Genomic DNA, 119,656 nt, shown 5'->3' with positions numbered 1-119,656 from the left:
GTATCTGTTAATGTTGTTCCTGTAAAGAAAAAGACTTCATTCAATAAAAATATTTGACTGAATACAGAGGAATTCAAATTAAACATCACCAGCTATATTACAGATCACGTTAAAATGCTAACCTTTCTGGTAAATGTATTGTCCAGGAAGGCAGGTGGAGTGTTCATGGGCTTTTCTGCAGCTCTCACCATGAGTTTCTATGCAGTAATATCCTGGCAAAGGCTCACAGAGTGCATTTGAATTGTATATACACTTACGCTTTACCCTTAATCCATTACCTGTGGAAAGAAAACAATACACATTACATTCAGATATTCTATATCATTCTATAGGTATTATACTGTTTAAGATGTATTCTGCTGAGCTGCAGGAATGAGCATGTCTTCACCTTCATCACACACAGTGCAGGTGAGACATGCCGTCAGTCCGTTCGGGAAATCAATGTAGGTTGATCCGACACACACTTTACACTGTGTACCTGAATTACTGTCGCAATGTTTTAGCACATGGTTACCTGGACAATGACATTTTAATCTCAAGCTTGTCTCATATACATTAGCCTCATGTACTGTATATCCATGTAAATGGTTTCCTACAGGTGCTGGAGGACAATGAACATGGTGTCTTCAAGAAGGAATAGCATCTTCCCAAAACAATATTTCTTTGAACCAATCATTGGTATGCCATCAGTATGTGTTTCCAACTCCTCTTAATCTTTCTAATTTAAATTGACAATGTTTAGCTGCAGCTGACCACAACAAGCTCACTTATCAATGTGTAGCTCGCTTTAAATTTCCTAAAAACATGTTGAAAACCATTCTGTAAGAGAAGTGTGGTTTCACACTTTGGTGGTGGTGTTTTGTTTTTTAACCAAAAGCTAATTTTGGTCAAAGTGAAAGAACTGAATTTGGAAACAAAAAAATAGTCAAGTGACATCAAGTGCTTTTTATCTGCCGATCAATCATGTCTCAGGTTGGGGGTAAGTGAGAAAAACAAACACAGAGGACAAAATATTGGTGGAAAAAAACCTGGTCTTGGTATTGATTGAATATTTAACAGTTATTCCATGAAATCGAGTCATACATGAGCTGATAGCTGACAAAGCGCGTAGCATTTTATTCTATCCACATTCACTGGATTTTGAGAAACAGAGCATTTTTATTTTTAGTTTTTGCAAATTTGATAAATAAAAACTTTATACAAAACATCCGACCAAATAATTTCCGCTGAGAATGTAAACAAACCAGTGCAAGGACAGTAAAAATTAGTGAAAAATGCTACAATAATAATTCTTAAAAATAAAAAAAGATATGCTATTATCATCAAATACTTTTATTCTATATTTTGTTGCTTTTTTTGTATTTTTTTGGGTTTTATTTTTGAGTAGAGTTTTTATTTCGTCCTTGGTTGGTTCAGCAAAATGCTCTGCCAATTTGTTTTTCTCTACTCATGGTATATGAGCTGATATCCTTGTAGTAGAGTAGCCAGTCAGAGCACGTGATTGCCCATATCCAGTGAATGTGGATAGAATACAAGGAGCTGTATGACTTCTTGAATAAAATATATTTCACTGTTGCAATGAAATATTTTTCAATATTTCAGTGTTAGACAACTAAAAAGCACAGAGTGATGCCCCACTTTAATTGTGGTCGCAAACAGTCAAGTTGCCTGTGGTCACAAATCAGGCCAAATCTTTCTTCCTCCAAAGATACAGCAATGGCAAACCTCCTCATCTCCAGAGTTTCTATACTGATACAAAAGCTGTTCATGAAAGTGCTTTTTAAGGGAAAGAAACTGTAATGTGAGACAGCCACTTAATTTTATACTTAAGTTCATTAACAAAAACTTTATTTCACTGAATATTTAATTTGCATTTTGTTTCCCTATTTATTTAGATGAGGACTTCACTGGTTCTTATACAAGTTACTATAAGTGTGTCTTTGGGCCTAAAAGGCCAACTGCAGCTAAACGTTCCATGTTTCAGTATGTGCAAAATACTTTTGCTTAACTTAATAACATGCAAAAGTACACACTACAGTTTTCATGTCTTGGAATTTCAAGTAAATTGTAAAGCAAATCGAAATGTGAGCACGTAGCATGTTCTTAGCTCTTCAGTGAAAAGAGACTGTGATTGACAACTTTGAAGTTCACGTATAATTAGTTTTATTGAATAATTAAACATAAATTCTATGTATAATTTAAATTAACACAAAACTGCATGCTAGCTTTCATGTTTGGAGGCACAAACTCATGACATTACAAGGCTGTGACTGGTTAAAAACAATCTTTGTTCCAGAGACAAAGGGATATTGATACAGGAACATGCCTTACTTGACAAAAGTATATTTTTATTGTATTTGCAGTTACACCTCAGTCAGAAACAATTTCTATTTTAAAAAAGATTATTTTTAAAATAATAGAAAAGAGAGAAAAGATCAATATCTATGTAATAAGAATAAAGTAGCATACCAGGACTGCACATCAGACAGCACTCTCCATCAATTTCATACTCCGTCATGTTGCATGCTTTGCAGTGCATTACAATAATGAGATTCAGTAATGTCATACATATGACATCACATAATCGCATGGTGGGCATGATGTGTTTAACATCATTAAAATCCATTAGCATAAACATTGTGTGCTAACGTAAACCTGAAAAAGACAAAAAGTTAAATGTAGTATGTTTATCTGAAGTCTGATTATACTTTAGTGCATTTATATTCATAATAACATATTAGCCCTGATTTTGAGGTGATTTGTAAATCAAGAAAAAAAACCAACAACACTGAGAAGTTAAATTTCTGCTGTAGTGTGTTTTTAGTCTGAAATTATTGTAACGTATATAATATGCAGTATAGGATGTAGCCTCAACCTTCATTTGCTGACATTAATTAGCCATAAAAATGATTCAGTTAATATTACCACTCATTAAAATTCACATATCAAAGCGATATCACTGATACACTCCAAGTAATCATCAAGAGTAATTTCAGATTAGCCTAAAAGTGAACACAGAAAATATTTTCTCTGAAATGTAACTATTAAGGGTGGCACGGTGGTGTAGTGGTTAGCGCTGTCGCCTCACAGCAAGAAGTTCCGGGTTTGAGCCCTGTGGCCGGCGAGGGCCTTTCTGTGCGGAGTTTGTATGTTCTCCCCGTGTCTGCGTGGGTTTCCTCCAGGTGCTCCGGTTTCCCCCACAGTCCAAAGACATGCAGGTTAGGTTAACTGGCGACTCTAAATTGACCGTAGGTGTGAATGTGAGTGTGAATGGTTGTCTGTGTCTATGTGTCAGCCCTGTGACTTGTCCAGGGTTCGCCCATAGAAAGAAGGTAGAAAGCAGAACTGGGTTAGCATGGAAAAGGGAAGACACTTGTTTCATATGCAGGGGTTGGAACAGATGAGAGCAAAGCAGAAGTGAGGAATGTTTACTGGACTGCAGGTCACAGTGGATTAAAGTTAACATTTAGCATGATAGAAAAGCACAATATGGGAGATGTGTGATAAATGTCAAGCACATAACACATATTAATGCAGTGCAATCACTATCAGACAGAGAGAGCAGATAAAAAAAAATCATGGAACAGTGCCTTACAGTAAAACCAATTCGACAATAATATGCACCTTCTCTCGGTCATAATAACTACAGTGGGGCAAAAAAGTATTTAGTCAGTCACCAATTGTGCAAGTTTTCCCACTTAAAAAGATGAGAGGCCTGTAATTTTCATCATAAGTATACCTCAACTATGAGAGACAAAATGAGAAAAAAAAATCCAGAAAATCACACTTGTCTGATTTTTAAAGAATTTATTTGCAAATTATGGTGGAAAATAAGTATTTGGTCAATAACAAAAGTTAATCTCAATACTTTGTTATATACCCTTTGTTGGCAATGACAGAGGTCAAACGTTTTCTGTCAGTCTTCACAAGGTTTTCACACACTGTTGCTGGTATTTTGGCCCATTCCTCCATGCAGATCTCCTCTAGAGCAGTGATGTTTTGGAGCTGTCGCTGGGCAACACGGACTTTCAACTCCCTCCAAAGATTTTCTATGGGGTTGAGATCTGGAGACTGGCTAGGCCACTCCAGGACCTTGAAATGCTTCTTACGAAGCCACTCCTTCGTTGCCCGGGCGGTGTGTTTGGGATCATTGTCATGCTGAAAGACCCAGACACGTTTCATCTTCAGTGCCCTTGCTGATGGAAGGAGGTTTTCACTCAAAATCTCACGATACATGGCCCCATTCATTCTTTCCTTTACACGGATCAGTCGTCCTGGTCCCTTTGCAGAAAAACAGCCCCAAAGCATGATGTTTCCACCCCCATGCTTCACAGTAGGTATGGTGTTCTTTGGATGCAACTCAGCATTCTTTCTCCTCCAAACACGACAAGTTGAGTTTTTACCAAAAAGTTCTATTTTGATTTCATCTGACCATATGACATTCTCCCAATCCTCTTCTGGATCATCCAAATGCTCTCTAGCAAACTTCAGACAGGCCTGGACATGTACTGGCTTAAGCAGGGGGACACGTCTGGCACTGCAGGATTTGAGTCCCTGGCAGCGTAGTGTGTTACTGATGGTAGCCTTTGTTACTTTGGTCCCAGCTCTCTGCAGGTCATTCACTAGGTCCCCCCATGTGGTTCTGGGATTTTTGCTCACCGTTCTTGTGATCATTTTGACCCCACAGGGTGAGATCTTGCGTGGAGCCCCAGATCGAGGGAGATTATCAGTGGTCTTGTATGTCTTCCATTTTCTAATAATTGCTCCCACCGTTGATTTCTTCACACCAAGCTGCTTACCTATTGCAGATTCAGTCTTCCCAGCCTGGTGCAGGTCTACAGTTTTGTTTCTGGTGTCCTTTGACAGCTCTTTGGTCTTGGCCATAGTGGAGTTTGGAGTGTGACTGTTTGAGGTTGTGGACAGGTGTCTTTTATACTGATAACGAGTTCAAACAGGTACCATTAATACAGGTAACGAGTGAAGGACAGAGGAGCCTCTTAAAGAAGTTGTTACAGGTCTGTGAGAGCCAGAAATCTTGCTTGTTTGTAGGTGACCAAATACTTATTTTACCGAGGAATTTACCAATTAATTCATTAAAAAGCAATGTGATTTCCTGGATTTCCCCCCCCATTCTGTCTCTCATAGTTGAAGTGTACCTATGATGAAAATTACAGGCCTTTCTTATCTTTTTAAGTGGGAGAACTTGCACAATTGGTAGCTGACTAAATACTTTTTTGCCCCACTGTATACATCTTAGTTTGGACACTTTAACACTTTCTGAATTTCTTTGATTATTTTGAAACAATACATCAATACACCAAACAGGCATCACATTAAAACCACTGACAGGTGAAGTCAGTAACATCGATTCTATCATTATAATGGCACCTGTCAAATGGTGGGATATATTAGGCAGCAAGAGAACAGTCAGTTCTTGAAGTGTTGGAAGCAGGAAAAATGGGCAAGCATAAGGATCTGAGCGACTTTGACAAGGGCCAAATTGTGATGGATAGATGACTGGCATCTCCAAAATGGCACATCTTGCGGGGTGTTTCCGGTATGCAGTGGTTAGTACCTGCCAAAAGTGGTCCAAGGAAGGACAACCAGTGAACCAGTGACAGGGTCATTGGTGTCAAAGACTCATTGATTCTCATGGGACACGAAGGCTAGCCCATATGGTCCAATCCCACAGAAGAGCTACTGTAGCACAAACTGCTGAAAAAAATTAATGCTGGCTGAAACAGAAAGGTGTCAGCATGAACTTTTTCAGCAGTTTGTGCTACAGTAGCTTGAAGGTATTAACTTTTCTCATCTCATTATCTGTAGCTGCTTTATCCTGTTTGACAGGGTCGCAGGCAAGCTGGAGCCTATCCCAGCTGACTATGGGCGAAAGGCGGGGTACACCCTGGACAAGTCACCAGGTCATCATAGGGCTGACATATAGGCACAGACAACCATTCACACTCACACCTATGGTCAATTTAGAGTCACCAGTTAACTTAACCTGCATGTCTTTGGACTGTGGGGGAAACCAGAGCACCCGGAGGAAACCCACGCGGACACGGGGAGAACATGCAAACTCCACACAGAAAGGCCCTCGCCAGCCACGGGGCTCGAACCCGGACCTTCTTGCTGTGAGGCGACAGCGCTAACCACTACACCACCGTGCCGCCCGTATTAACTTTTTTTTTAAATAAAAATTTAATGATGTAGAGAAGTACCAAATGGTTGACTCTACATCAGCATCGGTCTTACAAGGTTTAGAATGATTTTCAACCCATAAAGTATTTTTTTCCCAAATATGGTTGTCAATTTAACACCAGCATTGTTTCATCATAGTACAGTAATATCATTTAGTTTACAGCTCAAAAACACATTTAAATGTGCAGTACCTCTTTTAAAAAATGTACGTCTTCTAATTTCTTCAGTATTTAAAAGTGCAATAAATGGAAAGGTGATTGACAGTTGAGTTTTCACTGTGTTGAAAAGCTTCGGGTAAGAAAATAATTAAAAACAAAAAACATTTTACTGATACATTTAAGAGGAAAGCTTCCTTGCTTCAGAAAGTTTCATTTTGCCAAAACTACCTTGATTGCTTTAAAGAGTTAACGTAAAACGAAACCTAGAGTTATTTGTAGACGGTCACTTAGGCTGTCCTGGCTCTTCTACAGAAATAAATGGAGTTTTATTCTCAGGATTTTAAGTCAGGGTTTTGTTTTGTTTTTGGGGGGAGGGTCATCTAGCTGATTGGTTAAGAATAACAATATTATACTGTACATGTATAACCTTTTTGCACACACCAAATATGCAAAAATTACACCAAGAAGTGTCTTTAATTTAAGTGAACAAGAACACACGACGTACAAACAGTATATAAAGATGAAACGACAGAAATATTGTAACCTTGAAGTTCACTTACTGTCAATTTTATCCAGTGAGATGATTTTATGCAACACAATAGTAGCTGATGAGATCCAGTGTTGTGCTCTGGATTACCTGCAGTCTCGCCCTGCCCACTCCAGCAGAGCATTTTTTAAGGATTTTAAGTCATGCAATTACTGTACCAGATTCCATTGCGCACAGCAGACAAGAATACAAACAGGTTAAACAGGTTCAAAAGGCTGTCACACACAGTGAACAAGAGCATGTTCACATACACACAATATTATTAACAGCACAGATACATGACATTATTTCAACCTCTGGCTCTGTGACATGACGCGTGCATCCACACACAGCAGACAAGACAAGCCTATGCATTTAAACAGATCCATAAGCCCATTGCGTACAAGAACATATTTGTAATACTTGCTGCTCAGGGAATGAGGAAATGGGAGACAGATTTGACAGCTTTACTGGAGTCTACTGGGCGGCACGGTGGTGTAGTGGTTAACACTGTCGCCTCACAGCAAGAAGGTCCTGGGTTCGAGCCCCGGGGCCGGCGAGGGCCTTTCTGTGTGGAGTTTGCATGTTCTCCCCGTGTCCGCGTGGGTTTCCTCCGGGTGCTCCGGTTTCCCCCACAGTCCAAAGACATGCAGGTTAGGTTAACTGGTGACTCTAAATTGACCGTAGGTGTGAATGTGAGTGTGAATGGTTGTCTGTGTCTATGTGTCAGCCCTGTGATGACCTGGCGACTTGTCCAGGGTGTACCCCGCCTTTCGCCCGTAGTCAGCTGGGATAGGCTCCAGCTTGCCTGCGACCCTGTAGAAGGATAAAGCGGCTAGAGATAATGAGATGAGATGAGATGAGACTGGAGTCTACTTTTCATTTCACTATTTTTGCTAAATAGTAGTTCCAGGTACAAGTTGTGCAGTTGTTGTTTTTTCAGGAAAGTAGCTGATACGTTTTACTGAGCATCATGGAGAGTCTGACACAGTTCTTCTGGAGACTTTGTCTCACTTGCTTCTTTTATTTTGCATGTAAAACATAGCAGCCTTCATTATGGTTTTTTTGTCTGAAAAGTGGTGTCTTACATAACACAATGTGGCGTTCTTGACTGACATACAAACATTTTTCTGTAACATTATTTTTGGGCGGCACGGTGGTGTAGTGGTTAGCACTGTCGCCTCACAGCAAGAAGGTCCAGGTTCGAGCCCCGTGGCCGGCGAGGGCCTTTCTGTATGGAGTTTGCATGTTCTCCCCGTGTTCGCGTGGGTTTCCTCCGGGTGCTCCGGTTTCCCCCACAGTCCAAAGACATGCAGGTTAGGTTAACTGGTGACTCTAAATTGACCGTAGGTGTGAATGTGAGTGCGAATGGTTGTCTGTGTCTATGTGTCAGCCCTGTGATGACCTGGCGACTTGTCCAGGGTGTACCCCGCCTTTCGCCCATAGTCAGCTGGGATAGGCTCCAGCTTGCCTGCGACCCTGTAGAAGGATAAAGCGGCTAGAGATAATGAGATGAGAACATTATTTTTTGGCAATGCAATGTCTGGAAATCTAAACCTGGACTGACTCTCCTCCCAACCTAGCTCCAGCCATCTTGATTCTGTCTTGCCCCTGGACTCAGTTAGGTCGGGACGAGAGAGCGAGGCTGACAGCTATGCAACTCTAGCCTGGGCCCGCCCATCCTAAGTGTGACGCAACACGAGGGCCTGTTGCGAGCTTAGTCTGGCCAGGCAAGCTATCTACAGCTCTTCCAAGCTCCTGAAAAATCGGGAGCCAATCAACTTTGAGCATCTTCAACGGCCCTGGGTAGAGGCGTGTTCAAGGCAGTGACGTAGTAGAACTGCGACCGGAAGCCATAGATTGTTTACAGAATCTATGCCGGAAGCGCTTCATTCACTAGAAACATTACGAACATGGAGCAGCGGCAAGCCTTTGACACAGCGGTAGATGCTGTATTGAAAGCATTCAACGGGAAGTTCTCATTGAAAATGGAGCAAAGAGCAGCCCTGGAGGTATTTATTGAAAGGAAGGACATTTCCGCCTTGCTCCCGACCGGCTTCGGTAAGAGTTTAATCTACCAGTTAGCCCCGTCGCGTCACATATGTCAGAGGAAAGAGTGATGTGATTGGTTTAAGCTTCGTCACAGCCTTTTCTGGCTTCGACCAGTAGCAAACTGAGGCATTTCAGGGAGGCGGGTCAACCACGCGCTTTGGGAAACGGTTGGGCTTAATATCTTTGCCAGACCAAATGCTCGCAGAGCTTTGAAGTCACGTTAGCCAGACTAATGCAACTCTCCCTCACTCTAATCCAAGTCATGCACAAGTCATGGCTTCAAATTCAAGTCCTGTGGTGATGGACAAGTGGTGAAGTAGCAGGTGTGGAAACACTGGAAGTTGTTTATATTTACATTTATATCTACATTTACAAAATACAATTAAGTTGGTCAGCAAAACTATTGAAAATACTTTCTTTGTATTTTTGTCAGTTAAATAAAGGTTCACATGAATTAACACCACAGATTTTAAAAAATTTTTTATTGCATTTTGGAAAAATCACAACTTTTCTGGAAATGAGGTTCATATATATGTACATATATACACTGGCGGCTCGTTAATAGGGACGATTTGGGCGACGCACTCCCAAACAGGGAGGGAGATTTTTTTTTTTATCTACTCCTACTACCACGGCAACAGTAATGTCATTGTCCAATCAGGCTAAGGTCGCGCCTGGTGTAGCCACGCCCTTTTGGGGCGATTTCTGTCAGGTTCAGATTTGCCCCAAAATCTCCCATTGACACTAATGGTATGTACGTTTTTTTTCGAAAATCATGCTCCCAATGCACTTTCTATTAGGTTTTATGTACTCGCACAAGCAGCGTGCTTACATCATACGCCTGTTGCGCCGCGCAAGTGTTGCCAGATTGGGGGTTTTAAGTGCATTTTGGCGGGCTTTGAACATAATTTTGGGCTGGAAAACGCAACTTGCGCGGGAAATGTGTGAACATTCTATGAAGAAGATGGCGAGTGTTGAGTGCAACAATACGATAGCGGCTCTGAAAGAAGTTCCCTTTAGTCGTCATACCAATGAGGAGAAAACGGCAATCAAACAGCTAGGACCTCCTAGACCGAATTTAAACATCAAGCAAGTGTCTATGAAGGGGGAGAAGACCTACTCAAGAGGTTTTAACAAGAACTGGTACCACCGGAAAACTTGGCTAGCTGGCTGTGATGTAGTCAATGCTCTTTTTTGCTACCCTTGCATTCTCTTCCACTCTGGAAGTAGCACAGCAGACGGTACAGTGATATCTGATATTTGAATTTACTAGGCAAAAGTTGTTTTTGTGTGTGCGTGTTACCAATGGCAGTTTAACATTGCCATGCTTGGAATATTTCAGTAACCTCAAGTTCTCTCTGACTTGGTGTAAATTAAGCATATTTTCAGTTTTTATATATTGTACAGTATAACTTCACTCTCATAATAACCAAAGCCTTCTACATTAAAATTGTGAAAATCCGGCCAAAAAAATGACCACGATAAAGATGTGTGTCCATATTTCGGAAATTTGGTTGTTGAAAATGACGCCATTTTGAAAACGGTGGCGGCCATCTTTAAAATGGCGGAAATCGCGATGGCCAATGATTGTTTTGGAAACAGTATGGTTTGATCTACATGTGTGCCAATTTTCATGCTTTGCTCACCAAGTGAAATATTCTGGTGAAAATTTCATGTTAGCCGCTACACTAGTAGTCCATGGGTTTTCAGCAATTTATACAGCCTATGGTTTGCAGCAGAAGACGTGCATTGGTAATGTTAGTTGCTAACCAACTTTTAGCCTGTTGAAAATGTGTTATTTTACAACTTTCATTTATTAAAGTGATTCTTCTTTCAGCTCATGTCACGTCTTTATACACTGAATTACTTACCCACTGAGGCCAGTAGGCTACTGTGGACGGACGTTAACGTTAGTTAGCAAGATAAGCTAAGTCTCTATTTAAATCAAGCTTATTACAGTGTGGTATAGAAACGATTCTCATTTCAAAGAAGAAGAACTCCATATGTTTCCATTCTCATTTTATCATGAATAAATTGTGCCCTTCTGAAATTCATTTGGCACATAGGCCTATCCTGTGTGTGTGAATAGGCACAAGAAGTTCTGATGTAGGCCTAGCTAAGCCTATGTAAAATTACAATCACAACCTCTGGGGACTGGGGGCAACATAAAAAGAGCCAGGTAGTAGGCTAGCCTAGGCAAAATAGCCTAGTACATATGCTAGTATTTGAATTTGTTTTCTATTGTTTTTACTTACATTCCTTTTGTATTATCTCATCTCATCTCATTATCTCTAGCCGCTTTATCCTTCTACAGGGTCGCAGGCAAGCTGGAGCCTATCCCAGCTGACTACGGGCGAAAGGCGGGGTACACCCTGGACAAGTCGCCAGGTCATCACAGAGCGGACACATAGACACAGACAACCATTCACACTCACATTCACACCTACGGTCAATTTAGAGTCACCAGTTACCCTAACCTGCATGTCTTTGGACTGTGGGGGAAACCGGAGCACCCGGAGGAAACCCACGCGGACACGGGGAGAACATGCAAACTCCACACAGAAAGGCCCTCGCCGGCCCCGGGGCTCGAACCCAGGACCTTCTTGCTGTGAGGCGACAGCGCTAACCACTACACCACCGTGCCGCCCCCTTTTGTATTATTTTTAAGATAATCATAGTTTCATCTGAGTACCCTGTTTGATTTTATTCACAGAGACAGTAGGCCAAACATGAGGAAAAGAAAAGGGCCAGACATCAGGCATTTTTTTGGTGCTAAAAGAGTAAGTAGTAAATATTAGCACTAAGATCTACAGACAATTACAGCAGAGTGCAAATTACCCCACCATAATTGGGGGGTACCATCATGGTCCACTATCATATCAATCGCCCCCCCCCAGTCCCGTCCCGTCTCTGGAAGTCGGTGTCAGTAACTCAACACAATAACACTGAACAATAATTTTTAATGTCATTAAGAAGCATGACAAACCATACAGTACTACCACAGAAGAAAAACAGCAGTACAACCTGATAACCTTCTCTGTCAGAACAAACTGGGTATCAACACTACAAATGAGTCACATACAGTATATACACACATGCAGAACAGTCCTGCTGAATATCTTGCTCTCTTTCGTCCTGCTGTGCCTCTCCTGTCTGCTGGGAACCCATTTTCTTTATTCACGTGAACAGTGTATAAAACCTAACTGCACCTACACTTGTACTGTAATTGTCTGTAGATCTTAGTGCTAATATTTACTACTTACTCTTTTAGCACCAAAAAAATGCCTGATGTCTGGCCCTTTTCTTTTCCTCATGTTTGGCCTACTGTCTCTGTGAATAAAATCAAACAGGGTACTCAGATGAAACTATGAATATCTTAAAAATAATACAAAAGGAATGCAAGTAAAAACAATAGAAAACAAATTCAAATACTAGCATATGTACTAGGCTATTTTGCCTAGGCTAGCCTACTACCTGGCTCTTTTTATGTTGCCCCCAGTCCCCAGAGGTTGTGATTGTAATTTTACATAGGCTTAGCTAGGCCTACGTCAGAACTTCTTGTGCCTAATCACACACACAGGATGGGCCTATGTGCCAAATGAATTTCAGAAGGGCACAATTTATTCATGATAAAATGAGAATGGAAACATATGGAGTTCTTCTCCTTTGAAATGAGAATCGTTTCTATACCACACTGTAATAAGCTTGATTTAAATAGAGACTTAGCTTATCTTGCTAACTAACATTGGTAACTAACGTTAACGTCCGTCCACAGTAGCCTTCTGGCCTCAGTGGGTAAGTAATTCAACATATAAAGACGTGACATGAGCTGAAAGAAGAATCACTTTAATAAATGAAAGTTGTAAAATAACACATTTTCAGCAGGCTAAAAGTTGGTTAGCAACTAACATTACCAATGCACGTCTTCTGCTGCAAACCATAGGCTGTATAAATTGCTGCAAACCCATGGACTACGGTGTGGACGAGAAGCTGTTGCTTCTAGTGCGTTCTAGCGCTGCGGTGACTAAAAATGGTACGGTCCACAATAAGGGTGTCTGTCTGAAATCGATTTACATTAAAATGTTCCTACAATAAGAATGCCGAATGGGAGTTGGTTTGAATTATATATTCCTTTTCACAATATCAGAAAAAATATCGGACCCCCCCAAAACTTATATTTTTGTCTCTTTGGGGGGGTATAGTACCCCCCAGTACCCCCCGTAATTCGAACTATGTAGATAATTCTTTTCAGAAAAAATGATTTATACAGCATGTTGAATTTTTCCTTTTCTTCCATAATAGAACACTTAAGATGACAATCAACAACAACAAGGACAACAAAATCCCAATGATGAGGCCCAAATGAAATGATTTATGGCTGCATACTGCATCAGTTGATTGTGTTCCTGGTGTGATTGTTATCTGCCCCAAAGACTCACAACTGTAAAGGAGAGAAATAATTGACACTGCATTTAGAAATCAAGTTCACAATACAGAAGAGGTGAAAACCACGTTATACTCACTTTGTATGTGGTTCACAATGTATAAAAGAACCATTTGAATACGTCTCCTCAGCACAGTCCTTACATACTGTATCTGTTAATGCTGTTCCTGTAAAGATAGATGCTTAAGAGTCCTCATTTTTTGAGTAAAAATACTTGACTGAATACAGAGGAATTCAAATTAAACATCACCAGCTATATTACAGATCACGTTAAAATGCTAACCTTTCTGGTAAATGTATTGTCCAGGAAGGCAGGTGGAGTGTTCATGGGCTTTTCTGCAGCTCTCACCATGAGTTTCTGTACAATAATATCCTGGCAAAGGCTCACAGTGCGCATTTGAATTGTATATACACTTACGCTTTACCCTTAATCCATTACCTGTGGAAAGAAAACAATACACATTACATACAGATATTCTATATCATTCTACAGGTATTACACTGTTGAGGTATCCTGTTGAGCTGCAGGAATGAGCGTGTCTTCACCTTCATCACACACAGTGCAGGTCAGGCATGCCATCAGTCCGTTCGGGAAATCAGTGTAGGTTGATCCAACACACACTTTACACTGTGTTCCTGAATTATTGTCGCAGTGTTTTGACACACGTTGACCTGGACAATGACATTTTAATTTCAAGCTTGTCTCATATACATTAGCCTCATGTACTATAGTCACTATATCCATGTAAATGGTTTTCTGCAGATGCTGGAGAACAATGAACATGGTGTCTTCAAGAAGGAATAGCATCTTCCCAAAACAATATTTCCTTGAATATTTCACTGGTATATATCATCAGTATGTGCTTCCAGTTCCTCTTAATCTTTCTAATTGAAATTGATGATACAACTATTTAGTCAGTCAATGTTTTTTTTTTTTTTATCTTTCAAACAATTAAATGATGGTTTTCCTTTTCACTAACTTATATTCTGTTCAAAAAACAAAAAAAAAAACAATGACTGATACGCATTCCATGTTTCTGTGTGCTGCTCACTGTAAAGCAATACATCACGGCGATTGTTTTTCCCCTCATGCCAAAGTTGGGTTTGCAGTTCAGGGTGCCATGTGACCATGACCATAGTTTATACTCATGAATCTACACTTTTTAGTTCATAAGTCAAAAAAGTGTGTACACACCCCGTTAAAATGATAGGTTTGTCTGAGGTAAAAATTATATATGAGACCATGATAAATAATTTCAAAACTTTTCCCACCTTTAATGTGACCTATAACCTGTACAAGTCAATGAAAAAAACAAATCTGTTAGGGGGAAAACACAAAAAAATAAAAAACGTGCAATAAGCTGGTTGCATAAGTGTGCACACCCTTAAACTAATACTTTGTTGAAGCACCTTTTGATTTAATTACAGCATTCAGTCTTTTTGGGTTCACACCTGCCATCAATTAAAATGACTCTGATTAACCCCAAATAAAGTTCAGACATTTACTCAGTTGCTCCTCCAGCAAAAGCCAGTATTTGCAGAGAGCTTACAAAGCATCAAAGGGATCTCATTGTTGAAAGGTATCAGTCAGGAGAAGGGGACAAAAACATTTCCACGGCATTAGATATTCCATGGAGCACAGTGAAGACGGTCATCAAGAAGTGGAGAAAATTTGGGACAACAGTGACATTAGCGAGAACTGGACGTCCCTCCAAAATTGATGAAAAGACAAGACAAAAACTGGTCAGGGAGGCTGCCAAGAGGCCTACAGCAACACTGAAGGAGCTGCAGGAATTTCTGGCAAGTACTGGTTGTGTACGACAGTGGTGCTTGAAAGTTTGTGAACCCTTTAGAATTTTCTATATTTCTGCATAAATATGACCTAAAACATCATCAGATTTTCACACAAGTCCTAAAAGTAGATAAAGAGAACCCAATTAAACAAATGAGACAAAAATATTATACTTGGTCATTTATTTATTGAGGAAAATGATCCAATATTACATATCTGTGAGTGGCAAAAGTATGTGAACCTTTGCTTTCAGTATCTGGTGTGACCCCCTTGTGCAGCAATAACTGCAACTAAATGTTTCCGGTAACTGCTGATCAGTCCTGCACACCGGCTTGGAGGAATTTTAGCCCATTCCTCTGTACAGAACAGCTTCAACTCGGGAATGTTGGTGGGTTTCCTCACATGAACTGCTCGCTTCAGGTGAGGGCTGGGCAAAACGAATATTTTTTAAACAATTAATCTAGCGATTATTTTATCGATGCATCGATTAATCTAGCGATTAATTTTTCAATTTGATTCGATTAACGATTATTTCCCCATTAATTCACTTATATAGCCATTTATGCATGTTGATTTACATGTCTGAATGAAAAAACACAAATTCCTTAACAATGTTTATTGCTCTTAAACTCAAAATTCCAAAATAAAATTCAAGAAAGAATATGTAAGTGCAAAATTATGTATTCTGTGTCTGAGGTAGCATTCAATATAAAATAAAGAGGTCACCCAGAATACTTTCTTAGAGCAATTGAAAGAATACAGTAACTAATGTAAACTTGAGGGCTTTAAGCTAATACAGTAAGTGTTTTTCCAACAACAACAACAACAACAAAAAACAAAAATAGCGGCAGTGGGAGCCAGCAGCTCATCATGGTGTCCTTTCTGAACAAACAGAATTTAACATTTATGTTGAAAACATAGGTCTAGCTTACAGAAAATAGTGCATCTTAATTATTTATTCAGATGAAAATAACAGCTTATAGTAATACACTCTGCCACTCATCTTTTTTCTTAAACTCAAAATTCCAATATACAATTCAAGTAAAAGTCTAGAAGTGCAAAATAATGCATTCTGATGTTGAGCATTCAATAAAAAATAAAAAGGTCACCTAGAATACTTTCTTAGAGAAATTGAAAGAATAGCCTACAGTAACTAATGTAAATTTGGGGGCTTTAGGCTAATACAGAAAGTGTTTTTCCAGCTTGCAGTTGGCAGCCCACCATTTCCTCAACCAACAGAGTTTAACATTTATGTTTAACACATAGGCCTAGCTTACTGAAAAAAGTGCCTCTTCATTCACATGCAAATAACTTACACTCTGCCACTTTCCTTTCACCTTAAGATATATATATATATATATATATATATATATATATATATATATATATATATATATATATATATATATGTATGTATGTATGTATGTATGTATGTATGTGTGTGTGTCATTCAAGACAAGATGCAGTCATGCATTGGAGTGGAGGAATGTGAGCATTTCAACATGCTCAGGAGTCAGGCTTGCCCCTTTTTTTAGTAATGATGTTTCCAGCAACTGAAAAAAGCCTTTCAGATGGCATTGATGTGATTCTGTCTTGCAGAGACAACAAATTACTGAATCACTTCCTCCTTTCAAATTGAAGTATTCCCATACCTTTGACGAACGAGTGCGTGCCTTGCACTTTTGAAACTCTGAGGAGCCACTCGTATCACAACTACTCTCCGGTGCCGCCATCTTTGTTTTGGGTCTCCGACACATTGGCACGCAATTTTTGCATCGACGTCATCGATGACGTCGACACATTGCCCCAGCTCTACTTCAGGTCCTTCCACAACAATTCGATTGGATTAAGGTCAGGACTTTGACTTGGCCATTCCAAAAGCATTAACTTTATTCTTCTTTAACCATTCTTTGGTAGAACGACTTGTGTGCTTAGGATCGTTGTCTTGCTGCATGACCCACCTTTCTCTTTAGATTCAGTTCGTGGACAGATGTCCTGACATAATTCCTTTAGAATTCGCTGGTATAATTCAGAATTCATTGTTCCATCAATGATGGCAAGCCGTCCTGGCCCAGATGCATCAAAACAGGCCCAAACCATGATACTACCACCACCATGTTTCACAGATGGGATAAGGTTCTGATGCTGGAATGCAGGGTTTTCCTTTCTCCAAACATAATGCTTCTCATTTAAACCAAAAAGTTCTATTTTGGTCTCATCCATCCACAAAACATTTTTCCAATAGCCTTCTGGCTTGTCCATGTGATCTTTAGCAAACTGCAGATGAGCAGCAATGTTCTTTTTGGAGAGCAGTGGCTTTCTCCTTGCAACCCTGCCATGCACACCACTGTTGTTCAGTGTTCTCCTGATGGTGGACTCATGAACATTAACGTTAGCCAATGTGAGAGAGGCCTTCAGTTGCTTAGAAATTACCCTGGGGTCCTTTGTGACCTTGCCGACTATTACACGCCTTGCTCTTGGATTGATCTTCGTTGGTCGACCACTCCTAGGGAGGGTAACGATGGTCTCGAATTTCCTCCATTTGTACACAACCGGTCTGACTGTGGATTGGTGGAGTCCAAACTCTTTAGAGATGGTTTTGTAACCTTTTCCAGCCTGATGAGCATCAACAACACACTTTCTGAGGTCCTCAGAAATCTCATTTGTTCGTGCCATGATACACTTCCACCAACATGTTGTGAAGATCAGACCTTGATAGATCCCTGTTCTTTAAATAAAACAGGGTGCCCACTCACACCTGATTGTCATCCCATTGCTTGAAAACAGCTGACTCTTCAGTTTCAAATTAACTGCTAATCCTAGAGGTTCACATACTTTTGCCACTCAAAGATATGTAATATTGGATCATTTTCCTCAATAAATAAATTACCAAGTGTAATATTTTTGTCTCATTTGTTTAACTGGGTTCTCTTTATCTACTTTTAGGACTTGTGTGAAAATCTGATGATGTTTTAGGTCATATTTATGTAGAAAAATAAATTCTAAAAGGTTCACAAACTTTCAAGCACCACTGTACATGTGACAACAATCTCCCGTATTCTCCATATGTCTGGACTATGAGGTAGGGTCAAAGAAAAACATCCAGGGCCGGCTAAATTTTTCCAAAAAAAACCTCAACTTTCCCAAAAGCATGTGGGAAAATGTGTTATAGTCTGATAAAACCAAGGTCGAACATTTTGGCCACAATTCCAAAAGGTATCTTTAGCGCAAAAAACACTGTGCATCACCAAAAGAACACCATACCCATGGAGAAGCATGGTGGTGGCAGCATCATGTTTTGGGGTTGTTTTTCTTCAGCTGGGACAGGGGCTTTAGTCAAGGTGGAGGGAATTATGAACAGTTCTAAATGCCAGTCAAATTTGGCCCAAAACCTTCAGGTGTCTGCTAAAAAGCTGAAGATGGATTTCATCTTTCAGCACAACAATGGCCCCAAAAAAGTTTTGGAATGGCTCAGCTACAGCCCAGACCTAAATCCAATTGAAAATCTGTGGCCTCAAGAGGGCTGTGCACAAGAGATGCCCTCGCAATCTGACAGATTTGGAGCGCTTTTGCAAGGAAGGGTGGGCAAATATTGCCAAGTCTAGATGTGGCAGGCTGATCGACTCCTACCCCAAAACACTGAATGCCATAATTAAATCAAAATGTGCTTCAACAAAGCATTAGTTTAAGGGTGTGCACACTTGTGCAACCAGTTTATTGTACGTTTTTATTCCCCCCCACCCCCAACAGATTTGTTTGTTTTTCAGTTGAATTGTACAGGTTATACAGTGGTGGTCAGAAGTTTACATACAGTGACATGAATGTCATCTTCTTCGATATGAATGTCATGGCAATATTTGGGCTTTCAGTAATTTCTTTGAACTGTTCTTTTTCTGTGGCAGAATGATTGTACAGCATACAGCTTTAATAAAAAAAACACTAGAATTTGGTGCACAAGGGGCGTCGTGGCTCAGGTGGATGGGGCGCCATGCTGTGAACCCGAGGACCCGGGTTCGATTCCGACCCGAGGTCATTTCCCGATCCCTCCCTGTCTCTCTCTCCCGCTCGTTTCCTGTCTCTGCACTGTCCTGTCCAATAGAGGTGAAAAAAGCCCCCCCCCCCAAATCTTTAAAACTTGTGCACCAAATTCTAATTTTCTTTGGGTTTTCTGAAATCAACACAGGGTCAAAATTATACATACAGGGTCAAAAATGTACATGCACTCAGATTAATTCAGAGGTGCTGAAACTTCCAAAACGTCTCTTATCTTGCCAAGGCCGAGGTCTCTTAACTTCCTGTTAGTGATTATGATTGACTACAGCTGATAGCTTCTCTGTGCCTTCATAAAAAGGGTTTCTTTACAGCACATATTGGATTGACCAACACACAGTAAAATGGGAAAGTTCAAGGAGCTCAGTGCAGATCTGAGAAAGAGGATCACAGATGTACACAAGTCCGGAATGTCTCTTGGAGCCATTTCTAAACAACTGCAAATTCCAAGACCAGTTCAAACAATTGTATCCAAGTTATTGTGAGGTGTAGTCACTTTGCCAAACCATTTTGCTTCAAGAAAACCCAAACTGTCACCCTCAGCTGAAAGGAAATTGGTTTGGATGGTCAGGAACAACCTGGAAACCACCATGTCACAGCCTTGCCATGAACTGGAAGCTGATGGATCACTGTCTACAGTTCAGATCACCATGGACTAAGAGTCTGCTATCCAAGAAATAACCCCCTGCTCCAAAATTGACACCTTCAAGAGGGGTGTTCACACGGCACATATTTGCATCGATACTGCACCGATGTATTTTGTTGCGATATATCTTACACTGCTGTAAATTTTGTGGAGCATTCACACGTCACAAACCTGCTTACTAGAGAGAAGCGTGTTAGCACTGGTGCAGCCCCACTTGCGATCACACGGCAGTTTTTGCGACCGTGCAAAAACTGCCGTGTTTTAAAAACGAAAACGATAGTAATAATGCGGAAATTAAATATGCGCAAGCGTGAAAATGTACTTCCTTTTCCTGGTTGTCATGGCATCACCAAGCGCCGGGAAAACAATGTGGATGAAGACACCAGTTTTGCCAGATACTGCTGACGTTTTCCAGCCCAAAATATGTTCAAATCCGCCAAAATGCACTTAAAACCGCCCAATCTGGCAACACTGGAAGACACGCAGTTCTGTTGTTGTTGATATTCACCATTTTGGAAGCGCAAAATACCAGGATGCAAATTATGCAATGCCCGTATGTAATCAACTCTCCTCACGCGTAGTGAGTCTACCCCTGTAGCGTTCAGACGTCCCATTTTATATCGGTGCTGCCCCGCAAACTAGCATTTACTCCGGAGTAAATTTCTTAAACCACCTCCCGAGCAGGGTTAGATTTGCACCGGTTTAAGCAGCTTTCAGGGGCTACACCGGTATAACTTTGTACCGTGTGAACGCTCTACCGGGGCAGCCCCAGTGCTACACCGGAGTAAAAGTTGCCGTGTGAACACCCCTATTCTTAACTAAAGTTTGAAGCTGACCACATGGACAAAGAAAAAGCCTTCTGGAGGATAGCTGTATGGTCAGATGGGACAAAGATTGAGTTGTTTGGCCACAATGACCACCATGTACAGAGGGACACTGTACCAGCTGGTGGTGGTAGGATCATCATGTTCTGGGGCTGTTTTGCTGCCAGTGGAACTAGTTCGTTGCACAAAGTGGATGGAATAATGAAGAAGGAGGACTATCTCAGAATTCTTCAGCATAAACCATGAGAATCTTGAACATGACTTGGGAGTTACAACAGCACAATGAACCCAAACATGCATCAGAGCTGGTTGTAGAGGATAAAGCAGACTAACATTAAGCTTAAAACAAGTCCTGACTTCAACCCTATTGAAGATATATGGATCGTGCTTAGAAGTCGAGGCCATGCCAAGGATAAAAACAAATTTAATTGAACTCTACCAATTCTACCATGAAGAGTCATGAAACATCCAACCAGAATTCTGCCAGAAGCTTGTTCATGGTAAACAAAAATGTTTGGTCAAGGTGAATCTTGCAAAGAAACATTTTACCCAAATATTAGGTGTGCAGGATATATTTTTTGACCCTGTATGTATAATTTTGACCCTGTGTTGATTTCAGAAAACCCAAAGAAAATTGAAACTTGTACACCAAATTCTAGTTGTTTTTTTTTAATTAAAGACGTATGCTGTACATTCTGCCATAGAAAAAGAACAGTTGGGGGAGTCGTGGCTCAGGTGGAGGGGGCGCCGTACCATAAATCCGGGGACCCAGGTTTGATTCCGACCCGAGGTCATTTCCCGATCCCTCCCCGTCTCTCTCTCTCCCGCTCATTTCCTGTCTCTACACTGTCCTATCCAATAAAGGTGAAAAAAGCCCAAAAAATATATCTTTAAAAAAAAAGAAAAAGAACAGTTCAAAGAAATTACTGAAAGCCCAAATATTGCCATGACATTCATGTCACTGTATGTAAACTTCTGCCCACAACTGTAGGTCACATTCAAGGTGGGAAAAGTTTTTAAATTATTTATCATGGTCTCTTTTTTTTTAACATCAGAAAAATCTACTGGCGGCATGGTGGTGTAGTGGTTCGTGCTGTCGCCTCACAGCAAGAAGGTCTGGGTTTGAGCCCCGTGGCCGACGAGGGCCTTTCTGTGCGGAGTTTGCATGTTGTCCGCGTGGGTTTCCTCCGGGTGCTCCGGTTTCCCCCACAGTCCAAAGACATGCAGGTTAGGTTAACTGGTGGCTCTAAATTGACCGTAGGTGTGAATGTGAATGATTGTCTGTGTCTATGTGTCAGCCCTGTGATGACCTGGCGACTTGTCCAGGGTATACCCCGCCTTTCGCCCATAGTCAGCTGGGATAGGCTCCAGCTTGCCTGCGACCCTGTAGAACAAGATAAAGCGGCTAGAAATAATGAGATTAGTTGAGAAAAACCTACCATTTTCATGGGGTGTGTACACTTTCCACTGTATGTGAAGTGGATATATGCACTGGAAGTATAACAAAGACAAATGTGTCTGAATGCAAGTGAATGAAACTATAATGTTTCACTATTTTAATGTTGCTTGAAGAAAGTACATTGACTGCATTTGCAAGAGCACCTCAGTCAGAGCCATTGTGTTCATGTAAAATAAGATTTAACAACAAAGTAGTAAATATAAGTTAACATACCAGGAGGACACATTGGACAGCATTCTCCATCAGTTTCATACTCAGCAGGGTTGCATGCTTTACAGCATATTAGGCTAATGAGTTTCAGTATTACTGAATATATGGCATAAGTATTACACAGACGCATGGCAGATGTAGGAGTTTCATTACTCGTAGTCCAAGGAGGAAAACATCATCTGTGTGCTAAAGTACACCTGGGGGGAAAAAAGAAAAAGAAAAATAGCACAATATGTGCATTTGAAATTTGATTATACTTTCGTGCTTTAATATGCACAAGGACAAATTATCCCTGATTTTCAAGTGATTTTATCTCTCAAGCAACAATTACTGTAAAGTACGTTTAAATATCGAGATTAAGTTTAGAGTTTATTTTATTTTTAAAAGGGACAGTGTACAAATTAAACATTATCCTTGTGGTAAGGACAGATGTCTGTACCAGGTTATAGCAGTACATGCTAATTTCCACCTGTAGTCCCTTGGCAGGTGGATGTAATAAAAAAGATAAATAAAATGTACAGGAAATGTCACCAAATCTGTCATTAGAGCAATTTGTAGTGATTTAGACCAGTAAAATAGAAGTGGATAGCCTCATAAAGCATGCATAGCAGCGTCATTTTTCACAATCGCACACACACCATAAGTTAAACGAAACGTGCAAAGGAATGTAGGAAGTACAAGAAAAAGAGGGTGGGGAAATTCATGTTACTTCCCAGCACAGAAACAATATATATCTGGAACTGAAGAATTAAAAGAAGGCAGATGAATTGGAAGAGTGAAGAAAAGAGAAGACACTTGTTTTCCATGAAGAATGTTGAGTCAGGTAAAAAGAGAAGAAAACAGAAATGAAGAAAGTCTACCAGACTGGAGATGGGTCACAGCGGATTCAACAAAACTCGGTTTAAAAGTTTAATTGTTTGCTTTTTAAATGGAGTTTTCTGCCAACCATGTCTGTCATTAATCTTATTTTAATTATAGCAAAGTTCCAGACAGACTCCAGGAAGTTTGCTAAACTGAATCCTTCCTGTTTTTATGCCCTGTATGAAATCATATGTGGAAACAGTAAAGCATTGCTTACATCCCAAAGTTATTAAGATTAGTAAATATACATTGCACTGACATGCATGTTGTTAAAACCTGTTGTGAATTGCATTCTGCAAATAAACTTTAAAAAAAAAAAAAAAGGTAGTTTGCACTTACATGACAATAACAGCGGTGCACGTTCAAATTCTTCTTCTTCTGGTTATTGCGTCTGACCTCTAATTGAAATTACCGCCACCTGCTGGCCGTCATAACACCTATGTATCAAATGGTCCCTTGAGGTTGGCTCCAAAAGCGAGTCAATTCCTATAGACCCCCATATTAAAATGTTGAACTTTACAGCAAAAACAAACCGGTTTAAAACCTGGTAAAAAACAAAATAAAAAAACCTTTTGGTCTCTATAGCTAGTTTGTGAATTCAAGTACCTGGGGTCAACTGTGCAGGAAAATGGGGGCTGCGATAGTGAGGTGAGAAAGAGAGTGCAGGCAGGGTGGAGCAGTTGGAGAAGGATTTCGGGAGTCATTTGTGATAGGAAAGTCCCAGCAAAAGTGAAAGGTAAGATGTATAAGACAGTAGTAAGACCAGCTGTGATGTATGGATTGGAGACCGTACCCTTAACGAAGAGACAGGAGGCAAAGTTGGATGTGGCGGAGTTGAGGTTTGCGATGGGAGGTTGGACAGGATAAGGAACGAGCACATCAGAGGGACAGCACATGTGGAGAGCTTGGGAATTAAGCTAAGAGAGATGAGACTGAGATGGTATGGGCACATCCTGAGAAGAGATGCAGAGCATGTTGGAAGGAGAATGTTGAGGATGGAGCTGCCAGGCACATGAAAACGAGGAAGGCCAAAGAGGAGATACATGGATGTGGTGAGAGAGGACATGAAAGTGGCAGGTGTGGTAGAGAAGGATGCAGAAGACAGGGAGCAATGGAGATGAAAGATCCGCTGTGGCGACCCCTAATCGGGAGCAGCCAAAAGAAGAAGGTCTCTCTAGCTAGTTTCCCCCTTCATAGCAACTGTACGGGGGTGATTTTTTTTTACACAATTCAACAGTTTAAATTATATTGACCCATACCTTTATGGATAATGAGTGGTGGGGCCGATTTGAGTGACAGCTGGGTTTGTGTCATCTTGTTAGCCACTAGCTCAGAACTGAAGCCAAATTCACTGCAGGTGATGGATTTCTGTAAATAATTTATGCAGTCTTGCCTATTTTTGTTTCGGAGCTTTTCCATGCAAACACAACTTTTACACACTACTACACCTGTGAGTGACTTTAATTTGCTTTATTAGATTGTACTTACCTTTCAATATTTTTGATGTAGTCGCTTCCGATGAAGTTTATCAGGGTCTCCCGTTCAGTAAATTAGGCTCAGACTAACAATTTAACAGCTTGAGCGACTAAAAAAATTACATTTTGGAGTTTGACATCGAAATAATAGAGTGATGGCTTATTGACAGTCCATAATTATCGGCACTTTTTCAGATTTAGTATAGGTAATCGTATGGGGCCGAGTAAAATTAAGGATTAAAAATCATGAGTGAAATTGATCCTTAATTTTATGAGGAACCATACAATTACTTGTTTATAATATATAGGGCCAAATTCATACTTCAGAAGCCATTCAAGTTCACAACACACAACATTTATCATTCACGTTTTCTGAACCAATCAGGGTGCAAGACTATCTTGCACGTTTGAATCAGTTTCTAAAGTGTCTTTCATCATGACACGGCGACACGACATGAGGATTTTGAAAGTGGTTTACAAAATTTTATTGGAACTTCTTTACAAAAGCTGATTGCTAAATGCAAGAAAACTCTGTGCTTGATCTAAAAGGAATTACAAATACCATTCATCGTACCAAGCAACCAAGCAACAAACTAGCCAATAGCATTTCAGAAATACAGCCCCGTGTTAATTCTGACCAATCAGAATTGAGTAATTTGGCCCTATGTATTATAACTAATAAAAACAATTTTAAAAGAGGTGAGTTTCAGTTATAACAGTTATTATCAGTTCATTAATCAACCTGAAGTTGATTAATGAACCAAGCAAAGTTGGAGGTGGCGGAGTTGAGGATGTTAAGGTTTGCGATGGGAGTGACAAGGTTGGACAGGATAAGGAACGAGCACATCGGAGGGACAGCACATGTGGAGAGCTTGGGAATTAAGCTAAGAGAGATGAGACTGAGATGGTATGGACACATCCTGAGAATAGATGCAGAGCATGTTGGAAGGAGAATGTTGAGGATGGAGCTGCCAGGCACACAAAAACGAGGAAAGCCAAAGAGGAGATACATGGATGTGGTGAGAGAGGACATGAAAGTGGCAGGTGTGGTAGAGAAGGATGTGGAAGACAGGGAGCAATGGAGACGAAAGCTCTGCTGTGGTGACCCCTAATCGGGAGCAGCCAAAAGAAGAAGAAGATTAATCAACCTGAAGACCCCCCTCATTCTTTGATCATTTGGTCTGACGACGCAGTTCGTTACCTGAGATGGAATTTTTTTTTTTGGCACGATCAGCAATTTCAGGAAAACCTGGACGTAATCATCGCAGGTAAGTATGGTGGAAAGATCATGGACATGTTTTTACTCATCAAATTCACTGATATTTCATGATATCCTTGTCGAAACCTACTTTGTTTCTTACTCTTTCATTTGACAGTCGCCGTTTTGTATCTAAACGCGCGTTTGAGAAGTCATGTGAGGTGTCGATAATAGTGATCACTTTCACTGGTGTCCACCATTATCGACACCCTGTGGAATTAAGTGACATTTACAACTGTTATGTATCAATCTTTGTGTAACATTGTTGAAGTAGATGAAGTACTTAAAAAAATGAAAGTGCTGTGATTTATAATAAATTTTTTCTGATTCATAACAGAATGGAATGTTTACAGAGTGGAATCCTACTGCAATAAATAGAATTAGACAATAATTAAATTCCTAGCATATAAAAAATTACATGCTTGAAATATTCAGATTTTTCTATTCCATTCAGAATTTTTTTTTCAGTTTGTTGTAAATATCTACCACATATTACAATATCAGTAAACATTTTATATTTTGGTTTGAGGAATGACATGCGACCTTTGACCTGGATTTTCATGCGGGTACAATGTCAATTGCCTGTTGACATTTACTGGTAAATTACAAAACTAGAAATTAATACAAATAACGAATGATTAACAAAATGTGATCTACAAAAATACTTAAAGTGGAACGAAAAGATTTTCTGACCCAGGTTAAACATTATCAGTTCATTATCAGTTTACAAACATTACAATTACTTCCTCCTTTATGTAAGCACCAACATCAATATATTTATATAAAAGATATTTTGTACTAAATATCTCATCTCATCTCATTATCTCTCGCCGCTTTATCCTGTTCTACAGGGTCGCAGGCAAGCTGGAGCCTATCCCAGCTGACTACGGGCGAAAGGCGGGGTACACCCTGGACAAGTCGCCAGGTCATCACAGGGCTGACACATAGACACAGACAACCATTCACACTCACATTCACACCTACGGTCAATTTAGAGTCACCAGTTAACCTAACCTGCATGTCTTTGGACTGTGGGGAAAACCGGAGCACCCGGAGGAAACCCACGCGGACACGGGGAGAACATGCAAACTCCGCACAGAAAGGCCCTCGCCGGCCACGGGGCTCGAACCCGGACCTTCTTGCTGTGAGGCGACAGCGCTAACCACTACACCACCGTACCGCCTGCCCTGTAATAAATATAAGTCTATGTAAAACAAATTTTAAATAAAAACTGTTTTGTTAATACCACATACTGATGATAAAAAAAAATCATCTGGCTGTCAATAATTGTGGAACAGTGTCGGTAACTGTGGACAAAGGTGTTGATAATTCTGGAAAGGTGTCACGTGATCTGATACGCTAAGTAAATGGCACTCAACTCATTTTTTTCCAGTGGAATTTTGAGTAATTTTTCATGCACAATTTACGTATTGAAAGTCTTTTCTACTTTTGCAATGGCCAAAAGGCCGTTAAGGTGTCAATAATTGTAGCTGCCGTTCTATCCATTTAGCATAAAGATTTTCATACCAACAGTCAATCATTCACCAAGACAGACATCTCTTAACTAAATCGTGGGTTTGGTCAATTGTTTCATATTAAATGCACTGTGCTATGTGAACATCATAAACTGACCATCTAACAGTACCTGCTATTGACCTCAAACACTCATAGCTAGCTATATCACTAGCAAGCTATCTATTAACCAAGCTAATGCTAGTTATCTAGGCTATCAGGGGAAAATATCGCTAATGTTGCTTTTATTAACAATTATTATGATTGAAAAGACTACACTCCTTGATCAATTACGTTTGTCGGATGGTTACATGCCCGGTGATTTTTTTTTTTTAACTAGCTGTTGAGGTTATGGTCTGTATCTTCTGGAGCGGCTTCTTTTAGTTTAGCCAGTAGCTTGTTAGCTTGCATAGCTAGCATGTTAGCTTCAACGTTAGCAGGCGTGTTCCAGACATATTATCCCCGCCCCTTTCTCCATTTATAGCTGAGCTGAAAGTTAGGTGGAGTCAGGTGCTGCCAAGATGGCAACACCCATAGCCTCCTTATTTGAGCTTCAAACCCACTCTTCAGAAATCGTATGAGTGACATAGGCTTTGTCCATCTATTTTTAAAGTCTATGATTTAGACTCCAAAGCAGGTGAAAAGATACAAGCCGCAGGGAGAAGTTCAGAGGTGCCTCAAACCCCGCAGAGGCAGAAGACTCAAAACAAAAACAAACTCAAAAAAGAAAAAAAAGCCCTGTGGTTTAAGAATCAGTTTTATCTAGCTTGCTTATCGCCTATTGTGGTTGAGAACGATCACAATCACATTTGCTCTGGATAGGATATTGCTTAAGGTGGTATAACTGACCTATTTTCCACTTGCTGAAAACATTGCAGAGTTCCACTTGTGAGCCATTCACCACCTGGTGTGCTTCGCTCTTAACTATAAAAGATCTCAGTAAACCCCATTATACTGGGGAGTTAGGATGCTTAAAACTTTTTTTTTTGTATTTTTCAGGCATTCATTATATAGAAGCCTTTTGCTGACATTTATTTGCTCTCAGATATTATGGTTAGTTTATCACAGAGTTACTGTTGATAGAATTGCTTATTGTAGCAATGTTTTATTTCATTTTACTTTTGTTTCAGATTCATCTGCACATAAACATTATTCACTGAATACGAAGACCCACAAACACCTCTTCAAAGAAGCTCTGTACTCGGGTGAGAACATATCTCCTGTTCTTGTGTAATTCTTTACAGGTAATCTCTTATGTCTCAGCTGAATGTAACTTAATTTTACACAGTAAAGTTTATCTGGTACTACTAGACTTAAACTTAATTAGCATTATAGTTGCATAAACAAGGTACAATTGCTGCTACTGAAACTGAAACAACTAACCTCATGATCATTGGTAAAAATGTAGAGAGGTTAATTTTAAGAAAATATTTATTTCAACAAACTTTACGAATATTCTAAATGTGTTTGTTTTGGCATAGAAGTCATTATATGCAAATAATAAAACCTTACTCAAGTCATTAAATTATTGCACAGTTAATGACCATTTTGAAAATAATGTACAACTTCTGACCAGTCATATTCAAGCATTCAACTGTGCTTTGGTATAAAAATGCATATTTATTTATCAACCAAGAACTGAACCCTGGGGAACTATTGTGCCTCTGAGGAGTGGTACTACATTGACTGCAGAGCCCCACCATTGATATCAGCCATTCATCTAATATTCATCTCCATAATATCTTCATTTACAATTCCATCCATTTTATATTCCATTGAAATACTAATGACCTATTTTGAGTGACCAAAACTATATACTAGGAAATGTATGTATATAGTTATGGAAGTGAGTAATACGAGTCTGCATTTACTAGTACAGGTTTAGGGGCTTGGTCCTTTGACAAATAATCTCTACTAACAAAGCTTTAGACAAAAGTAGAGAATGATCACAAACTATAGCTATAACTAAGTCCTGAATAGAATATTGACTGTGCCACTTCCCCAAAGATTTTATTTTAGCTTTCTCCACAATGTACACAGCTTCCTACATTGGTATTCGCTGATCTGAAAACATGACTAACTGACTGTATTCTGAAGTGTAACATCTGTATGTACTGGATAAAGAAATGGTGAGCAAGGTTCAGCTAATCTAAAGCCTGGAGATGGAAGAACTCCGAAGACGTGAAATCATCAACCAGACACTGTTGGAAGAGGCAGTAAAGACCAACAGAAACTACAAGCTAACCAGAGTAATACAGTAGGCTGCAAAAAGTAAATTGTTTCAAAGAAGATATAAATATAACATCGTAAAATATCTTTGTATGTCAGTAAAGTATCCTACCTCGTATTTCAGAGCAGTTTAACTGAAATGTTCCACACTTCTTTTTTTCCATTTCCTGATTTGCATGACATTTGCAAGTGAAACAAAATCAGCTGGTTTCACTTGCTATTAAGTAAGTAAGTTTAATTTGTATAGCACATTTAAACACAGCATGCACTGACCAAAGTGCTGTACAGAGTCAGTATTAAAAGACAAATGATCAAAAATAAAAATAAAAAAGAAATAAATAAAATAAAACTATAATAATAACAACAATAACAATAAGCTGATGATTAGGGAAAGGCCAAGGAGTAGAGATGGGTTTTTAGCCTAGATTTGAAGGCAGAGATGGAGGGGGCAGATCTGATGTCCGGTGGGAGCTGATTCCAGAGGCGTGGAGCAGCAACAGAAAAAGCTCTGTCACCTCTCTGCTTCAGCCGCGAGCGAGGTACATGAAGTCCTGTGTTAGGGGATCTTAGGGACCTTTGGACTGAGTGGGGCTGTAAAAGGTCATTGATGTAGGCTGGGGCCAGCCCATTGAGTGCTTTAAAAACAAATAATAAGACTTTAAATTGTATTCTAAAAAAGACTGGGAGCCAGTGCAAGGAGGCCAGAATGGGAGTGATGTGCTCACGTCTCCTGGTGCCAGTTAAAAAACGTGCAGCTGCGTTTTGGACCAGCTGTAAACATCTAAGTGAGGTTTGAGGGAGGCCAAGATAAAGGGAATTGCAATAATCCAGTCGTGATGTGATAAAAGCATGGATGACTATTTCAAGGTCGTTATGAGATAGGAAGGATTTGAGGCGGGAGATCACTCTGAGCTGGTAAAAACTATTTTTGACCACAGTGCTAATCTGTTTGTCAAGACAGAGATCGGAGTCAAGGAAGACACCCAGGTTTCTGGCAGAGGGTGTGACATGAGGAGTGAGGTGACCTAAATCGTTCACTATAGTGCATCTTGCCTTGGAGGGACCAAAAATAATGACTTCAGTCTTGTCACCATTTAGCTGGAGGAAGTTGTTAGCCATCCAATTTCTGATGTCTTCGAGACAGACAAGGAGAGATTGGATGGAGTCCCTAGATTTTAAGGGCAAATACAATTGAGAGTCATCTGCATAAAGGTGAAAGGAAATGTTGTGCTTTCTAATGATATCACCAAGTGGGAGCATGTACAGACTGAAAAGCATGGGACCCAAGATGGACCCCTGGGGGACCCCATAGGAGACAGAGGCAGTTGATGAGGAGAAATGGCCAGTGGAAACAGAGAAGGTCCTATGTTTAAGGTAGGACCTGAACCAGAGAAGAGCAGTGTCCCTGATGCCCACCTGCTGGTCTAGACGGCTGAGGAGAATGTTGTGGTCAACAGTGTCAAACGCAGCGCTAAGGTTGAGTAAAACCTTAAACTGCATGCTTAAAAAAGGTAGGGACAGTGCCGGATGTGAGACATGAATTTAGAATTATTTGAATCGATGGCCCAACAGCATCAAAAACATCCTTTATAATACAGGAAGGAATGGCATCATAGGGGGATCCAGTGGGTTTCATATGTAAAACTAGTTCCCGCAATTCACTGAGAGAGATGGGCTGAAATTGGTTAAAAGTAGAAATAGCTGGTGCACGAGAGTGAACAGATGGAGCAGTTGCTAAGGAGGGTGTAAACACTGATCTGATGTTCTCTATTTTATCAGTGAAAAACTTGAATTTTTCACAGGTCTCAGTAGATACGTCAGCAATTGGAGAGTTAGGAGAGTTGAGAAAGGAGTTAATAGTGCTAAACAGAATGTTGGGTCTGTTGGAGTGTGTACTGATCAGGTCAGAGAGGTGCTTAGTTCTGGCTTTTTTAGCCGCTGTCTGAAAGGAAGCTAACGTTGATTGGAAAATTTCAAAGGAAACAGTGAGATGGTCCTTTTTCCATTTCCTTTCGGCTTTACGGCAGGCTTGCCTGAGCGAGCGGGTGGCCTCATCCAACCAATATTGAGACTTTAGCTTGGGACGGGTGAACGTGAGAAGAGCTACAGAGTTAAGTATGGAAGAGCAAGAAGATTGAAAAAGGCTGACTAATTCGTCTGGCCCAGAAGAGGATGATGCCGCTGTTGCAATGGTAGCTGCAACGGAGTTACTGATGAAACTGTCTGAGAACTGGGATGCAGTTTGAGTGTTAATGTGGCGAGAGTGATGACCTTGAGTTTTGGCAGTTTGCAGAGCATTTGATAGACTAACATTAAACATAATAGGTTTATGATCAGAGAAAATAGCATCCTCAATCACAATGTTATCCACAGAAAAACCATATGATAGAACAAGGTCGAGTGTATGTCCCAGGATATGAGTAGCTTTGTTTATATGTTGAGTAAGACCAAAGGCATCTATTACACCACAGAATTCGTTAACCATGGGTCTGTCGGGACAGCAGACATGGATATTAAAGTCACCAAGTATAAGAAGGCGATCGTGCGATGACGAGGTGGGAGAGAAGGTCGGAGAATTCTGTTATAAAGTCTTTGTTGTGCTTAGGAGGCCTGTAGACGAGTACACATACCAGCGGTGACATAGCACATTCTACAATTACGCATTGCAGTTCAAATGTAACAAAACTCCCCACAGAGAGTGTCCGTAAATTAAGACTGTTTTTAAAAACGAGAGCTACCCTGCCTCCTCTTCCAGCGCACCTCGGTGTGCTAACGAACGAGCACTGAGGCGGGCAGAGTTCACTAAAGACAGAAGACTGGCCAACTCCAGCGCTAATCCATGTCTCAGTCAAAAACAGGAAATCCAGATTGTGACGGGAGAAAAAGTCATTTAGAACAAAAGTTTTGTTAGACATAGACCTGCTGTTAACCAGGGTGACTTTTGCAGTGGAGTGGACCGTAGCCTGAGGGCAAGGGGAATATTCCAGAGGGCGGATGTTCAAGGAATTCACCCCACCGCCACGTATCCGCAGTCTCGAGCGAGCAGAGCAGACAGGTGTTTGAGGTTGGTCCTCCAGAGTGATGGGAACATGGCAGGAGCACCAGCGGTCCCACGAATGACGGGCCAGGAAGAGATCCGTCCGGCCTAGATGGACTGCAGAGAGCTGACAAGGCCCAGGCTGGGCGAGAGAAACACTCGCGATTTTCCTCATTGCCACTCGGACACCTCCACGCTTGCCTCGGCGCCTGTGGCGCTTCTTCTGTAGAGAGCTACAACAAGGTAGGTGAAGGACACAATCCAGGGTGGGGTAGACAAACGGAGGATGACATTCGATGTATGGAATAAGGAACCCATCGGTGGTCACCAGTGCGCTTCTAAGATGTAACAGAGTCTGACGATCATAAATCCAGGTAGGGCCAGCAGAGCAGTGGCAGCATAGCATGAGTAGCAGCATAAACAGACATAGCACAAATCGGACAGGTAGCAGCTCACGGAGCTGACGGCAGGCCGACAGACACACTGGAGCCATCTTGCTTCCGTGGTTCCGTTGGCAGAGGAAATATGTGAATTAGCAAGAGCAGATGCAACACATTTGGTTTCTCTATAGCAAAAGGTGTAGTTGTGACTCATGGCTGCTTTTGAAAACAAGTTTATATATAGTGTTGTTCCATCATCTAGTTTGGTCAAATATAGCGAGCTAATTCTAGCTTTCACTTGAGTCTGATACTGTAACCAATTATGGCCAAGCGGCGGCCACTTTCACATGAAGAGAGACTGACACTGCAAATAACCAACCACATTACGGTTACAAATAATTTTTAGACAAAATACTATGAACTTGTGTAACCCAGTGACTATATCTTGCTCTTAAAACTCATGGTGTTGACAGTTTGATTTTCCAACTGGAAACTAAAAACACAAATACACAGATATGCAAAGGGACAATCAGATTGCAGCCATTCTAGAAACATTCTAAAACTTGTAGTCAGCTAAAGATGGAGAAGATATCAGATGCTCTGTGAGCCATGGGAGGAACATCTGTGCTCAAGACAATGCAGATAAAGACTTCACCAGCCTTCTGGTATCACTTTCTATCAGTATAACCAAATTGCTTCATGATGCTGAATGAGGTTTATGTATTCAAGGGTTTAGTATAATGCAAGTGTATATTCACACAAGCATTTTCTTTCAAAAGGAAAAGCACTGCCATGAAAGTGGTGTAAATGTGATACAAGGTCTACTTCTGTTAAATGTAAAATTGAGGAAATTCCCTGTTCCATAGTCACCTGTGCATTGTCATGAAAGTGGAACCAACTTTGTCTTATTGTATTTTTTATGAATGAATGTCTGAAGTGAGATAAAAATCAGGCAGAGTATTCTGCACAGAATGTGATCATATTGAGATCAGTGATTCTGCATGGCACCATACAGATTTCAAAGCTCATTCAAGGTCGACAACTGTGTTATAACATAAAGGGGAAAAACACCCAAACCCTGGGTTCATGACAAGAAGTGAAACAAAGTTTCATCAGCTCTGCTTAATGCAACGTGCATGATAGTTTCAGGTTGAAGTTAGTGCAACAGATCTTAGTTTTTTTTTTACATCTCACTTCCAACACCAGGTCTGTGACCCAAATATTAACCGCATGTTGGATATGTTTATTTACAAAATGGGACACTATTTCCAAAGAGGGTATAAGCTGCAGAGATCAGGCTGAGAAACAAATCAGATTTAGAGAAGGTCTCATGTAATGGTTTAAAGGGTCCATAGCATGAAAAAGTAAATTTCTTTTTTGAAATAAGAGATTTGACATACTATGCAGTGTTCTACCCAGAGTGCTTTTGCGTGTCGGGGCCGACATGCTTTAATTTCATGCTGACACACTATTTGTTTGCTCCGACACGCACTGAAAAATCACGTCAGATTCCTACCTTGCAACGTTTGGGGCATATTTTCAAGGAAAATCAGTATTTTGGGCCAGTTTGCTGTCATGATGCACTCCAGCAGACCGGAAATACCCCTGGGAAATCCACAATCACAACAAATACCCTCAATCACTTTGCTGCTGCACTGGCACCATGACGCTTCAATTTGCGGCCAGATTGTGGTTTATGGTTTGTGTGTGATGAGTATACATCTCCACGTTTCAATCATGCCAAAAAGAGGCACGAATGGCACTCAGTGCCCCGTAGATTCATATTTTCAACAGCTAAATAAGAGTAGGACAGAAGAGCCAGAAAGAGAAGAGGAAAGAAGTGAAACCGAAGTTTGAAGTATTAAGTAGAAATATAGAGTATAAAGGTGCTACTCAAGACTGTGGTATTTGTGCAGTAAATGCAGTCTGCAGGGTTTTTTTTTTTTAACTGCAACAGAATTCATTTAAACTTTTGGTTCTGGCAGTGGTTCAGGTAATAAAACAGCATTATTATAGTACATTGTCAGATGATGACTATTTATTGCTCATATGAATCCTATGCTGCAAACCACATCATTACAAACCTCCACATTGTAGCAAGCTTTTCAACCATGTTAACAGTAAAAACTGACAGTGTCAGTACCACCATAAAATGCTCCTAAAAGTCACCAGATGGGCTCCCTTTTTCCAAAATTTTCTGGGGTTGGCAGGTTCGGTATACACTCACCAGCTACTTTATTAGGAACACCCATCCACCTGCTGTTTTTTTTGCAGTTATCTAATCAGCCTTGAGAGCAGCACAATGCATAAAAATCATACAGATACAAACCAAGCGCTTCAGTTCATGTTCACTTCAAACATCAGAATGGGAAAAATTGTGATCTCAAAGTGTGACTTTCTTTCTTTCACTGTGGCATGGTAGTTGGTTTGAGTATTTCAGAAACTGCTGATCTCCTGGGGTTTTCACACACAACAGTCTCTAGAGTTTACAAAGAATGGTGGAAAAAAACAAAAAGCTTTGAGTGAGCGACAGTTCTGTGGGTGGAAACGGACAGATTTGGTTTGACCTGCCAGCAAGGACATAGCAACTCATATAATCACACTTTACAAACTATGGTGAGCAGAAAAGCATCTCAGCATGCAACAGCAAAAGACCACATTGGGTCCCACTCCTGCAGCCAAGAACAGAAATCTTAGAATCAACAGGGATGTGATTTGGGGCTGGTGAAATTATCTGAAAATTTTAGCTGGGGGTCTGGGGGCCGCAGGCCCCCAGCTGATCCAGGGCAGCGCCCTGGTGGGGGGACAAGGGGGGTGAAGCCCCCCGAAGCTCCTGGGTTCTGGGGTTTTCTGACTTAAATTGTACTAAAATGGCAAGCAAACACACAAGAAAAAACTTGTCATGATTAACAAATTCAAGCCAATTTAATGGTCAACATGCAACTCTGAGCCCCTATAGTAAATTCAATGATTCTTAACTGACAAAAAGCCAAAACATGAAACCTAAAAATGTCATTCTAAATTAAATCATCTGTATTAGAATAAATAGAAAACTGTATAAGGAAAAACAAAATTTATACTTTCAATTACTGTAGAAGTTGAACATACCTAAATGTGCCTTTTCAAACAAACATGATGCAACATAAGAATTCATCCACCATTATTTATTAAACTCTATTGCTCCTGGTAGTCTCCCGGTTTGCTTCTTATGTATGGCAACTTCTAATATTTGATTAAGTTACTGCACACCCCATTTAGACAGGGTAACAGGATTGACACAAAATTAGTCATGCATAGACTACTTACCAAAACTGAAATTTAAGTAAATATTCTCAGATTCAGTTCATTCTGCCATCCATATATAAGGTGAGAATATGTAGATCCTTGGCAACAAATAACTTCGATAATAGCTTTTGGGAGCATTTATTTTTGTTATGTGATTAATCACAGTAACAGAACTGACACAAACCTCTGGGACAGATACAAAAATTAACAAAACATCGAAAAAAATCTCTTTTCTTAATGGCATTTTCAATTTGTGACATCATGTCCATTGTGGTTTCCACAATCTTGTCGTTGAACATGAAAAAGTTTCAATTCCACCTTTGGCTAACATTAAGAATCATGTCTGAAAAAAAGTCTCTTTTCAGTGGGACAGCCATTTTTGCTCATTTTCGACCCTAAAATTTGCTACAAAATACACATTTATGAACCAAAGTAGTCAAATTTTGAAATGCAAGGTAGAACTGATAATGTTTTATCATATGAGACCATAAAAAGGTTTTAGAAATCTCAAAATGTAAACAAAACACGTCCGGACCAAAAAAAAAAAAATGTTTTCTGTGAAATTGACTCATATACAGAACTGTACAGTGTTCACTCACTTGAGGATTTTCATATGCAAGAATAAAAATCACTTTCACTAAACAACATTCATAAAAAAATGTGTTTGCAATTAATTGGGATCCACTGTTTTTATCATTTCAACCGCGCATCAGACCCTCGGCCAATTGAAAATGTCTTTCATGCACTTTTCTCCCTCATGAGAATTTTGAAAAGTTGGCAAGTATGTATTATTTGCACTAACATTTTAATACTGAATAAACAAATCAAAATTGTGTATATTACCTTACATCCACGCTGTGGGAAAAGTTTTGAGCGAAAATTAAAACCAACAACTTCGAGTGAAAAAGGTGAAATAATCTGTGATGAAGTTGGCAGAGACTCTGAGGTAAAGTGAGAGGAGGCGGGAGGGGTCAAGCATCACTGCCGCCTCACAGACTCACTTTCCCGGGTTAAACTCCCACCACTCCCCCTCTCTCTAGCTTTTGTTTTGTTTTCACTGAGTAACCATTTTGATTTGTAAACTAGAGCCGTGATTTAAACTGCTGTTTCTTCGGACGTAACTAAAACAAACTGAAATAAAAACCGCCCCTTCTTTTCTCCTCAGAAGGTTTAGCCTCCGATGCTAACCTTTTCACCACAGCTTTCATAGCGTGCGCATGCGCATCCAGGAAGCAACAGATGGCACGAGGCCCCATTGCCACGGCAACCTTCGTCACCCCGCGAAAACATACCCAACTGTCGCACGTGCAGTGACACCATCACCACTCACAGGTTTATTATGGGGAAAGAAGTGAGCTGGGTTGTTTTTTTTCCTTCTTCCCCATGTTTATTTACTTTAAAAACACACACACACACACACACACACACACACACCAAACTGATGATCAGGTGCAGGGGTTAAATTGGGATTGGTTATGTGGGGGGGCTCTGCCACGTACCCGCCCCTGCCCCCGCCGCCCTGCCCCCGCCGCCCTGCCCCAATATACTTTTTGGAAAATAACCCTCTAATTTGATAACCATATCATATTGCACAGAGATATACACCTTATCTGTGTGTTGTAGGCCTATGTGTGTCTTGTAGTGCCCCCCTACACATTATGGCAGTTTGAATGTAGATTGGTTGGCCAATGTAACAGATTGTACAGGGTGTTGTACATTGGTTTGAAGGAAATGATTAGTGGGGGGTCTGGGGGTCCTCCCCCAGGAGTTTTTTATTATCATACATGTTATTTGCTGAATTCTGGTGCATTTTAATAAGTTGTTAGCTGACTTTACAGAGGTAGGTTGAGCAATATCATGTTAAATCTTGTCACATGCCTACAGGTGAAAAATGTGAAGGAGAAATGTTCAGTGAGAAAATTTGAAGGCTTGCACAATCTTAAACCAAAACAGTTGATTTATTTTGGAGGATAAATGTTAAATATGCCAAAACACTGTCAGTCAAATTGTCAATCAAATATAGTCATGCAGTGAATGCAACCAAATACAAACAACACTATAACATTGGAAGCATTTATTATTATTATTATTGTTATTATTATGTATTCAATTATTTATTTGGCATGTGGTGCTTTTTGTATTATCTAGAACATACATAAGATGAGCATATTATAGCAGCAAAATAGAAGCACAATCATTTGAATGCAGCAAAAGTTTTGCTGCATTCAAATGATTGTGCTTCTATTTTGCTGCTATAATATGCTCATCTTATGTATGTTCTAGACAATACAAAAAGCACCACATGCCAAATAAATAATTGAATACATAATAACAATAATAATTACACTAATAATATTAACAATAATAATAAATTAACATTAAATTAAATATTAACAATAAATAATAAAACACTAATAATATTAACAATACAGTGAACATAATCATTATCATATTTTTTATTATTAAAAACAAAATATCAAATAATACTGAAGAGGGGAAAAAATAATACTGATCTAAATATGTTGTGTTTTTATTTTTAGACAGTGTGTTTTGCTAAACACATACTGTCTAAAAATAAAAACACAACATATTTAGATCAGTATTATTTTTTCCCCTCTTCAGTATTCTTTGATATTTTGTTTTTAATAATAAAAAATATGATAATGATTATCTCCCCCTTCCCCCTGGCTAATTTCTGTCGATAACTGGGGACTATGGAAATTGAACTCGCCAAATGCACAGACAGTTCTTTCAAGCACCTCTGATGGATTAGGATCGTATGCAGGTAAAAGGGGAGACGGTGTACGGAGAAAATTATAAACAAGTCACAACGCTGAAACACAAGCCCAAAAACCTGCAAACCACGACTTCTGATTTTTTTTAAAGCGAGCTCACAAAAAAAGAAACCCCAAAGTCGCTTATAAAAAGCGGAATTGGCAACCCACGCAGTGTTCCAGAAACCAGAATCTCTGATCGCAAGTTCTGTTCTAAATAGCTTTGACAGGTCGTCTTGTTATCAGGAAAACTATGATCTATCTCATAAAAGTCATGGGTTTATTGATTAATAAAACGATATTTAATTATTCAGAACTGAAAATCGTGAAAAGGGTTTGTTGCTTTTGATGTGTGCGTGATCATATGCCATCCGCTCCGAGCTTATGTGCCGGGGCTCAGCCCCGGACAGCCCCGGCCCAATTTAACCCCTGATCAGGTGCATCTTTACGCTCGATCACGGAGGCTGCCATCTTTCAACTCTTTGTTTGAAGCGAGCTTACGTACAGCTATCTAACAAGCGCGTTCATTGGTTGTTACAGAGCGATGGGCCAATCACGTACCTCGTTTCATCTCAATGACGGAATTACTGAAAGTCGGAACCAGGGCTTTGAACCGGTTCAAGGAACGAAAACGAAAACCGGGAACTTTTTCTATTTCACATGGAACAGAAACGAAACCAGAAACTTTATTATTTTTTATGTTCCGGAACAGAAACGCTTATTAAAAATAATGGTAACCGGTTAATACCGGTTTTTATTTCGTTCCTCAAAGTTTCTGTAGCCTACAAATAGTCATTCTTCTCCTGCGCAAGTTTCTATGACCCGCTGGGGTTCACTTCCTGTGTGACGTTCGCTGACTGAATGGAGAGAGCGGGAAGGTGGACTACTATCACGTCTCCACGTGATAATAAGTGAGTAAGTGCATTACTGAGTGTCTGTGAGCAAAGAAGAGCCTGAATGTTGCAACCTCCCTATTGGCTGTTTGTAAAAATGTATCAGTTGTTGCCCCTCCCACGGGAATCATCGCGGGCTCGAGAGACGAGACCTGACGAGTTAGTTCGTTGGTAGCAGAACAAAATGTCTGGACACAAATCGGGTTTTCAGAAAAGGAAAGAAAATAAACAGAGGGTCGAAAATACAAAAAAGGAGGCAGAAAATGCAAAACGAGTTTTAAGGTAGGACAAATGGTTACTTTTCTGAGGCAGCCCGCCGTGGCTGCCTGCAGGCTTATTTATTATAGCCCATTTAGTTAAAATAGTTGATATAAAATGTTTATAGTTATAGTTATGTGATGGTTGTCCTGATTTAGACTGGTTTTTTTTGGGGGGGGGGTGTTGCGCGATGTTGCACCCGGGTCCAGATTAGGGCAGAACCGGCCCTGGCTACATTTCAGGTGTAGTTTGTTTTATGTATGTACGTACTTGTATAGATGTGTACTTGGTCTTTCAATATGGCGCCTAACAAAATCTCGCGGCGCGGTGACGTCATGTGGTAGCCCTCTATAGGGCCTGACTAGCCTTTGGTAACACACTAAACGAATTATCTTTCATTTTTGGCACTTTTTCTGTTTGTGTAGATAGGAAGGCATACTGAGAATCCAAATCGCCAACATTTGAAATAATAATAATTGTTTTGAATTATTTCTTGTCTTATTTAATGAAGGTTGTAATAGAATTAGCCTACATTTGGCTTAAGCTGGATGAGACAGAGACATAATTTTATAGCCATTTGTTAAACAGCTGACAGGGAACGTAATTAACCGTTCCGGGAACGAAAATTTTTTGTTCTAACCGGTTCGGGAACGTCTATTTAATGGTGGAACCCAAAACCGGAAACGTTAAAATTCTGTTTCTGTTCGGAACGAACCGATAAGAAAAAAATTCTGGTTCAAAGCCCTGGTCGGAACGAATAGGATATGAATGCGGATTTTTGAGCGAAAAATCGAAAAAAAAAAATTTCAAATTGAGGTGAAAAAGCGGAATTCCGTGAATTCGTGGAAAAATCACATCCCTGAATCAAGAACTGCTGTTGAGCGGAGATGTTCACATAAATCCTGGTCCAGTTCAACAGTTTAACCAGGATCCCTGTGGAGTTTGCCAAAATCAGGTGAAATCCTGTGAGAAAGGGATACAGTGTGACTCTTGTGATGTATGGCACCATGTCAGGTGTCTGCCAGCAGCAATCTCGTTGACTGATTATCAGTATGATGTCCTGTCATCAAGTGATGCCGAGTGGCACTGTCATACATGTAAACCTCCGGCCGTCGGGGCTGATTTAGAACGCGAGGCTGAGCCGGCGCAGACCGAGATTGAGAATGATGACGGGACGTGTTTGAAGAAGAAAGGTCTTCACATACTACATCTGAATGTGAGGAGCCTTCTTCCGAAGATTGATGAGGTGAGAAACATCGCTCATCAATGGAACCCATCAGTGTTGTGCTTCTCCGAAACCTGGCTGGACTATACCATCTTGGATCCAGAAGTTGACATCCCTGGCTATTCCTATGTTCGAAAGGACAGAGATCGGAATGGCGGCGGTGTCGTAGTTTATATACGCAACAACATCGCGTTCAACGTACGACCTGACATGATGGACAATGACCTGGAAGCTGTTTGGGTGAATATCCTCCTCCCAAAGACTAAGCCCATTCTTCTCGGTGCCTGTTATAGACCACCTGATGTGAATAATTTCTATAACATCTTGGAGGAAGTGTGCTCGAACGCTGAAGGTTTTGTTGACAGTGAAGTGATAATAACTGGTGATTTCAATACAAATGTGTCAACATCTAAGGCTAATTCACTTGTTAACTCTCTAAAATATTTCTGTTCAATGCTTGATCTTCATCAAATAATTACAGAACCAACAAGAGTGTGTGAATCTAGTCAGACTACCATAGATTTGATGCTTGTATCTGATCAGGATAAAATCTGTCAAAGTGGTGTGATAACTTGTGGTATGAGTGATCATATAGCTATTTATTGTACCAGGAAGGTTTTAAGATCAAAAGCAACAGGTCATAATACGATAAAGGTTCGGTCAATGAAACATTACACTGCTGAGGTATTCTGTGAAAGACTGTCTATGATTGATTGGTCGAGTGTGTTAAACTGTATGAATGTTGATCAAGCTTGGCGTAACTTTACAACCATGTTTATCTGTGTGTTGGATAGTATCGCTCCTGTTAAGTCTATCTCTGTGAAACACCGTACTGAGCCTTGGGTCAGTACTGAGATCTTGGAGGCGATCAACAGAAGAGATCAAGCTTTGAAGGAGTCCAAGAAATCAAATGATCAGTCTGAATTCAAACGTCTTCGGAATAAGGTTAATCGAATGATAGACAAGGCAAAGGTGGATTACTATAAAAATAATCTTCAATTAAACCAAAATAATCCCAAAAAACTTTGGCAGCTGTGTAAACAGCTTGGTTCTTTCAAAAAACAAAAATCCAACTTTTCAATAGGTCTCAAAATTGATGGGATTGTATCTTTTAATCTTACAGCAGTGGTGTTAAAATTTAATTCCTTTTTTACCACCATTGCTACAATTCTTGTAGATTCCCTCCCCATACCTTCTGGTACATTTGGTCAAAATCACATAAATAATTTTTATAAAACTTTCGGAGTTCAGCAGGACGCTTTTGCTTTGTCTACCATCGAGGTTTCTGAGGTGTGTAAAATGCTGAGGACTCTGGACTCGTCGAAGGCCACAGGTCTGGATAATATCCCCGCCTGATTTGTGATTGATGCAGCAGAGCTTATTGCTCCAAGCATCACTCATATAATTAATATTTCGATCCAAACGGGCAAGTTTCCCAAATTATTTAAAATAGCTAAAGTAATCCCCTTGTACAAAAAAGGTTCAAAAACAGACTGGTAACTATCGGCCAGTCTCTGTCCTCAGTATTTTGTCAAAGGTGCTGGAAAGGGTTGTTTACAACCAGTTGTATGAATACTTACAAAACAACAGTTTATTGTATCATCTTCAATCAGGTTTCCGTCAATCATATTCTACCGATTCATGCTTAATATACCTAACAGACTACCTTAAAGGTGAGATTGATCAAGGTAGATACTGTGGTATGGTTCTTTTAGACCTACAAAAAGCATTTGATACGGTTAATCATGAGATTTTGTTGTACAAACTAAAGGCAATCGGAAGTTGTGATAGCGTCGTTGCATGGATGCGTTCATATTTAACTGGTCGAGAACAAAGAGTGTCTGTAAATGGTGTTTTGTCGGAAACGGCAGCTATAACCTGTGGTGTACCCTCAGGGTAGTATCCTCGGTCCATTGTTGTTTTTACTCTATGTCAATGACATGAAATCAGCTGTCAACTGTGAGTTACTTTTATACGCAGATGATTCTGCTCTTTTGGTGTCAGACAAAGACAGGGGTGATAGCGTTCCGGCGCCGCGCCGGATTTCTGGCGTACCGTGGCAGGGGAAAAAAAAAAAAAAATCTAGTTCGCCCATTGTCCTGTGTCATTCTGAGATGCGCAGATAGACAGTAAAGGGAATTCCCTTTATACCGTACAGGTCATCGAACAATCTCTGAGTACCGAGCTATCCAATGTGTACGAGTGGTTAGTCGATAACAAATTGTCTCTCCATCTAGGTAAAACGGAATCAATCCTTTTTGGTTCAAAACCAAAAATCAATAAAATTCAAAATTTAAATATACAATGTAATAGTAAACAAATTATTCCAAAACTCAAAATAAAATATCTTGGTGCAATCATTGATAATTACGTTTCTGGCGAAGATATGGCCCAATCAGTTATTCAAAAGGTCAGCTCCAGGACCAAATATCTGGCTCGTAAATCAAAATACCTGGATGGCGAGACGATGAAGTTATTGGCTACCGCTCTGGCTCAGTGTCACTTCGACTATTCGTGTTCTTCTTGGTACAGTGGTCTTACTAATAAAACTAAGCACAAACTTCAAACGTGTCAAAATAAGTTAATTCGTGTTGTATTAAAACTCCATCCTCGTACCCACATTACTCCTGCCCACTTTATTCAACTTAATTGGTTACCAATAGAAAAGCGTGTTGTTCAACTAAAGCTAAATCATGTTCATCAAATTGTAAATAATACCTCCCCTTCTTATCTCTCTTCGTTTTGTACCAATGTTAGCCAAGTCCATAACATCCGAACTCGAGCAAGTGTCGGGTCACTGGCCTTACCCAGATTTAAGACCACACTGGGTAAGAGTACATTCAGGTACACGGGAGCTGCAGACTGGAATAGCCTACCCACAAGTGTTCAAACGCTCACCAATAAACAAATGTTTAAGAAACAAGTCAAAAGGTTTTTATTAGAATCATTAAAAATGGACTCTCTCATGTACTTTTAATATGTGTAAATTGTTATTCAATTTTTGTGATAACAATTGTGATATTTTGTGATATATGAAACTTGATAGTTATAGTTCTTAAATTTATTTACTAATATTATTAAATGTTATTTTTATACACTTTGTTTACTTATACATTTTTTGTAATTTTTGTCCTCTATCATATTGTCACCATTTTTTTTTTTTTATGAGGACCACAATGGAAATAAGTCATTTTATTAGACTTTGTGTCATCCTCGGGTTTTTTTTTACGTCTTTACAATAATTAAATGTGTATTTTATTGTAAATGTACATGTGGAAAACCTAAATAAAATAAAATCAAATCAAGAACAAGTTCCTATTAAAGTGGCCAGTGAGTGTATATATGCTGGAGTTCCTTATACCTTATTTTACGTGAACATAAATGAACGCTTGAATTTAGTAACTTGTAGATCCACCGTGAGTCAGCCAATGTGTTTTATCTCAATGAGTATGAACACTGGTGAGATATACTGTTTCATCCATTAAATCAAGATTAGTCATTTTGTAAACGTAACTGCCGACCTTTAACCGTATTCGGTAACAAGCACTCATTTTATGTTAAAATATCATGGTATGTATGAGTAACTAAAGATACAACCCAACAAACACTAAGTGAACTTACAAGAAGTAAAAAAGCCACAGTACTGTAAAATATGGGGAAAAAAAAAAAAAAAAGAGCACATTACTCCAATTCTAAGGTCCCTTCACTGGCTTCCAGTAAGCTACAGAACTGACTTTAAAGCATTGCTGCTGGTGTACAAATCTCTAAATGGTACAGGGCCCAATTACCTCTCTGATATGTTGCAGCGGCCTAACCCAATCAGATCTACCAGACCGCAGCAGCAAAATTTACTGGTAAAACCTGTTGTTAAAACAAAGTGTGGTGAAGCAGCTTTTAGCTACTATGCAGTACAGCTATGGAACCAACTGCCAGAGGAGATTAAAAATGCTCCTGCTGTTGGCAGCTTCAAATCTAGATTAAAGACCAAGCTGTTTTCAGATGCTTTCTGCTAACTGATAAATATCATCACCTTTACATGTTTTAAACTTTAACTTTTACAGTCTTTGCATGTTTTAAACTTTACTTAACTTTTATTCTATTTTATTCTGCTGTTTTTTACTGAATTTTTACTTAATTTTATTATTTTATTTCTACTATTGTTTAATTCTTCTTATTTTTTTCTCTCTTCTTCCCCCTTTATTTTATGTAATTTTATTTTCTATTGTTTACTGTTTTGCCTTTACCTCTGTACAGCACATTGAACTGCCACTGTGTATGAAATGCGCTATAGAAATAAACTTGCCTTGCCTTTAAAAACACCACATGGTATGGAGGTATAAAATATTTTTAATATATTGACAATGTGAGCATTTTTCATTTCAAAGGAACATTCGAGCAAAACAAAACGCACACATGCGCGAACACACGTTTTACCTTCCATCACAAAGTGCAAATGTAACAGCTCAGTTTCCTCAGTCACTCACTTTTTTCCCTCAAATAGAGACGGAAAGCCTTCCTGACATGAAGAAACAGATGATTACTGCTAATCCATGCATTCATCAAACAATGTCGTCATTGGATATCAAGCTGGTCACAAGGAAAGTATTTACGATATACACATACCCAACTTTTAGAGGAAATGGGGGGGGTTACACCTGCACAGGAAATAAAAAAACAACCAACCAACCAACCAAAAAAAAAAAAAAAAACCCCAAGCGTGTGTTTAAGTACAACCGAAACCAATGTTTAAATGTGATCAGTAAACTGAGGTCCTGATCAAAATACTGTTGAAATGAGGTTCAGAATAAAAAAGAAAACCTTCGTAGATGCATTTCTTTTTCATGGTACATTTTGCTGTCCCTTGTGTGCACGTTCCTCCACATAAAGCTGCATCTGTTGAAAGTGAGAGAATGTTCATAACTCGTTAAATGACGTTCCAGTGGATATAAAGTGTACACACCCAGTTAAAATGATTTTTTTTTTTTTTTTACATCAGAAAAAACTATGAGACCATGATAAATAATTTCAAAACTTTTCCCACTTTTAATGTGACCTATAACCTGTACAATTCAATTGAAAAACAAACAAATCTTTTCAGGGGAAAAAATAAAAAAATAAAAAACGTACAATAAGCTGGTTGCATAAGTGTGCACACCCTTAAACTAATACTTTGAAGCACCTTTTGATTTAATTACAGCATTCAGTCTTTTTGGGTTCACACCTGCCATCAATTAGAATGACTCTGATTAACCCCAAATAAAGTTCAGACATTTACTCCGTTGCTCCTCCAGCAAAAGCCAGCGTTCGCAGAGAGCTTACAAAGCATCAAAGGGATCTCATTGTTGAAAGGTATCAGTCAGGAGAAGGGGACAAAAACATTTCCATAGCATTAGATATACCATGGAGTACAGTGAAGACAGTCATCAAGAAGTGGAGAAAATTTGGGACAACAGTGACATTAGCGAGAACTGGATGTCCCTCCAAAATTGATGAAAAGACAAGATGAAAACTGGTCAGGGAGGCTGCCGAGAGGCCTACAGCAACACTGAAGGAGCTGCAGGAATTTCTGGCAAGTACTGGTTGTGTACTACATGTGACAATCTCCTGTATTCTCCATATGTCTGGACTATGAGGTAGGGTCAAAGAAAAAACATCCAGACCCAGCTAAATTTTGCAAAAAACAAACAAACCCTCAACTTTCCCAAAAGCATGTGGGAAAATGTCTTGTGGTCTGATGAAACCAAGGTTGAACTTTTTGGCCACAATTCCAAAAGGTATGTTTAGCACAAAAAACAACACTGCACATCACCAAAAGAACATCATACCCATGGTGAAGCATGGTGGTGGCAGCATCATGTTTTGGGGTTGTTTTTTTTCAGCTGGAAAAGGGGCTTTAGTAGAGCTGTTAAGGCCCTATAAACATAAGAATTGTGCACAACATGATAAAAGCATGAAACTTTCAGGGTTTGTTCTCCAGGGCATAACAATTAATTTAAGATCTGGAAGCGCTCTCAGTTTGACCTTGGAGATCATTTAGAGGTCATCGACCCTTATGTGCAATTTCAATGGACAGGATTAAAAATTGGGGGCATTTTATTATACAAGTGTGACAAAAATTGTAATTACATGTAGATTTCCATTTTTCTAGGTCATGAGGGTCCATTTATAGCAGGGGTGGCCAACCAGTCGGAGCCCAAGAGCCACAATTCTTACTGTGTTACGGCAAAGAGCCACATCGGCACATGAACATGGGCACACGAATATTACCCTTCCTTCTGCGCGCGCGGGGACACACACACAGCCACATTGATGTCACACTCCAACTTAACCAATGCCCCACACCAACATGATAATGATACATTTACTGCAGTACCAAGACCACAGGCCAGTCATTTTCAACAGTGGCGACTGGTGAAGAAAATTGTAGGTGGGGCACAAAGGCAGACATTGTTTACATGTGGGGATTCCCCCCATTGGGGGGGTTCCGGGGGGCCTCCCCCGAAAAATTTTGGATTTCTTAGATGCAATTTCCTGTATTCTAGTGCATTTTGGAGTTACCTGTTTAACATCGAAAATGCAAAAGCCATTTTGATTCAGCTTGAATTCTCAATTGCATGACCTGCACAAGATCTGCATTCAAATAAATAAGTATTCAAATAAATACAGTCAGTCGGAAAATGGAAATTACAAAGGGCTAATTTAATTTCCTCAAACAGTACAAGCTCCATAGGCACTGGGAACAGTGATCAGTGCAAGTGCAAATATAGATAAAATATAATACAATGCTGGGGCGGCACGGTGGCGTAGTGGTTAGCGCTGTCGCCTCACAGCAAGAAGGTCTGGGTTTGAGCCCCGTGGCCGGCGAGGGCTTTTCTGTGTGGAGTTTGCATGTTCTCCCCGTGTCTGCGTGGGTTTCCTCCGGGTGCTCCGGTTTCCCCCACAGTCCAAAGACATGCAGGTTAGGTTAACTGGTGACTCTAAATTGACCGTAGGTGTGAATGTGAGTGTGAATGGTTGTCTGTGTCTATGTGTCAGCCCTGCGATGACCTGGCGACTTGTCCAGGGTGTACCCCGCCTTTCGCCCGTAGTCAGCTGGGATAGGCTCCAGCTTGCCTGCGACCCTGTAGAACAGGATAAAGCGGCTAGAGATAATGAGATGAGAGAGATATAATACAATGCTCAAATTTTTGAAAGAACACACGCACACACACAAATTGATAACTGGAAAACAAATGAACAAATACATAATGTATATACACTACATGCCAAAAGTTTGGACACACCTTCTCATTCAATGTGTTCTGTGTTCTCATGACTATTTACACTTACAGTATACTCTACTCTCACTCAAGGCATCAAAACTGAATGAGAACTCACCCACTACTCAGGCTTGCGCGCCCAGCGCGTATCCCAAGCCTCAGCAGCAGGGATAGTACAATACTCACACACGCAGTTAGCATCACAAACGGTCACCCGCTACTTCAATGAGAAGGTATGTTCAAACTTTTGGCCTGTAGTGTATCTGAATTCACATCAGCACACATTCACATACTCAAATGTACACACACATACACACACAGCAGCAGAAGTGCTACTTGTAGGGGAATTTAGCATATCATCTCACGCACCTGCGCATTTGTCATGATGTGAAAATACCGTAATGAAACCAAGCGAAGCACCTTTAATAAAATAACCGTAATTAACTGCAGTGAAGCGAAATCGCACATAAAACCACAAACGAACACCAACTTGGACGTGAAGGTGAGAGCCGCATGACACCAGGCAAAGAGCCGCGGGTTGGCCACCTATGATTTATAGTGATATTACACTTAGAAGTCAAGGTTAAGATGAAGGTCACTCTAAAATATATGATGTGTTATGTCAATTTCAACAACTTTTATGATTTTGTAGCATATTGCCAAGCAGTATATACTTTGTAAAATGACTTCCAAATGAGTGATACAAGTGATACAGGCCTAATGTGAGTATTCTAATCATTGCAGTCTCCAGAACATGCACAAAGGGCAGTACACTTCAATTCTGCCTTTTTGCATTTGCAGTGACCACAACAGCCCTTTTTGCAACCACAATGCAAAAGCTCATAGCACGACTGTGAGGCCTCAGGTAGTGTTGTCCAAAGTGGCTGCCATCCATTGTCACTGTTAACCCATCCCCAGTCTGAAGGACTTGGCAACTGGGGCCTAATAACCAAGGCAAGGTTCCATACTAGTGTTGTTTTTGGCGGCCTGTTTTAATTTTAGTTTTAGTCTAGTCTTTGTATCAAGCTGTCATTTTAGTTTTTATTAGTTTTAGTCACGTCCATACCCTTTTTAGTCTAGTCAAGTTTTAGTTGACAAAAAGTCTGAGCATTTTAGTCTTATTTTAGTCCGAGTTATCCATGAGTATTTTCGTTTAGTTTTAGTCAACGAAAATTGATGCCATTTTAGTCTAATTTCAGTCAATGAAAATTGTATTTTTGTTCCTTTTTAGTAATGCAATTCTATTTAATCTAGTCAATATAGTACAAGTAGCTAATAGTACAAAGAAAACCAGCATTTCCTTTCAGTCATAGCCATTTCACAATCTAAAAAAGGTTCTTATTGTCACCGTATAAACTCAAAAGTACTGTACATTCATTTCAGACATGGCACACACTCTGATTTGAATGTATAACATATTTAATTTACCAATGAAACACACCAAGTACACACACATTTAAATAAAATATCACATGAAAATGTAAAAAAAAAAAAAAAGGTGCCTGAATGGTTGGGCTACAATGACATAAAAAAGTACAAATAAAATAAAATGGAAAAAAAAAAAAAAAAAAGTGTGTGACTTGTGCTGCATGTAAGCTTAAGCAGACTTTGTATCATAAAAACTATTGAACGATTTAACACCATTTTGTGCCTTGTGGGGATAAAATGGGATGGTAAAGAAGCATTTGTTGACAAAATGGATCAGACTGAACCTAATAACCAGCAGTCTCAACAGCATCAACATAAACGGTAACCACCTGGATGTGTTATTTAAAGACTACTTGATACAAACAGCAGCAACAACAAAAGAAAAAAAAACTATCCAGTATACATTACTCCATGGCTATATTTATGACATAAGATTTTCTTTTTACTGGTGCATGGCACAGATAGGGCGTCTCTTGCAATAAAACCCACATTTGTCAAACTGTGAGGTGTGCGCGCGCAGCGCAGTACACACATGCTTCTTGCTACACGAGAGCAAGTTTTTTTCTTGCCTGTTCCGTTTTCAGGCTTGTTATTGACTTGCATGATTAAACACAGCAAAAAGAACAAAAACACTGCCTATCCTTGTACACGTGTACGGAGATTTTTTTAAGTAGGCTCTCATCTCATCTCATCATCTCTAGCTGCTTTATCCTTCTACAGGGTCGCAGGCAAGCTGGAGCCTATCCCAGCTGACTACGGGCGAAAGGCGGGGTACACCCTGGACAAGTCGCCAGGTCATCACAGGGCTGACACATAGACAACCATTCACACTCACATTCACACCTACGGTCAATTTAGAGTCACCAGTTAACCTAACCTGCATGTCTTTGGACTGTGGGGGAAACCGGAGCACCCGGAGGAAACCCACGCGGACACGGGGAGAACATGCAAACTCCACACAGAAAGGCCCTTGCCGGCCCCGGGGCTCGAACCCAGGACCTTCTTGCTGTGAGGCGACAGCGCTAACCACTACACCACCGTGCCGCCCTAAGTAGGCTATTAACATTTTTAAAAAATACAAGGCCACGAGATGCAGAGCCTCAAACGCATCCCTAAAACCAGTAGCTCGGTCGTAATGAAAGCTTGGAAGCATAGACCGCCGCGATGCATTCAAGATCACTCTAGACGAATATTACAAACGACCTGTTCTCTGTTTGCTAACCATCTGCCTTCATACCAAACGCTTCGTACCTTCAAAGTTTGAGCATTTATCCACCAACGCCATGTTATCAGACAGGATTTTTGCAAAGATCGCTAAGTATCCATGCATAAGTAATGTTATTTCTCCAAAGCGCCCCACGTCTCTAGCCCACGACGTAACGCGAACAGGTTAACACGTTGCCCGAGTTACATTACGTCGTGGAGCTAGATATATTTCGTTTTGGAGAAATAATATTGAATACGCATGGACACTCAGGCATCTAAGAAATGTGATTCTGATAAGCTAGTGGATAAAGGGGAGACTATCGAGTTGTAGATAGAGGCATTAGCAAGCTACAGCCTACCTTAGACGAGTAGCAAACAGGCAGTGTGTTAACTTGTAAAGCTAATGTCTAAATTTAGCCAACACCTTACATTAACCTTTAGGGTAGACATTATTCATCCCGAAGAAAATAACGGATTCTTGTGAAACATACAAACAAACAAGCATAGGCTATGCTTTCTTAAATAGTTTAGAGTGTAACGTGTTCGTGGCTTACCTGAATTTCATTGTGGAATGCTTTTAGATGTCTTTTTAAATTCGTAGTGTTTTTTCCAGCGATTTTGTGACCGCATTTCTGCCCGTCTTTGTCTACCACACATTCGGTCTTGTTCTCCACTTCATTGTACAGAAAGTTTGCCCAAATGTCTTCTCTTTCGTCCAAAGATCCCCGGCTGGATGGCCATCTCTGCATAGTTTTAAATAATGCCGCGAGGGGGATGAGTAAACCTGTGTCTGCAGTCCCTAACTACACAAGCACGCCTACAGCAAAAAATAATAACGCGCCTAAAAGAGATGAAATAACGTCTCATTTCATTTTTGTCAACAAAAACTAAGACATTTTAGCAACGTTTTTATTTCTTAAGCCACATTTCGTCTCGTTTTTATTCATCATCTATATTGCATTATATATTTAATTATAGTTATTGTCACAAGACCAACATTTACGTCTAGTCTCGTCTCGTTTTTGTCACATGATAAAGGTTCGTTGACGACAATATTTAGTCAAAATTTTCGTTGACGAAAGCAACACTATTCCATACATGAGCCTGATACATGGCTTGTTTGATGTGTTGTCTCAAAGCTGCTTGTGTAGGGGGGATGTTTTCCAACCATCTTGACTTTCGTGTGAAAAGATGTTTCCGTGGCGGCACGGTGGCGTAGTGGTTAGCGCTGTCGCCTCACAGCAAGAAGGTCCAGGTTCGAGCCCCGTGGCCGGCGAGGGCCTTTCTGTGCGGAGTTTGCATGTTCTCCCCGTGTCCGCGTGGGTTTCCTCCGGGTGCTCCGGTTTCCCCCACAGTCCAAAGACATGCAGGTTAGGTTAACTGGTGACTCTAAATTGACCGTAGGTGTGAATGTGAGTGTGAATGGTTGTCTGTGTCTATGTGTCAGCCCTGCGATGACCTGGCGACTTGTCCAGGGTGTACCCCGCCTTTCGCCCATAGTCAGCTGGGATAGGCTCCAGCTTGCCTGCGACCCTGTAGAACAGGATAAAGCGGCTAGAGATAATGAGATGAGAAGATGTTTCCGTGCCTCACTGACACCTACACATGCACTTGTTCTGTCATAAATGAGAACAACAAAGCGTTCCAGCTGTGACAAAGACAAGTCACTCAGTTCTTGTGGCATTTGCAACATTTCATGAAAAGCCTCTGTGACTTCTGGGTACACAAGCCACGTGTCCCAAGCAGTCTTTTTACCATGGCCACAGAATGCTAATGTTGTATCACAGCCAGTGAAAGAATGAAATGCGAGCAAATCATCGCTAGTGGAAGGACCAAGAGCAGCAACCACCTTGTGGATGCCAATATAGCAGAAAGTGCTACCAGTTCCAAAGGCTATCCACATTTCTTCAAGGTCAACTTTCTGAAATACAGCTACTGCCAAGACGACCACATCTGAATCCACTGTTCTCACTAACACATTCTTAAGTCCCTTTTTAGCAGCATCTGCCACATGAAGGAATAGCCTTGTGTCTGCCTCCTCTTGAGTGCATGGAACCAAATTACTTACATCACAGTCAACAGGAGAGCTGAGGACATTTTTTTCGTTTGTGGCATATACTTCTTTGCCAGGAGCTAATGCCGTGGCAGCAATTTGAACAGAAAGAAAGTGGAACAATTCTGTTTTGTTTTCACTAACAGATAAGAAATCCTTCCACAGTAGTGCTGATTTTGCTTTCTATTGCTCCTGCTCTGCTGTCAGACAGTCGAGAGAGAATGTGTGAGAGTGAGAGAAGCACACACACTTTAGGACCCCAAGTATGCCAGGCCACACCCCTTTTTGCTCACTATGCCCAACAGAAGTGCGGGAAAATAACAGCTTGCACATGGAACATGGATATGAGTGGGAGGATTCGAGGGAATAAAGCATTGCCATGATATGGCAATGAAAGTTTAAGTCATGATTTGAATATATATATATATATGATAAAAATAATGATTAAATTTATGTAGTTTACCTGGGTATCTATCAGTTACAGTTCATCTGCCATTTCCCAATTTTACGTTATTACCATTACGTTTTTTGTTTATTTCATTCATTTACCTCTATGGGTGTATATCTATTTACGTTTATTTACTTGATTATGCCTTAATACATGCATATTTATACTTACTGTACATTTTTAGCAAAATTGCTCCCAAAAACACACCCATTTCAGCTCTCATGCATAGAAATGTCCTATTGATGACCTCAATGACCTCTAATTGACCTCCAAGGTCAAACTGAGAGCGCCTCCAGATCTTAAATTAATTGTTATGCCCTCAAGAACAAACCCTGAAAGTTTCATGCTTTTATCATCTTGTGCACGATTCATCTGCTTATCTGCTCTACTACTTTAGTCAGGGTGGAGGGAATTATGAACAGTTCTAAATACCAGTCAATTTTGGCCCAAAACCTTCAGGTGTCTGCTCGAAAAATTAAGATAAAGAGGAATTTCATCTTTCAGCATGACAATGGCCCCAGAAAAGTTTTGGAATGGCCCAGCCAGAGCCCAGACCTAAATCCAATTGAAAATCTGCAGGGTGACCTGAAGAGGGCTGTGTACAAGAGACGCCCTCACAATCTGACAGATTTGGAACGCTTTTGCAAGGAAGAGTGGGCAAATATTGCCAAGTCTAGATGTGGCAGGCTGATAGACTCCGACCCAAAAAGACTGAATGCTGTAATTAAATGCTTCAACAAAGTATGAGTTTAAGGGTGTGCACACTTATGCAACCAACTTATTGTACATGTTTTATTTCCCCCCCTAACAGATTTGTTTGTTTTTCAATTGAATTGTACAGGTTGTAGGTCACATTAAAGGTGGGAAAAGATTTGAAATTATTTATCATGGCTTTTTTTTTTTACATCAGAAAAACCTATCATTTTCACAGGGTGTGTACACTTTTTATATCCACTGTATTTGTTTTTTCACACTCCTGTCAAGATTACTGCCTCACTCCCTCTTTAAAATGTGACTCAGGTTAATGAGTTTTACCTTCACTATGTCTGAGGTCATCGTTTTCAGAGGAATAAGTCTGGGCTCCTGCATGAGGACTTCCTGCTCATCTGCTACAATCCAGGGAAAGTCCTGCGCACGCACACAGATGTTTTACATCACACATAACACAGGGACAGGTATTAGGTGATCACTGGTTGGGAGGCAGCCCAGTACCAATTACGAAAAGTCACATAAATTAGTTTAGAAATACAAGAACACAAGTTCGCCAGACAAAAAAAAAAAAAAGGAAAAAAATAAAATAAAAATCACATGCACTAAACGCACAGCTGTAGGGTGCATAGGGGGCAGCCATGCCACTGATTCGATTCCTTGGCCTGGCAGGAAAAATGTGGCGGAGTGAATGAATGAACAGCACTTTCCCCTCTGTATTCATGGCTGAAGTACCCTTGAGTAAGGCACTTAACCCTCTACTGCTCCCCGAGCACTGTAGCATAGCTGCCCACTGCTCTGGATAGGTGTACGTGTTCACTACTCCCTTGTGTATGTGCGTGTGTTCACTGCTTCAGAAGGAGCAGTTTCACTGTGCTTGTGTACACATGACAAAATAAACGCTTCTTTTTCTAGTGCAGATTTGTGTGTGATCATAATGAAACAATAGGACACTTGGAAAGGCGAGCACAATAACCAGACCTCAATCCTATAGATTATTTGCTACAGCAATCTCAAAACTCTTAAACTCTAATCTCAATGCACTGGTGGCATCTTTACTGGACAGGACAAGCATGAATAAATTATTTTTCCAGGGAGTATGTATGTTACAAGTAGTAATGAGATTTTGAAATTATGACATCCTGTTGTAGGAATCTTAATTTAGTGTGAGTAGGCAACGGTAACGTCACATAGTTCAATAATAATAAATTTCCTAGGAATGAGAAATTTGTCCTGACCTTGATCACCTGAACTTTCTCCATGTTTCTTGTGGCAGATTCTCTGGTGTAAACCAGAACAGTAAATGTGCATCCTGCAATAAAGAGGGCGGCAGAAAATACAGAATTCACCATTAACAACAACACCACAGTATTTTAACTGCACAGTATTATGTATAATTATTCTTTAAAAAAAAAAAAAAATCACATAGAACTTTACTAATTAATGACAAAGACACAGGAAAGAAACACTGGTGTCAATTTCTGCACTATTTTCAACAACAGTATTAATTACATCCAATTTGTCTTAAAAAAAAAACAAAAAACAAACAACCTCCCAGCAGCATTTGTTGGTCAAGTTCACCCATAGCTTACAGATTACTGAATATTTTTAGAAGTTCCCACTTACCTGGAGGGTTGTTATCTAAAACAGCGTCACACACACTGATTTTCAGGATCACAGCTCTCAGCAGCTGCTCCACATGAGACAGCAGTGTGTCAGAGCTGCAAGGTAAACACACACACGATACAATGCACAGCTAATCATAATTCAGATATTAAAGTCATTATCAGAAACAACACCATAGTCAGTGTTCAAATAAAACCGTGTGTATATGGTAAGGCTTTTTTTTTTGGCCCAGCTTTGTATGCATTATCCTTCTGTGGTCTTGTTTCATTTTACGTAGAAAAACATCTACCTGATAAAGAACGTCAGCTGTTCCAAGCTTGTGCTCTTGACCCTTACCTTATAGACAGCAAAGGAGGCTGGGAAATCTCAAACACGAATCTCTCCACTGGGTGGTGCTCTTTATCCATAATTACCACCACCACTTTCTCTGCCTCATTCTGCATTCACATTTCAAGATCAAACACTAGGTTAAGTTGTTTCACAGTCTATAATTCATCCTGTACAAGACTTTGTGTATAATATACATTTAAAATGAATCTTAGTGATCGCATGCTGTGGAAACTACATAAGTTGTTGGTCATAGTACAAGATGCTGCTTGTTGGAAATTTCCAATGGGTGGTTTTTTTTTTGTGTGTGTGTGTTAACCTTACCTTCTCAATAAGCGGTTTAACACACTGGAGTGTGTCCTGGATGTACTGATTCAGCTCAGGGTGACATGACATCTGAAAGTCAAACACAGACTCATTATAGTAGTTGTTCATCATGGCTTTGCACTTTTCCGCCACAGAAAACTTCTGTTAAACAGCTATGTCTTTATAACAAATAGGTCAGGCTCTAGAAAAGAGGTCATCACCAGTATCATTCTTGTCTGCCCAGCCCACTCAAGACTGCTGTCCGTCCTGGTTCCCTGTCGGTGGAATGACCTTCCCACTGAGGTCAGAACTGCTGACTCCCTGACCACCTTCAAGCACAGACTGAAGACTCACCTCTTCAGGCTGCATCTCTCCCCTTTTCCCCTGCCCACTGCGTAACTGCATTTTGATCTTGACCAACCCAGACTGTGTATGGTCTAGCCTGGGGTGAGCTATTTTGAGTTCTCCATTTAGTTATACTTTATATGGTTGGTTTGTTTCCTTGGCTGTTTGAAGTATTGGTACTTCAACAGCATATTGAACTAGGTATTACTGTCACTTGGCACTAGAACTTTCTTGTCTAGAAGTTCAGCACTTCATGGACCTGACTTTTGCACTTGTCATACGTCGCTCTGGATAAGAGCGTCTGCTAAATGCCATGTAATGTAATGTCTCATTTACTCCTTTGAAGAAGAAGCAGTAGCCTTTATTTGTCACATGTACACTCCCATCTGAAGCAGTGAACACATGCATATGAGCAATGAGCGCACACATACTCAGAGCAGTGGGCAGCTATGCTACAGCACCTGGGGAGCAGTTGGGGGTTACGTCCTTGCTCAAGGGCACTTCAGCCATGACACAGAGGTAGGGGAAAGTACTCAACTCCCCTCATATTTTTCCTGCCGGTTCCGAGAATCAAACCAGTAACCCTTTGGACCCAAGACTGCTTCTCTAACCTTCAGGTCATGGCTGCCCCATACTTAAATACCCTTACTAAATGTGGTGATGAACTGATTGTGAGCCATTCCACCGAATCGGTGCCATTTCTGTCCCTAGAAAATTATATGTATAAATGCACATAAAAATGTACTTTAAAATACATTTCCTTATTACGCAGAATTTCCTGCACATTGATCTGATTTCAAATTTAAGATATATAATTATAAGGATTAATAAAAACTACCTAAAACACTGAAAAATAGCATGTGTTACCTGTCCCCGCACTCTTAACTTTATACTTAACTATGAAATATTATGATTAAAATCCTTCAGAAACAGTATTTCTTTTGCACTGTTGTGTGACTCCATATCCTATCCATGGTTTAAATATATTTTTTCACAAGAAATCCACAATATCTTAGTTAAAATACACATTTTAGTCGTGTCCCTGGGTTTTCACTCAGTCCTGTTACCCAAACATATTACCCCATCTGACAAATATGGAACATTCCATAAATCACATGCTCAACAGGAAGTTACATCAGCTGTGTCTTCTGAAGGCCATGGGAAGACCAAAAGTTAGTTCTCTCATTTACTTTTTTGTATAATTGATGATTTTTTTTAAACTTTGACTGATAAGGTCAATGTCAACATACTGTCCTGTTACTTAAATTATTTCTTAGATGATATGTTTATTTTAAAAATGCAGATTTTTGGTCAATCACTAGAATGTGCTAAGTGTGGTCATGCTATTAGCGATGGCGCCATGTGGCTTAATTCCATGTATTAGCTAATCCGAGGCTAAAAACTCAGTCCTGTTACTTTGAGTCTTGGTAACAGGACTGAAAAAAATGCAGCCATCTTTGACTTCCAAACCTTGTAAAAAAAAAATAAATAATGTAGCCTTTTAACATTTTGAATAGTTAAATATGTGTGTTATTATAATCAGTGTTGAAAAGATATAGCAAATTAAGTTTAATTTGGGAGTGGTACAACAAGCAAATGGCACCCATTCGGTGGAATGTCCCTTGTGTGTTTCAGGAGTGAAATCACTCAGGATCACTAGGTGTGTCTTACCTGAACAGGAACATTGTATTTCTTCCTCTTTTGGAAAATACCGGATGGATAAACTTCTCTCACATACAGGATGAGATGGATGGCCACTTCTAGAAACTCGCACAGGATATCAGCCACCACTGGAAACAGAACCATCATCAGACAACGCAGAGAAGGTGTTATTAAGAAAGATTAATGCAGTGCACCTCTGTACTATCACCTTGACCGAAGTTCAGGTCCTGTCTTGTAAGAGTTGCCATGGTTACGTATTAGGAAAATGGGGAGACCGGCTTGCAAAGACCATTAGACTACTGCTGTTGAGTTAAAGAAGACGATAACTATTAACTAAAATCCATAGAAGCGTTTCAGTTAGTGTTCTTTCCGGGGTTTTTTTTTTATATAGAAAGCAAATCTTCGCTGTAGGACAGACACGGCATCTAAAATAGTGGCTTAATAAAATCAAATTGTACACAACGCCAGTTCTATTAAAGCGTTGTTATCTTGCCGATTAGCGAGTTAGACTGTCTTTGTCCTTTAGTTCTCTTATGCAGGAAAGAACTCACTTGCTTTGACAAAAAGCTTTAATATAATAAAAATTCTAAATATGTAAAAACCATTCAGAGACGTAGAACAGTTCAAACTGCATCTATGTCGCTAACTAGCTAAGCTAAGAGAGGTTCATGTTTACAATTGATGTGCGCCGGGTTTCTTCGTGGCGTCAATAATACCGAACAGCACCACCGCCCCCTAATGTTCTGGAGGAAACACAAGCCAAAAACAGAACTGCATGATACTCCTATCAGTCACTGACTGGCAGAGGTGGACAGTAACGAAGTACATTTACTTGAGTACTGTACTTAAGTACACTTTTTGAGTATATGTACTTTAATTGAGTATTTTTTTGGAAACTTGAATTGAATTATGAATTGAATGAATTTATTTTTATTTCGAACATGTATAAAAAATGTATGTAACTATTTGTACATACAAAAGAAAGAAAACGAGAAATTGAAAATAAATAAATAAATAAATAAAATAACAAAGAGCAAAGACATTACAAAACACAGCACATTGTTCGAAAAAGGAGTGGGAAGAAGTATAATACTTTTTTAATTTCCCACCCCTTTTTAACTACCCCGAAATCCAAACTACATTAATACACCTATAAAAATATATTCCATATATACACTTCATGAATATCAATATAAATATATAATTACAAAATAAATAATACTACCTACCATATATATACACTTCATAAATATCTATATAAATATTTAATTACAAAAATAAATATATACTACATACCATATATACACTTCATAAATATCTATATAAATATTTAATTACAAAAATATATATTTACTATATACCATAACCAGGCGGCACGGTGGTGTAGTGGTTAGCGCTGTCGCCTCACAGCAAGAAGGTCTGGGTTCGAGCCCTGTGGTCAGCGAGGGCCTTTCTGTGTGGAGTTTGCATGTTCTCCCCGTGTCCGCGTGGGTTTCCTCCGGGTGCTCCGGTTTCCCCCACAGTCCAAAGACATGCAGGTTAGGTTAACTGGTGACTCTAAATTGACCGTAGGTGTGAATGTGAGTGTGAATGGTTGTCTGTGTCTATGTGTCAGCCCTGTGATGACCTGGCGACTTGTCCAGGGTGTACCCCGCCTTTCGCCCGTAGTCAGCTGGGATAGGCTTCAGCTTGCCTGCGACCCTGTAGAACAGGATAAAGCGGCTACAGATAATGATGAGATGAGATACCATAACCATATATACACTTCATAAATATCTATATAAATATATAATTACAAAAATAAATATCTACTACATACCTATCCCTGTAAATATGAATGAATGAATGAATTTATTTATTTCGAACATGTATAAAAATGTATGTAACTATTTGTCCATACAAAAGAAAGAAAATGAAAAAAGTGACAAAAAAGAATAAATGAAATAACATAAAGAGCTAAGACATTACAATACACCGCACATTGTTCGAAAAATATGAAGATATAAACTATCCCCATAAATAAATATATACCATATATACCATATACTAAGTTAGTTCTAATATAACAATCAACCCTATTCTATTTATCCCTCATCATCCTCCATTAACATACTTCCTCTTCTATATACTTGTTTAAAAATATTTTTTGTACCTTTTTTTAAACAGATTTATATTTACACTTTGTTTTATTTCTGTCTCCAGTCTGTTCCATAAAGTCACCCCACAGCTCGATACGCACATGCTTTTCATATTTGTTCGAACCTTTGGTTTTTTAAAATTTAGGTCTCCCCTTAGATCAGGGGTTCTCAACCTTTTGCAACCTGGGCCCCACCAAAGCTGGTTCATTGCAGTTGGGGGCCCCTCTTCTCGCCCCGCCCCCATCCCCCCCCAAACACACTCACCCGCAGTGATGCCACCCGACCTACAGCACCTTATATCGACCGATAGATAGATAGATAGATAGATAGATAGATAGATAGATAGATAGATAGATAGATAGATAGATAGATAGATAGATAGCCCTGGGCTAGATTATTATTATTATTAGTAGTAGTAGTAGTAGTAGTAGCAGCAGTAGTAGCATTATCCATTCCATAGAAATACATAGGCCTATTATCATTATTAGGCTATTGTTATAATTGGCAGTAGCACCACATTTCTAATCTGTTTTCGGGCATTATTATTATTATTATTATTATTATTATTATTATTATTATTATGGCCTATTATCATTACTAAGCTGTTGGCAGTAGTACAAGACTTATGTTCTTTCAGGCATTATTATTATTAGGCCTATTATTATTATTATTATTATTATTATTATTATTGCTGTTGTTGGTTGTTGATGATATTATTATTATTATTATTATTATTATTATTATTATTATTATTATTATTAGTGTTTTTATTAGGTATTTTATTAGGCTTATCATTAGCTGGCTATTGATATCATTGGGAATTGGGACCAGGCGTGAATTTAGGTTTTACTTTTTACTGTGCCTTTGTGATCTGCATTTGCGTTAATGCGAGACCTGAGCCTGCTTTGCCTTACAAAGATCCTCGATTCTTGGCGAAATGTTTGACAAGCACAGTCTCAAGTCATCCTCAATTTGCGCACGATTGCGATATTTCGTTTTGAGCGCAGTCATTTCTGAAAATCCTGCCTCACACAAGTAGGTTGATGCGAATGGGATGAGCAGTTTCAAGGCTACGTCACACAGTTGCGGGTACTCCTGCATCAATGCTGCCCAGAATGTCGAAAGAGGGCATGAGGTGAAGACTGCCTTAAGTCTACTGTCACTCTTTAGCTCAATAAGCTGTTCCTGCATGTCAACTGGAAGTTCGTCAGCAGTACACACAAATGGATCTCGAACCCACGCAAAAGAGCGATAATCCTCTGTGAAGTATGCCGCAAACTGTTTTCTCATTACCGACAGGTGCTCTGACGCTGCTTGAAAGACAGATGAGAAATCGTGGGAAGTGCCTGCATTACTGATAAAGTCTGCAAGGCTTGGGAACATATCACAGTTCCCCCGACTGATGCGGCCACACCAGAGGTCAAGTTTTTGCTTGAAGGCATCCACTTTCTCTGCGAGAAGCAAAATGTGAGTTTCTCGGCCTTGCAAAGACAGGTTCAAGCCATTCAAGCGGTCAAATATATCGACCAAATAGGAGAGACACGCCAGCCACAAAGGGTCATCCAGATTTTTCGCCAGGTCTGAATTGATTTGTGTCAAAAACCGCTTCACCTCATCTCGCAGCTCATACAAACGTTGTAACACCCGCCCCCTGGACAGCCAGCGAACCTCAGTGTGCAGAAGCAGCTGTTCGTGCTCTGACCCCATCTCCTGACAGAGGACCTCAAACAAGCGAGAGTTTAGCGGCCGTGACTTGATGAGGTTGATCATTTTTACTGATTGGTTCAGCACGGATTCCAACAGAGACGGCATTTTTTTTTGCAGCGAGTGCTTCGCGATGAACCATGCAATGGGTCCATTTTACAAGTGGAGCTACCTGCTTAACGCGAGCAGCTAGACCTTGCTCACGGCCCGTCATTGCTCGTGCGCCATCCGTGCACAAGCCAACGCATCGGTCCCACGCCAACCCATTCTCGCGAATAAATGAATCAAGGACATTGAAGATGGCCTCTCCAGTTGTGTGTGACTGAAGAGGGCGGCAAAAAAGGACATCCTCCTCAATTAATTTATCCCTGACATACCTGACATATGTAAGAAGCTGTGCCTGTCCAGCAATATCGGTAGACTCATCCAACTGCAAGGCATAGTATGGACTATTTTTAATAAACTGTATTAATTGCTCTCTGATATCATTGGACATATCAGCAATTCTCCGAGCAACTGTGTCATTTGAAAGTGGCACGGTGCCTAATTTGGCTGCTGCACTATCCCCGAAGAATATTCTGCACGTCCTGCGCAGCTGGCAAAACGAATTTCTCGGCATCAGTGTGCCGTTTGCCTAGCTTACCTATTCTTTTTGCCACCATATATGATGCCTCCAGGCACTGCTTAGATACAGTGCTGTGCACGGAAATTGTTGCCTGTTGCTGATGCAGGCCATCACGCTTTCTTTGAAAGTATTCAAGCGGTTTGTCCTTCAGGCCAGCATGCTTCGTTTCGAAGTGCCTTTTAAGTTTGCATGGCTTCATGCTTTCATTTGCCAGCACCTCGGCACACACGACACACTGAGGACGAAGATCAGAGGTGACAGTAAAACCAAACTGCAGGTATGATTCATCGTACCAACGAAGCTTTCTCGCAGCTGGTGGTAGACCTACGTCAGTTGTCTTGGGTTTTTTGACAAGAAATCTATCCATTTTGTTAAAGTATTTGTGAATAAACGTGTGTAATAAAGTTGTAACGATAAGTCTGTAGTAGGCTAAGGGGGCTAACCAGAGGGAACGTATGGGGCTTATCAGTGAGAAACACGATCGATATCTTTATTCGGGGATTTTATAGTTGCAAATTTTAACGAGGTGTGAATGGTGTACTTACTCGTGTGAGTGTGTGTGTGTGAGACAGTTGGATTTTTCACACGCAGGGTGAAAAAGGCAAAGGGGTAGTAGACTAGCAGTAAGAAAACAACAAATTATTTGGGTAGAGCTGAAATGGGGAAAGCAAAAATACAGTGTGGGGTAGTAGTCTTTAAAAAGACTGTTTGGGTTTTGCGCTGTATCGATGGATTGATGATAGTAGACTAGCGAGAGTCGGCACGAGTTAACTCGGCAAGAAACCAGACTAGTGTGTGTGGCAAGCACTCACACGGTGGCCACGGTATGCAGACTCACTCACGTGACGTTGCGTCATGTTCGCGTCACGGGCTTAAAATAACCTACACACAAGATTTTATGATAGATTGATGATAGATTTTATAATAGTATTGATTTGTATGTAATAGTCCAATGTCCTGCATTTTGACATGGGTAAATGTGTTGCATCTGCTTAGCTACTATAGCCTGTTAGCCCCAGATTTTTTTTTTTCCTCCATACATGAAGCCTACTCGCGACCCCCCTGGAGTACCTCCACGCCCCACCAGGGGGGCGCGCCCCCCCGGTTGAGAACCACTGCCTTAGATTATATCCCCCCTCTCTCTCACTAAACATTCCTTGTATATTTTTTGGCAATAGATTATTTCTCGCTTTGTACATTATTTGTGCTGTTCTGAATTTGACCAGATCCATAAATTTCAACATGTGTGATTTTATGAATAGTGATCTCTGTATCCTGTTTTGTTTATTGTCCTTATTGCTCTTTTCTGTATTGTACATATCGGCTGCAGAGTGGTTTTGTAGGTGTTTCCCCAGACTTCGACACAGTAAGTCAGATATGGCAAAAATAACAAGTAATATAGAGTATGCAAAGATTTGCAATCTAGAACTTCTGACTTTAACTTCACTACATTTGAAAGACAAATATACTTTTTACTCCACTACATTTCTATCAAGGTCCTCGTTACTCGTTACGATGAAGCAGCTTTGAAAGTGGATTTTTTTCTTTTCTTTTCCAAAACATGATTGTTTTTTTCACAGCTGACACTGAGACAGCCGATCAGTAATCACTAGGGTCACGTCACATCCATTGACTGTATAAAATCAAGTTCAATGATTTCTCCGCAGCATTATTTGAACACGATCAGTTGATGGCAGAATGGAAGGAGGCGGTTCTTCTGGAGAATGCACACGCTCTTGGGCCATGAACCCATGTTTCAGTTTTCTGAAAGGAATAAAGATTAATTTTGTTTTAAATGTTTGTTTTGTTTGCCTAAAACAAACCACATCACGGCCTACAAAAACTCGCCGTCCAACCTGCGGAAGCATATTGAAGTATATAAACGTTTTATTCCAAGAGAAAGCTTGCAGTGAAGTTGTCTGTGCTTTTAGAGCTAGCGATAATGTTGCAATAGCTATGCAGTCTCGTTAATCAAATGACTTTCTATGGATTTGCCTGCCAAGTTGCCATTGCCTTGTCTACGGCTAACGTTTACGCATAGCTAGTTAACTTGGACACTGTTAGCATGTAAAAATGGAGTTACGCCAAGATTAATAATGTTAACTTATCTGAAATCCTTTCAGAAATGTTTTAGCATAATCTTGCCAAATAAACAGAATGTAGAAATCTTTCTTTTCTAGTAGCGTTAGCTACCAAATATGATTTTGAGTTTGAAAAGAGTTTGCTAGTATGTTAGGTGGAGTTTCACTGACTAGCTAGCTTAACGTTAAACCACCATGATGGCACAGTATGCGTTCATTTTGTGAATTCACATTTCTGTCTTTGGTAACGGCATTTGGTTTTGTAAGTGTTGTGGCAATAATACAAAAATGTGTTGACAGAAAATGTACTTTTAATACTTAAGTATTTTTAAAAGCAAGTACGATAATACTTAAGTAAAAATTTGATTATACAACTTTCACTTGTATTGGAGTAAGTGGGATCTGTACTTTGACTTATGTAATGAAGTTGGGTACTTTGTCCACCTCTGCTGACTGAGGACATGAAAAACACTGAGTACCTATTTACAATGGCACCTGTCGAGTGGTGGGATATAGTGGTGGGATCCAGTCAGTTGTCAAAGTTGATGTGTTGGAAGCAGGAAAAATGGGCAAGCTTTATGCAGTAGCTAGTACCTAGCAAAAGTGGTCCAAGAAAGGACAATCAATCAGTGATTTGGTAACAGGGTCATGGGTGCCCAAGGCTCATTGACGCACATAGAGGATCTACACAATTTTAGGCAGGTGGCTTTAATGTTACAGCTGATTGGTGTACCTTACCTATGGTGGTAAGTAATGTTTTATCCAACTTTAATAAAGAATAACCTTTGAAATGTTTTCAGCTTTGGTATTGTGTCTCAGATCCAGTAACCAATGCTTTATGCTTTGAAATTATACTGAATGAAACATTTTGTGGTATACTGATATATGTATACAATTAATGACTGAGGCCCAGGTACCAAACCCCATGTACAGTAGGGTTTATTTTGTTTTATATCACAATGCTGTTGAAATCTCAGATGTGATTGGTCAGAAGGTGTTGCTCAAGTAAGGAATAACACACAGTAGACCATGCGCTTATACAAAAAATAATCAACACCAAGGTAACATAATATGGCCTAATGCAAAGTGGAATTACCACCCATTAATTGTGAGGGGGAAAAAGTGGCATTTTCTGCGCTTTCAACTGTCCAGTTTCCGTGAAGCCGTGTGCGCTGTAGGCTCAGATTTTGGCTGACACGAGTGAAACCTGATGTGGTTGTCTGCTGTTGTGGTCCATCTACCTCCAGGTTTGATGTATTGTACATTCTGAGATGCTTTTCTGCTTGGCACGTTTGTAAAAAGTGATTATTTAAGTTACCATAGCCTTCCTGTCAGCTCAAAACAGTGTGGTCATTCTTTATAATCAGTACAGAACTGCTGCTCCTTGTTGTGCATGAACATCTCAGGAAATCAGCAGTTTCTGGAATACTGATGCCAGCCCATCCTGCACCAACAGCCACACTGCAATCAGTCACTGAGTTCACAATTTGTTTGATGTGAATGTTAATGGAAGCTCTTAACCTGTATCTGCATGATCTGTATCTAACAGCTGATAATTGTTTGAATGAGCGTATATGCTGGTTCAACTTGATAAAATGGTCAGTGAATATAGGCACGTTAGGTGTTCCTATTAATCTGGCACCGGAACTATACAATGTAAACAATAATAAGCTACAGAGGGAGAACTGGATTATGCCTATGGTGCAAACTGTACTTCAATTTGACCAGCTCGTCATTGTATTATCAAGATGCCCTGAGACACAGTAGCTTAGCCAACTGCCACTTTTAAAAGCTCCGTATCAGCAAATACTTTACCTTACACAGCACGAATCTTGGCCTGATTATCAGCTAGCAGCAGAAATAACAGAGGCTCTGTGTGCTTTACGACAGACAGTGAGTAAAGGTTCCGCTTAATGAACTCCAAGACCTGGCACAAATAAGACCGAAAGAGAGGAGCAAATCTTCCACTCTGTGTACACTGAATTCCTGTAAGTACAACTCCTATTTAGATAAGGGACTAGCTGGTTTTAACATATTACTTACTCAAACTGCTGAATCAATGCATCAATAAATTTGGCCTGGTTTGTGAAAGAGTTATTAATGTTTGCTTGACTTTGAAGGTCTCCTGTAGTTAAAAATTAATAAGTACTCGTGTATTTTTGGAAGACTTAAAAATGGAAAATCTTACAAAAACAAGCTGCATATTTTGTATGTAACAAATAAGATAAGTCATGATCTAACATGTTGAACGTTTGTTCAAGTCCTGGACTTCAGCCAGTGACAGAGGGACTGTCTTGACTTGCTCAATAAGAGTGTTTAACTATAGTCATCATTGTTGTTGTTGAAGGCAGCTCCACATCAGAAAGCATGCCGTGTTAGTCATACGGACAGACATTATATGGACGTGCTTATTTTTTACCATTGACTCTATACACTCACAGAAGGTGGGTAGGAGATGGAGTCCGGTGAAGCTACTGTACAGTACAACCGATGGAATGAAGACAACATTAACATGAATGTAGCTGCTTCTCAGAGTAGCCTGAATGGGTGAGCACTTATTCATTCATCATGTATTACTTCACTTTAATATGTATAAAGATAGACAATACATATTCAGTTCCTCTGCACTACAGCTGTAAACAGGTAATTACAAGCTAGATCATGCCTTAATAATAAGCTACGATTTTTGAAGAAATAATAATGGCTTAATGTTGCCTGGTTGTCAACACTGTTGTGCCATTTGTAATTGCATCGTCCTGAAAACGAACTTGTTTTGGTGATTTTCTAGGCTTTTTATGGTTTGATGTTGAATTGATAAAGTTACAGCTCAAGCTGGATTCATAGTACGTTTAGATACTTTTTAAAACAGGAATAGTTTTGCATGCACAGAAAAAAATCCTTTAAGGGTTCCTCAAGGTTTCAACTTTGAACCCTTTTCTGATAGAGAAACCCTTGTAACTTTCTGCAAAGTCTGTATAAAGATTAGCTTTGAGGGATAACCAAAGCATCTTAAGGATTCAAGAATTCTTCTAGGAGTGTAAACAGTCAATCCGATCAAGCAACCTTGAGCGTACTCAGGCTGGAATGACAGCGAAACTTTCCGGGCTTCCGACACACCGCAGTTCTGAATTATGTGGGGAATTTTTCTTTATCTGTATACAATAAACTCACCTTATCTCGCTGTAATTTATCAGCATTTACGTTAAATCCCTCCCCACCCCCCTTCCAGGACACACTGACTATCTCTAAAAAAAAAAAGCTGACGCAAAGTCTTATTTGGCTTATCCCTTTAGGGAAAACATTTGCAGGTTCTATATAGACACCTATGACAGTGGTTTTCTGTCCAACCATTTTTAGGAAGCTAAAAGCTCTTCAAAGATCTCTAGAGGAAGCACTTTTTTTTTTTTTTCCTCCTAACTGCTTTACCTCAGGTTGATGATTCCTCCAAATTGCTTTGCTTGTTTGGGCCAACGTTTTGAACTTTGTATTCTCAGCCATTTTCCACAAAAGTTTCTTTCTGCATTAAACTCCTTTTTCAAAGACATTTGGCTCAATAGAGAAAAACAAAATGGCAGAGGAAGAGCCGCTGAGCTCTGAAAGCTAGATTAATAGACCAGACAGACTGGATCTGTTGCTTTATTATTGGGTCTAGGGGTCGTCAAACTGACCAAAACAAACATTGCAGAGTCAGCTTTAGAGTTATTGGCACTCTTGGTAAAGATGAGGAAAGGTTATAAAATATCTTTGTGGTTAATTGTCAAATTGACACAAAATATGTGAGTCCTTTCATTGAAAAGATGTAAAAACTTATCAAAATATATATTTTCACAAACCCACACATCACAATTATTAGCTGGCTTTGCCAGCAAAATAGCACTGTCTTTTCCTATGAAGATTGATTAGATTAAAGACTACAGAGCAAGCAGTCTGAGACTACTCAAGAATCTCTCCTGATCCTTCAGGGTGCTGGTCCTCTCTTGCAGACTTCCATCTTCAGCTCAGCTTATCTCATCTCATTATCTCTAGCCGCTTTATCCTGTTCTACAGGGTCGCAGGCAAGCTGGATCCTATCCCAGCTGACTACGGGCGAAAGGCGGGGTACACCCTGGACAAGTCGCCAGGTCATCACAGGGCTGACACATAGACACAGACAACCATTCACACTCACATTCACACCTACGGTCAATTTAGAGTCACCAGTTAACCTAACCTGCATGTCTTTGGACTGTGGGGGAAACCGGAGCACCCGGAGGAAACCCACGCGGACACGGGGAGAACATGCAAACTCCGCACAGAAAGGCCCTCGCTGGCCACGGGGCTCGAACCCAGACCTTCTTGCTGTGAGGCAACAGCGCTAACCACTACACCACCGTGCCGCCTCCTCTTCAGCTTAAAAGCTTAATTCTGTGGTCATTGAATAATTTCTGTACAAGTTTGGATATTGTGTTTGGATTATTGTCCAGACATAACCTAGTTTTAACATCTTGGCAGGACATGGCATTATGGACTCCATGAATTAATCATCCTGCAAATTCATGGAATCTATAATTCCACGTATCCCACTGTTTAACATGCGTATTTTCAGGCATGCAGCTATATTTATAGCCATTGTTTGATTGTTGAAGTTCAACAAACTTTTGTCAATTTGTGTAATCTCTCATCTCAGCGTTGATGAATGACTGAGGAAACTTGGCTTCTGTGTCACCACAGTGAAAAAGGAAGTCATGGATAAGTGTTTGATATTTTCCTAAACACACAGGTGAACTTAGTAAAATATAAATGGCCACATGCTTCCTTCATCCATTATCTGTAACTGCTTATTCCGTGCAGGGTCATGGGCAAGCTGGAGCCTATCCCAGCTGAATAGTGAGAGGGTGAGAGACAGGGTTGACATAGAGACAAACAACCATTCACACTCACATTCACACCTACGGTCAATTTAGAGCCACCAATTAACCTAACCTGCATGTCTTTGGACTGTGGAGGAAACTGGAGCACTCGGAGGAAACCCACGCAGACACGGGGAGAACATGCAAATTCCACACAGAAAGGTCCCCATCGGCCACTGGGCTCGAACCCAGAACCTTCTTGCTGTGAGGCAACAGTGCTAACCACTACACCACCGTGTATCAAGTCCTGCACATGCTTCACTTATGCTTTATTCGTAAGAATTCCCAGGGGTGCACTCATTAAAAAAATCTTCTTAGTTTAGAATTTACTTCAGTTAAAGTTGAAAATTTCTCTCATATTTTCAATGTGAGATGAATCTAAATAAACACATTTTTATACATCTTTACCACACATGGCGTATGTGTTTTAAATATGGTTTCAATTATATCTTTATTTAAAGGTTCTGACTGCAAAGTTAAATTCAGGACAAAATGTTCTATTTCTGTTGCTGTCGGAGTTTTGTGATGTTTCACTGCTGTACACACCGTGTACCTAATATGTAAATATTTTGCCGAGATAAAGTGTCCCACATTGTACGATTCCGGGGATTGCCAAAGCAAGTGAGCAACAATATCATGTGACCACTGTGGGGTGTCTGACCTACTTTTAACCGAAACAAATCAGCATGGGTAAAAATGGCAGACTCCGCTCTCCTGCCAGCTAAAAGCCAGCAGAAAAGAAAAGGGAAGCCTGGTAGTGAGTGCAACTGCAAGATAGAGCAAGGTTAAGATGATATCCTTTTTCTGGACAGATAACTAAATCATTCTAGCTAGTGCTTAGCTATCTTAGCCTTAGAATGCATGGGCTCTACTCCAAGGTAGCGAGTATGGAGTTATACACCTAATATTTTGATCTTACAGAGAAAGAAACGATAACAAAGCAGTAACAGAGAAAAGGTGTAGTTGTCTTTTGTTTCACGGATCCATTCACGAATGTCAACCACAAATTACAGCCTTGCGACTCAAAACTCTCCAAGGTCGATACAGGGTCATGATGTTTTCCGCATGTCGCCATCTTGGTGTGACCCAGTTCTATAGTTATGTTTATTAGTTAAAGCTCTTCGCATTTGGCTGTTTCCCATTTGGGATAATAGGTCCCAAAACAGAAGAAAGCAACCCTCAGCATGTCAAAATGATCACATCTCATCCGCATGATATTGTTCTTGTGAGACATAGGAAAATGCCATGCACAAGGCAGAAAAAAAAAATTTCAGATGATTTTGCAGTCAGCACCTTTAACATCTGCAAAAATAATTTAACAAGGAAAACAGAACAAATAAAGCAACAGTTAGAGGATTGACTGCAGATTCTAATCAGATGGCTGTGATACCGTATATAACCTTATTGTTACCTTGAGAAAAGATTATCAGATCATAAATATTATAAGCCTTAAGTGTAGTGCAGTGCATGTGTTTGACCCATTTTGTTGATTGTGTGTCGTATGGTTTAGGATCTGTAACAAACTGTGCACGGGGCAGCTGGGTGTGGTTGTGAGAGTGGCAGGCTTGCTGGCTGTAATGGCTTCCATGTACATCCTGGGCTACGTCACTGGATACTACGTTCATAAATGCTGACACTGTCGAAGACATTTCACTGCTGTGGCCAACAACGCATGACAAATGAATTCACTCCAAAGCAGTTTATACATTAATTCATTCATTCATTCTCCATGTATGAAACAATTTTGACTTGAAGTTACTTTTTTTTTTACCAGTGTTATGAAAATGTTAAAAGCATTCTGTTTAGCATGTATAACTTTACTCGCTTTACTGCAGTTTGTATACTGTATACTTTGTCAATTATAAGTGGTATTAAAACATTGCACATTAAAATTTCTGTTTCTTACTTGGATTTTCCTTCGACTTGAAAAATATACAGAAACACCAAAATACACCTAAATAAAAGCTCTTTTATGTTCACTAAGTGAGAAACTAACAAGGACATGCAGTTATAGTGAGGTGATCGATGACAAAGCACTGGAGCAAGCATTATACCAGTGGAGTTGATTACCCTTACGAAAATTAACCATGGTTTTACTATGAAAACTAACCATGGTTTTACCATGGTTTATAGTTATTCATGGTTTTCATGGTTTTTTGGGTAACCATGAAAACCATGGTGCATTTTACCTCAATGTTCACTTAAATTTTTAGGTTCTAAGTAAATGTTAATGGATCTGGGCTGTTAATCGAGATCCTTCTCTACAGCACTGACTGTTGGACGAAAGCATGGTAATACTACAGTTAGTGCATCCTTTTAAAAACCATACTATCCCTTTTTAAACTAATTTCGTAGTTACTATGACCTATTACACATACAACTATGATGCTACCACAGCTACTGCAGTACCATGGATGAACCATAGTAATACTATGGTTGGTTCATAGTACTTAGAATCACCATGAGATACCATAGTAGAACCATGGTTACCACCATGGATGAACCATAGTAATACTATGGTTGGTTCATAGTACTTAGAATAACCATGAGATACCATGGTAGAATCATGGTTACTACATAAAAACCATGGTAAAACCATAGTAAACCATGGTAGATTTTCGTAAGTCTCCTCGAGCAGCACATCCGGGGCTATTTTATATTGTTTAGACCACACAGACTTACAGATGGACACATTCATTAATAAACATCACGTTTCATTTTTATCCATTTATACTTATATTTAATGTTGTGCAAGAATAAAGTTTGTCCCTGCCGTTATTACAGTCACTTCTTTACCAGCCTCTTTTATTCTTGAGTTAAATACAAACAAAGAATACAGATTGTCACACTACTGAAAAAAGTGCAAAATCATCCGGCATGAAGAAATTTCCCCATGCCATAACAGTTTTACAGCTTCCTTTGACCTTTACACAGCTCCGACACCGGCTCCTCCTTCTGTAACTATTAAAACAATCACTTCTTCTTATATAAATAGAGATGAAAGTGGAGCAAAGAAAAAAACCCTGAACTTTTGAAAGTCAAACTAAGATATGGGGGCAACGTCCCCCGAAAATATTTTAATAACAACATGCAAAACCCTGCATTCTAGTGGATTTTAGTACTTATTTTCACCAAAACAAGTTATAACATTTAAGCCTTTTTCTTTCATGTACATTAATGATTAACATGTCAAAAATATCAAATTTAATTCCCCTAGTTAAAGAGTAATTTTCAGGAGTGCATTTAGAAAACACGGTGATTTTCCTGGCTACACAGTTCATCACTTTGAAAAAAAAAAATCAGACAGTTGAAGGTAAACTCAGCAAAATCCCAAAACAGTACTGTTAAAAAGTAAAGGTCTGTTAGAGTTTCTAAAGCTTTCAGGTTTCAATGTTGGGGACATTGAGCCTCGTTTATCAATCTTTTAGTAGAGTTGTGCGTTTGTATAAGCTAAAGTGAACTAAAAGTTTCCAATTCATATTTATGCGAGTTGAAGCCAATTGTTTAGATTAGTTCATATTGTCTGTAAATTTAAACACACCAATGAATACCAAATTTCTCATATAAATCAGGGGCGTAGTGTGTGTGTGTGTGTGTGTGTGTGTGCGTGTGTCACACACTGACTGGCAGCCTGAGTACATTATGTAACAAAAAAAAAAAAATTACCATTGCTAGTTTTAGGCAGCTTAGAAACCAGCTCTTCCATTATTGCTGTTTCTTCCATGTTTTCTTGATGTTGCGTTCTAGAAACGGCACTAAAACTTAGCTTCGAAACCACAAAATGCAACTTTGATGGGAAAAAATAATAATAAATTGCTTACCTCTCTTCACGTCAAAAGAAGGAGGAAATTTTTGCTTGTTTTGACATGGCGAATTATTAACACAAGAGAAAATACTTGTAATTCGCAACTAAAAAGACTGCAGCTACACTGGCAGCTTGAACATGCTTTCTAGTGCGATTGTGTTGCGCTTGCGCAGAACAGTGTCAGTCCTGCGCGCCTTAGCACGTGCACCTGAAGGCGCGCCTAACGAGCTCCGGCACGCATGCCGTTAACAAAACACCTGTCTTTAATCAATGAACTATGTTTGGGCTATTTAAGGACTGCGCCCATGCAAGGACAATGCGAAGTATTACGCCGCGTCTAGGAATGCGAAAAATCTGAAAAATAAATTTCTCCATTCGGAAAACTGGAGATTTTCAAGAGTTTTGTCAAATATCCGGATATTTCGTCATTAGCGGAAAAAACCCGGAGGAATTTTCATGAAAATCTAAAAATCCGGAATTCCGGGAAAATCCGGAACACTTTCATGACTATATAAATCTGTTTTTTCCTCATTTATTATGAAAATAAAATATTTAAAATAACATGGACCATTCTTTACATGTCCCAGGAAAATACAGGTTACTACATGATAATGCATCAGTGCATGTATGAGCGCAGTATTATATAAACACACCAATCACACCTTCAGGCTTGCTCATTCATGCGATCCTGTGGCAACAGCTCAATACACAAAATCACGCAGATTTTAAAGTCAAGCGCTTCAGTTAATGTTCACATCAAACATGAGAATGGAGAAAAATAGAATCTCGGTGACTTTGACCCTGGCACAGTTGCTGGCGCCTGAGGGGCTGGGCTAAAGTTCATACAGAATGGCATGAAAAAACAAACAAACAAACCCCAGTGAGCGGTGGTTCTGTGGGTGGGTGGGGATGCCTTGCTGATAAGACAGAGGTCAGTGCAGAATAGCCAGACTGGTTCAATCTGAGAAGTCGTCTACAAAAATTCAAATAACCACTCTTTACACCTGTGAGGAACAGAAAAGCATCACGGCATCTCAGATGGCATAACGTACCAAATCTTGAGGTGGATGGGCTACAACATGAGAAGATTACAACAGGTTTCACTCCTGTCAATCAAGAGTAGAAATCTGAGGCTACAGTAGGCACAAATTCACCAAAACTGGACAGCTGAAGATTAAAAAACAAAAAACAAAAACACCCTACTGGCATTTAATTGAAAATTGAGATCTGATAGCTTTGTTACTGGCAAAGCTAACATTAAACTCCCTTTAGTCCTGACCATAGATAATTTTAATAGTGTCCACGTCTTCCTCCTTGAGATGGGTTTTATTCAACTCATCCTTGAATGGAGAGAAGAGACTTGCATTTACTCCGATTATCCACTCTGCAATCATCTTAGTGGTATAATACACCTCCTCTTCATCCTCCATCCCTCTGTTCCTGTCCTCTCCTCTCTTTCTGTGTGAGCTCTGGGTTTCTGTCTCAATGGCCGAGTCTGAGAGTGGCTGAGAGTGTCGTTTGGTCTCACACATGCTCACTGAATCCATAATCCTTTCTGTTACTACTCCACTATCACTGGAGCTTAGGTTCTTCTTATCAAAACCTAGATGCCCCCTAGAATGGGTGTGTCTCTTAACTGAAGGCTTCATCCATGCTTTCTTCTCCTCTGTCTCTAGAGGAGGACTCTCTGAAACCTGAGTGCACTCGGTCACCCTGAACGGAACCAGACTTCTGCAGATCATGTCCACTGTGCTGGTTAACTGAGCTCTCTCCTTTTGCCTACATATTAATGTCCTGACACTTCTTGCACCGTTAGATGATACGCCTTCCTTCTTACCAGTTTGTAAAGCATGCTGACTTGATACGCAACTTTTTGCTCCACGTACTGGATGTACTCTCGTACCACATATCGGCGGCAGAGAGTTGCTTGTGATAAGCGCATTCACATCACCTTCTTTAATTTTATCTTCCTGCGGGTTTTGCAGCACCACCTGTCGAGGTTTCAAGAGGAAATCTTGAGCTTTGCTGCTTTGTTTCCCCAACGGTCGAGAAACTCTGTTCAGCATTAAAGGTGCAAACTGGTACGCAGAGTGAATGCCTTCCTTTACAGAGTCAAGCTGCTTAAAACGACCATCCTGGACTTCTAGATCTTCCTCAGGTCCGTTCCAAGTCCATCTCGTCTTTCTGTCCCAGGCTTGCTTCCTTATTAGATAATTAGCTGCTTGAATGGTCCTCATAGCTTCCGTATATACACATACATGCATGTATATCTTTAGATAGTCAGGATGCTTTGTGTGTTGGGTGGCATGATGTGAGCCAAAGTCCTGTCTGGGGCTCCCTTCTCATGTTTTATATCTCCTTCCTTATCAGCATCATGTATCTAGTCCACCACCAGTCATTTGATCTGTAACCTTATCCAGAGCTTTCACAGTGAGCCATCAATCATCAGACTAACCTGAGCGGTTCAGTGATCCTCCTCCAATTTAAGATTATAACGTGCATTTTAAGAAGAATGGAAATCATCAGGAGGTTGTAAGCTTAACTAGATTTTCAGTCTCTGTGTGGCTTTTTGAGGTTTACGTAATATGAATCCTAACAGGCATTATGTAATGGCTTGAAAGACAATCTCTGTAGTCACCTGAAATATAAGCTGGGTTTGACCTGCGATTCTGTTTAATATGCTTGAATTCAAAAAAGTTAAAACAGCAAGTGAAAATCAAAAACAAACCAGCAGTGGATTTCAAGTCGAATTTATTTCATGGTCCAAGTGCTGTATCAAGTGTTTTAAACATATGTACAGCTGTTGCTTTATTCTGTTTGTAATGAAATTAAGTGAAAGTTATTCAAAAACTGAGAAGAGATACAGTATTGTTTAACAAAAAAAAAAGTATAATTACAGTCAAATGCAAAGGTTAGCAAAATTATAAATAAAAATGGTACAGTTTTAGAGCAGTTATTTAGTCTGTCAGGTTTCACAGATCCTCAGTATAAAAGTGATATATCAAAAAATTTGGATTCCCTTTCCTAATCTGATATTCTTTTTTATTCTATCCACATTCACTGGATATGAGCAATAGCACACTTTGATCGGCTACTCTACTACTCGGCTATCAGCTCATATACCGTGAGTGGAGAAAAACAAAATGGCGGAACACGTTTCTGAACCAACCGAGGACGAAATAATAACTCTACTCGAACCCCCCCCCCCAAAAAAAGGTTAACAAATTATGGAACAAAAGTATTGTGATGGTAAGAACGTCTCTTAATTTTTCAAGAATTATCACATTTTTCACAAATTGCTCCAGTCGTTCCACCGGTTTGTTTACATTCTAAGCGGAAATTATTTTGTCGGACGTTTTGTATAGAGTTATCAAATTTGCAAAAACAACAAAAACGCCCTCTCAAAATCCAGTGAATGTGGACATCATAAAAACAGTTATTCCACTCAATCTTGTTGTACATGGCTCGTAGCCAACTTGGCCTCGTTGGCTATCAGCTTGCGTATGACTCAATTTCGTGGAATAACAAATAACTTGAGCAGCTTTTGGATCCTCTTGTTCTAACATTTGACCCCATGCACATTTCTTAAGATGGCAGTTTTAATTATGTCACACGTCCTCCTTTAAATCATGTCTGGAGACAGGGAGGCTCATGGCAAAACTCATTTACTTTCAGTAAGCGCTAATTTATCTTGGTTGCACTGGGTCTCAAGCCTGTCCAGGGAACACGACAGTCCATCGCAAAGCACAACGAACACACATTTTATTTATTTTAGCCAATCCACAGGCGAGCATGTTTTTGAGAGGTTGGCGAAAACCAGAGAACCGAGAGGAAAACCACGTGCACATGGGGAGAACATGCTCAGAAACTTTACACAGCCAGTAACCTCAGCTCCGGATCAAACACAGGACCCTGAAGCTGTGAGCTGGTCACGCTGTGCCACTGTAAGGGCAAAAGAGTTTCTGAAAAAATTTTATTTTTGTTTTGTATTGTCTTTTTGCAAAATATGCTTCATCTTGCAATTGTTTCTGATGAACAAATCAGAGTTTTGGTTTTTATTTTTCCCCCCACCCAGAAACCATGCAGATACACACTTTTATACTTGACCGTAATTAGGGTTTAAAAACAGAGTATGAAACGCATAAATAAACTGGTTTTCTTTATGCAGATACAAGTGTAATACAGTATCCACGGCTCGTCTGTTGAAGCTGGTTACCGGATGATGGTCAGATGGCTGACATCAGAGATCAGGTCAGTTTTGGATGGGTATAAGACCTTCAGATTGCCCTCCATGTCCACCACCTTCACCTGCACCACGCTCAACTCAGCTGAGGCTAAGCCGCAAGTTGCAGGTTTAGAGGCCGAGTCCGTCTCGTCATCTGAACAGGCCTCGTCTTTATTGTCAAAGGTAAACTTATTCAGCTCTGCCATTTTCTTAAAAGACAAACAGAAAGCAGAGTTAGAAGACGGAGATGTGTTAAACCTGACTCGATGGAAACCAGGATTGACTGAATACCACAAAAGTCACAGAATCTTCATGAACTCAATTATAAAATTACAGCTCCATCCCTGAATTAATTACTCAGGCAAAATAAAATAAAACAAAAACAAACAAACCCCAAATATTTTATTTTGATAAAAGCCATATAAAACTTTGCATTAGCTCTATTTCACAAAGAATGGGGCTACATTTCCAAAGGCTTATTTCTACTGTGCACAGAGTACCACAATGGAACCAAGCCCTTGGGCTTTATGTTTATACCCTTGACTATTTTAAATGCTTGTATGTTCTGTATGAATGCAGTCCGATACGTTTTATATCACTGTCAAAAATATCTATCCATCCATCCCCTGGACAAAACAGTGTTGAATCGTGCATTATTCAGAATGCCGAGATCACATTTTGCCGGCTGTTAAATATTCAGGAGGAATGAGCTCATGCAATAATGTAGGACAAACAGTCCTGTTCCCATCAGAGCACAACATTCACAGCCATTACTCAAGCCAAACACTTTTCACGTAAAGGAAAGTTTAAAAAGAAAATGACAAGATGAAGATATCAGGACTACATGCTGATAAGCAGGATGAGAATGTACCACTGTGAAAAGCAGAAGCTACTCTACATGTGGTAGCGCAGCATTCAATTACAAAAAGAATCAAATTATGCTGATGTAAGGTTTTGTTTTTTAATCAAATCTTTTGCAAACGAGAAAAATATAAATCAGACTGAGCACATAAACACTCAACATCTGACAAGTTGGCATCTGTGCTGATGATTATGCCCTTATTTCAACTATGTTTTATGATCCCCTGACAAAGTACACGTTTATTATATAGACACGAGTGTTTTACTGGGAAATACACCTCTTATATTTTTCACACAAACTACATCTGAGACAGAGTAATAGAGCTTTTGTTTGTGAATGTGTCTATATAATAAAAAGAACATTGCACTTTGGCTTCAAGATACAGCGTCTTGCAAAAGTATTCACCCCCCTTGGTGTTTGTCCTGTTTTGTCGCATTACAAGCCGAAATTAAAATGGATTTTTGGAGGGTTAGCACCATTTGATTTACACAATATGCCTACAACTTTAAAGGTGAAAATTGTTCTTTTTTTATTGGGACACAAAACAAAGATGAAAAAACAGAAATCTGGAGTGTGCATAGGTATTCACCCCCTTTCATATGAAACCCCTAAATAAGAGCTGGTCCAACCAATTCAAGTCACAATAATTAGTCACATTATTAGTTCATTAAGATCTACCTGTGCGCAAAGTGTCACATGATCTGTCACATGACATCTGTATAAATCAACCTGTTCTGGAAGGACCCTGATTCTGCAACACTACTAAGCAAGCAACATGAAAACCAAGGAGCACTCCAAACAGGTCAGAGACAGAGGTGTGAAAAAGTATAGATCAGGGTTGGGTTATAAAAAAATCTCAAACTTTGAATATCCCATGGAGCACCATTAAATCCATTATAGCAAAATTGACAGAATATAGCACAGGGAATGTAGGGACAAACCTGACAAGAGAAGGCCGCCCACCAAAACTCACAGACCGGGCAAGGAGGGCATTAATCAGAGATGCAACAAAGATACCAAAGATAACACTGAAGGAGCTGCAAAGATCCACAGCGGAGATGGGGGTATCTGTCCATAGGACCACAATAAGCTGTACACTCCACAGAGTGGGGATTGATGGAAGATTGGCCAGAAAAAACTCATTACTTAAGAAAACATGTTTGGAGTTTGCCTAACAGCATGTGGCAGACTCCCCAAACACAAGGAAGAAGAGTCTCTGCTCAAATGAGACTAAAATTGAACTTTTTGGCCATCAGGGGAAATGCCACATGTGGCGCAAACCCAACACCCTGAGAACACCATTCCTACAGTGAAGCATGGTGGTGGCAGCATCATGCTGTGGGGATATTTTTCATCTGCAGAGACAGGAAAGCTGGTCAGGACTGAAGGAAAGATGAATTGCCCTGTATTTAGTGCCATCCTGGAGGAAAACAAGTTTAAGTCAGCCAGAGGTTTGAGACTAGGATGAAGGTTCACGTTCCAGCAGGACAATGACCCTAAACATACTGTTAAAGCTACACTGGAGTGGTTTAAAGGGAAACATTTAAATGTCTTGGAATGGCCTAATCAAAGCCCAGACCTCAATCCAATGGAGAATCTGTGGCATAACTTGAAGATTGCTGTACACCAACGCAACCCATTTAACTTGAAGGAGTTGGAGCAGTTTTTCCTTGAGGAATGGGCAAAAATCCCAGTGGCTAGATGTGCCAAGCTAATAGAGACATACCTCAATAGACTTGCAGCTGTAATTGCAGGAAAAGGAGTCTCTACAAAGTATTGACTTTTTTTTTTGGGGGGGGGTACCTATGCACACTCCAGATTTCTGTTTTTTCATCTTCATTATTGTATGTGTCACAATAAAAAAAGTGATTTTAAAATGATTTCTACAGGCATCATGTGACACTGATTGCACACGGGTGGATCTTAATCAATTAATCATGTTACTTATGAAGTGAATTGGTTGGACCAGCTCTTATTTAGGGGTTTCATATGAAAGGGGGTGAATACATTCCAGATTTCTGTTTTTTTCATCTTAATTATTGTTTGTGTCACAATAAAAAAAAAAAAAAGAAAAGAACAATTTTCACCTTTAAAGTGGTAGGCATGTTGTGTAAGTCAAATGGTGCTAACCCTCCAAAAATCCATTTCAATTCCAGCTTTTAATGCAACAAAACAGGCCAAACACCAAGGGGGATGAATACTTTTGCAAGACACTGTAGGTATTTGATCATTGTGCCATTGGAATTAGGGATCTGCGTTTCGGAAGTAAGCATTTGATCAGCAAATTATAATTACATTTTCCCCCCACCCAGAAAGCATGAGGCTGCAAACTTTTGCACTTGACCATTATTACTGTTTGAACACTGAGACGGTACTATTTGGACTATTAAGTAAAAATGTGAGCACTATACCAAGATGCAAAAAAAAAAAAAAAAAAAAAAAACTAATTAAATATACTATAATCATAAGTGATGCAGCCCATAGCATTATTACAGAGTTTATCATTAGTACGAATACAACTTTTTAAAAAATGCACTCTGATTCTTACTATAATGAGCGTGTCCATGACATCCTTACAGGTTTGTAAACTCGCAGAGCTTGTGACCTCTAGAAAAAGCTCAGATGTGGTCTTCTTTATCTGGAAATAAGAGAGAGAAAATAAGAGTGGAGAAATCGTATTAAATCAGAAAAACCATCAGAAAAAAAAGTCTGTTCTTGTGGCCGATGCTATATAATGTGCAGTACACAACAACATTTCAGCTAAATTTCTGCAGAGTGGATCTGAACTCTTCTACAAACGCATACAAGGTAAATTAATGCAGATGGTGTACTGTGTGTAAGTATCAAGATTAAACCAGACTGCAGTTGGTTTGGGAAACCATCCTGAAACAGAAATCATTTTTTGTGTGTAAGGAAAATAAAGTCGAACCACTGAGACAGAAGTGCTATTATTAACTTCGTCTTTGAGGAAGTCATTAATTTAGGCTTTTTTTTTTTACAACACACTTCAGCACATTGACGTACTTTGTATTCAAATGCCCTGCAATATCACAGCTGTAGTTACAGAATTACAGCAGCTTACCTTTGTCCTCTCACTGTTTGTGATTGGAGGGAATGAGATCACATGACCATCAGCATCAACCAGGCAAGGGTAATGATCTTTCCCATCCAACAGCTGAAGGTACCTAAGAGAGCGTCAATGAGAAGTAACTCAAGTATTAGAGTTATTTTATCACAAAGAACACTCTATCCCAAATCATTTTTTTTAATCACTGTGTAGTCACCTGTAACCAAAAGCTAAAGAAGAAATCTCTAAAAGATCACCTTGGAAACTTACACAATTAGCTGAAAAATATTATTAAAAAATTTATTTTGAAGTTATCCAACTTCAGTACAGCCAAGTCTCAGAAACATTAGTACTATTTTTGGTTGTTAGCGTTATCATTTTCTCTGCATCTTTCCTGAAAACATTACTTATATATTCAGAATCTTTCTCTGCCAGCTTGTTATATATTCAAAATGCCATTTTGGATCTATTAAGTTCACGTCCTGTACAACTTTCCAAAAACACAAAAGCAAGTGCAACTAGAGTTGCAAAATTCCGGGAATTTTCAAAGTTGGAAACTTTCCATGGGAATTTTCGGGAATTAACGGGAATTTTCAGGAAAAGACTGGGAATTTTGAAAGTGGACATCAATTAAGTAAGTAGAAAAAAATATTGTAGCATAATCTTGGTTAAAAGAAGCAGATTTATAGGAATAAAGTTGTGCATAGCACGCTGTTACTCACTCACATGGACAAAACATGTTATTTTCTCAGGAGCCATTGAAGCCACACCCCTTACATGCATTTTGCATCCCTCTATCACATGCACAATAACTTCTAGAATTCTGAAGAGCTAGAACTGTTTTAAATACAAACTGCCGAGATCACACATTACAGACAAAGGACTACATGGTTTCCTGAGTTGTTCGCGCCGAATCTTTTTTCCCGCGAGTGCCGGCGTTAATTACTAATCCTTTTTTAACTTTTTTTCTATAAATAAATTTCCAGTATCGTCTTCATTTTTATTATACTGTCGCTTTCATTTTTGTACTTTTCACTTTCGCTTTCCTTTTTCCGGTTTTTTTTTTTTTCCGGTTTTTTCTCTTTCTTTTTTCGGAAGAACCCCGAGACCGGAAGCTTTCTTTTTTTCTCCTCCACAAGCGGAGGCCATCTGATCTGCTTTAATATCAACAGATCTTCATTTAAGGTACGTGAATCTTTTCATCATGGCACACCTTCAGCCTGTTCAGTGTGCTGAGTGCAGGATGTTTAGTCATTCTTCCTCCGTCACTAGCGATAGCTCTATTAGCTTTACTTGTGATAAGTGCAGATTAGTTAGCTGTCTGACGGAGAAGATTTCAGTGCTAGAAGCGCGTGTCCAGGCTTTAGAGCAGGTTAGTGAGCGTGAGAACAGTGTAGTTTCTGTTAGGGAAAGTCTGGACGCCCTAGGTGGAGTTAGCAATCCCCCAACTCCGGCATTAGAGCCCTTACAGCGGGGCGAATGGGTGACGGCTCGGCGGCATAAGCGTAGAGCCAAAGCTACCGCTGAGGCTCACCCACGGGAGCACCACTCCTCTCCGCGTCACGTGTCGAACAGGTTTGCTCTCCTTAGTGATGCACCCACTGAGAAACCTGAAAGAGCTCTGGTTATAGGGGACTCTATCATACGGCACGTGAAATTAGCTCAGCCTTTAGGGGCACCAGCAGCTTTAGTCAGGTGTATACCGGGAGCCAGGGCGCCGGACATAGCAGGTAATCTTAGGGTCCTAGGCAAGCACAGGTTCTCAAAGATAGTTATCCATGCAGGAGCTAATGATATACGCCTTCGTCAGTCTGAGGTTACTAAGAGTAACTTTGTAGAGGTGTTTAAATTAGCGAAGGCGATGTCCGATGCTGTAGTATGCTCTGGCCCCATCCCAATGCGGCGTGGCGATGTAGCTTACAGCAGGTTATGGTCGCTGAACTGCTGGCTGTCCAGGTGGTGCTCTGAAAACAGTGTGGGCTTTATAGATAATTGGGCTAATTTTGAGGGCACTGCTGGCCTGTTAGGGCGGGACGGTATCCATCCCACTCGGGAAGGTGCTGCTCTCATTTCCTGCAGCATAGGTCATAGTCTCAGAACAGGCCTAGTTAATTTCTGACAATCCAGAGCCAAGGCCAGGGAGCAGACGAACAGGCTAAACCGACTGTCTGCTAGCTGCACAGAGTCGTCACTCAGGGCCCACTACATCGAGACTGTGTCTGTTCCCCGAGCTCAACAAAAAGGTAGAAATTTTCAGAGAGTTTGTTCCAGTAACCTAATCAATATAAAATTAGATCAGACTGACTGTACAGCTGCTGCCAGCACCTTTGATCTAAAAGTGGGGCTATTAAATATTAGATCTCTTACATCTAAAGCGCTAATGGTTAATGAACTCATTACCGATCAGGAGTTTAATGTACTGTGTTTAACAGAAACATGGATTAAGCCAAATGAATATATAGCATTAAATGAAGCGAGTCCTCCTGGATACAGTTATATACACCAGCCTCGTCTAACTGGCAGAGGAGGAGGCGTCGCGGTTATTTATAACGATTATCTAGGTGTAACACACAAACCTGGTTATAAATTTAATACATTTGAAGTTCTTCATACTCATATAATGTATGTAGCCTCAAAAGATAAGTCTACCCAGTTAATTCCATTGCTTATTATTTACAGGCCCCCGGGGCCATATTCTGAGTTTCTTTCTGAATTTGCAGATTTTATCTCAGATTTGGTTATTTCCTTAGACAAAGCTTTAGTTGTCGGAGATTTTAATATTCACTTTGATAACCCAGAAGACCCTTTAAAAACAGCGTTTGTGTCCATCTTAGATTCAGTCGGGATTAAGCAGAATGTCATAGGACCGACCCATAATGGTGGTCACACCCTTGATCTAATACTAACATTCAGATTAAACGTAGACAATATAGTCATACTTCCACAGTCTGAAGTTATCTCAGATCATTGTCTCATCTCATTCAAAATATGTCTGAGTAATAATATATGCACCTCACCACGCTACTGTATTAAACGTACTTTCACGTCAACTACTGCACAGAGCTTTATAAATGATCTCCCAGAGTTATCAACTTTGATTGGGTCATTGTCAGCCCCTGCAGAACTCGATCAGGCAACTGAATGCTTAGAGTCAACATTCCGCCATACTTTAGATAATGTAGCTCCTCTAAAAAGGAAAATGGTCAGAGACAAAAAATTAGCACCCTGGTATAATGATGACACTCGCACATTAAGACAGACCACTCGAAAATTGGAACGTAAATGGCGTCAAACAAAATTGGTAGTGTTCAAATTGGCGTGGAAGGAGAGCTTCCTGAAGTATAAAAAAGCTCTTAGTGCTGCGAGATCAACATATCTCTCCTCCCTAATAGAAGATAACAAAAATAATCCTAGATTCCTATTTAATACTGTAGCAAAATTAACCAGGAATAAGTCCACTATCAACACATGCACACCTGCAGTATGTAGTAGCAACGACTTCATGAATTTTTTTAATGACAAAATTGAGAATATCCGACAAAAAATTCAAACTACTAATTTAAGGTTAGACAATGAAAGCGACCTTGTAGTTAACAATATAACTGTATCAGATCATCAGTTAGAATGTTTTACTCCCCTAAAAGAAACTGAATTACTCTCATTAATCTCTACATCAAAAGCCTCAACTTGCGTACTAGATCCCTTACCGACACATCTATTCAAACAGATAATGCCTGGAGTAATTGAACCGCTTCTAAAAATAATAAATTCTTCTCTTATGATTGGCTATGTACCCAAATCCTTTAAACTAGCAGTTATCAAACCCCTGATTAAAAAACCTGACCTTGATCCCTGTCAGCTGTCCAATTATCGGCCAATATCAAACCTCCCCTTTATCTCCAAGATCCTTGAAAAAGCTGTGGCACAGCAGTTATGCTCATATTTACATAGGAATAACATCCATGAAATGTATCAGTCAGGATTTAGACCTCATCATAGCACAGAGACAGCTCTGGTTAAAGTAGTAAACGACCTACTGCTGGCGTCTGATCAGGGCTGTGTCTCGCTACTTGTGTTGCTTGACCTTAGTGCAGCATTTGATACCATTGATCATTCCATTCTTCTGGATAGACTAGAAAATGTTGTGGGAGTTAAGGGAATGGCCCTCTCCTGGCTCAGGTCTTATCTAACTGATCGTTATCAGTATGTCGATATAAATGGTGATATTTCTAGACGTACCGAGGTAAAGTTTGGTGTTCCACAAGGTTCTGTCTTGGGTCCACTGCTTTTTTCTCTATATATGTTACCTTTGGGCGATATTATTCGTAAACATTGTATTAGTTTCCACTGTTATGCTGATGACACACAGTTGTATGTCTCTGCAAAACCTGATGAGAGACACCAGCTTAATAAAATTGAGGAATGTGTTAAGGACATTAGACACTGGATGCTTATAAATTTCCTTCTGCTTAACTCTGACAAGACTGAAGTACTTGTGCTAGGACCACATAAAGCTAGAAGTAAGTTTTCTGATTACACAGTAACTCTGGATGGCCTTTCTGTTTCTTCACGTGCAGCAGTAAAAGACCTCGGAGTGATTATTGACCCCAGTCTTTCATTCGAAACTCACATTGATAACATCACCCGGATAGCTTTCTTTCATCTCAGAAATATTGCAAAGATAAGAAATTTAATGTCATTGCATGATGCAGAAAAACTAGTCCATGCTTTCGTTACCTCCAGGTTGGATTATTGTAATGCCTTACTGTCTGGATGTTCCAATAAGTGCATAAACAAGCTCCAGTTAGTTCAAAATGCCGCAGCAAGAGTCCTTACTAGAACTAGAAAATATGACCACATCACGCCTGTCTTATCCACACTGCATTGGCTCCCAATCAAATTTCGTATTGATTATAAAATACTACTATTGACCTTTAAAAGCACTAAATGGTCTCGCACCACAGTACCTGAGTGAACTTCTGCTCCTCTATGACCCGCCACGCCTACTTAGATCAAAAGGTGCAGGCTATCTGCTGGTACCTCGTATAGTGAAGGCTACATCAGGGGGCGGAGCCTTTTCTTACAAAGCCCCACAGTTATGGAACAGCCTTCCAAGTAATGTTCGGGAATCAGACACAGTCTCAGCATTTAAGTCTAGGCTGAAAACATATCTGTTTAGTCAAGCCTTTTGTTAATGGTGTTTATGAGGTAAAGGAGTAGATCTGGAGGGTCCTCAGACATAGAGTGTTTTGGTAAACTGGGATGTATGGATGCTGTCAGTCCCCACTCGCTTGCTCACTCGAGTTTGTTGACGGTGCAGTGGCTGGCTGCTTTATGTCCCGGGGCTCCCTCATGCCTGTGTTACCTTCTGGCTCTCTCCTTTTAGTTATGCTGTCATAGTTAGTTGCCGGAGTCCCTGCTTGTACTCGGTGCAATATGTATACTGTTCCTACTTATTCAGGTGACATTGGGCATACCTAACCACCTGTGTTTTCTTTCTCTTCCCCCCCCCCCCAAATCTGTCCCTCTGAGTTACATGGAGTCAACAGGAAATCTTTTGGTGGAGACGGTGGGGACCTCGACTGGCTATCGTAGCCTGCAGGGAATCGGCCGTCAGACGTTCTGTCGCATGTCCCAGACCCGGTGAAATGTAACTGAATTGTCTTGGCCAGGCCTAAGGGTCCCATCTGCATCTCATCATTGCTGAGGAGTGTGCTCCCATCACCCAATCAAGCATCCAGCCAGAGCAGGTCATGATATATTTTTTACCATATTAACATGCCATTGTGCGTCATGCCTGATGTAAAGACTCTCGTCTCTGTGAGCCTATCACACAGATTTAATACTTGTCATTTTTAGGGCATACCTAACAACGTGTTTTCTTTCTCTCCCCCCCCATCTGTCCCTCTGAGTTACATGTTGATCCTGGGATTGAGATGCTGGCCTCTTCTGCCCCTCGGACCTGCTTGATCCATCCTGGTGCCCTGTGTCTGGTCGGAGTTTTATCGCCCCACTCCTGTGAAGGACGGCCCCATGAGGACAGTTGAGGGTTATACCTGTTAAAACTGTTAATATTATAGTCAGGCTGTCTGTTGTTGCCCAAATGAGGATGGGTTCCCTTTTGAGTCTGGTTCCTCTCGAGGTTTCTTCCTCATGTCGTCTGAGGGAGTTTTTCCTTGCCACCGTCGCCACAGGCTTGCTCATTGGGGATAGATAGATTAGGGATAAAATTAGCTCATGTTTTAAGTCGTTCAAATTCTGTAAAGCTGCTTTGCAACAATGTTTATTGTTAAAAGCGCTGTACAAATAAACTTGAAACTTGAAACATGCCATCAAGTAAGTTTTGAGGATGTTTGAGGATGATTTTTTATCTATTATGGTATTTAAGTAAAAATGAAAAGGTATAGTAGAATAAATCTAGTGCTAATTTACTTGTAAATTAGAATTGTGCCATTTCATTGAAGTAGTTAGCTTGTGATGCTAGTTACAGCAAATTGTGCTAGCTTAATGGGAAACCAGATAAGCTAAATGAAAGCTTCCTATGAACATTTCATGTAAGAAAACTAAATTTAATGCTAGCTTACTGGTAAAAATAAATGTAAATGTAAGATAATTAGAACATTTCATTGAATAAATTCTCATGCTAGCTAGCTACAGCAAAATGTGTTAGTGCTAGTTTAATGGGACATCAGATGTGCTAAAATGTTAACTGTGTAAATGTTTTGTCATCTTATTTCACAGAAAAATGCCATGCGTGCTATCCAATGTGTAAAATATAAATAATTAATAAAATAATTAAATAATTCCCCTAAATTACCATAATTCCAGTGCTTTTTTTTTTTTTTAATTCCCAAAATTCCCATACCAAAGTTTCCATGGAAACTTTCCGGAAACTTTCCGGGAATTTTCCGCCCCTTTGCAACCCTAAGTGCAACAAAGATATATTTGCAAATTCAATGTTTCATTAAGAAAAAAAAAATCTACTCAAATTATAAAACACAATTGATTGTTAATTTCGAATTTCTGCTAATTCATAAAATTACAGTCTGAAACTTATTGCTCACGACCTCTAAGGGCTAAAACCTGTTAGCTCATGTACAATCAGAGATGAGAGAGTTTCAAACGCACCTCAATTTGGACTCATTTTGCCAAACTCAAGTGTCAATTTAGTATCTGCTAATAAATCAGAAAAAACAAAAACAAACAAAAAAAACCACACAAACTCTTTCTGGGTGTTTAATAACTCACTTGTGAAGGCCTGATACATTCTGCCGTTTTTTCTGTTTCCTCTGTTCATCTGCTTCATGCTGGAGCATCTTTAACAGGTCACCGGCTTTCATCTCTTTACGGCCCAGAGGAACTATCTACATCCCCCATACATACACACACACACCAAAATAAAGAAAGATCTTTTCAAGGACAATAATAACCAAACTGGAGTGGTGTAGAAAACCAATACACAGCACTATACTAGGAATGTATTGGAGTGTATACGGGCATAGCAGTGGTGGCACACTGGCCAAGTCTTTTACAAGTCTCCATCAAAAATATAACTGTTTAAACACGGCAAACTATGAAAGCATCACTCAACACAGAAGGTAAAAAAAGAGTGCTATTCTACTGTGGTATTAAAATGTTGTACACTATGCAGTATAGAAGTAGTATCACAAAGACTTCACGATTGCTGCTCGTCACAAAAAGAGGTGCTGAAAACACGTTCCACACAAAAGTGACCAATACACAGTTCATTTATTATTAAAGCCATGAACTGGGGCACTAATTAACTTGTGGATTAGAAACTAAATCCCACACCATTCATAAAAACAGCTTTACCAGACTGCATGAAATATATATGCAGCCTTCCCAACTGGCTCTTATGTATGCAGTGTGTGGATTGTGACTGGATTCTGATAGGTGAGTGTGAAGGACTGTAGATCAGGGGCTATTATCTGTAGCTAGGAGAAATTACCTTTCTTAGCATGCTAGTCATTATACATAAAAATGGAGGACAAAAAGTTAAAAGAAAAACCTATATCGAGTGTTCTAATGTATTGGGCTGGTACAAACCACTTACAAGCTTCAGTGTGGTGTGGCATTGATTCTACAAGTCTCTGGAACCATACTGGTGGGATGACCAGTGCTCTTTCAAAAGAAATTCCCTGGCTGAATTAGTATTTTGATAACAGATGTGGTGGAAAGCTGTCTAACGTCACTCCAAAATCTCCTGTTGGTGTTCAATTTAGTTGAGATCTGGTGACTGTAAAGGCCAAATCATATGATTCACATCATTTTCATCCTCATTAAACCATTCAGTGCCTCGTGGATGAGGATTTAGTCATTTTGGAAGACACTGCTACCATCAGGAGAGAAATGTTTCATCATCAGTTTCATCTTTGTCACCTTACTGTATATTGCACCGATTCCATTTTTTTTTTTTAAATAATGGCCTTGGCAATAATATGGTCATTCTGCTGCAACATGCACACACAAAAACGCACACGAATCTTTTTTCATCCATACCTTCAGAACATCAGGAGGTCTGGCATCATACTGTAGAGGGCCTTTCAGTGAGCTCATGTCATGAGTTGCTATAGTAGCTGTTGTCCTTTTGGCACAAAAGTCATCATGAAGCTTGGTCTAAAGAACACGGAGAGATTTTATTTTAAAATAAAAACAAAGACAATACATCAACGCGAAACGGCAAAATAAAATCCGTAATCACTTCCTTCATTTAACCACACACATGCAGAGCCAATGTCTATCATCTTTGCAATATTTCATTACCTGAGCTGCCAAGAACCTCTTGAGTGCGTTCCCTGGTTTCAGGTTCATCCCTTTAACGATGCAGCATACTATATACGGCCGCACATCCTTCACCTGAGGAGAGACTTTCACCGTTATGGCAGAGGGGGAATCGGATACATGAAGGATTTTAACCACCATTTTCTGCAACTCATCCACAGCATCTTCCTCCTTTTTATCCCTCCGTCTCGCAGCATTCTTCTTTTTGGACACGTTCCGATTCTTGTCACTCTGCTCAGCACCATCTGCATCCAGTTGCTTGCCCTTTCCTTTCCCTCGGCCCCCCGCTCTCAGGTAGTCCAGCACCGACTTAGTCTGGCAGCCGTTCACCATCTTCTCTAGCCGCTTGTCCTTCAGCTTGTTTCCTTTGAAGTTGATGTCCTTCAACTTGGGACAGTCAGCCAGCTCGAATGGGATCTCACTGAGCTTGTTACTGGAAAGGTCCAACACCTGACACAAGGAACTAGTTAAAACACTGGTCAGTGTATTATTTATTCTACAACTAAACTCAAATTATAAAACATTAAAAAATGGGGACACAGAAGAACAATTATCTACGGACACCAACCCTAAAGGGCACCATAAATTTTCACCAATGCATTTATTTAAGGTAGTCATTAATAGCCTAATAAGGGGATTGAATAAAATATTTGAGGAAGGAAGGAAGAAAGGAAGGAAGGGGCTGAGGGAAGGAAATGAGGGATGGAGGTAGGAAAGAAAGACTGAATAAGTGAAAAAGCAAGAACAGAAAAGGATAGAAGGAAGTCAAATTTATTTATAAAGCACACTGAAAACAACAGGTGTCTGTTGAGCTAAAGTGCTGTACAAAAAGCATAAAAGGAACACAATACCAACAACGGTATAAAAAAAACAGAATATTAAAACTTCCATTACCACCACCCCTCACACAATTACACACAATAAAAGGTGGAGGAGAAAAAAAAAAAAAGGGTCTTAAGATGTGTTTTAAAAATCTCGATAGAGGAAGAAGACCTGATCTGGAGAGGGAAATCATTTCAAAGCCAAGGGGCAACACCTGAAAAAGCCCCATCACCGAGATCTTGGGACTACGAGGAGTAGCTGTCTAAATGCCCTCCGTGATCTCGGTACCGAGTAGGGATGGAGGAGGTTGCAGATATATTTTGGACCGAGACCATTCAAGGTTTTAAAAGCAAACAACAAAACTTTAAACTCAATATGGAATCTCACCGGTAACCAGTGGAGAGGGACTCATTCAAGTGAGATATGATCCTTTTTTTTTTTTTTTTCGAGTGCCAGTTAAAAATCTAGCTGCTGTGTTCTGAACCAGCTGAAGGCGAGACAGAGCAGATTGGGCCAAACCCACATATAGTGACAATAATCAAGCTGAAATGTAATGAAAGCATGAATGACTATTTCCAAGTCTTTCTGTGAGAGAAAAGAAAGATTTCACCCTTGAAGTTTGGCTCAGTTGGTACAAATATTAAGAACTCAACCAGTCTAACTGTATTTAAGAGTTGACTTCATATTTTATACTTTGAAAAGCTACCTACCATACGTACTGGCCACCATAGTCAGTTATCTATTTTATGAATAATAGGACATTAGAAACTGTTTTTTTCCTCTTATCATTGTTTAAGCATTGTATACATAATTTGTTTATATATTTGTATAGTTTATCAGCAACAATATTTTTATGTTTTTGTATTTGCGGAGGGAAAATTGTCAATTGGGACTATTCGTCCTGTAATTTTCGCCTGTCAATCCGCTTCGTATGGATTTATGGCGAATTCTATTAAACTAAACTAAAGTGGACTTTACTACAGCGGAAATTTGTTTGTCAAAACTTAGTGATGACTTGAAAATGATATCCAGGTTCATTTTTTCATTTTCAGGAAGGAAGTATAGAAGTAAATTCCTAATTAATAAAAAAAAAGGACACAAAAAGAAAGAAACCAGGAAAGTCATGAATGAAGGTTGATCCAAGTAAATGTGTAAATGAATGACAATGACTGACTAAATGAACGAATGAATGAAGAAAGAAGGGAAAAGGGAAAGAGGGTAGCACGGTGGTGGGTTAGCACTGTTGCCTCACAGCAAGAAGGTTCTGGGTTTGAGCCCAGCGGCCGATGGGGCTTTTCTGTGTAAAGTTTGCATGTTCTCTGGTTTCCCCCACAGTCCAAAGACATGCAGGTTAATTGGTGGCTCTAAATTGACCGTAGGTGTGAATGTGAATGGTTGTTTGTCTCTGTGTCAGCCCTGCGATTATCTGGCAACTTGTCCAAGGTGTACCCCACCTCTCGCCCATAGTCAGCTGGGATTATAAAAGTCCAGCTTGACTGCGACCTTGTACAGGATAAGCGGTTCCGGATAATGGATGGATAAGGAAAAAAGGAGGGAAGGGTTTGAATGAACGAATGAATGAATGAAAGTACTGTTGCAGATGAATGTTTTATAATCCTACTGTGTGTCATTCAGAAGAGGACAGGTTCACTTTTGAGTCTGGTTCCTCTTCATGCCATCTCAGAGTTTTTCCTCACCACTGTCACCTCTGACTCCACTGAGGGCTTAAAATCTACATCTGGAGTTCTGTAAAGCTGCTTTGTGAATTGTGTGTATGATTAAAAGCGCTGGGGCGGCACGGTGGTGTAGTGGTTAGCGCTGTCGCCTCACAGCAAGAAGGTCCAGGTTCGAGCCCCGTGGCCGGCGAGGGCCTTTCTGTGCGGAGTTTGCATGTTCTCCCCGTGTCCACATGGGTTTCCTCCGGGTGCTCCGGTTTCCCCCACAGTCCAAAGACATGCAGGTTAGGTTAACTGGTGACTCTAAATTGAGCGTAGGTGTGAATGTGAGTGTGAATGGTTGTCTGTGTCTATGTGTCAGCCCTGTGATGACCTGGCGACTTATCCAGGGTGTACCCCGCCTTTCGCCCATAGTCAGCTGGGATAGGCTCCAGCTTGCCTGCGACCCTGTAGAACAGGATAAAGCGGCTAGAGATAATGAGATGAGATTAAAAGCGCTAGTATTTGGTTAGTAAGGATGAGGTGAGGGCAGCCATGAAAAGAATGAAGACTGGGAAAGCAGTCGGACCAGATGGCATCCCAATTGAGGCTTGGAGATGTTTGGGTGAGACGGCTGTGGAGTTCCTAACGAGATTGTTTAATAAGATCCTAGAGAATGAGAAAATGCCAAATGAATGGAGAAAGTGTATGCTAGTCCCAATATACAAGAATAAAGGAGATGTACAGAGCTGCAGTAATTACAAAGGGATAAAACTGATGAGCCACACCATGAAGCTAAGGGAAAGGGTATTGGAGGCGAGATTGAGAAGAGAGGTAGCAGTCTGTGAACAGCAGTACGGGTTTATGTCAAGGAAGAGCACGTCGGATGCAATTTTTGCTTTAAGAATGTTAATGGAGAAATACAGGGAAGCCAGAGAAAGCTACATCGTGTGTTTGTAGACCTGGAGAAGGCATACGATAGAGTGCCGAGAGATGAGTTATGGTATTGTATGAGAAAGTGTGGAGTGAATGAGAAGTATATTAGAGAGGTGCAAGACATGTATGAGAACAGTGAAACAGCAGTGAGGTGTGCAGTTGGAACGACTGAATGGTTCAAGGTGAAGGTGGGACTCCATCAAGGATCTGCTTTGAGTCCTTTCTTGTTTGCCATAGTGATGGATAGCTTGACGGACAAAGTGAGGCAAGAGTCACCATGGAACATGATGTTTGCGGATGATATTGTGATATGTAGTGAGAGTAGAAAGGAGGTTGAGCTGGGCTTGGAGAGATGGAGGTATGCATTGGAACGAAGAGGAATGAAGGTGAGCAGTAGCAAAACAGAATACATGTGCATCAATGAGAATGGGGATGAGAGTGGAGTGAAGATGCAAGGAGTAGATGTAAAGAAAGTTGGTGAATTCAAGTACCTGGGGTCAACTGTGCAGGAAAATGGGGGCTGTGACAGTGAGGTGAGAAAGAGAGTGCAGGCAGGGTGGAGCAGTTGGAGAAGGATTTCGGGAGTCATTTGTGATAGGAAAGTCCCAGCAAAAGTGAAAGGTAAGATGTATAAGACAGTAGTGAGACCAGCTGTGATGTATGGATTGGAGACCCTGTACCCTTAACGAAGAGACAGGAGGCAAAGTTGGAGGTGGCGGAGTTGAAGTTTGTGATGGGAGGTTGGACAGGATAAGGAACGAGCACATCAGAGGGACAGCACATGTGGAGAGCTTGGGAATTAAGCTAAGAGAGATGAGACTGAGATGGTATGGGCACATCCTGAGAAGAGATGCAGAGCATGTGGGAAGGAGAATGTTGAGGATGGAGCTGCCAGGCACACGAAAACGAGGAGATACATGGATGTGGTGAGAGAGGACATGAAAGTGGCAGGTGTGGTAGAGAAGGATGCGGGAGCAATGGAGACGAAAGCTCTGCTGTGGTGACCCCTAATCAGGAGCAGCCAAAAGAAGAAGAGATTAAAAGCGCTCATATTTCACTGAATTCGTGTGAAAAACAGACCTTAAGCGCCGGCAGGTTGTGGATGTCGCTGCTTAATTGCTCGATGATGTTTTCTGACGCTATGACAGTGTTGAGCAGCTCCAGTTTGGAGGAGCACAGGTCTTCAGGAAGACACACCAGCGCGTTTTTCCCCACGTTAATGCTGGACAGCTTGGTGCAGCGGCTTAATCCGTCCGGAAGAGCCGTGATGCTGTTACAGCTCACATTGAGCGCAGTGAGCTCACTGAGTGCACAGATCTCCTCAGGCAAAGCCTGCAGCTCATTCACTGACAAATCTAAGACTTTCAGCGATTTCAGCTCTCCGATGCTTTTGGGCACTGATGAGATCTTGTTCCTGCAGAGGATGAGGCTCTGCAGGTGAGACAAATTTTTAATGTTTTCATGGATCTCATACAGACTCGGGCACTGACTGATTTCTAGGTAATTGAGGAGGCTGAGTGAATAAAGTCTCGGATGAATCCCGTCGCTTTTCTTTATCTTCTCATCGACCGCTGCACCTTGAAGAACTAATTCTCGTCTGTTTTCTTTTTCTGCCTTTTCAATTTCTAACCAAACACCCAAGTTCCCTGCTGCCATACTGCCAAACAAACGCAACACCGGAAAGAGTAAAGAACTGCTTCCGGTGGAGCTGGGGCATTTACTGGAAATGGCTATTTTATTTTAAATACAAAGATTATAAATTAGTACCACCTACAGATAACCCGTGCTATATTAATTTCATGAATAAATATAACGTAAAAATGTTTGTAAAATAGTCCAGGAAAAAATACATAGACCGGAGGAGACAGAATGCGCATGCGTAGGAGTCAGAGCGAAGACATTATGATCACCCGATTAAGAATTGGACATACAGGACTTAACTATTCTCTTAACAAAATAGGCAAACACCCAACCGGAAATTGTGAATACTGTAGCCATCCGGAATCAGTACAGCATATAATGCTTCACTGTAAGAAATATGAACGCGAAAGAAATGAGCTTTATAAATCTCTCAGAATGGTTAATCATCACAGTTTCACATTACGTGGTTTATTAGGGAGAGCATCAAGTCAGATGTATTGTTATGTTATCAAATTTCTGAAAGATTCAGAATTTGTGAAAAGAATACAAGTTTTTCCCCTCCCATAGAGCGTCTGGTCCTCACTCCAGCCCAGTCGGTGGCGGTAATGCACCTTTTAAGTTGGTTTGCCAACCGCCAAACAACCTTAAAGAAGAAGACGGCGCATGCGCACACCTTGTTTTCAAACAGTGATTGTGGACTGACTAGTTGTCATTGTATTTAGGTACACAGATTTTAAATCGCTCTTCTTTCTATCTGCATACATATAAAGTTTATTTATTAAAAATATTCTACTGGAGTCTCACTCTGTACTGTACCGAAAATCAGTGCTTTCAATTCATCAGTGCTGTAATTTCACCACTGTCGTGTGAGCGCAGTTTTTTGTGCTAATCGAGTCTATTTTGTAGTCATGAAAGTGTTCCGAATTTTTAGATTTTCATGAAAATTCCTCCGGATTTTTTTCCCGCTAATGACAATAAATACCCGGAAATCCGGATATTTGACAAAACTCTTGAAAAGCTCCGGTTTTCTGAATGGAGAAATTTATTTTCGGATTTTTCGCGTTCCTAGACGCGGCGTAATATTTCACATCGTCCTTGCATGGGCGCAGTCCTTAGATAGCCCAAACATAGTTCATTGATTAACAGTGTTGGGCAAGTTACTTCAAAACTGTTTTGCATGATTTGTTACTGTCATTTTAAAGTATTTAGTTACATTACAATATTACTGTATTTAAAATGTAAGGCATTACACTACTATTGCATTACTTTTAAGTTACTCTCACCAAAATAACTGGAAGTATGGATCTGGCAATCTAAATGTAGCTCAAGACGCTCAATTAGCTCATCACACATCCAGTGGAAGGTGATGTGGTATCTGACTGAGCTAGGCTTACGGTTATAAACAGTAGAATATAATAGCCACAGTGACGGCTCATGGCACAATACAAGGAACAATCATCGCAAGAACAGACAAAAGGTGAAAGTCTGGCAAATTGTGATAGAAATACTGTAACTTTAGACCTATTCATATTAACATTAATTTAACTGTATTGTATTGTAATGTCTAAAGATATGACAATACAAAATTAGCATTTCTATGCCTTTATTGTTTAAGTTTACAGCATTAAGCATAGTTTATGCTTCATTAAAAAAAAAAAAAAGATTAGCCCTAAGGGATATGACTCCATTTCAGAAATTTGACAAAAATGAACATATTATGGCAAATCGTAGCCTACAATAAAACTGGCCTGAAAAAAACCCACAAGCCTTTTAAATCACAGCTAGACAATGACTATTAGCTATATGAGGCTACACAGTCACATTTCGAAAAACAGAATTAGAAATAAATCAAAGTGCTTTTAATGATATTGAAGTGCTTAGGCCTTTAGCCCTCGAAGGAAAGGCAGCTCAATCACTTTAGTCTGACTTCCGACCAGGGAAAAAAAAAAAAAAAAACCTCAGTTATACAGGACAAAAATGTAAACAAATTGTCAGCATATCTTCAACAACATACTCCACCACAAGTCTCCTAACCTCTTGAGGTTGAAGGAGCATCTCAGAGCAGCAGAACGTTAATTTTGGCTGCTTTGTGATTTTATCGCCACTCATCCTCCACTTGCTTCCTTGCTAACTTCATGTTACTATGGCACCTCTGTAAATGTTTAGTTAAATTACTGGTGCTATTTCGGGAAGTGGACAGTTCTTTAGGTTTAGCACACAAAGTGCATTTGACTACGATGTTCTTCACATCCTTATTTTTCACAAACTTAAAGTAATGGGCGTGTGCCCATCTGCAGAATGTGCTATCCGACGTTAGATCAGCTGCAGGTTCACTCATCTCTCTCTCCTGTCTGACTAGCCTAAAGGAAAAGGAAGTGAAACATTTTGCGCGGACGTTTCACCTCTGCTGATCTCGCGGTGATTTTGGCGAATTTGTATGAAGGAAAAAAAAAACACCACTTCATTCCAGGTTAAAAATGCATTGTAACGCGCGTTACTGACATTTGTACCGAGTAAAATATTACCAATTTTTTTCTATAATGCCTGACATTACCGCGCTACTGCAAAAAGCAATGCATTACAGTAATTCGTTACTTTTGTAACGCGTTACTCCCAACAATGTTGATTAAAGACAGGTGTTCTTTGTGAACGGCGCGCGCGCCTTCAGGAGCACAGAACGGACTGACACAGTTCTGCGCAAGCGCAACACAATCGCACTCGAAAGCATGTTCAAGCTTAGTCTGGCTAACACGACTTCAAAGCTCTGCGAGCATTTGGTCTGGCAAAGATATTAAGCCCAACCGTTTCCCAAAGCGCGTGGTTGACCCGCCTCCCTGAAATGCCTCAGTTTGCTACTGGTTGAAGCCAGAAAAGGCTGTGACGAAGCTTAAACCAATCACATCACGCTTTCCTCTGACGTATGTGACGCGACGGAAACTGCTTGAGTAACAGGAAGAAGATAAATACCTCCAGGGCTGCTCTTTGCTCCGTTTTCAATGAGAACTTCCCGTTGAATGCTTTCAATACAGCATCTACCACTGTGTCAAAGGCTTGCCGCTGCTCCATGTTCGTAATGTTTCTAGTGAATGAAGCGCTTCCGGCATAGATTCTGTAAACAATCTATGGCTTCCGGTCGCAGTTCTACTACGTCACTGCCTTGAACACGCCTCTACCCAGGGCCGTTGGAGATGCTGAAAGTTGATTGGCTCCCGATTTTTCGGGAGCTTGGGAGAGCTGTAGATAGCTTGCCTGGCCAGGCCCTCGTGTTGCGTCCCGCTTAGGATGGGCGGGCCCAGGCTAGTTCAAGCTGGCAGTGTAGCTGCAGTCTTTTTACTTGCGAATTACGAGTATTTCCTCGTGTTAATAATTCGCCTGTCAAAACAAGCAAAACTTTCCTCCTTCTTTCGACGTGAAGAGAGGTAAGCAATTTATTATATATCTTTTTTCCCCATCAAAGTTGCATTTTGTGGTTTCGAAGCTTTTTAGTGCCATTTCTAGAACACAACATCAAGAAAACGTGGAAGAAACAGCAATCATGGAAGAGTCGTTTTCTAAGCTGCCTAAAACTAGCAATGGTAATTATTTTTTGTTACATAATGTACTCAGGCTGCCAGTCAGTATGTGACACACACACACACCCTACGCCCCTGATTTACATGAGAAATTTGGTATTCATTGGTGTGTTTAAATTTACAGACAATATGAACTAATGTAAACAATTGGTTTCAACTCGCATAAATATGAATTGGAAATTTTTAGTTCACTTTAGCTTCTGCAAACGCACAACTCTACTAAAAGATTGATAAACGAGGCTCAATGTCCCCAACATTGAAACCTGAAAGCTTTAGAAACTCTAACAGACCTTTACTTATTAACAGTACTGTTTTGGGATTTTGCTGAGTTTACCTTCAACTGTCTGATTTTTTTTTTTCTAAGTAATGAACTGTGTAGGCAGGAAAATCACCACGTTTTCTAAATGCACTCCTGAAAATTACTCTTTAACTAGGGGAATTAAATTTGATATTTTTGACATGTTAATCATTAATGTACAAGAAAGAAAAAGGCTCAAGTTATAACTTAAGTGAAAATAAGTACTAAAATTCACTAGAATGCAGGGTTTTGCGTGTTATGTTATTAAAATATTTTCGGGGGACGTTTGCCCCATATCTTAGTTTGACTTTCAAAAGTTCAGGGTTTTTTTTTTTCTTTGCTCCACTTTCTTTTCTAATCTTGAGAAATACAATGAGTGACGAGCCATTGAGCACTCTAGGGTTGTTAAGTGTAGAGTTGAGAAGAGCTAGAGCCATAAATCTTGATGGTTTTATGGATATGTTTGCCAAAAGACACAGCAATAGGCAAATAAAGCTGTATCGAAAAAAATGTGGCCTGATAAAGCAAGGTTAGGATGTGATTAGGCGAGAGTAAAATGTATATTGGCCATGATGCTTTTTTTTTTCATTGTTGGACATATATAATGTAATTTTGTTTACAAAAGTACACTGCAACAACCAAATAAAGCTATTTAAAATAATTGGAGGCCTCTGTGTGGTGGTTTTAATTCTTCAGTTTAATACAATCTGATTTAGACAGTATAGGGTTTTTAAGTGAATAAACTGAAGTATAGTATATTAAAGTGAAAATACAAGTACATCCTGAGTGGATTTTACAAATGTAGTTGGTGGATTTATAAAGGAAGACTACAGTATAAATTATTAATACTATCTGGTTTCAGGGAAGGTGTTTTGTTGAAGTGTTTTTTTTTTTTTGCGCCACCTTGTGAAATAAAGCCCATACTATGTAAATTTTCGACAAAGTTTCTCCCAAGTTTCGACAAAGTGTGTCCGTCCCATACCAGTAATTTCTCCTCTATAGATATAAGTAGAAGAAAAAACCTTTATTTATATTAGACTTTATAGAACAAACTTTTGTTTTACCCTAACATTCAGTGTGTGTGTGATATATCTCACACGCTACTGTGATTATATTTACATTACACTGTAATTATCTGTTCTTGTGATAACATCTCTCCTCCCTCATCATGCAGACAAATGTACAATGGACAACCTTCTAAAGGGCAATTTCTCCAATAAACACATCATGATAATTTAACCCGTTCTCAAAAAGATTACGTTTTGGGCACCCAAAACGCCGGTGCCGTGTGGACGCCAGGCCTAAACGATAAGCAATTGTATCGGAGTCACCTGAATCCGTTGCCGTGTGGACAGGGCCTAAGTTTACCACACAATCCTCATGTGGCACTGATTCAAAAATATTTCCTCTTAAAAAGTTACCTTGAGAGTTCAGAGTTATGGCCAAGGATAAATGATGTACATGAGTGGTGTAATTTCACATGTAATATGGTGCTGTGTCTCAGATTTTTGGTCCTCTACAATTAGATTTGTTCGTGTGTTGGATTGCTTTTTAAAGGATTATGATATAATGACTAAAAATAACCACAATCACATGGCAATTAGGAGCCAATGAAAATATTTATTAAAGCAGAACTACTTATAAACAATTCTATTGATAGGTGTTCTCTATTGAGGATTATTAGCCTGTTGATAGGCGGCATGGTAGTGTAGTGGTTAGCGCTGTCGCCTCACAGCAAGAAGGTCTTGGGTTCGAGCCCAGTGGCCGACAAGGGCCTTTCTGTGTGGAGTTTGCATGTTCTCCCAGTGTCTGCGTGGGTTTCCTCTGGGAAACCAGAGGTAGTTTCCCCCACCGTCCAAAGGCATGCAAGTTAGGCTAACTGGTGACACTAAATTGACCGTAGGTGTGAATGGCTGTGTTTGTCAGCTCTGCGATGATCTGGTGACTTGTCCAGGGTGTACCCCGCCTCTCGCTCATAGTCAGCTTGCCCACAACCTTGTACAGGATAAGTGGCTACAGATGATGGATGGATGGCCTGTTGATAAGAAGAGTGAAAGGGATTGAGGAGGATAGAGGGATGTCGCGCTGGTCCTTCAGTCCTCGGGTCTGGGTGCAAACCTTTTAATGAAGGGAAGAAAAGTCATTTTTAATACCAAGTTAATAATAAATAAAATATATACTTACTTGTGGAGAGCTTGAGCAAAGTAGTGAGAGAAAATAAAATATGAAAATGACAGGAAATTTGTATGTACTTATTCTATGTTCTAAAATAATACATCTCCTATAGTAGCAAATCTTCTACAGGAGCTCATATAGGGCAGACAACTAAATTAAGCCTAATTATGAACAGGTTTACAAATGTGTTATTAAAAGAAAAAACCCATAATTGCTGATCTGGTAACTTTTTTTTTTTTTTGCCTTATTAATGCCAAAAAAGTTAGCAGGAATTAATAAATGTTCCAGAATATCAAGCAAAAATTAAAAGAAATAAAAGCATGAAGAGGAATGGGGGTTGGGGTGTAGGGAATTACCTTGCTCAAAGCCTCTCCAAATTAACCATCATCAGCTTGGAGACATGCTGCCTGAGGAGATATAAAACTGCTCTAGCTAAGGCTGCTGGGTTGGCGTAGAGCTCCAGGGGCTGAGAAAACAGTGCTTCAGAAAGCTCTGAGGTAATCCTATTGACAAATCACACACACGTCCACCACTGAGTTAGAGATACAATGCTGAGAATTTTGTGTATTGTGGCATCAGATGATATTCGACACTTACAACAAGCACTGAGAAGTAACGCTCTGCTGCAGGCTCCCACACGTCCACGTTCCACATGTTGATGAGTGCAAACAGGCGTTCTAAGAATCCTCCCTCAAACTTTAGAAATATCAGGGTAATAAATAAGGGAAAACAAAATGAGATAAAACAGCTCATGTTCTAAAACTACATTCACTTTTAAATCTCCTGATAAGACGCTTACTGCGTTAGGAGGTGAGTTGCTGTTGATGCATCTGAAGAGAAGCAGCTCACAAAACACATCAAAGAAGTTGTAATGGCGCAGCTGCACAGAGGAGAAAAGTTACAAAAAGATTTTCTTTACATATTGGAGTCCTGAGGGGTGGCACGGTGGTGTAGTGGTTAGCGCTGTCGCCTCACAGCAAGAAGGTCTGGGTTCGAGCCCAGCGGCCGATGAGGGCCTTTCTGTGCAGAGTTTGCATGTTCTCCCCGTGTCCGCGTGGGTTTCCTCCGGGTGCTCCGGTTTCCCCCACAGTCCAAAGACATGCAGGTTAGGTTAACTGGTGACTCTAAATTGACCGTAGGTGTGAATGTGAGTGTGAATGGTTGTCTGTGTCTATGTGTCAGCCCTGTGATGACCTGGCGACTTGTCCAGGGTGTACCCCGCCTTTCGCCTGTAGTCAGCTGGGATAGGCTCCAGCTTGGCTGCGACCCTGTAGAACAGGATAAAGCGGCTAGAGATGATGAGATGAGATTGGAGTCCTGTTTTCTACATCAAAAATTATATTCGACCCTATAGAACAGGATAAAGTGGCTAGAGATAATGAGATGAAAATCTGTCATTTTACATGGGCATTTGCAGGCTTACCTTGACACTGAAGAGCTCTGTGATAATCGAGTGCTGATTAGACAGCCTTCTCAGGAACTCGATCAGAGACTCATACACTACATTCACACTACAAGGCTTAATGCTCAATTCCGATTTTTTTGTGAAATCCGATTTTTTTGTGAGGTCGTTCACATTAACAAATATATGCGACTTGTATGTGATCCTCAGTATGAACGAAAAGCGACCTAAAAGTGTTCCGCATGCGCATTGCAGGATACGACGACATCACACGCAGTGAGCATGGCCAGTGTTTACGGTTAGTAACCTAAAGTTTCCTGTGTATGACAGTAGCCAGCATGGAGTACCTGGCGATGATGCAGTTGTTGTTGCGACGGAGCCAGAACATGCACAATAGCCTGATGTTAAGGAGGAGGTTGAGAAGGAAGAGGGCAAGGGTTTTGGCTCAGGCGTTCTGCGGGGTAGTGACTGCAACCTCCGTTCAAAGGAACGTGTGGGTGCGGAGTCGCATTGATGTCATGCGCCATGTTGTTGTAACTTTTTTTGAGAGACCCGCCGCCTACTTCAGCGCAGAATAGTGACGTTTGTGGCTTGCTGATGACGTGTAAGTCGGATGAATGCGACCTGGCGGTTCAGACTGAAGTCGCATATGAAAAGATCGGATAGGAATCGGAATTAGGACCACATATCCAAACGGCCTGGGTCGGATTTGAAAAAATCTGATCTGTGTCGTTCATACTGTCAATAAAAGATCGGATACAGGTCACATATGGGCGAAAACATCGGATTTGAGTCACTTCAGCCTGCAGTGTGAACGTAGTGATAGGCCAGCTTCACACCAACTACATTCTGTGAAAAATTTACAAATATCTGTGATTCATTTTGGCCATGGTGTTCAATGTGTCTACTCATTTAAAACCCTAAAAACAAGCAGTATGTAAGCCTAAGCATGTTCAGTACTCCACTAAAGACGCACAGATGATGTACTACATGGGTCACATTTCCAAATATTGCATAGCCAAGAGCCACCTTCCACATGCATATTTTATTTTTCTTTGTCCTAAGCATGTCTGTAATTCTTCGCAGGCTGTGATTATTATAAAAAGGAAAATGTGTTAGTCTAGTTATATTACATCACACACACACATTAAAACATGCATTGAAAGTATACTGCATACAAAAAAATGAAAGTGTCTCTCATCACTCTGAAGTCACCTGTTGTTAGCTGCTGCCAACTGCATCACAATGTCCTGTACCAAAAAGAAAAAACCTTGGTTGCAGTTGCTGGCAAGCAGAGTCTGAATAGAAGACAGCACACAATGCAAGTTAAAGCAAATGTAATCTGCCTGCACAATAAAAGCAGCTAAACAAAGGTTCCACTCACAGAGAAGGCATGACGGAGAGCATACAGCTTGAGGCCAATGTTAGTCACCCCTCTGTCTGCAATATGGTCACTAAGAAACAAGAGGTGTAAGTAAATGGTTAGTGAATGTTAAACAGACATTACACCATTAAATAGTGAAGAGGATTGTACCTCATAAAGGGCACCTCCATGTCCTCTGGGGTAAGTCTCTCCTCACTCTCCTGCAAGTCAAATTAGCAATGAATCATTAAAATCATAGTGAATTTTACAGCATCCCATTCAGGGGAACAGCAGCATATGTCGTTACACATCAGGTCTGAAACACGGAATTACCTCAGAGTCTGGCTGCCTCTCTGACTCACTGCGAAGAGAGAACTGACTGTGCTCCTGCAACCAGGTGAAGGTGTACACCTGATCATCTGCACCCCCATGCAGATAAGTGTAGATCATGTTTTTCAAAGTATACTATTAATAATTAAACCCCCCCCCCCCCCAAAAAAAAAAACCCATATATAGACACCGCAGACAAATGTACACTGGACAAACTTCCCCAAGGTACCATCTCCAATAAACACATCATGACAATGTAATAAATTTACCACACAGACAGTACTCAAGGGGCACGATGACAGATGTCTCTACCGGGTTACAGAAAGTCAATTCTGTAACCATCCCAGATAAACCCTAAAGAGACAAATTTGAAGTGAAAAAAATATGTCACTGCAAATTAACAAAAGTTTTGTGATGCTACAACAAAAAATCCCGTACCTGTATGTCAGCGAAGCAGTCCTCAGTGATGGTATGATCAGGGAATCCCTGCAAATAACAATTAGCTGAAACTCAAGATCAATTTTGCAAAAATGTTCATCTAATAAATAATCATTAATGCTAAGGGTGTGTGTTTGTATCTCAGCTGCAGCACTGAAGAATAGCTCAGACTGGGAGTTGTCTGTCGAGCCTGCCGAGAGGAACTGAGTATCGCGGCAGGTGTCATTCAGCTCACCAGCACGGGACTGTGAAAAGCAGAGCACAAAGATCATAAGTGCTTATCATCACAGCAGTTTCATACGAACACATCGAACATTGTCACGTTCCTTACAATAACAACAACAACTTTGGAAAAAATCCAGTGATCATCTTTAGGAAATAAATGAAAGGTTTGGTTACCAGAACGACAGCTGAAGAAGGTTCTTGGTGAGGTTCAGTGGGCAGCAGCTGCAGGTTTGGTTCAACAGTCTGAACGCACGCACACACAGACTAAAGCAGCCCACACATTTCAGACGTAGTGAGAATATAACTCCAAGTGACACATACCTGGAGGACAGAAGGTGGATCTGATGCTTCTTCCAGCACATCCACAGGCTCTGCAATAAATTAGTTCTATGACATAAGACTCAGCGGCATGGTGGTGTAGTGGTTAGCACTGTTGCCTCACAGCAAGAAGGTCCTGGGTTTGAGCCCAGCAGCTGACAAGGGCCTTTCTGTGAGGAGTTTGCATGGGTTTCCTCCAGGTGCTCTGGTTTCCCCCACAGTCCAAAGACATGCAGGTTAGGTTAATTGGTGGCTCTAAATTGACCGTAGATGTGAATGGTTGTTTGTCTCTGTGTCAGCCCTGTGATGACCTGGCGACTTATCCAGGGTGTACCCTGCCTCTCACACAGTCAGCTGGGATAGGCTCCAGCTTGCCTGCGACCCTGTAGAACAGGATAAGCAGCTACAGATAATGGATGGATGGACGTAAGACTCAGAATTACAACTTCACTTACAACTCATTTTCTACTGTAGCCTACATTTAAAACCAATAATCAAGTTTATTATTTAGTCAGTAACAGAAGGATAAATATTACATTGTGTCAAGTTAGATACGAAAATGAGTAGCCATGCTTGCTAACAAGCTAACTAGTTTTACAGTCATTACTGATTTGTGATATATTAGCGAAGCTAATTAACAACCAGCTCGGTTAAGAATTTTAGTGTGTAATTTAAACCAGTAGCCAGCTCACCAGCAGGCTATTACATTAATCTAACATTACACTGTGTAATATTTACAACAAATGGACAAGTTCTCTGGGTAGATAACATGAGTCCAACTATTACACTGTACAACTTCAATCAGTAGCAAAGCTCGTTAGTGCTAGCTGGCTAATCACTAGGCTAAGCATGATTTAGGGTCAACCGGTAGCCAGGGTTGTTAAAACTGATCCGCTAATGCATAAATATTATATCGTGGAAGTAAACTGAAGCATTTATTGTGCAATTGAAGTATTTATTGTGTAATTTAAACCAGTAGTGAAGTTTGTTAGAGCGGTATTAGTGAGATAAAGCCGCTAGACTCTGGTATCTGCAAGGATAGTGCATCATCCTTGTAGATACTTAGGGTTAAGTCTTTTGGTAAATCTAGTTTCCTTTACACTGGTATTCAGGGATGGAACAGTCTTCCTTCAGAGTTACATTACATACAAGATCTGTCTAATTTTAAGAAAGCTGTAAAAAGTCTTTATTTTAATCAGATATCACACCAGGAGAGAAACACTTTTCTTTGCTATTAGCTTCCATTGTGGTCTGTGTTATTATTCACTAGTTATGTTTTCTTCTTGTATATTCATTCTAGTTTTCACTCTAATGCTATGTCCTTTTTGTTACCATATTATTATTATTATTATTGGGGCGGCACAGTGGTGTAGTGGTTAGCGCTGTCGCCTCACAGCAAGAAGGTCCGGGTTCGAGCCCCATGGCCAGCGAGGGCCTTTCTGTGTGGAGTTTGCATGTTCTCCCGGTGTCCGCGTGGGTTTCCTCCGGGTGCTCCGGTTTCCCCCCACAGTCCAAAGACATGCAGGTTAGGTTAACTGGTGACTCTAAATTGACCGTAGGTGCGAATGTGAGTGTGAATGGTTGTCTGTGTCTATGTGTCAGCCCTGTGATGACCTGCCGACTTGTCCAGGGTGTACCCCGCCTTTCGCCCGTAGTCAGCTGGGATAGGCTCCAGCTTGCCTGCGACCCTGTAGAACAGGATAAAGCAGCTAGAGATAATGAGATGAGATGAGATTATATTTTGGGTATTTACTTAGTATGGTAAATCATGGCTGTCTGTGATAAGTCTCTGGGACCACAATGGAAACAAGTGTTTACACTTTTGTGTAATTCTGGTTTTTATGCCATGTTCATACTGTATTTTGTATGTACTGCATTTTAACCAAATAAATCAAATAAAAAAGACAACATCAGACTGGACTCTAACACACCGTGTGACTAAAACCTGATTTATTGTAAAAACATTAAGACAGTAAAGTCCCCTGAGCGGCTAAAAGTGCTCCTACTGTGAGTCGGAGGCGGAGTGTGGGTGTGGTCATGAGGACCGCTTCCTCTCTGCAGGTGGTGGTAAATGTAGTAACCCGCGCCGGCAGACAGTCCGAGCAGAGCTACAGCACAGGCGATCTTAGGCAAAGTCCAGCTCTTCGCATGGGGCACAAATCTGTGGAAATCCATCGCTTTCTTTGTCCGAAGTCACTTTTTGTAGGGCTCAGATACACGCTGTTGATCCGTTGCGAAGCAGAAAGTCGATGCGGAGTTTGGGTTTAAAACTATTGGATAAAACGCAGTTGTTACCATGGAAACAGTTCAAACATCCATCCATTATCTGTAGCCGCTTGTCCTGTACAGGGTCGCAGACAAGCTGGAGCCTATCCCAGCTGACTATGGGCGAGAAGCGGGGTACACCCTGGACACTTCGCTAGGTCATCGCAGGGCTGACACAGAGTCAAACAACCGTTCACACTCACATTCACACCTACGATCAATTGAGAGCCACCAATTATCCTAACCTGCATGTCTTTGGACTGTGGGGGAAACCAGAGCACCTGGAGGAAATCCACGCAGACACGGGGAGAACATGCAAACTCCACACAGAAAGGCCCCTGTCGGCCGCTGGGCTCGAACCCGGACCTTCTTGCTGTGAGGCAACAGTGCTCAGTTCAAACACAAAGTTTCAAAACATCACAGTAAGAGTGGTGGCGGCTGGTCACTAGGGGGCACTAGGGTGCCGCCCCCTTCCAATTATCCAGAGGGAAAAGACTTCATGCGATTAAACAAATTAATGAAGCAAAAGTATTTATTCAGTCAAAATTGTTCACTCATCCTACTTCAACCTGTATATTTTAAAATATTTACAGCTACCAGATTATTATTATTATTATTATTATTATTATTATTACTACAACCCCATTTCCAGAGAAGTTGGGATATTTTCCATAATGCAATAAAAACTAAATTTTGTTAATTCGTGTGAACCTTTATTTAACTGACAAAAGTACAAAGAAAAGATTTTCAATAATTTTACTGACCAAATTGTAGAAGACCTAAAATCAGTATCACCTCACTGCTCACGGGGCAGCACGGTGGTGTAGTGGTTAGCGCTGTCGCCTCACAGCAAGAAGGTCCGGGTTCGAGCCCCATGGCCGGCGAGGGCCTTTCTGTGCGGAGTTTGCATGTTCTCCCCGTGTCCGCGTGGGTTTCCTCCGGGTGCTCTGGTTTCCCCCACAGTCCAAAGACATGCAGGTTAGGTTAACTGGTGACTCTAAATTGACCGTAGGTGTGAATGTGAGTGTGAATGGTTGTCTATGTGTCAGCCCTGTGATGACCTGGCGACTTGTCCAGGGTGTACCCCGCCTTTCATCCGTAGTCAGCTGGGATAGGCTCCAGCTTGCCTGCAACCCTGTAGAACAGGATGGCTAGAGATAATGAGATGAGATGAGACCTCACTGCTTACAGGGTGGACTCTGCCTTTTGCCCAAAGTCAGCTGGGAATGGCTCCAGTTTCCCCAGCGATCCTGATGGATAAGCGGTTTAGATAATGGATAGACGGATGGATGGACAGATGGATTAATGCTGCTGATTGTTTTTTACTTAATTTTTATACATTCACATTGAGTGTGGCAAAAGCTCTGACATGATTTATTTTGGGGGTTTTTTAACATTAAAAAACTTGCTATTTTAACAGGGGTGTGTAGACTTTATCCATTTTATATAGATTCAGTGCAGTGTTACCAAAAAATTCTCACCAGAGGTCGCTATGGCTCTGAAATGTTGAAAAAAGTCGATAAATTGCAACACAGATTCAGAGCTGTTCTGGTGCTGTTGCTTTGGCCTGAAGCTGTGAGCTAACCACACCCCATTTATTTGAATATAACATGGAAAAAAAAATAACCTTGTGATTTTTTTTTTTACACATTTGCTGAATGCAAGATTCAATTGAGTTGAAGGTTAAGGTTCTTAAACTAACTCTTACTCAAGGTTATCACAAAGTCTTAAGACCAATATGTGCACATAGAACTTAGTCTATCAGGACAAAAGGTCCATCTTGGGCGTGATATAAGCATAACATGATTATTAAACTTAATCTCCAAGATGTTCCACTGTCAGTGAACCATAATAGTATGTTCAGCATCTTTGTCTTTTTCTAACCTCAGACATTTGTTCTGATGCAAGAAAATGACAATTATTATTGAGTAAACAACCTGAACTTGAGGCCTGACTAATTTAATGGACAATAACTTTTAGAAAAATTCAGTATAGGAAGTTATGATACTATGGCATTTTTAGAACAATGCATAGTTTAAACTTATGACCATTATGAAGTGATGCATAAAATTTCTCTCAGAGTTCAAACTCTATCAACAAAGCACTCTGATGAAACTTGACATGTTTGCTATGTGATTGGTGATTAGTTGTCATTAACTTGAAGTTATAACATCACATGATCAGTATATTAATCACACTACCAATTATTAACTCATGACAGCTTTCTTTTGTTCTATCACTTTACAATAACATTAATTGCTCCTGGAAGTTATCTTGGCATTTCCTAAAAAGTCTAAATATATACTCTTATTAAGTAAGCTGGAATTTTTAGTTGCAGAGAATTTGATGTTTATTTTTCTATACAGAACACTCATGAACAAGACCCCGAGATACTTAAACTCCTCCACTTGGAGGTAACGACTCCCCCTGACCTGAAGTAGGCACTCCACCCATTTCCGGCTGAGCACCATGGCCATGGACTTGGAGGTACTGATCCTCATCCCAGCCGCTTCACACTCGGCTGCAAACCATCCCAGTGCATGCTGTAGGTCACAGATTGATTAAGCCAGCAGAGACTCGATCCTGATGCCATCAAATCAGACACCCTCCGCCCCTTGGCTGAGCCTAGAAATTCTGTCCATAAAAGTCATGAACAGAACTGGTGACAAAGGGCAGCCCTGGCGGAGTCCCACATGCACTGGGAACAAGTCCGACTTACTGCCAGCAATGCGAACCAAACTCTTGCTCTGGTCATACAGGATCCGAATGGCTTGCAGTAGTGGGCCCCAAACCCCATACTCCTGAAGCGCACCCCCCCACACACACGGCACACAGAGGGACACAGTTGTAAGCCTTTTCCAGGTCCACAAAACACATGTAGACCAGTTGGGCAAACTCCCATGCACCCTCCAGTACCCTTGCAAGGGTAAAGAGCTGGTCCAGTGCTCCATGACCAGGATGAAAACCTCATTGTTCCTCCTGAATCTGAGGTTCAACTATCGACCGGACTCTCCTCTCCAGCACCCCAGCATAGGCTTTCCAGGGAAGGCTGAGAAGTGTGATCCCCCTATAGCTGGAGCACACTTTCTGGTCCCCCTTCTTAAAAAGGGGGACCATCACCCCAGTCTGCCAATCCAGAGGCACTGTCCCCGACCTCCACGCAATGTTCGGAATAATCCCCGAACCCGCAGGTGTCCACCACTGGGTTCGGGGATTACCGCCACGATAGGCACCAATGACCTTACAGCCGCAACTCCGCACAGCCGCCTCAGCAATGGAGGTACAGAACATGGTCCACTCAGACTCAATGTCCCCATCCTCCCCCGGTATGCAGTTGAAGCGCCGATGGATGGGAGCCTCTGCCAGACGTTCCCAGCATACTCTCACTACACGTTTGGGCCTACCAGGTCTGTCTGGCCTCCTCCCCCAACATCTGATCCAGCTCACCACCAGGTTGTGATCCATTGACAGCTCTGCTCCTCTCTTCATCCGAGTGTCCAAAACATATGGTTGCAGATCAGATGAAACGACTATAAAGTCAATCATGGATCTACGGCTTAGGGTGTCCTCGTGCACTTATGGACACCCTTATGCTCGAACATGGTGTTCATTATGGCCAAACCATGCATGGCACAAAAGTCCAACAACAGAACACTGCTTGGGTTCAGATCGAGCAGGCTGTTCCTCCCAATCACACCCCTCCAGGTCTCACTGTCATTGCCCACATGAGCATTGGAGTCCCCCAGTAAAACAATGGAGTCCCCTCATGGTGCACTGTCGAGCACTCCACTCAAGGACTCCAAGAAGGCTGGGTACTCTGAACTACCATTTGGTGCATAAGCGCAAATGACAGTCAGAGACCATTCCCCGACCCGAAGGCGCAGGGAAACTTGTTTACTGGGGAGACTGCCGATGTTGGTGCGCCAAACTGGGGGGCGACCAATAGCCCCATCCCTGCCCAGCACCGCTCACCCTTGGCAACTCCAGCATGGAAGAGAGTCCAACCCCTCTCCAGGAAATTGGTTCCAGAGCCCAAACTATATCTAGTCGGTACCTCTCAACCTCATGCACAAGCTCAGGCTCCTTCCCCACCAGAGAGGTGATATTCCATGTCCCAAAAGCCAGTTTTGTCAGTTGGGGATCAGTACGCCAGGGCCTCCGCCTTTGGCTGCCACCCGATCCACAATGCACCGGACCCTTATGGCACCTCCTGTGGGTGGTGGGTTCACAAGAGATTCGTTCCGTGTTGCTCATTTTGGTTAGGCCCGGCCAATGGGTAGTGACCGAAAGAATGAGATTGTGGATACAAGCGGTCGAAATGAGTTTTCCCCACAGGGTGGCTGGGCCTAGAGAAAGGGTGAGAAGCTTGGTTATTTGGGAGAGCCTCAGAGTAGAACTGCTGCTCCTCCACATTGAAAGGAGTCAGCTGAGGTGGTTCAGGCACCTTGTTAGGATGTCCCCTGGATGCCTCCCAGGGGAGGTTCTCTGGGCATGCCCCACCGGGAGGAGACCCCAGGGCAGACCCAGGACACGCTGGAGAGAGTACATCTCTTGGCTGGCCTGGGAATGCCTCGATATTCCCCTGGAAGTGCTGGTGGAGGTGGCTGGAGAGAGGGAAGTCTGGGCTGCTCTGCTTAGGCTGCTACCCCCCCACGACCCGGACCTGGATAAGTGGCAGAAAATGGATGGATGGATGGATGGATGGATGGATGGATGCATTTTCTATACACAATCAGGGTAAATAAATACTCAGCACCTTTCAACACAGCATGAAAATACAAACCTTTTTACTTTCATTCTGCAGGATCCCAGATCTTGTCTCAATGTGAAGCTTTCTTAAAAAAAAAGTGCACTTCCTATTCATATTTGTATCTGTATTTGTTTCAAACACTATGTTTTAAAAAATGTATTCATATTTAGCTCCACGTATAAAATGAGTTTGACAGCCCTGACTTAGTTTCCTCAGTGTAGAATCATAACAACTTGTGGGAAGATAATGTTAAGTGGCTGGTGTTTCGCCATCACACTCCTGTAGTGTTTGCCAGATGAGAAAAGGGAAAATGGAGGAAGTCCTGGATGATAAATATCCATGCTAATGGACTGGCCTCTGAAGCAGCACCTGGTTACAGAAATGTATGGGGTCATAGGAGGTCAGTGACTATTTAGAGGAAAATAGCAGAAAGATACCACCATCACTGAAACATCTCATTATGCTTTAAGTTTAGAAGTCCAGTAGTATATCACTAAATGGTGCAGACTAGATGTGAGAGGATAAGGAGGAGGAAAAATTATCCCCACACCTTTTTTAAACCTTTAGATAGTGCTTCATTTCTTAGCTAACTGTTACTCCCTGCTGCCACTTCCCCAGGTAACCCATTCCTCAGATGCTTCCCCCCAGTCACAATTCCAGAGTAGGTTTTACTTCTATCTTTTGGGTATCCTGTATGGCCAAAGGTCTGGTGACACCGGACCATCACACCTGTATGTGCCTTTTGAAAATCCCATTCCAGATTTATTCCCCCTTTGCAGTTATAATAACCTCCACTCTTCTGGGAAAGCTTTGTACCAGATTTTGGAGTGTGGCTATGGGGATTTGGGGGGATTTGGGGGAAGAACTTTAGTAAGCTCAGATACTAATATCAGTTGAGGAGTGCAGTCGTAACCAATTCATCCCAAAGGTGTTTAGTGGGGTTGAGGTCAAGGTTCTGTGCAGGCCACTCAAGTTCTTTCACTACAACCTTGGTAAACCATGCCTTCATGGACCTCACTTTGTGCAGAGGGACACTGTCATGCTGGAACAGGTTTAGGCTTCTTAGTTCCAGTGAATGGAAACTGCAATGCTACAGCATACAGAGACATCCTATACAATTGCAGCAACAGTTCGGCAAAGAAACACGTACAGTGTCCTCTACGAGTTTTGGCAACCCTTGTAAAGATTAGTAAATTAAAAAAAAATCCACCTTTTGGTGAAGTAGCTTCATCTCACACTGAAAAAACGAGAAAAAAAATCCAACCTTTAACTGAAATAATTTTATTCAGAGAAAAACAAATCCCTCATCAAGAAATTATTTAAGGGGCCAAGCCAAGAAGCCTTTCTCTGTTACATGTACACTCAAGCACAGACTTAAGCACACAGTGAAATTTAACCTCTGCATTTAACCCATCTGAAGCAGAGAACACACACATGCACACACAAATGAGCAATGAGCACACACATATACCCAAAGCAGTGGGCAGCTATGCTACAGTGCCCAGGGAGCAGTTGGGGGTTAGATGCTTTGCTCAAGGGCACTTCAGCCCAACCTTCAGGCCATGGCTGCCCCATGTTAACCTAACTGCATGCCTTTTTGTACTGTGGGGGAAACCTGAGCACCTGGAGGTACTCTGGGGACACGGAAGAACATGCAAACTCCAAACAGAAAGGCCCCCATTGGCCGCTACGCTCGAACCCAGAACCTTCTTGCTGTGAGGAGACAGTGCTAACCACTACACTACTGTGCCACCCCAGTATTGTTCTACAAAGAAGAAAATAGACAAATTACAGAAAAAAATGATGAAAGGTGTGTCCAAACTCCTGACTGGTACTGTATACAGTATACTAGTGGCAAAGTGTTGGGGTTACATACCTTTGATTTTAATTATGATGCAGTATGCACCGAGATGCGAACCACCTAGTATTCACTGAGCCTAACAATCATGGTAATGATAGTTGCTGCTACATTATGATTAGAGTGTTCAGTTAACAAAATGAACATATGATCCAATAATTCAGGTTTGTTTTGAGACAAGTACTCAAAATTACTTTGTAAAAATATTACCTATGTATTGTTGTGTGTCCAGGATCAGGGTATAACCACCTGCTCAGCTCATCAAGCCTGCAAATGATTTGTTTACAGATGATTACACCAACCTCCCTGCTCGCTCAGAGAGCCATTATGGAAAATGACCTTCTCAGCGTTGATTACTAAAAACAGATTGTGGACACACACATGCATGAACACACACATACACAGGATGACTGGTGTAATGACCAAAACTGTGATGCAGACTGCATATGGAAGTGAGTGTGTAAGTAAGTGAGAAAGAAACACTTGATGTGAATGACTGATTGCAGTGTAATTGCCCTGCATTGAAGAAGAAAAAAAAATCTCCCACGAAATTAATTATACCCTTGTCCAGTCAACTGTATGTGTCTGTATGTATGTGGGACGACATTTCCTGATCACAGTACCAAATGAACAACTGATGAATGTCACCATTCTGTAGTGTCTTATTTGTTCATCTCAGTGATGTTGAGTGATGCTCTGTGTTCATGGGAGGGAAAGTGGCGGCACATTAACTATATTAAGCATAGAAAAGGCCCCATATTTGTTGCATAGTTTTTTCCAAGGTAGAATGAAGTCACTGTCAATTTTTTTGTGTTACGATGTGACATCATTGTCTGTCTTCAGTGCCCATAAAGCACTAAATAATGCTTATGCTTGTGCATAAAGCAGTTTTAGCTCAGTTTCAATGAATACACTTTATTACAGTCAGAAATACAGCCAGAGAAAAGTAATAAGAAAGGAAGACTAGTTTAGAAATGTTCTTGTTCAATGTATACCCTGTAGAATATGACCTGGTCATGTGTACGTATATATTTTTGACCCAGTCTACTGCATCTATTCAGTTATTTAAGAAGAAGCCAAGCAGCCTTTATTTGTCACACCTACACTGAAGCACAGACTTGAGCACACAGCGAAATTTAACCTCTGCATTTAACCCACCTGAAGCAATGAACACACACACACACACACACACATACACACACAAGTGAGCAATGAGCACACACACGCAGCAGTGGGCAGCTATGCTACAGCACCCAGGGAACAGTTGTGGGTTAGGTGCCTTGCTCAAGGGCACTTCAGCCCAACCACAGGCCATGGCTACCCCATGTTAACTCTGGACTGTGGGGGAAATCCACATAGGCACAGGGAGAACATGCAAACTGCACCCAGCCCCGTCGGCCACTGGGCTCGAACTCAGAACCTTCTTGCTGTGAGGTGACAGCACTAACTACTACACTACCGTGCCACCACTGTTTGCAGACCCACTATTGAGAGAACCTTTTTCTCAGTCTTGTTGGGAATTCAAATGCCATTGATTTACAACCCTGATTCCAAAAAAGTTGGGACAAAGTACAAATTGTAAATAAACGGAATGCAATAATTTACAAATCTCAGAAACTGATATTGTATTCACAATAGAACATAGACAGCATATCAAATGTCAAAAGTGAGACATTTTGAAATTTCATGCCAAATATTGGCTCATTTGAAATTTCATGACAGCAACACATCTCAAAAAAGTTGAGACGGGGCAATAAGAGGCTGGAAAAGTTAAAGGTACAAAAAAGGAACAGCTGGAGAACCAAATTGCAACTCATTAGGTCAATTGGCAATAGATCATTAACATGACTGGGTATAAAAAGAGCATCTTGGAGTGGCAGCGGCTCTCAGAAGTAAAGATGGGAAGAGGATCACCAATCCCCCTAATTCTGCGCCGACAAATAGTGGAGCAATATCAGAAAGGAGTTCGACAGTGTAAAATTGCAAAGTGTTTGAACATATCATCTACAGTGCATAATATCAAAAGATTCAGAGAATCTGGAAGAATCTCTGTGCATAAGGGTCAAGGCCATAAAACCATACTGGGTGCCCGTGATCTTCGGGCCCTTAGACGGCACTGCATCACATACAGGCATGCTTCTGTATTGGAAATCACAAAATGGGCTCAGGAATATTTCCAGAGAACATTATCTGTGAACACAATTCACTGTGCCATCCGCTGTTGCCAGCTAAAACTCTATAGTTCAAAGAAGAAGCCGTATCTAAACATGATCCAAAAGCGCAGACGTCTTCTCTGGGCCAAGGCTCATTTAAAATGGACTGTGGCAAAGTGGAAAACTGTTCTGTGGTCAGACGAATCAAAATTTGAAGTTCTTTATGGAAATCAGGGATGCCGTGTCATTCGGACTAAAGAGGAGAAGGACGACCCAAGTTGTTATCAGCGCTCAGTTCAGAAGCCTGCATCCCTGATGGTATGGCGTTGTATTAGCGCATGTAGCATGGGCAGCTTACACATCTGGAAAGACACCATCAATGCTGAAAGGTATATCCAGGTTCTAGAGCAACATATGCTCCTATCCAGATGACATCTCTTTCAGGGAAGACCTTGCATTTTCCAACATGACAATGCCAAACCACATACTACATCAATTACAGCATCATGGCTGCGTAGAAGAAGGGTCCGGGTACTGAACTGGCCAGCCTGCAGTCCAGATCTTTCACCCATAGAAAACATTTGGTGCATCATAAAACGGAAGATACGACAAAAAAGACCTAAGACAGTTGAGCAACTAGAATCCTACATTAGACAAGAATGGGTTAACATTCCTAACCCTAAACTTGAGCAACTTGTCTCCTCAGTCCCCAGACATTTACAGACTGTTGTAAAGAGAAAAGGGGATGTCTCACAGTGGTAAACATAGCCTTGTCCCAACTTTTTTGAGATGTGTTGTTGTCATGAAATTTAAAATCACCTAATTTTTCTCTTTAAATGATACATTTCCTCAGTTTAAACATTTGATATGTCATCTATGTTCTATTCTGAATAAAATATGGAATTTTGAAACTTCCACATCATTGCATTCCGTTTTTATTTACAATTTGTACTTTGTCCCAACTTTTTTGGAATCAGGGTTGTATGTACTAATCATAAAATCATTGTCAAATGTGTTAATAATTGGTGCAATTTCTGATGGTAGAAATGGAACTATTTTGGGGAGAATTTCTGGCTATTTATTGCAGATCTGGTGTAAATATACTGTATATAGACAGATTCTAGACAGTGAGTAGTGTTGCCACCTCACTGCTCCATGGCCCCAGGTTCGATCCTGAGCTTTGGTTACTGTCTGTGTGGTGTATCATGTGCTCCCAGTGTCAGCGTCGGTTTCCTCCGGGTTCTCCGGTTTCCTTCCACAGTCCGAAAACATGACTGGTTATCAATTATCCTGTGTTTGTTGTTATAACTGTTATCCTGACAATTATCCTGTGTTGGACTAGTGACTTGTGTATTCCTGCCTTATGCTCAATGTTCCCAAGGTTGGGCTCATGATCCATCTGATCCCTGACCAGGATGAAGCAGTTACTGAAGATGAATGAATTAATTTATTGCTCTAATGTTGGACAGTTGGATAAAACTACATAAAAGCTGTGGCAAGATTTTCTCTCATATCTGCCTCATGCTAGAACCATTACTGTAGACAGTGACAGTTGAAGTAGATGTGTGTTATCATACATGTTTATAGACTGACACATCATCCGATTTGGTGATTAGTGAATTTCGATTCAACAGATTCTTTTCTCAGGACAGGGGATGTAGACAAAATGGATTTTGGTTTCCAAAATGGTCATTAATGCAAATATGCAACAGATGCTTTACATAAATATTTGGTAGGAAAAAATAAATAAATCAAGAGCGTTCTTGTCAAGATGCAATACAAGGTAATGACCAGAAGAGGACGGCAGAAGGAAAGCTGTATGAAATAGAAGGCGGGCTGTCCAAGGCTCACCTCTGCACCAATTTACTAGTGATTAGTTGAATATTTTTGGTTTATTTCAGTGCAGAATATTCAAATGTTACAACTTGTGAAAGCAAATCTATCAGATAAAACAGATAAGACACTGTTGATAATGTGCACATTAGATTGAACATTAGTGTCACTATAATATCATTCGGATTGACTATTTTGGTTTTATATTTGTAACAGTTTCACAAACATACCTGTATTTGGTCAGTCATTGGTGGACAGAACCGCAGGCAGCATGCCACTTTAATGGAATCGTCCATACTGCAGATAGTCGTGTAAAAGGTCCTGCATTGTGTCTGCTTAAGTGGAGTTTTGGTATTAAGAGGCGAATGCTTGGGTGTTTCCATGATCTGAAAGGCCAAACATGAGTTTTCCTGTCATCCTTCATAGTTTGGTCCAGCAGCCTTCCTGATATTCCTTCTTGCCATTCTGTTTATGAATTGAATCTAAGCAACAGTTAGTTTAAAAATT

The 119,656-nt window shown here is 40.5% G+C and overlaps 4 protein-coding genes and 1 long non-coding RNA gene across 7 annotated transcripts; 1 reads left to right on the top strand and 4 right to left on the bottom strand.

The window, feature by feature from the left end:
* Window positions 1-11,739: 11,739 nt before the first annotated feature.
* LOC132893287 (tumor necrosis factor receptor superfamily member 14-like) lies at window positions 11,740-46,103 on the bottom strand. 3 transcript variants are annotated; one of them, XM_060932248.1, is made up of 6 exons: window positions 46,034-46,103; window positions 22,366-22,559; window positions 13,928-14,053; window positions 13,665-13,820; window positions 13,461-13,548; window positions 11,740-13,378 (listed from the first exon to the last, which is right to left on the bottom strand). In XM_060932248.1, the coding sequence occupies exons 2-6, from the start codon at window positions 22,490-22,492 to the stop codon at window positions 13,186-13,188; spliced, it is 690 nt and encodes a 229-aa protein (XP_060788231.1). In that variant the 5' UTR covers window positions 22,493-22,559; window positions 46,034-46,103; the 3' UTR covers window positions 11,740-13,185. The 3 variants fall into 3 exon arrangements, with proteins under 3 accessions (XP_060788231.1, XP_060788232.1, XP_060788230.1); XM_060932249.1 differs by lacking the exon at window positions 46,034-46,103 and adding an exon at window positions 29,810-29,842; XM_060932247.1 differs by lacking the exon at window positions 46,034-46,103 and adding an exon at window positions 23,563-23,640.
* On the bottom strand, window positions 45,879-59,615 carry mad2l2 (mitotic arrest deficient 2 like 2). The gene is made up of 8 exons (XM_060932250.1): window positions 59,126-59,615; window positions 58,927-59,045; window positions 56,929-57,000; window positions 56,614-56,714; window positions 56,278-56,372; window positions 55,890-55,963; window positions 54,979-55,071; window positions 45,879-46,442 (listed from the first exon to the last, which is right to left on the bottom strand). The coding sequence occupies exons 1-8, from the start codon at window positions 59,163-59,165 to the stop codon at window positions 46,389-46,391; spliced, it is 648 nt and encodes a 215-aa protein (XP_060788233.1). The 5' UTR covers window positions 59,166-59,615; the 3' UTR covers window positions 45,879-46,388.
* An 8,170-nt stretch (window positions 59,616-67,785) lies between these two features.
* Window positions 67,786-72,259, top strand: smim1 (small integral membrane protein 1). The gene is made up of 2 exons (XM_060930890.1): window positions 67,786-68,012; window positions 71,865-72,259. The coding sequence occupies exons 1-2, from the start codon at window positions 67,921-67,923 to the stop codon at window positions 71,986-71,988; spliced, it is 216 nt and encodes a 71-aa protein (XP_060786873.1). The 5' UTR covers window positions 67,786-67,920; the 3' UTR covers window positions 71,989-72,259.
* A 4,677-nt stretch (window positions 72,260-76,936) lies between these two features.
* On the bottom strand, window positions 76,937-96,222 carry lrrc47 (leucine rich repeat containing 47). The gene is made up of 7 exons (XM_060932246.1): window positions 95,609-96,222; window positions 91,098-91,565; window positions 90,834-90,950; window positions 89,562-89,677; window positions 82,329-82,431; window positions 81,795-81,884; window positions 76,937-78,593 (listed from the first exon to the last, which is right to left on the bottom strand). The coding sequence occupies exons 1-7, from the start codon at window positions 96,182-96,184 to the stop codon at window positions 78,372-78,374; spliced, it is 1,692 nt and encodes a 563-aa protein (XP_060788229.1). The 5' UTR covers window positions 96,185-96,222; the 3' UTR covers window positions 76,937-78,371.
* Window positions 96,223-102,816: 6,594 nt separating this feature from the next.
* Window positions 102,817-105,664, bottom strand: LOC132892598 (uncharacterized). Its single transcript, XR_009655466.1, has 7 exons — window positions 105,579-105,664; window positions 105,313-105,366; window positions 105,151-105,200; window positions 105,001-105,070; window positions 104,832-104,866; window positions 103,014-103,094; window positions 102,817-102,910 (listed from the first exon to the last, which is right to left on the bottom strand). It is a non-coding gene; the product is annotated as an uncharacterized LOC132892598 (long non-coding RNA).
* Window positions 105,665-119,656: the final 13,992 nt, after the last annotated feature.

The sequence above is a fragment of the Neoarius graeffei genome, chromosome 10 (assembly GCF_027579695.1).
Source record: "Neoarius graeffei isolate fNeoGra1 chromosome 10, fNeoGra1.pri, whole genome shotgun sequence".
Lineage (NCBI taxonomy): Eukaryota > Metazoa > Chordata > Actinopteri > Siluriformes > Ariidae > Neoarius > Neoarius graeffei.
Note: the sequence above shows the minus strand (reverse complement) of the source record. Positions and strands in the feature narration are given on the sequence as shown.

Excerpts from the sequence above, each read along its gene's own strand:
- LOC132893287 (XM_060932248.1), bottom strand. The coding sequence starts at position 22,492 with ATGCGTCTGTGTAATACTTATGCCATATATTCAGTAATACTGAAACTC. Across the intron at positions 13,821-13,927 it reads CTGCACTGTGTGTGATGAAG|GTAATGGATTAAGGGTAAAG; the intron begins GTGAAGACACGC and ends TTCTTTCCACAG. Across the intron at positions 13,379-13,460 it reads CATTGTGAACCACATACAAA|TTGTGAGTCTTTGGGGCAGA; the intron begins GTGAGTATAACG and ends TCTCCTTTACAG.
- mad2l2 (XM_060932250.1), bottom strand. The coding sequence starts at position 59,165 with ATGGCAACTCTTACAAGACAGGACCTGAACTTCGGTCAAG. Across the intron at positions 56,373-56,613 it reads CCTCCTTTGCTGTCTATAAG|CTCTGACACACTGCTGTCTC; the intron begins GTAAGGGTCAAG and ends TTTACCTTGCAG. Across the intron at positions 46,443-54,978 it reads TGACCTCAGACATAGTGAAG|ATGCAGCTTTATGTGGAGGA; the intron begins GTAAAACTCATT and ends CACTTTCAACAG.
- smim1 (XM_060930890.1), top strand. The coding sequence starts at position 67,921 with ATGGAGTCCGGTGAAGCTACTGTACAGTACAACCGATGGAATGAAGAC. Across the intron at positions 68,013-71,864 it reads TCTCAGAGTAGCCTGAATGG|GATCTGTAACAAACTGTGCA; the intron begins GTGAGCACTTAT and ends CGTATGGTTTAG.
- lrrc47 (XM_060932246.1), bottom strand. The coding sequence starts at position 96,184 with ATGGCAGCAGGGAACTTGGGTGTTTGGTTAGAAATTGAAAAGGCAGAA. Across the intron at positions 81,885-82,328 it reads CAAACAGTGAGAGGACAAAG|ATAAAGAAGACCACATCTGA; the intron begins GTAAGCTGCTGT and ends TCTTATTTCCAG. Across the intron at positions 78,594-81,794 it reads TCATGGACACGCTCATTATA|AAAATGGCAGAGCTGAATAA; the intron begins GTAAGAATCAGA and ends TTGTCTTTTAAG.